Source organism: Pinus tabuliformis, chromosome 5_2 (assembly GCF_031772625.1).
Source record: "Pinus tabuliformis cultivar Carrire ecotype Pingquan chromosome 5_2, CPIR1, whole genome shotgun sequence".
Classification (NCBI taxonomy): domain Eukaryota; kingdom Viridiplantae; phylum Streptophyta; class Pinopsida; order Pinales; family Pinaceae; genus Pinus; species Pinus tabuliformis.
The window spans coordinates 901,230,940-901,375,118 of NC_142306.1; the positions used below are offsets into that span (position 1 = coordinate 901,230,940).

At 39.8% G+C, this 144,179-nt stretch overlaps 1 protein-coding gene across 1 annotated transcript; it reads right to left on the bottom strand.

Annotated features, from left to right (window-relative positions):
- Window positions 1–14,564: 14,564 nt before the first annotated feature.
- Window positions 14,565–116,445, bottom strand: LOC149162229 (gamma-interferon-responsive lysosomal thiol protein-like). Its single transcript, XM_089435124.1, has 3 exons — window positions 116,257–116,445; window positions 59,119–59,211; window positions 14,565–14,939 (listed from the first exon to the last, which is right to left on the bottom strand). Exons 1-3 carry the CDS (start codon window positions 116,443–116,445, stop codon window positions 14,778–14,780), a joined length of 444 nt encoding a protein of 147 aa, XP_089291250.1. The 3' UTR covers window positions 14,565–14,777.
- Window positions 116,446–144,179: the final 27,734 nt, after the last annotated feature.

A 144,179-nucleotide genomic window follows, 5' to 3' on the forward strand; every position in this document is an offset into this window, starting at 1 on the left:
CTTAGTAGAAAGTAAGATCTTACTTCGTTCGTCATGTCATTAGGTCTGACACGTTACAAGAGTCCAAATAAACTATGATGAAACCTGACCAAACCAAGCTGGGTCCCACTTTGAGTCAGGGTTCAGGCGATTGACCACCTTTTTATTTTTTCTTTTTGTTCTATAGATACAAGACCTGCAGATTCGACTGTATGGATCTAGCCTAGAGGTTGGGGTTTGGATTGAGTTCCCTTTCCTTTTTTCCGTGATTGTCCCAACCATTTGAAGGATCTACCAATTTAATTGGGCCATCTATGGTCTGGAACTCTTCGACCATTTGATGCAGTTTTGGCATCGATCAGATTCTTGGACTTGCACTTCATCCTCGTTTTCTTTGTTATGGCCCTTAACAATTCTTGATGGCGATTTTAATCAAACTTAGTGCCCCACTTGAATGGTTCCTCCTCTTGGCTACGACCCTTACAAACAATATTAATTCTCAAGGCTCGAGGAAAAAAATATGGAAACCATATGATAAACATTCGTCAGGGTCTATGAACTCAGATAAAACACACCCCATATTCTTATATTAAAAGAAATCGATTACATATGGCATCTTAGGCCTAACGACCTCTCAACCTAGTCCTTACATCATCCTTGGCCACCTAACACATCGCAGGTTGCTATTATATAAAAACACAAATCCTAAAAAAACACGAGGAAGATTGCCATGTATGCCTTTTAAATACTTGCAAACATTTTACATTTTACAAAGAAACCAAAGGAATTTGTGTCTTTGTTTAGGATTTCCACACTGCCTCTTCTAGAAGTATATAAAAACCACATTTGGTTTGGGGTGGGTTCTATGCCCCTGCATCATTTTACAACCATCCAAAAGTCCCTCTCCTGAGAGAGCTAAGTTGCGCCATTAAAGAAATTGATCCATTATCGTTGAATTTTGCAAACATTCCTAATTCATCCTTAGAGTTTGAAGTTGAAAATTTGAAATTCATAACATATTTTCGCTATAAATTTTATGATCTTATGAAACCCACAAGCTCTTGCATCCAACAATGTGTATTTATTGTTTTCTACCTTATTCGTAATTACCTGATATTATAAGAGTAGAATAAATCTTAAATCTTGATTTCTATTATACTTTTATATCCTCCATTACTTTATAATATATAAAAATTATCTGAACAAGCATTGTTGGTCACGTTCATGAATTATTGAAAAATCTAATCCTAATGCAAAATATATTTCCGGTAAAAAAATCCTTAAGATATTTGTCTCAAAAAATAAAGAGAAAGAAAAGCCTTGACTCAAAAAATAGGAGAAAAGGTCATATTGTTATTTGATTTGATATTAATGTTTTTATGCAATATAAGGTTGATAAAATGCATCACACCATCAAATTGTTGGAATGATAATATTACTATGCTTGGTTGATTTTGTAGTGTATACATTTATTGTTTGTTGTTGATCTTGTTTGGGATTAAAAGCATTAGTTTCATGGCCACAAATATTTCGATTCCTTTCACTTATAATTTATTGTAAGATACGTCCCCTTTGTGTTTGATGTTAACATAGAGATTCTCATTTAGAAGAAAAAAAAAAAGATATTTTTTGTTTTATGTCGATTGGATCCTTGTGATGGAAAATGGATATGAGAGGCTAGTGTGGGACAAATTCTTATGAAGAAACTGATTTTTTTTAAAAGAAGGGGATGCATACAAAGTTGTTTAGATTGAACACAATATATCTTCTTCTCATATCTCATGTTATGCACATTGAAGTAAACCTCAAAATGTTGCAACCATTGATTTAACTTCAAAAGGTTGATCTCACCTTGCTAGGGCTTGATTTCCACTTTTTCTTCTCCTTTGGAAGAGGCCAAGAATTTGTGATGTTGGAACTTGGTCTCTCTTTCTTCAACTCCTTCTCTAGTTCTTTGAGTTTCCTATAAGAGTTAGTGTGCTATTTATATTTTCCAAGCTCTTCAAAAGGTTCAAACTTACTCTCTAGATATGACATAAATATCACCTTAATATAGGTGATGTAATATATTTCACTTACAATATTGCAAATATCTCCTTCAAATCATCCTTTGGAATGCTAATATACTTATTCACCATGGCTAAGGTTTGAGATTGCTTTATTTATATTGATATCTGCATCCTACAATATTCCACATAGACCTCAAAGAAAACTACTCTAATACCCAATGATATGTCAAGTGCCATAGACATTTCACTAGATAATTCATCACTACAGGTCTTAAAGTCTATTACAAATATTATGAGGTTATACTCTATTATGCAATGATTTATTGATTAAATTAGAAGAATACAAGGATAGTGCTCTAGTTATTGAAATGGACTAAGAATATAAGATAAAGAATTACAATAGGAAAAATAAGCATACCATCAACATAATGAGCACAAGATATAACAAGAAGATAATCATTGTGAATTGATATTTTTATATCTATTGCAAGATGCAAAAAAAGATAGAATCACTATGGAGTTCCAATAGACATCATGGCTTGTGAATGGTCGCTACAAAGTCCCCTTATTCCTCTATTTTGCTCAAATATTCCAATCCTTCTCATTACTCTACTATGGACCAACAGATAATCATAATAGGAATGAAATTGTAATGTGACAGTTAGAGTGAGGCACCATGCTACCACAAGGAGGGATCAGAGATTCAAGTCACGACTAAATCTTTGGGAAAAAATAAGAAACCCTAGGAGTTGAAGGGAAAATATAGGAGAGAAGGCCATAGATTAATTAAGGTTTTACTCTTAATTAGTTATTTATGAACTCAATTAATAAGGATGCCTTGATTAGGGTTCATATAAAATAAATGATAAAAATGAAATAACAAATGAAATAAAACTATGGGGTTTAAGAGAATGGAAGTTGAGGTTGTGATCTCACTGTGGCTACGGTTTCCCTAGCTATTTCCACTTCACCTCTATCAGAGAAGTTGAATCCCATGCTTGTAGAATCTAGATCCAAATCCTTTTTGGTTTTCATTTTGTTGCTTCCTTTTAGATTTGAGGGTTCTCTCAATCTTAATGAAATTTCTTAGCTCTTGCATATTCTTCTTAATAGGCATTCATTTTTCTACTATGGGGGCCTCTATGCCCACATGTGGGTCGGTTCATTTTTAAAGGAATCCCATTGATAGCTTCATAATGGGTTTTCCTCTTAGTTATAATGGAGATGCCTCCTTCAGATCATCTTCTGGAGGTAAGTTCAACTCTGAAAATGCAGATGTGCCAAACAAGAAAATTTCATTCCCAACTTGGACGTAGGATCCATGGTGGCACCTTGGACTATCAATATATTGAAGGAGGTAAGATTAACAGGTAATTTTACAAGGCTCTAGCCTAGTCATAACTCTATCTATGGATGGAATGCTAAGAATTGTGGTGATCAAGGGCCTATTACAATGTTTTATTGTGGTAAAGTTTTTTTATATATTTATTTTAAAAATAAGAAGAAGATAAGGATCTAATCTTTAGATATGACCCTTACTTCATGGGTTCGAAGGGAATATCCCTATTGCATTAGATCCTTGAATTCAATTTAGACATGGAAATTTATTCTACTCATATCTAGTTTAGACTTCCACACCTTCCCACCTTGTTCTTGGGTGATGATACCTTTAAAGAAATTGAAAACAAGATGGGTCATTATATAACCCATGCAAATCCTAAATTCAATAGTTTCACTTATGTTAGATTTTCAAGAAAGAGAAAGAATCAGTCCCTAATGGGGTCTTAGTCTGCCATCAGGCCTTAACATCCCATCAAGCCAAAATATCACTCCAATAATATATTTGGAGCTATTCAACCTCAGGAGGAAGTAGAAGAGGTTGAAAATCTCAATTGTGACAGGGTCCCAATGCAATTAGAAAACATAGATCTTCCAAAAGTGGATGAAATCCCCATGAACGGTAAATCTTCACAAGATAAGGACCTGCTTTTAGGAAAATAATATTCATCTAGAAAAAAAAGAGAAATAGGAGGAAGGCAACAATTCCCCCTTATTTCCTTCCTTTATAGAAGTGTTAAAGAAAAATTCATGTTCCTCCCCTCCACTAGCAAGAGGTATAAAAGACTGCAAGAAATAAATTCTACTTCCCAACAAAATTTAAACCCCTTTGGGTTTAATGGGGGTGCATTTGAATCAATCCTTGATTATGCTTTGTTTTTTATGAATTTGTGCAAGCAATTTGTAAGAATCTACTCTTATACTCAGGAAGCAGTAAGATTAAGTTTTAAAAGGTTTAGAGTTGTATCTCTCCCTTTCTTTCATTTTAATGGAGAGAGGATTGTTATTGTTTTGTTGTCCATATATATTTTGAATCACTAAAGTAGAAATTCATTGTATCTTTGCTATGTGCATTTGCCGCAAATTTTACTAATATATATTTCCCAATTACTCTTGAAAAAATTAAATGAAATAAAACTAACCTAGGGTCAATTATCCAATCTCCTTTGGTGAGCTAATTAACTTAAGCATTGGTACTGGAAGAGAAGAGAAATGAAATAACTCACATAAAAGAGTGTTAGTGTAGACGTTGAACATGCTTGGGATGAATACGAGAATTTCCACAAGCCTCTAAGAGAAATTTACTTCACTCTATGGAACATGCACATATTAATACACTTTCCTATAAAAAATACTTGATCTTGATCTCTAATATGATCCAATAGACACACCTAGATCTACCATATAACTGATCAAGCAATGAAGTATTATATGTTGACTCAAAATTATATCATAATAGTGGTACCGATATAACCCTAACTATGTTTGAACCTCCCTCAATGTATTAGTGTTGAGTAGAACCAAGCCAATGGAGATACCATAAGACAAAAAAACAAGCTTCCAAAAGAGATTCCAAACCAAAAAAAGAGATACCTGTAGAGGTGTCAAAAATGATAGCAAGGAGAAACCCAAGAACATGGATGGGGACTTAGGAAGTTATATGATGATTTGATGTTAATTTTTTTTATTGTTTTTACATGATTTTGAGATAAGGAAGAACATTCAAAGATGATTTATATAAAGAGGAGTGATATAAATAGGCAAGAAAACTATATGAAGGAATAAGAGAATGTTAGGCTATCCATTGGAGAGGACAATTAATACAAAAGAAATGTGTTGTCGCTTTTGATCTTAATCAATGTTTTTCAAGCCATACCACATATATTTTTTTGAAATACACCCTTTGTTATGTGTGTTAAAACTTATGGTCATGGTATTGCCCAAGAAATTCATAATTAACTTGGTTGTAAGAAATGAAGAAGGGTTAAGGAAGTTTTGACCAAATATACCTCCAATTAAGTGACCCAAAATGGATTTGGGTCATTGAGGGCATAAAATGAGGCATATCAACCAACTATAAGCAAGATAAGGGGTTGAGAACCCTTAGGAAAAACCTAAACAATGGGAAATCAGATCAAATGGTCTAATGAAATCTAGTCGATGACTAAGGGAAAAAGACAAGAGGATAGGTAAAGAGGGGCAACATTACTTGAGCACTAGCCATCTCTAATAGGCTATAAATATAAACTAAGGCAAGGTGAATCAAGGGAGAGTAGTCCAACACATGAAAACCTTTATAATGGAGGATGAGATACAAATACAGACGTGGGCATGACACATTATTAGGCCATGCCACAACACCTATGGTTGGTAGGAAAATATGAGTAGTAAATTGTGAAATCCATACCCTACATATTTTTCCTCTTGTAAGAGATATTATCTATGAGATTTGTCATAGTAATGAGTTGGAAGGAGAGAAAAGCAAACAATAAAATGATAAAAGATGGAGAAAACACAGAAAACAACAATAAAAAGTCAATGATACATGAGGGAATGTGATCACTAACACATGCATCGTGAGATACTGCTCATCATTACGAGGGAATAAATCTCCACTCTAATGGGATTTCAAAATTATTGTTATCTTAGAGACCCATACACCCCCATAATTGATGCAAAGAAAAACCATGAAACTTCATTGTAGAAAATATGATTCAAGCAAGTGGAGGAAAATAAGAAAACATAAGAGAGAACCAAATGATGCACATCAAGTAGAAGATGTTGGGACGTGATATAATCAATTGTAAATACTAAAAAAGCAAACCGACAACTAAATTATGAAATGATATGTAAATAAATCTGACTATCATGTAACTAAAGCAACAACTAGACCATGAAACATAAGATGAAGTAAGCCTAAACACCATGAAAGTAAAATTGAAACTAGACTATGAAGGTAAATGTCGAAGTGAAAATATAGAAGGATTATGAAAAGAGATTAATGCTTGCACTTGCCTAAGCATAATTGATGCAATATGAGGGGGTATTCTGGGAATGTCTTGTGAGGTAAAAGAGCCCACTTGGGTGTGCTAGTAAGATGGATGATCACAATGTAAATAAATAACTATAAACTGAAATGTAAGTAAAATAAATGAAATGTGAAAAGGAGAGAGAAAAGAGTTCGAAATGCCATACCTTTACTTATCTAAGGATGGGAAATAATGCTATGGGATCCTAATAAGGCATCCAACATATTTGTGCATGGTAATCTTTGTGCTAAGGCAAGTTATGCATCTATAAAATTTAACATCTTTCCCCACATGAAAAAGGGACAACTACACCAACTTTCAAGGAAGGATAAGAAGAGAACAAAGGAAAGGAAAACAAAGAGGGAAAATGGGCTTCTATGCTAAGACATACATAGAAAAATATAGAGGTAAAAGGAAACAATGTTGGTGAAGCACTAGCAAAGGAAAGAGGAAAAAAGAGACAATTCTAGTGAGGAACTAGTGAAGCCAAGAGGCATGACACAACAATGCTTATGAAGAAATAAAAATTACAAGAGGTGAGAGTTGATAATGCTAGTCAAGCACTACTAAAGGCAAGAGGTACAAGCTAGTAATGTTAGAGAAGCACTAGAGTATGAATGAGGTGAGACGTGACAACACTAGCGAAGCACTTGCAAAGGCAAGGGGCAAAAGGAAAAAATACTAGTGAAGGTAAGAAGTGCTAGTGAAGGAAAAATGTGAGAGGAAGGATACATTGAGGAAGATACACCATAGTAGTAGTTACGTAGGATGCAATAATCTAGGGCATTGTCTCAAGTGAGAGACACACTTATTAATCCTTATCTTGAAAGAATCTGTCTCGAGTTGAGCCCTAGCTAAGACAATGAACAACATGAATTCAATAATAAACAAGGTGACCAAGAAGAGTTGACCAAAAGGGGAGGAGAGGTAGAAATAGAGGAGAGAGAAGGAAGGGGGAGGACTACATTGAGTGAGTCAAGGTAGATGAAGAAGAAATAACCATGGGAGATAAAGGGGAGGGATTAGATAAGTGAGGAAATTATTTATTTCTAAAGAAACGCTAATGATAGAAGTAAAAAGTTGTCCCCACAAAGGTCCTATTCAAAGCGAGGCGTTAGTTAAGTTTATAAACCATATCAAAATATGGATTCTTTCTAAGTATAGTACAACCTTAAGTCACCAACAAGAGGACATGAACAAAAAGGGGAGATTTCCTTGATTTTCGAGGGGACAAGGAAAGAGGAAAAGGAGGCAAGGGAAAATAAGTAAATAAGATAATTATAATTAATAGAGAAGTGAGGAGATATTATCCTTGGCAAGTCAAAGTAGATGAGAGGAGGAGAAGGATTTCGAGGAGATAAGGTAGGCTAATAAAAAATAAGAGTCAAAACTATTTAGGTAGACCTAGGAGGTTGGTTAGGAGGAGGAGGATCCATGGAATGGAAGAGATTACATAGAGGAGACCAAGGGACGAGCCTCAGGTGTAGCCTGATGGTGGAGAGAGAGAGGTGTATGATTATGCTATATGAAATAAGTCTTTCTTTCCAAGAATAACAAGAACATAATACTTATAAAGGTACAAGGAACAACCATCATCAAATCTAACCATGAGAGATAAAAGAGGATATTGTAACCCAAGTCCCTTGGGAATATTTAAAAATGGTTTTCAATTATCTTAAGGTCAAAAGTCAAAGAGATCATAAGTTCTCCAAGGGATTTGATCTTAGATTTTTTGAAATTTTGAAGGGTTCCTAGGGTAGGAGATAAGTTTTGAGAACCAAAGGCATGCTGGGAAATATATTTATGTTGTTAAGTGTGGATCCATCCATGGTTGACAATGACTTTCTTGATGCTATAATGATTATTAAAAATATGGATGAAAAATGGGTTAATGATATTGGAATTATATTATTTTGTAGAAGGGATACATGAGAAATCAAAGGAGAGAGAAGGGGCCTAAGCTTGGGAAATCTTAAGATAAAATTAAGCGAGTGATTTGATAATATGATACCTCTAGTCAAGATATTCCAAAAGAATGCCCATGTAGGAAATTTTAAATATATGAGAGGACAACCTTGGGATCATAAAATAAGAATAGGAAAAAGGTAGAGTTAATCGAAGGAGAAGAGAAGTTATAGGACTCAAAAGTAACTTCCAGGTAAGTTTGGGCAAAGGCCTTGGAAGGTAGAGGACCATTGACATTGATGGGGCCAAGTATTAGTTCTTGAGTAGGTCATCCAAAGGAGAGGCCTACCTGGTGAAATGGAAGGATGGTATCAAGGTCAATGAGGTTTTGGAGAGAACCAAATAAAGGGCACTCCATTTTGTAGTGAGAAACAATCACAAGTCCAATCCATGTGCACTTGGTTTGTTTGAAAGCAATTTTGAAGTGAAATTTTTAGAGCCATCACAAAAGCACGAAGAGTCATGGATTTAAAGGACAATGAAGTAGTTCAAGGGGAGATCCAAGACTTTGTTGGGATATCGTTGGTGAGTGGAGGAGCTAATATATTGGAAGAAAATAAGAGAGATAATAAATCAATAGGAGGTTATCTTGAAGATATGAGGTTTAAGTGAAGGATATTATGCATCCATTTGAGAGAAGGCGCTAATCTCATTCTTGAAAGAGGCTCAAGTCTTGAGCTAAATAATATTTTAGGTAAATTAGATGAAACACCTTGGAAAAAGTTAAGGCCTTGAGAAAATGATGTCTTAGTACCCTAATCTGGTGTTGAATGACACAGATGGGGAGCAAGATCATGACCAATAATGTAGCATGCCATGTTAATGGTGCTAGCCTTCATGGTCTCCATCATAGAGTGATAGAAACCAAGAGAGGGGACTACTTTAGGAAGTAATCATGTAGAAGAGTGGAGAGGAAGGATGCATGGGTCTTCTCTCTCTTGGAATAAAAGGACACAATACTCCCTATGGTGATCAACACAGGAATTTAGAGAAAGAATTCACTCAAGTGAGGGAAGGGTCGATGGGTATTTCCTAATGAAGTCATGAGAATGTAGCATGATAGTTAGAGTAAGGCACCACACTACCAAATGGAGAAAGGAGAGAGTGGAGTCACTACTCGATTTTAGGGAGAAAATGAGAAACCCGAAGAAAAGAAGTAGAGAAAACATATTACTAAAATCCATTATATTAATTAGGGTTTTTTATTAATTGGTTATCTAAGGTTGTATATTATTTAGGGTACTTATATTGGAGTTCATAAAATAGAGATGTGTAATGTACCCAATTAATAATTTTGCTAAGGGAAATTCTCAATTTATAATTTTTGTGAATAATTAATATTTTTAGATAAATAAACTTAGGAGAAATAAGTTGTAGAGGTATTAAATAAATTTTGGAGAAAAGGAAATGGTTAGGACTTAGGAAAATAAGATAAATTAAAGTGAACATAAGTTGTGGAGGTTACCAAAATGGGAAATCGAACCATGGGAAGAATCAAACCATGGTATCAAAGCATAGTGTGAGAGAAATCGAACCATGGTATGAGGAAGGGAAAGCAACAATAAAAGGAAGGCTAGAGCCTCATTTTGATCATTCTATTTTGGCATTTCATTTCAGAATTGGAGAGTTTGCTTGAGTTGCTTAGCCAAGTCAACCAATGTTGTTTAGCACAAGGAATTTCCAAGTGGAATTCCACCCTCATTTTAGAGAACTTCAAGTGTCTCCCTAGTGAGGTAATTTGGGGAGTCCAATTCAGGATTTCCACAAAGATTTATTACAGGTATTCACTCAATTTGCCACTCCTTGGGCACATAGGAAATACAATTTGCTCATTGGAGGATCAACTATTGTGGGTTCGATTTCCAACTATTTTGCAGGGGTTGAGTAGTAGTGTTTTGTCGGGTATTGGAGCTTATTTTGGCTAGAAGTTTGAGGAATAAATTTTTGAGGGATTTGGAGGAGTTTCCCTTCAGGGAAAGTGTGCATTCTTGCAGCAGTTTGATTTCTATAGCTCACTGGTAGATTGTGAAGGGCTACACGTGGATTTTGGGGTTTCAGTGACTAGTGGATTCAACCCAAGAATTTTCTGGGTTTTGTGAGAGTAGTTCGTGGTTAAAATTTTAGAATTTTCAAGGCGATATTCAATTTTGAAATCATCATTCTTATAGCAGGGTGAATTTCTTGTTTAAATGGGATTTTCTCAGTGATCTATGAACAACGTATAATATCCTTAATGAATAGCGTATACAGTGATCTATGAACAACATATAATATCCTTAATGAACAACGTATATAGTGACCAACGTATTAAGACAACGTATAATGTCTCCATGATTTACATATAAGAAGTCTCCATGATCTGCGTATTATTATCTTCATGACATGTACATAAGTTTCTTTATGACTTGCGACTAGGGCATGTTTGTACTGCGGCTAGGGCATCAGACACTAGCATATACTTTCAGCGATTCTCCTTCTCCAAAAACCCAAAGACGTGGAGAGGTGATCACATGAGAAGTGTATCACTAATGACTCCAAATCCTCTCTTATTTATACTAAAAATGTAGAGGTTGAACACACACGTCGGTTGGGCATCTGAGCCTACATAAGACGCTGGTCGACTTAACAATTTGTCCATAACATAAATAAATTCATACCTTCATAAATACTTATCAGAATCGGATGATCTTTAGATCAATCCTACACCTCTCGACGAGAGGGATCTAATAAAAATACCATCTGCCATAAATATGCGGACCCACGTGGAGTTTGGCCCTAGTTGCCAATTTAACATATCAAGAATGATCTCTTGGTGCAGTAGGAAGCAAAAGTCGGTAACTCTGAGCTCAGCGGAAGCAGAATATATGGTGGCCAACATAACTACGTGCAAAGCTACATAAATTAGAAAACTTCTTGTGAGTTTGTTCAAGAAGAGGATGGAAGCGACCAGTGTTTACTGCGACAATCAGAGTTGTATCAAACTCTTTGAGAATCCAACATTTCATGATCGGTCGAAACACATTGATATCATATGTCACCTTATCAGAGATGTGTTTAGCGAGGGGCAGTACAACTGCAGTATGTCCTCACAGGAGATCAGGTAGCAGACGTACTCACAAAGGCTCTAGGAAGAGCTAAGTTCATCCAGTTTAGGGAGCGGATGGATATGGTAGAGAACCCATTTCAATAGCAAAAAGAGATGGTTTCTCAATTGCAGCAACAACAGAGGAGAGGGAGTTGCAGTGCAGATGCAGTAGTTGGCAGCAGTATGCAAGGACAACAACAACACATATGTAGCATTTGCGCAGTAGTTGGTGGACAGTAATGTCAGACATCAGCAGCACTGAGGGAGATGATACAGAGTCAGGGTGATGCTTCAGCAGGTTGCATTACTAGGGCACATTCCTCACTAAGAGGAAGCATTGATTTCTGGTAGCATTGAATGTGCTCTAAGCGTCAGAATTTGCAAGGAGGCTAGGGCACGTGTATTCCAGAATACCCAAAAATCGTTTTGGGAAATTCCACTCGAAGTCAGTTTTATTAAAATATTTATTTATTTTTAATGGATGCCTAAGTCTAAGCTTAGGAAATCAAAATAATTAAAGCGTATTAATTAAACTGGGTGTGAAACTTCTAAAAGAAGACGAGGATCAAATCAAAATGCTCTGAGTCATTGATTAGAATCTAATTTGGGTTGTTGATTATTCAACGAGAAGATTACAAAAAGGACTTCGATGGGCATTTAGAAAATACACCAGTCATATACTTAGTTTCCCAAGAAGATCGATTTTCTCACTGGTTGGAGTTCAGCAAGAAGAAATCGAATCAGACAGTGAGTTGCAAGTGAGAGAGAGAGAGCGTATCAGCAATAAAGTGCAGGAAATGACAGGAAGAGGCAGCGCAGAAGAGGGGCACAGATTACCCATGCAGAGGCAGTGAAGTAGGGATAGCACAGTCACTACTTCAAGGGTGACGCAGTGTGGCTAGCGTGAAGGCTACTCTCAGGTGTCAGAAATTCATTGTGGAGTGGAGATATTTGTTTGTAAAATTTGTCTTAGTAATTCTTCTATTATGCTATCCGTAGATTGTACATGAGATTTTGTTGAAGAATAATAAAAGAAACCCTCATTTGCTACACCGGTTTTCCCACATTGGGTTTTTCCGGGGAGAATTGTCCAACAATAATTGTGTTATTATGTTATTGTTGTGCTAGTATTGTCCTTACATTTATTTTCCGTAGTAATTAATTTGTGAAGACTACAATGTATGCATTTCGATATTGGTTGTAGACAACTACAAATAATTTGTTTTGGTAAATTAACAAATAGAAAAAATATTATCAGTTGTTGCAATAGAATTTGGAATTTCTAGATTTTCACATAGGAGAGGTCTTGGAATTGGCTTATACCAATGTTCTTCAATTTTTTTCCCTCTGTTCTTTTGATCCATAGGCTATCATGAAATGTTTCAACGCACTGTATAAATTGGCTTAGTAATGGATTGAAAAATGATAAGCACAAGTATCTTAATGACGTTCTAGTAAGAAAATATGACCTTAAACTCATGAAATGATTTAAAAAAAAAATGATCTTATTTAAGTGTCCAATTAACTTAATAAGACTTTACACTTGCAATGTCTTATTTTTTGATACATAATGAATATGATGAAGTTGACAAACAGCAATTTCATATCTAGACTTTGAAATGTTCTAGAAAAAGGAATTTTACAAAAAATGCTAAAAGAAGCATGTAAAAACAAGTGTAATATGCAACGTTTCTACTTAGTACTTGCCTCTTATGCATAAAGTAATCGATAACAATCACTGAATGCATGAACAAATTTATAAATCTAATAATGAAACACATTTGAATACAACGAAGGAAAGTAACAAAAGTAATTAATGGACTACGTAACCTTGGAGCAAAATAGAGATGGGTGCATAGATAATTTTGGATGAAACATTAGCCCCAACATCATCGTTTGTTACAAAAGTTAAGAGTTTATTGAAATGTTTGTGCACATTTTATTCCATTGTTAGCTTATGGGACCAAATAAGGAGAAATTACAATATCTATTATCTTTATATTAAATAATGTATATATATGATATAAATACAATAAATAAATAATCTATGGCAGGATTTCTATGTCGAAAAAATCAAATTGATATGAAGTATCCCGTGTCCTCTTAATTGAGTGGCAAAGAATTGATATGTAAAAAAATATCTAATATAAAAAATTATAATGACTAGTATATTCAAATAAGAATTTTAGTTACAAAAAGACTTAGTGTGAGTGCAAAATATTGTTTATTTATTTATTTTTATTTTTAATATTTTTAAGTGCAAAATATTGTTTATTTATTTATTTTTATTTTTAATATTTTTAAATTATGATTAAAATTGTGAAGACAAAAGAAATTTTTATTTATTGTAGTGTTGGCTTAAATTTTATTTTTTATATTGAAAATTGAATTGTCAAAATATATAATATAGATAAGGTTTATTGAGGAAAATGATGAACCAAGTGCATTCAATTATAAAATATATGAAAAAATAGCAATGGAAAAAAAAGTGTAATATGCATTGTTACTGCTTTTGTTTTTCAAATCAGCTAATTTCCATGATTAGTAAAAGTTCAAAATTTTATGACAAATATTTGATTTGGAAATATATATATATATATATATATATATATATATATATATATACATACATGAAAATCCATAAATTTGAATTTTTTTTAATTAATTTATAAAGATGCCTAGCAATTAGAAATTTTTTCTTTATTTTAATTTTTTTTAACAATTTTTAATTCTAAAAATTTGGTTTTAAACCACATAAAATCAGTCATCCACCAATCAAAAAATTCAAATTTAAAAAATTCAAAAAATAATTTTCAATTAAAAAAAAATTACAAAAACTTTAATAAACTTTTGTAAACAGTTTCTAAAAATTAGAAATTAATTAAAATTCAAAACATTTTAACCCAAACTAATTACAATAATATACTCTAAAACTGTAATTGTGTAACTTATACAAATAAATAATGAAATTACGATTTCTCTTTAAAAAAAAGGTGTAAATTTGTAACTTATACAAATAAATAATGAAATTACGATTTTTTTTAATTGTAAGGTCAAATAATATTTTTTATCGAGGCCATTTCACTCACCATGAGCAGATTACTGCTTGCATTTGCCAAAATAATTTTGTCCAAGTATGAAAAGGAACCAAGAGAAATATACAAAAATATAGTCTTCATCAATAATTCTTACATTAGTTAAAGTCTGCCTTCATTTTATTATTATAATGGTCTATAGAGAAAAAAGAAAAAGCAGTCTTCGTCCATCAAAATGAGAGTGATATATACAGTTGTACAATAAAGTTTTCTACGGGGTGAGAACCAGTATAAAACCGGATTCACAGTAACATATAGCTTTTTAATGGCCGTGGTTCTAAATTGAACTTACTAGTGTATCCGTATCCTTTAAGGTGAAGCGATTGTCATCCCCTTTTCCATTATCATTTACAGGCTTCAATTTCAATAGGCTTCCACAAGCATCAGGCAGAGTTCCTTCGTATGCTTTGCAAATATACTCTTCTACATTTTCATAATCCTGGAAAATGAAGTGAATTATTTAGTCACTAATACTACTTGATTATGAAAATAAATAGTCTCATTTAGAGAGAATGTGATTCGGAAGACGTCAGATATATGCTACCGACTACTATTTAACGTATCACATAGCCATTATTGTAATTAGATACAAATATTGCTTATTTGAAAAGAAAAACAGAAAGATTTAACGTGCAGAGTTGTTTTCCATATTTACAACCATCTAATTTTCAATAACATTATTTCCAGAGGATTATTGTTAATGCGTTAAGCAGCACAGCACATTCTTGACATGTGAAATGTTGCTCGATGTGGTATTTCAATAATAATAATAACAACAACAACAACAATGCAAATTAAAAGCTAAAATATATCATATATAAAAAGACCGAAGATAAATAATGGTGAGATACATTCTATAGTCCAAAGTGTTACCAGCTCATATGCACATGGTAGGGAACGAAGACCCCATTGCCCACTGGAAGAAGCATTTAGAATTTTTTGAAAAACAGAAGTCCAGCAGGGCATTTCTGCCCCTTCTCTCTCATATTTTACTTTCTTCCATACCCCTATGGGGAATTGTAATAAATGAACACTACCATGATGAACTTATATAACAGAGTTAGGCAACTTGGAACCTGGTTACTATGTGAGTTCACTTTAAAGTGATTTTTCAGTTGACTAATTATTTTAGCTTTTTAGTGATAAACAACTAATCGAGTTTTTTCACTCATATACCTCCAAAGTTTTTTTTTTCTTTCAATTTATCTTTTTCTCATCATCAAGACTAATGTCAAACAACAAATAGAAAAGAACAGGAGAGATGTAGGCACACAACCAAGGCAAAACCCCTATGTAGGGGAAACCCAGTCAAGTAATTTTTCCTTATATAGATTCAAAACAAACACTGAGATGACCAAGACCCTCATCATCTAGACTAAAGACTACTTCCATCCATCAAGTCAACCTTGACATATCATGCCTCAGTTTTGTAGCATCTTAATTATGCTTCAGTCCTGTGACAGTGCCAAACAAGCTTCAATATTTTATTTCTGTGATATCCCAAGTGAGCTTTGGTCCTGTGATGGTCGTACTCATAATAAACGTTGGTCTTGTAGAGTTAATACACATATGATCATACAGTGCTTCAGTGAACTCTGATCCTGTAATGATAGCACACATTGTCCTGCAATACAGTTTCAGTCCTCGGTCCTACGGTGATAGCCCAAGTTATGGTCCAGCAATGATAACAAACACTGCACTATGCAAGATTGAAGAAACCAGGCTGAAGGAGAAAACTGATGTGGGATCAAGTGAGCAAAATCAAACATATGCTACAATGACAAAAAGAAAAAGAAAGTTTGAAAAATTTGGTCCTCAAAAAAAGAAGAAGAACATGGCTAAGATTCAATGCTATGGATGTCAAGAATATGGACATTACAATAGAAATTGCCCTAAGCACAAGGACTATAACAAAAAGGGAAGAGAAGAAGCCCATATCACCGAAAAAGTGTAGGAAGTTGAAAAGAAAAAATCCAAAAAAGAGAAAGTAAAAGATGATCTCTACTATGACTGAGATAGTCTTCCTCACCTAGTTCTTTTCAAGTTTTTGCCTTCAAGTTTTTTTGTTGTTGTAAGATATGACTATCTTATGTCACTAAGAAAGAATGATAGGATGCATCATGGTATCATCGAAGCATAAAAAGCAAGAGCTCGTGACATCATGATGCTACCCACCATTTTGTGGGTGATATCCCTAGAAGAAAAAAAATTCTCCAAGATGGTCCTCAGCGGGCAGCCAACAGCCCCTTGTAGCCACCAACTAGCTCATTGTGTCATTTCTCCGCCACCTGAGCCAGCCATGTGGTCTCTCACCCATCGGCCATGATCATATGTTTGAAGGTGGGCCTCCCGAACCTAAAGGTATGCCTTATCATTTGGTAATCAAGTATTGTAGTTTGCTTATCATGGACATTTCTAAGCATGGATTAATAGGGGGATTCGGTGGAAAGAGTGGGCTAGGTCTGTGCTCTTGTCCCTTAGACCTCTTTTGATGTGAACTTGGAGACATTAGCACATGCCAAAATCAATTATGGAAGGGCATGCCATTATGAAGTCCCCACTTGTTGTCCATGGTTTGTAATCTCTTTTACTCGATTTCCTTGATGACTTATTGTACTGGAAGGCTAAAGGACGCATTGGCTCTTATGCAGGATTGCAAATGGTCTCCATCTTGGGTTTGGTCCCCCTATACAAGGTCCTAACCATCCAGAGGGCTACATTGGCACATTTAGGTTGTGTGTTGAGAGCCATGGGCCTCCACATCAGTAAATAGCACTCCATGGATCCCCAAAGATTTTTAGAGATTTCTCGAGATTCACCTATTGGACGAGGAAGATGTGTTTGGTTCACCTTTGCCCAGCCAACCCCATAGTTGTACCATGCACTTGGCAGATGACCCAAGGCTTGCATGTTAATGTGGCATCACTTACACCATCATCTGAGCCCTTACAAATGGTTTACAGGCATCTTCGACTTACTTGGAGACCCATGAGGTCACTTGTGTGCCCTCATACCCATTGGGAGCATCACAGGTTTATTATCTGAAGAACAAGGGGCCAACCCCTTGTCCATCATTTTTGGAAGTCTTATTCATCACTATGGCACTTATGGGCTTCATTAGGCTTCTTAGAGAGCCCAATGATATATATTATTGATCATTTGACCTCTTGAGAGACTTGTTATTTTGTTTATGAGCTAGTTTGTTGAGTTTGTCACCAAAAGTTAATTATTTGCACATTATTTTTATTTTAGGGGCTAATGTAGGCTCAAATAGCTAAATTGAACTCATTATGAGTGTATAAATACAAATAATGAGAGTTCATTTATCATCATCACTTCATTTGGAGTTGTATCTCTCTTGAAATTTTCGCTATTCTCTCGTGGTGGACGAAATTTTGGAGCATGGATGAATTTTGACATATGAATTGTCTTTTCTTATCTTGGAGCTTCATGATTGGAAAGTTTATTGGTGGTTGGATATATTCTCTTACATGTAAGTACAAATTTAATGTTATTTATTCTCTTACTTTGTCACATGCATTGATGATGAGATTTCCGCTATACTTGGGTAGCTGTTGCGTGCATTTATTACGAAATTGTGGAATTATGTTTCTATATATCATGTCTCTATGTATGGGCCATGTATGTTGATCGAATTCTCCTAGGGATAATTTTGTGCTTGAATTTATCTTAACAAGCCAACTTACCTTGCAAAACGAAGTATAAAAGCTTTTAAGGTCACTCTCTTTTGCCCTAATGACAAGCGAAGTTGATCTTAGAGCCTCCTTGACCTAGAAACGAAGTCCATTTTCATATTCGTCTCGACTCAAATCTCCCCAAAGGATTAGGCATTGGTCTACCATAAGGTGATCACCTAAAGAATTATTTTTCTTCACCTCTCTTTCTTTACTCTAGGTCTAGCCACATTAGGGTACCTAGGGCATCATTTTCACGACAAACCACCCATAGAAAAACTTTGATCTCTTGGCCTCAATTGTGCTAGTGTCTCTCCTAGGCCTCCTCCAAATTTGAGGAAATTTTGAAGGTGGCGTTATGAGATATCCCAATCCCTAGCCTCGAGAATGGTTTTTGCCCTAAGTTTCCCTAGGCTAGTTCCTCATATGGATCATTTTGCACCTTTGAGTGAAAATCACTTCTTCAATCCCTTTCTCCTCTTTGTTTAGGTCAAATCTATCATTGGTTGCTAGACTCCTCCCTCTTGACCTAACCTGGGTCCACTTGGTCCTATGTGGTCCCATACCTTTGAAAAGTCAACTCTTCAAAAACCACTTGGGAAGCCAAGTTCAACAAGGATTTTAGGGTTTTGGAAGCTGCTTTACAATTCACACTCCTTAAACCTAGCCCTTAAATCCTCATCCCCTTCTCCTAGAGAGCCTTGTAGCTTGCTTAAGAAGCAAGCAAGTCCCATTCTTGAGCCTCCCTAGGAAAGGGTCTCCGAGATCACTTCACACCCATCTTAGTTGACCTATCCTTCATAAGTGATTCTCTATATATGGATCTCTTCCCATCAGTGAAATTTTGTAAAGAGTAGGAAGATATAGTTGTGGTGACAATGGGCTTTAGCTTCATTGTTGCTCTTGACCTAGCAAGTGCCCCTTTAGGACCCCCTGCTAGTTTGAGAGGTAACACTCTCGAGATAGAGCATTTCCCCATGTTACCTGTAACCAGTGTTTTAAAAATCGGCCAGTCTGAATCGGTAACCAGTCAAACCGGTCGATTAGCTAACCCACCGGGTCAAACTGACAGAAAAACCTGGTTTGACCCTTCAGTTCGCCCAAAAAGGAGAAAAACCAGTCCTAACCGGTCGGTTCCATCCTAAACTGGCCAATTCGCTGCCAAAGGCCACAAAGGACCCACAGAGCGCAGTTTTCCAAGTTTGTAGGGTGTTTTGGAGGGAAAATAAGGGTTCTTTCCCTCCAAAAACACCCCCTCCAAGCCTTTAAAAAGAGCTCAACCCTCTCATTTGTCTCGCACATCTCATTTGGAATTTTTGTGAGTTTGATTGGGAGTTTGGAGAGTATTGAGCTTTTGTTGGAGTAGTGGAACAGTGGAAAGTTTGAGCTAAGTAGTAGTCATCATGCCTCCAAAATTCAAGGATACTGCATGGGCTCAGGTTCAAGCAACACTTGGCTGAGAGAGGAGGCCATGTAAGGCCATGTGAAGCACCAAATGACTCAATAGGGCATACAAGGGCAGACTACTTTCATAAGTTTGAGACTCAAGTCACTAAACCAATAGAGAAGTTTGTGACTCGAGCAATGGCAAAGTTTGGGAGTCGAGACTCAACCCACTGAGTTTGATCATGATGACTCATAAGAAGTTTCCAGTGATAATGTTGATCACTATTATCATATATGTAGACTTGTTGTAGGCCAATGGCCCCATAGTTTGTAGGCTTTGTTCCTGCACTCTAGAGGCCATTTAGAGCCTTCATGCTTATGTATTTTGTCGATGATATGTATTGCACTCGGTGCCATTTTGATATATTCACCTTTACATGGTATATAAATGAGCAATATTTGCATATTCTGTCTCTATTGGCTTGGAATCATGGTTGTAAATCTTAAAAATAGTTTTTTTACTAAAAATTAATTATTTAATGTATTTTTTTAAAACCGGTTTGTTTAGAGCTGACGAGTCCCGGTTCAATCAGTTCCAGTTCGAAACCCGGTTCCATTAGGTGGATCGGTCCGGTCACTAGTTCTAGTGTTTAAAACAATGTCTGCAACCATATGACATGACTATTTTTATCAAACATGAGCATGCATACCTCATTTTCCTTTAGGTCATTTAGACTTCCTTCAGCAGCTTTCTGGATTGAAAGAACTTCAATCCCTTGACCTACTTTACTTCTTTTGACACCATACCATCCTCTCATGAATTTCTAAAAGTTGGAATTCTTGATGAAACACTTGCTTCCTCTTGATTGGTGAACCTTTCGATCAAGATTCTAACAGAGGATCTTGAGTATCCTCATCTTGCAGATGTTTCCTTTTGACTGATCTATGATGATCTTTGTACTAGATGACCTTTTCTTTTTTCCCATAAGTACCACTTATGCTTCTAATGAGGTTACCAAGAGCTATATCCTTCCATGGGTGACTGACATAGGCTTCTATTACATTTATCTTTCATGCTTCTCTATGACTTGCAGAGAAGGAAATGACGGCAAATCGAGTGGCTAAGAGGCTTGATCGTACAACCTTTGGCGAGCACATTTCCCGAGGAAATCGTATAGTTGAGGTGGCACAATTTCCCATGCAGATCGGACAATAGAGGTGAGACAAACAATAGAAAGCGAGGCATGATTTTCCAAGGAAATCGAACAACAGAAAAATGGATTGTTGGCACGATTTTCAAGGGGGAAATATGAGCATTTAATGCATACGTTGCACTATGCCTTCAATGTAAATTCAGGGCTGCTGAGCAAGATTTTTGGGTTGAGTTTTGAGCATGAAAATTGAGAATATTGATCAACATTTAATGTTGTTATAGATCATTGATTTCAGAGTAGAGTGGCATGCAAATCAAGGCTATTAAGGCACATATTTTGAGGTAGTGGTAGCATAGAAATCAAGCACATATAAAACATTGTTTTCAAGGAAGCTTGCGGGAAATTTGAGATAAGTCTATGTTATATCAATTGTTGATTATATTGGTGTACCAAAATTTCTCAAATCTAGAATTAAATCTCCCATCTTCACTGGTTTTCCCTTTCAAGATTTTTTTAGGGCCAACTTGGCCAAAATTTTGGTGTCCAAATTTCATGCATGCACTTGTAATTGTTAGTCTCATGATGCTATACAATCAAGGCTCCCTCTCTCTAAGATAGGGATTCTCAGCCACTCCAAGCTTTTATCTGAAATAAGCAAACTTCATTCAGGACAGTGGCTTTGTCAAAACATCAGCAACCTGCTCATCAGTAGGAATGTATTCAAGCCTCATAGCTCCTCTTTGGACAATATTCTGAATGTAATGATACTTTATCTCAATGTGCTTCGACCTGTCATGAAAAACTGGATTCTCAAAAAAATTTACACAACTTTGATTGTCACAATATACCATGGTCAATTCCAACACCTGATCAAACAAACCAACAAACGAATTTCAAAGCCAAACTACTTCACAACAGGCTGAACAAATAGCTATATACTCAACCTTAGTCGTACTAAGAGCAACAAAAGTATGCTTCTTACTTGACCATGATATCATAGCAGAGCCCAAGCTAAAACATAAACCAAAAGTTTTCTTTCTATCTTTAGTGCATCCAACCCAATTAGCATCTGTAAAACCATGCAATTTCCATTCTCCATTAGAAACATATCTCAAACCATAATCAATGGTGCCACGTAGATATCTCAATATATGTTTCGCTGCAACCCAATGCACATGTCGGGGCTCAACCAAGAATTGGCTCAACGTGTTCACAACATAGCAGATATCAGGTCTGGTGTTAACCAAATAGTTCAATGAGCCAATCAATTTACGATACATAGAGGGATCAACCAGATCAAAATCACAATCTCGCAACTTCTTCAAATTTGTCACCATGGGAGTGTCCATGGACTTGCAATCCATCATGCCAAATTTCTAAAGGATCTTAATGATGTACTTTCCTTGCCCAACAAAGATTTCACCAAGCTTTTGCCATATTTCCAATCCCAAATAGTAATGCATAAGACCAAGATCCTTCATCTCAAATTCAGAAATCAACTCCCTCTTACATTGGACAATGAGATTCTCAGCCCCTATCAGAAATAGATCATCTACATATAGTAGCAAAATCAAGGGCTCACCTTCAACAACTTTGAAGTACAAATTTGGATCAACATCGCTCTTTGTGAAACCAAGACTCAACAAATAGCCATCAATACGAGAGTACCATGCACGAGGAGCTTGCTTAAGCCCATACAAGGCTTTCTTCAATTTACAAACATGTGTCTCTCTATTATGAATCTCAAAGCCTTGAGGTTGTTCAATATATACTTCCTCTTCAATGACTCCATTAAGAAAAGCAGTTTTAACATCCATTTGATGTAGTTTCCAACTTGTAATAGAAGCAAGAGCAATAATAGATCTAATAGAAGAGTACCTAACAATAGGAGCAAATGTGTCTTCATAATCTTCTCCCTCTTTCTGGGAGAATCCACGGGCCACAAATCTTTCCTTGTACTTCTCAATGCTTCCATCAACTACATGCTTGATTTTGTAGATCCATTTGGAAGACACAATAGATTTTCCTTTAGGTCTTGGCACGATTTCCCATACATCATTCTTCAATATGGACTGGTACTCTTCAATCATAACATCTCTCCAAACTTGATGTTTAGTTGCCTCTTCATAGGTGGATGGCTCAGATTCAATGATCTTACACATCAATGTTGCATAACCTGAATACTTCTTTGGCCTCTTGCTTTCTTTGAAGGTGCCACGAGGTGTTGCATGTCCTTCTGCTTCTTTTAAAGTTCTTTCAAGCCAGACTGGTCTTTTTCTAGTCTCAGGTACAATGACTCTTGGTGAATCAACAAATTCATGTGGTTCATCTGACTCTTTAGGAGGATCTTGTTCCATAGGTTCAAGCTCTTTAGGTTTTGATTCCTCATTCTTAGAAGCCACCTGCATCTCATCATTAGAGTCCAAGTGTGATCCTTTGGACTTCCATAAAGCAACATCCTCGTAAAAAATGACAACCTTGCTAGTTTCAATTGATCATTGTCCTGGTATATAGACTCTGAAAGCTTTTGAATTTTCACTATAGTCAACAAAGGTTCCCTTCTTCCCAGAAGGCTCCAACTTTGTCCTTTTCTCCTTGGGCACATGAATATAAATAGGATAACCAAAAATTCTTAAATGTTCAACATTGAGCTTCTCACCTGTGAAGACTTCTTCAGGAGTCTTATATTCCAAGATTCGGTGTGGACATCTATTTTGAATATAAACAACTTTCTTTGAAGCTTCTCCCCAGAGAAATATAGGCAGTTCTTGATCATGAATCATGGCTTTGGTAACTTCCATAATAGTTATGTTCTTCTTTGGGCAATTCCATTCTATTGAGGATTGTAGGGAATTATCAACTCCCTCTTAATTCCAACATCTTTGTAGAAGGAAATGAGCTCCTTGGATACGTACTCTCCTCCATTGTCAGATCTTAAACTCTGGATCCTTCTTCTTGTAGCATTTTCAACATGTGCCTTGAATTCTCAAAAAATTTCAAACACTTCATCCTTGGATTTCAATAAATAAATCCATGTTTTATGAGAGTAATCATCAATGAAAGTGACATAGTACAAATAACCACCCAAGGATTTGTTAGGCATAGGTCCACAAACATCAAAATGTATAAGGTCCAAGATTCCTCCAGTGGTTGGTCCATCAAAATAAGCCTACTTCTACTTGTGACAAGGTTGACATGCCTTTCCAGAATCATCCATAGGCCGACTTCAAGGAGAGCTTGTGACATGGTCTTGGAGGGTTAACAAAAAAAAAATTACAATGAATTACATGTCCAAATGGGTCTTCAATCCTTGACACTGACTTTACCAGACTTTGTGACTTGATGACCAACCTAATAGCTCACAATGGGAGCTTCAACTAAAAATAAAATCCATTGATCATGAAACCCATGATGCAAGCATTACAAAAATAATTTTATTTTCTTCTTTACAACAATTACATAAAATCATAATTACAAATGTCATTATGAAGACACACCCCATTGCCCAAAGGAGGAGGCACCTAGAAAATTTTTGAAAATTAGAAATCCAGATGGGCATTTCTCCCCTTCTCTCTCCTCTTCTACTTTCTTCTCTCAAATTTCGTACCCCCACAAGAGAATTGTAATAAACGAACACTACCATGATGAAATTATGTAACAGACTTAGGCAACGTGGGACCTGGTTATCAAATGAGTCCACTCTAGGGTGATTTTTTCACTCGACTAATTATTTTCGCTTTTTACCGATAAATAACTAGTCGAGTTTTTTCACTCATATACCTCCAAAGTTGGAGTGCAGCTTCATAACTAGGCCTTGAGTGTATCCTAATGTCTAGGTCCAATGTATATTACCATGCTAGGTCATATCTAGAGTCTTGCGAAATTGTGACTAAGTGTTTCTAGGAATTTTTAAATAATTAAAATTTCCCGCAAAACAAGATTTTTAATTAATTTTAATGTAATGATGTAAATAAGTGATATTAGGAAATGTTGGTGGCATGTGGGTGCTTAAAATTCATGCTCATAGCACCAACATTATCCTAGTATCCACTTTGAGGGTCCAAAAATGATTATTTCCCCATGGAAACCCACTTTTACTCATTAAAGTGATGAAAATTACAAGAAAAATACAAAAATTAATAAGTGGGGTGTTGAAGTTGTAACTAGAGTCGGTCTTCATAATGTAATATAAATTTATCATTGATGTATTTATTTTTTTCATTATTATTATTTTTGGTCAAAGCATGTTCTTCATGGTTAGACAGTCAAAAAGAGTCAAAGAAGAATTTATTATGAGTCAAAGAAAATGCATTTGAGTCATGTCCCTTTTGGGCATTTGGAAGGAAATGAAATTTGAATTTTATGTTGTGTCATAAGCCCACAAGATCTTCAAGTCGGCGTTCCTCGGAACAAGTTGGTTTTGAAAAATCTAGGGCATCAAGTATTAAGTGATTTCTCTTCAATTAGTAACTGCTTGTGAGTGTTTTTTTACTTCTTTAGATTAGGATCTTCTTTTACTTAGGTTATTAGTGTTCTTCTTCATCAAACATCTACCAATGCATGAACATAAGTAGACAAGAGACACAGAATGTAGGCTATTATCCAGGGCCAAAACCTCTCACTTTTTGAGAGGAAAACCCACACAAATTCTTCTTATAGAGATTCCAATTGACAAATACCAAGACCAAGACCCTTGACCTATTTTCCACTCCAAGACTAAGACACTAGTTCTCTTGACTATCAACCTTCTACTATTTTCCTCTTCTTGACTTCACTTCCACTTCGACCTTCTTAGCACCGAGACATTGTTACAGTGGTAGCATTAAAACGAACTGTGGTTACACTGAGATCATCTCCTATCTGAGCACATTGAGAATTGTGATAGCAACTAACTGTGATCACACTGAGATGGCACCGAGGTTGTAGTTACTGTAGTCACTATAACAACATCCAAATTATTCATTGTAATAGCATCTTACTGCAATCCAAAATGTTTATTGTTATATATCCTATTATTTATATATACGAACTATTTAATGTTATATATCTGAATTGTTCACTGTTATATATCCGAACTGTGTACTGTAATTAACTCGAGTTCCTGTACCCTTATCTGAGCTCCTTCACCGAATCTTGTCTCTGCGATTAGCCACCGAAATTTCAAAGATGGTTCGGACTTGTATTATGTGGAATAGGCCGAGCTGCCTATTTATAGTAGTTTGTCCATGTAAATTAGTTGACATGACCATGTGAAGAGTTGTGTCTCCAATTTAGGTGAGCCTGTTAGTTTTTGGTAGCATCAGAAGTGCTCTACCCTTGAAAATTGGTGGAGAGGCTAAGGCACATGAGTTCTATAGAACCCAAAAACAGTTTGGTGAATTTCCACCTAGATTGTATTTTATTAAAATAATTAATATTTTAATGGAGTTCATATTAAAGGATATTAATCAAAATATGGGTGAGAATGATCTACAAGGCGGATCAAGTCACATTTTAATCTTAGTCGTTGATTAGAGACTTAATCTCGGTTGTTGAAGACTCAACAGGAAAAGTATAAAATGGAGGCTTGGGGATCATTTGGAAACACACACACACAGATTGAGGAAATCGATTTTCTGAGATGAGAAGTTCTCAGGAGGAAAATCGATTGGGGAGATCTTGCAGCAGAGGGGTAGTGAGAATCTGGTAGGACTTTCCATAAAATACTGGCGGAGAGGTGGAGAGAACTTGCAGAGAGGTAGCGCAGAAGCTGGGAGAGTTGACGCAGAAAAGTTGCCTATCACACAGAATCCAGAACTGTCGAAACTGTCGGGAACTGCCGGAAGAGTCGGGAGAGCTGATGCAGAGGGCAGAGAAGGTGACGCGGGGCTGATGCAGAGCCAATGCATAAATAGTCGGGGTTAACCAGTCTTGTGTCAAATCAACCGGAATTTTGCCGGATGAAGTGAGGTAAAACTCACTCAGATTTTGGGCCAATATTTTCTCTGTAAGGATTGCTAGTTGAGCATCCTAGATTTGTATTCAGATATTTCTCTTGCATAATAATAAAACCCTCAGAGTTGTTGCACCATTTTTCCCGCATTGGGTTTTTCCGAGGACTATTGTGTCCAAAAATAAGTGTGTCTTGTGTATCTTGTTCTTTGCTCTGTTTTCTGTTTCATGAGATCAAACATTTAATAAGTGTAGGCTGTAGAAGTAATTTGCTTTAGTATTCAGAAGAATAACTTGATGAATGTAATTTAAAAATCAAGTAGGTGAAGTAGATTCAGATTTGCTGCAATAGGAGTTCTTTCAGAGTGTAGGAATTTTCACAAAGCCAACATGAGTTTTATATTTCATCTTGAAGCCGACTTGAAGAAGGATAACTTGTGCTTGTCTTAGAGGGCTACTTGACAATCCTATTCACTTATATACATTTGTAACATGCCCAAGAAGGATTCTTCATACATGACATTGATTCTCTTTAACTTTTATGGGAGCCATCTAAAAATAAAATTCCTTGCTCATGAAACCCACTAGGCAAGCATTACAACAATAATTTAATTTTTCTTCTTTACATCATTTACGTAAAATCACAATCACACATGTCATTGTGAAGACCAAACCTAGTTACTTTCCAACACTCCCTCTTAACTAGGAAGGTATTCATAATGGTACTTGGTCATTCTCAATCTGAAGAATTTCTCATAAGAAGAATCAGATTGGTAACCCATCTGTATAGCATCATATCAACCAGCATTGTCACATAGCAAGGCCTTGACTAACAGCTCTATCTCTCCACGAGATCCGAGCACAATGTTGGCGAGACCAATGATTTATAGACACCTTCATCATTGTCTCTCCTGGAACATACCCCACCCGGGTTCTCAGAGTGTGTTCCACTAGGATTATTCTTATCTTGGATTCCCAGTCCTCAAAGAATATCAGTCCTCAATGACTACTCTTATCTTGGATGCCCTAATACATCCTCAAAGAGCATCAGATGCCAGATGCTTACCCAATCCTCCATTTTGTCTTCCCAAGTGAAGACAAGAATGATGTGTCTATCTCTCCCTCTTAATTAGGGAGGACATATCTATTCCAATAAAAGAATGTACTCATTCCTATAGAAGGAATGTACCTAAGCTCCCTCTTTGCTTAGGAATTTTCCAAGTTTCTTCCAAGTAAAAAACTTGCTTCCAGGCTCCCTCTTAATTAGGGACCTACAACAGCTCCTCAAGTGGAGATGATGGGACAACCAGCTACTTGAAGAACTCCTCCTTACGATGTCATGATCTTCTTTTCGTTATCTAGGAGTCTTCATGTTTGGGACTTCTACATAGGGCACCGACCATCCATCACTTTCATCCATGAGTCAGCCATGTCATCATCAGAAAGTAATTTATCAATCCATATCTAGCCTTCCTTCATGCCATGTTTACTTAAGGATCTTTCATCCTACTACATGTGCATCGGTGGTGGAAGACACTCATAGATCTTCCCTTGGCAGCCTTGCATAAACCCATCCAGATATTTGTTCAAAAATAAAGGAATGAACATTAAAAATCAACATTACCTTTGTGATGATCTTTCATCGTAACATATTCTAGTTTGCATCAGCATCCTACATACATATTGACACATCTCCCAAAGATATATATTGTCAAGGGTCTCTTTCCTTTTCAAACTCCATCAGAGTCTTCATATCTTCCATGGAGATATCCTAGTCAAATCTTCTTGGTCTTTCGGATGTTGATTGCCTTTACCATGGTTGCATATTTGATGATCTTTTCCTTCCTTTCTTCACACATTTCATTCCCAAGAGATTCCAATCAGAGTTCCTTAATTGCAGTCAACCACCTCATACTTCATATGAGGACATCTTATGTTGATTTCATCTTGTGAACGTGTGACCCATGCATTCTTGCATCCTAATGAGGGAGGAGATCCTTTCTTTTGATCATTTTCTTAAGATAAAGCATTAGTGCATGTTATCAACTAGAAGCATACATACCTCATTTTTCTTTTGGGTCATCCAGACTTCCAGTAGCAGCTTCCTTGATTGAAAAAGCTTCAATCCCTTGATCTACTTTACTTTTATGTCATCATACCATCATCTCATGAATTCCACAGGTTTGGAATTCTTGATGAAACACTTGCTTCATTTCTTGATCGGTGAACCTTTCGATGAAGATTCCATCAGAGAATCTTGAGGATCCAAAGTATCCCCATCAGCAAATGTTTCCTTTTGTCAGATGTATGATGAACCTTGTACTAGATGACCTTGCCACTTATTTTCCAATGAGATTCCTGTGAAAATTTTCAAATACGAAATTCTACTGCAGCGACTGATTTATTTCACCTACTTATTTCTCACAATAAGTTATTTACGAAATCCCTTCAGTAAATATTAAAATAAATTCCACTGCAGTTATCACATAATTACATAGAGAAAATAACAATGATATACAAGAACAAGAACCAATCACATCAACACAGTTGGTTTTGGACAATTGTCCCCAAAAAAACCCAATGTGATAAAACTAGTGCAGCAAATGAGGGTTTTATTAATCTTCAACAACAATCACTTTACAAGGAATGATTTTACACAGAAATTGAGACACTACTGAGAGAAAACACCTGAGGCAAGGTTCATCCCTCTCCTAGAAACTTTCTGACACCCTGGAGACCCTTCTCCCACTTCTGCATCACTTTTGCGTCCCTCTGCGTCAACCTGCGTGAGGACTGCGTCTTCCCTTTGTGTCGTCTCTCAATAGCCATGTGTCACCTCCTCCTCAGTCATTGACTGCTATTGATGCCCTCCTCTTCCTCCACCCTGCAACTCTCCCTCTGAAATCAATCTCCTTCTCTTTGACAATCAATTTTCCTTGGGATACTGAGTATTTGTTGGTGTCTCTCCAAATGATCCTCAAGTCTTCTCTTATACTTTTCCTGTTGATGAATCAATGGTTGAGATTAAGTCTCTAATCAACGGCTAAGATTAAAATAGACTTGATCCTCGTCTATTAGAAGCTTCTCACCCTTATCTTTATTAATACCCATTAATATTTTTATTTTCCCAAGTTTAAACTAGGAACCCATTAAAAATATTAATTATTTTAATAACTCCTCATCCGGGTGGAATTTCTCCAAACGATTTATGGGTCTTGGAGATCTTATGTATTCTAGCCCCTCCACAAAATTTTGGAGCCAGAGCACATCCGATGCTACCCAAAATCAACACTCCCTCTTAGCGAGGAATGTGCTCTAGCAGCACCACATTGATCCATGGCATCAGTCTTTTGCCCCTCATCTATTGCGCTACTGCAAACTGTACTGTTGCCCATGACACTACAATTGTCACTGCTACATCTGCACTACAACTCCCTATGAATATGTTGCATCATGCTGCCCATAGCACTTCCACTACTAATTGCTACACTGCAACTTCCAATACTATTCATTTCTGCTACTTAAATGGATTCTTCAACATCCCCATCTTCTCCTTGAAATAAACAAACTTTGTTCTTCCTAGAGCCTTGGTGAGAATATATGCCACCTGTTCTCCTGTTGGAGTGTACCTCAACTGTACTGCCCCTCATTGGACACAGTGTCTGACAAAGTGACACCTGATATCAATGTGTTTCAACCAATCATGAAATACTGAATTCTCAGGGAGCTTGATGCAACTCTGACTATCACACAAAATCCTAGTCTCTTCCATTCTTCTCCTGAATAGATTCACAAGCAATTTCCTAAGCCATATGGCTTCGCACGAAGTTGTGCTAGCTTCCATATATTCTGCTTCAGCTGAGCTCAGAGCCACGGATTTCTATTTTCTACTACACTAGGAGGTTATTCCTGATCTAATGTTGAAACAGTACCTAGTTGCACTTTTCCAATCTATTGAACTTCCAGCCCAACTACGTCAGTGAACCCACTCAGCCTAATGTCATTGCCTTGGGTGTACAATAGTCCATGCTCGATTGTTCCTTGTATATACCTGAGAACATGTTTGGTTGTTGCCCAGTGCGCCCTCTTGGGTTCCACTATGAACTGACTGAAGGTCTGAACAGCGTAACAAATGTCTGACCTGGTATTGACCAGATACATCAGGGACACTATAAGTTGCCTGTACAAGGTGGGATCGACGTCTTTATCTTCTGATGCATCAATCTTCTTCCAGTTGGTGATCATTGGAGTAGCCATAAGTCTACAGTCCTGCATCCTGAATCTTTTCAAGATCTTTGTAGCATATCTCCCTTGTCCAAGGAATATCTCACCCCTCTGTTTCCAAACTTCCAACCCCAGGAAATAATGCATCTGTCCCAAATCCTTCATGTCGAATTTTGTGGCTAGGTTCTTCTTGCAGTCTTTGATGAGCCTAGATGATCCTATCAGGAAAAGATCATCCACATATAATACCAGGATTAGAGGCTCATTCTCTACGACAAGATAGTAGAGATTAGGATCTGTGTCACTCTTGACGAATCCCATCTTCTGCAAGTAGCCATCAATTCGACCGTACCATGCTCTAGGTGCATGTTTAAGCCCATACAAGGCTTTCTTCAACCTACATACATGATATTCCTTCTCATGTGTCTCAAAACCCTCTGGCTATTCAATGTATACTTATTGTTCTATCACCCCGTTCAAGAACGTCGTCTTGACATCCATCTGGTGAATCTCCCACCCCATTTGTGCCGCAAGGGATATCACGGTTCTAATAGAAGTATACCTGGCTACTAGGGCAAAGGTTTCTTTGTAGTCTACCTCTTCCTTCTGAGCATACCCCTTAGCCACAAACTTGTCTTTGTATTTCTACGCACTGTTGTGTGCAACATATTTGACTTTGTAGATCCATCTCGAACCTACCATTGACCTGTCCTAAGGCCTAGGTACTACTTCCTAGACATCATTGACCATTATAGCACTGTATTCCTTCACCATAGCATCTACCCATATTTGATGTTGAACGACCTTCTGAAAACTAGAAGGTTCCCCAACCTAAGCTATTAAGTCCCAGTATCTGTCTGGATGTCTTCACTCCCTTTTATCATTCCTGGGTGCACCAATGAAGCCCTCTGCATCCCGTAGAATATGTCGGAGTTCCCAGCTCGTTCTTCCATTGATAGTGGGTACATCTATCAGCTCTTCCTCTTCCTGAGATTCCCCCTGTTCTGAAGATTTTCCTTTAGGAGAATTGTTGGTACTTGTTTCTGCTAGTCGAAGTGGTTGGACCAATGGATCGTCTTTTCACTGCTCCTCGGAAGGCATTTCTCGGGATTTCCTGAAAGCTCTGTCCTCCATGAACTTTACATCCCTCTGAACTACTACCTTCCTACTCTCTGGAAGATGGACTCTATATGCCTTAGCATTCTCGCTATATCCCACTAGATATCCTTTCTCAGCAGTTTGATCTAATTTCTTCTCTTTTCTTCAGGTATACGGCAATACGCCAAACTCCCAAATAACCTGAAATAACTAACTTCAGGTGTCTTCCCGGTGAAGACACTTTCCGAAGTGATCTTGCCAAATGCCCTGTGAAGAGTCTTGTTCTAGACATAAACTGTTGCGATGCATGCTTCTGCCCATAGGAATTTAGGCATATCCTAATCATACAACGTCGCCCTAGCTGCTTCCAAATAGTCCTATTTTTCCTTTCTGCTACTCCATTATGCTCCAGATTGTAGGGAGTTGTCCACTCTCTTCTGATGCCTTCCCTCGCACAAAAATCAATGAAGTCCTTGTCAACATACTCTCCACCATTGTCTGCGTGCAACACTTTTATCTTCTTTCCTAACAGATCCTCTATTAGAGCCTTGAACTCTTTGAATCGACCAAAAACCTTATTCTTGTTTTTCAGAAAGTAGATCCAAGTCTTCCCGGAATGGTCATCGATGGAGGTGACGAAGTATTTGGCACCACTAAGAGTTGTTGTGGACATAGGTTAGCAGATATCTGAGTGTATCAATCCTAAAACACTCTGAGCCCTATTGTTACTTATGGAAAAAGTTGCTTTGGCATACTTGCCTAGAGCGCACCCTCTGCATACATCATCTCATTCAGCGTTTAATTTTGGAACTCATGATAGTGTTTTCCCGAGAATTCTCAGAGCCCCATGGTGTAAGTGTCTCATCCTCCCATGCCATAGTTCATTCAAATCTTTATCCCCATTGCTGCCTACCAATGCCATTGGAGATTCTAGTTGTAATCTATACAGCCTGTTACTTTTGATTCCAATCTGGGCCTTCTTTTTCCAACTCAAGTGTTTGACATATATTTCTCCTTAATGAAGAAAACGGCATAGCCCTTGTTTTGAAGTTGAGATACGGAGAGTAAGTTCATCCCCAATCCTGGCACATGCAACACATTGGTTGCTCGAAGCCTATCTTCTGCTTCTATTTGAAAGACTACAATACCTCTTCCTACCAGGGCATATTTTTCCTTATTTCCCATGGTGATCTGAAAATTCATCCTTTCTTCCTGATAATTCGAAAAAAATTCTCGTATCCCTGTCATATGCCAGGAAGCTCCACTATTTATATACCAAACCTCAAAGGAGGCAGAACTTGCTAGGTAAGCGACTTCTTCTTCCAATCTGGAAGCTAACATAGAATAATCATGATCCATGTTCTTCGTGCTTTCTTCTTTCTCTAGAGATCTGCGTGAGTCCCTCTGAGTTGATGCCTTAGCATCATGCTCCTGTATCATAGCAAATTCTTCTCTCCTATTGCCCGATCTTTGCTTTGATACAATGTGAAAATTTCCAAATATGAAATTCTACTGCAGCAACTGATGCATTTCACCTACTTATTTCTCACAATAAGTTATTTACAAAATCCCTTCAGTAAATATTAAAATAAATTCTACCACAGTTATCACATAATTACATAGAGAAAATAGCAGTGATATACAAGCACAAGAACCAATCACATCAACACAGTTGTTTTTGGACAATTGTCCCCGGAAAAACCCAATGTGGGAAAATCGGTGCAGCAGATGAGGGTTTTATTAATCTTCAGCAACAATCGCTTTACAAGGAATGATTTTACAAAGAAACTGAGACACTACTGAGAGAAAACACCTGAGGCAAGGTTCATCCCTCTCCTGGAAACTTTCTGACACCTTGGAGACCCTTCTCCCACATCTGCATCACTTCTGTGTTCCTCTACGTCAGCCTACGTGAGGACTGCGTCTCCTGGACTGCGTCTTCCCTCTATGTCATCTCTCGATAGCCCTGTGTCACCTCCTCCTCAATCATTGACTATTGTTGATGCCCTCCTCTTCCTCCACCCTGCAACTCTCCCTTTGAAATCGATCTCCTTCTCTTTGAGAATCGATTTTCCTTGGGATACTCTATCGGTGTCTCTCCAAATGATCCTCAAGTATTCTCTTATACTTTTCCTGTTGATGAATCAACAACCGAGATTAAGTTTCTAATCAATGGCTAAGATTAAAACAGACTTGATCCTTGTCTCTTAGAAGCTTCTCACCCTTATCTTTATTAATACCCATCAATATTTTTATTTCCCTATGTTTAGACTTACGAACCCATTAAAAATATTAATTATTTTAATAACTCCTCATCTAGGTGGAATTTCTCCAAACGATTTCTGGGTCTTGGAAATCTTATGTATTCTAGCTCCTCCACAAAATTTTGGAGCTAGAGCACATCCGAAGTTACCCAAAATCAACAATTCCAAGAGCTATATCCTTGACTTTCATAGATTCTTACCATCTTTCATGCTCTTCTATGATGATATCCCGAGCTCTTTCTTTCTATGCTTTTATGATGCCTTGATGCATCCCCTTTAGTGAATTATGATGGCCATATCTTACAACAAAAGACTCAGGAGCTTGAAAAGAACTTAGGTGAGGATGACTATCTCAATAGTGGAGATTTGTTACTTCCTCCTTCTTGGATTTCTTTTTTTCAGCTTCCTCTACTTCCTCGGTAATGTGGGTCTCTTCTCTTCTTCTTTTGTTATTGTCCTTCTTGTTCTTAGGAAAATCTCTTTTGTAGTGTCCATATTCTTGACACCCATAGCATTGGGTTTGAGCCATGTTCTTTTTCTTTTTCTGAGGACCAAACTTTCCAAATTGTCCCTTTCTTCTTGTCATAGCAGCATAAGCTTGATTTTTCTCACCTGCTCCCACATCAAATTTGGTCTTTAGTCTAGATTCTTCAATCTTGCATAGTGACCATAGATCCTAGAATGGAGTAGCTTCTTTCTTCCCATAGATACTTGAAGTGAAGTTACCCCACTCCTCCGATAATGCATGTAATACAACTATAGTCATCTCACCATCAGACATGACTTCTCCTAGATCTTGTAGTTGATCCTGGATCTCAGATATCCTAATAAAGTATGAGGCTAATCCATTTTCCCTAGACATCTTCAACTTGTAGATTTCGTCTTAATGAGATGACTTCTCCAGCAGTGCTTACAGAATACAACTCTACCAGTTTGTTATCGATTTCTTTTGAACTTTCAAGTTTAGATACATATGGGATGAGGGGATCCTTGATGGATTCTATGAGAATCCTTTGAGCGCTAACTTCCCCTTTCATATACTTGGCAAGAGCTTGAGCATCTTCCTCTCCTGGTTTTGTGATAGATCCTTTGACATGATCCATGACCTCATTTTCAATGAGATTTAGATCTGTCATTTTCTTCCATCCAAGATAGTTTGAAGCCCCAACCAATTTGTTGCTTTCCTTGCAAAAAAACATTTTGACATATTTAGATAAGGCCATATACTTACTTGATAGGATGTTCCTTTCTTCTTGTTGCTTCTTTGATGTTGATGATGATGTAGAGGATAGAAAACTTCTCCTAATGAAGGTAGTTTTCTTCAAGAATGATCCTTGATCTCACAAGGAGTGAGATGACATCTCCTTTTGATCTAGCTTTTCTAGGAAGGAACTTGATGTATAAGTTCTTCCACTTGAGAAGTCTTTGTGGTCTCTTGAGGCAGGATGAAGGTATTGTATCATGGCGGGAACTTTGTTTTAGTGCCACACTATCTCAATTTGGCAGCACAGGAGATAAGGCTTAAAGGTGAAGTGGACAACGCGTTTTTGAATGGATTTGAGACTGAGTTTGTGACTGGTGTGCAACAGATCTAGTGCCCTAACAAGAAGCTGCAAATCCATAGAAGGATGCTCACATTTCTTGGATCTAAAGTGATTTACTTTCTACCGTCCTAAAAGTTCAATAATTGCTCATTTAAATGTGATTGGGATATAAGTAGCATAAGATCTCTCTTTGCTCATGCTCTATAGATCATAATTGTTCTTGTTTCATGGTTTTATAGCAAATTGGTTTCTAATTGTTTCAAGTACACTAACACATTTGTTGTTGTGATTTGATTCATAAATTCACATCTAACAATAACACTCACCAAAGCACTCTAATTGATTTCTAATTGTTTCAAGTACATTAACACATTTGTTGTTGTGATTTGATTCATAAATTCACATCTAACAATAACACTCACTAAAGCACTCTAATCTTCAATCACTTGGTGTTGAATAATTCAAGTTTCTTTGGGCATCTTGATCTAGTTATCTTTCTTGGTTGGCATTAAGTAACATTGGCATAAGATCATTGATAATCGTGTTGTAGAATCATCATTGGAATATCTTGAGTAATTGTGATTGGCATCTTTGTGTTGAGCATAGTTAAGAGATTGTTTCATAATCTTGAGAATCTTGGATAATTTTATTGTTTAGTATCTTGAGTTTCATTGGTTATCATCTCAAGTAAACATCTCTTAATATTGGTCATTGGCATATCTTAAATTGTCTCAAGTAATTCTTGGATTCATGTTCAAAATTTGCTATCATTTAAGCATCTTGTGGATTTATCTATTGTTTAGCATTGACAAATAATAATTTGGAATGTTCTTGGTTGTAATATTTTCTCATAATTCATCATTAAGTACTCTTGTCATAAGAAGCTAATCTTAATTTAAGTACTTAAACATAAAACAATATTAACCTAAGAAGTCACTCATTCAACTTACATAAGCATCCTAAGTCTAGTGCACTAATAATTTACCTCCAAGCATAAGCTTGGTTGATAGACCCTTAGGGCCACCCTTTCTCAATTTAGCTTGAGGGATTCAGCACCTTTCTAGTGGTTAAAACAATGACCTTACAGTCATCAAAGCCACAATCTTTGCAGCGTCGGTGGCATCGAATGGTTGGACCATGTTGATTTGGGGTAGCATCAAATGTACTCTAGCCATGAAAATTGGTGGAGAGGCTAAAGCACATGAGATCTCCAAGACACAGAAATAGTTTGGGCAGATTCTAACCGGTTTGGTAAATATTAAAACAATTAATATTTTTAATGGAGTTCCTAAGTCTAAACTTAGGAAAAATAAAATATTAATGGGTATTAATATAACATTGGGTTAGAAGGGTCCAAAAGTCATGGATCAAGCAAAATCTAATCTTCGCTGTTGATTAGAGATTTAATCTCAGTCGTTGATGGACCAACGAGAAAAATATAAGAGGAGGCTTGAGGGTCGGTTGGAGAACACACCAAGAGAGATCAAGAATTCGATTTTCTGGGGCAAGGTTTGCTGAGGAAATCGAGTGAGCGATCTAAGTTGCAGCTGAGGGGCAATGAATACATAGCAGAGAGATAGAGTTGGTACCAGAGAGGCAGCGCAAAGCCCAGTGAGGTTGATGCAGAGGCAGCTAGAGGCTACGCAAAGGCAACCAGGAGTTGCGCAGTGCTAGAGAGGCCAGTGTGTGAGACACAGAGGGTCTAGGGGCTGACGCAGAGGCTCCAGAAGCTGACACAGAGGCTAGCAGAGCTGACGCAGGGCATAGAGGCATCACTGTAGGATTTCGTGGGACAAACTGGGAGACGGTGAGCCAGATAGGGTGACGCAGTCCCTATCAAAGTGATGCAGAGCAGCAGAAGCTGCAATTGTTCTTGTGGGATCATTCATCCAGTGATTAATCAGTCGGAATATCTGTCTCCAAGGAGAGGTACTACTGCCAGGTGAGCCATTTTTGGCACCCTAGTTGTATTTTGAAAACTGCATAATAATAAAACCCTCTAAATAGTTGCACCGGCTTTCCCGCATTGGGTTTTTCCTAGGACACTGGTCTAAAAACAACGATGTCACTTATGTGCTTGTTTACTTTCAGTTGATGATCTGTAGATGTTGATACTGTACTTCTATTTATTTTTAGTATTTACATGGTAAATAACTTGTTAAGTAATTGAACAAGTAGGAAGAAATAAATCAGATAGTACAGGAAGAATTTCTAACGGGTTAAACTTAGAAATTCCAACATGGTATCAGAGCCTTGAAGAAATTGTACCAGCATACTTCTGTGCAGAGGAAGATGTTACTTGAAAATCAGTTGCGGTCATACCAGATGCAAAAGGTAGAGCAGATAGATGTCTTCCTCGATGGATTGAAGGAGATCCGTGACAAACTAACTTCCATAGGGGCCAAACCGAATCACAAACTGATGGTGAGGACAGCATTGAACGCAGTCTTAGAGGATTGGGAGGTATTTGTCCAGAGCATACTAGGAAAGCTAAGCCTTCCAGATTGGGAAGCACTGTGGGCGGCTCTTCATCAAGAAGAGATCAGACAGGTGACCAAGGCGGGGAGTAGCGGAAAAGGGGTTAGAATCAAGAAGGAGGAAGAAGAAGATGCGGCTCTCGCATCTGCGAGAAAGCAGGAGAAGAGAAAGAAGAAGGACCTCTCCAAGGTCAAGTGCTTCCATTATGGGGAACTAGGTCATTTTGCGAACCAGTGTCCTAGGAAGAAGAGCAAGGGAGAGGTTTCTGAGACCAAGGCAGCGCCAGCGAGGGCGGAAAAAGAAGTCGAGGAGGATGACAACTGTGCCATGAGTGCTCATGCGCCACTTGAGAGGAAGTGGGGTGACATCGAGTTGCAGTCAAACGGACTATAGGGGATGAGGGGCAAGATCCTTGAGATACCCAACCTTTTGGATTATACCTTGCTACGAGAGCCCCGAAAAGGAGCAGCAGGATTGGCAGATGTCAATAGAGACTGATGTGAATGGAGCGACAGAGAGTACTACAGTGCAGGAGTCCCGGGACAGCGCAAAGGCTAGCAAGAGGCAACTGTGCGGAAAGCACAGGAGTATTGCACAAGTGTAGGATGGCACGGAGAGGTGTGCAATGGTGTGAGATGCATGGAGTTGTTGCAGCAACGCAGAGGTCAAAGAGGGAGCACTTGTTAGCGGCAGAAGGAGCTTTAACATCGGGAGAGTCTCTAGCCTGACAGGGATGTCAAAGTTGGGTGAATCAGTTACTTCCTTCTCAGCGATGCTACAGGTAGCACGATGCAGCGTGAGGAGAAGGGGATGCAGTGCTGGGTATATGGACCAGCAGCAGCAACGAATGCAAAGGGAGCTGACGTACGGATGCAACAGTCGCAGTGGTAGGGCCATGGGTGGCAATACATGATGCAGAAGTGCAGAGGATGTTGGGCAAAGAGGTCAAGCATCAGCACAGAGACCAATGCTGGATGATCAGGGTGATACTCAATGAGGAGTATTATTAGAGCACAATCCTTGCTAAGAGGAAGTGTTGATTTGGGGTAGCATCGGATGTACTCTAGCCATGAAAATTGGTGGAGAGGCTAAAGCACATGAGATCTCCAAGACCTAGAAATGGTTTGGGCAGATTCTAACCGGTTTGGGAGATATTAAAATAATTAATATTTTTAATGGGTATTAATATAAAATTGGGTTAGAAGGGTCCAAAAGTCATGGATCAAGCCAAATCTAATCTTAGCTATTGATTAGAAATTTAATCTCAATCGTTGATGGACCAACGAAGAAAATATAAGAGGAGGCTTGAGGGTCAGTTGGAGAACACACCAAGAGAGATCAAGAATTCGATTTTCTGGGGAAGGGTTTGCTGAGGAAATCGAGTGAGTGATCTAAGTTGCAGCTGAGGGGCAGTGAATACATAACAGAGAGATAGATTTGGTACTAGAGAGGCAACGCAGAGCCTAGTGAGGTTGACACAAAGGCAGCTAGAGGCTACGCAGAGATAGCCAGGAGTTGCGCAGTGCTAGAGAGGCCAGCATGTGAGACGCAGAGGATCTACAGCGAACGCAAAGGCTCCAAAAGCTAACGCAGAGGCTAGCAGAGCTGACACAGGGCCTAGAGGCAGCGCTGGAGGATTTCGTGGGACAGACTGGGAGCTGGTGAGCCAGATAGGGTGACACAATCCCTATCAAAGTGACACACAGCAGCAAAAGCCGCAATTGTTGTTGTGGGATCGTTCATCCGGTGATTAATCAGCGGGAATATCTGTCTCTGAGGAGAGGTACTACTGCCGAGGGCATTCTCTGTTGAATGAGCCATTTCTGGCACCCTAGTTGTATTCTGAAAACTGCATAATAATAAAACCCTCTGAATAGTTACACCGGTTTTCCCGAATTGGATTTTTCCAGGGACTTTGGTCCAAAAAAACGGTGTCACTTGTGTGCTTGTTTACTTTCAGTTGATGATCTATAGTTGTTGATACTGAACTTGTATTTATTTTCAGTATTTACATGGTAAATAACTTGTTAAGTAAATTGAACAAGTAGGAAGAAATAAATCAAATAATACAGGAAGAATTTCTAACGGGTTAAACTTAGAAATTCCAACAAAACACAAGGGGGGGTATCGTTAATCAAGCCTTCGCTTGCTTCCCGTTGGCTTCCATCCCACAACCTTCTCTAAAGACTAGTGCAAAACAGTTAAGAGGAAGGTCTTACTTATAATAAGCATATAACTAGAAGTAACCAAGATTCTTGCATCACACCTAGGTCTTAGGATTTGCATATCATATAGGTTAGTGAAGCATCTAAGCAGGGATTGTCCATCCGGTTACTTGGTCTCTAACTAATAATAAGCGAGAAATTGACTCCACAAGGCACTGGTCTCAAATTTGAATTTAATCTAATCCTTAAATCTTTCTTAAATTAACCAAGTAGTTAGGCCACTCAATCGTGTCTCCCGGACTCGTTGGATGCCAACTTGTCCTTCGTCTTCACATTTCCATAGGGACTACCCCCCATAGCCTGTTGTTGGGAGACAGCTAGAACGAAGAGGTCGAGGATCAAAGTGACAGCCCCTGACCTAAGTTGTTGTTGCAGTGCCTGTACAATCTAAGCGACAACAAGACCCAAAAACAATCCTTTCTCAACTTTAGCTAGGGCATCAATTGGCTAGATCAAAGATGTTCTCCTTATGTTTTGTTGCACTTTGGATGTTTCATTGTAGGAACAAGTCCTCCATGAGCATGACTCCTTAGCAACCCTCTTGGCCTTCAAGTTGAGCCTTCTCATGGACTACATCTTCTTGAGGTCTTCTTTATCATACTTGTATCACAAGAATGGGAAATATAACACTATAATAGTGTCATCGATCTCAGAGACACATCAATAAATAGTTCATAGAGGTTCTTCTATTCATCGATTAGTTTTGGTTACTATTTGAAGACTTGTTTCCAATCGATGACAACTCAAAAAATTTGAATGCTTTGTATGAATAAATGTTGAGGTTGTCTTGATGTCATCATGGATGCTTGTTCGAACTTCTCCTTTTAGATTCCTCCTTTGTCGTGCTTGTGGCTTGCCAGAGAGATGTATATTCAATGAATTGTCTCCATAGTAAGGTCACAGGATCTGGTTATATATATGATTTGTCCTTCACTAAATTTTATCAAGCCACTATAGATGTGTGCTTCAGAACTTCCTTGGAATAAGTTGTATTTGTATAGTGATGTTGCTTCAGAGGAGTATCTTGGTCCAGAACTTCATATTTCAGTTGTATCTTGGAGAAGAGGAGAAGAAAGACTTTTGCATTTGTTGTCATTATTAGTATATATGCCTTGGGATGATTCATCTCAATATCTTATCTTCAAGATTCATATTGTTATGATGATGGTCTTCAAGCTTGCTTGCTTTTCAATGGAAGAAGAGATAATTGTTGCATTAGAAACTTCAATTATGCCAACAAGTTGTGACATTCAAACTGTCTTCCATTTACCTTAGCTCTAATACCATGTTGGAAAATCAAGGTATTTGCAGATTAATGTTGATTCTCCTTACTTGATAATTACTTGTGATATTAGTTGGCATTTTATTATTTTGTTTTACTTCTCCATCAAGCAATGATCAAAAACATGAAGATCACAAAACACAAAGAAAACAAGCAAGGAAAAACCCCACAACTAGGGAAAACACAAACAATCCTCTTCTTATAGAATCAGATCAAAATGAGACATCCAACAACCAAAGACAAGCCAAGTCTGCCACTAATTGACCATGTCAAACCTTCCTTCAAGTAATCTTAAGCAGTCCAAATCAATGCCTTCAAGTCACTTCAACAATCAGAGTCAATGCAAATCACTTATGTCTTCAAACTGCTCAATACTCGAAGATTTCAGACCTGTAATTAGGAGGCCGAAAAGAGCTAGACTATAGCATCTTCAAGACTTCAGATCTATGATAAGGAGGCCAAAATATTAGATGGTAACAACTTCAATAATTCTAACTTTTGTTCCTTAACACAGAAAATGTGGATTTCTTCATATTAGAGTTGTTACATACATACAAGGTCTTACTAGCATCATTTACATTAAAAAATTCAGTGTTCCACAGGGACGCGCCCCCCAAGGTGGGGGACGCGCTTCCTTGCTCCTGAGACGAGGAAACTCTTGGGGAAACTTTTCCCCACGTCCCCTTTTTGGGGAAACTCGGGGAAACTCTGGGGGGGACTTCTTTCTAGCGACAAAAAGCGCCCCCTCGTGTCCCCCAAATTTTTTTTGCTAAAAACAATTAAAAACATAAAAATTTTAATAATTACAAATTTTAAAATAATTAAAAAAAACAAAAAAATAAAAACTAAAGGATATATTAAAACTTCATAACATAATCATTCACATCTCTCATTCATTTCTCATTAACCCTACAATTTTACCTTGCCGCTTGACATTTTCCTTCTGCCACCAGTCAACATTTTACCTTGCTGCCCGAGATTTTCCTACTACTGTCACTCAACATTTTCCATCTGCAATTTGTTGTGATTCAGATTTACCATTGACTGGAGGCTTGAAACATTTGGAGTTGCGATTTTCATTTTGTGACTTGGAGCTGCCAGATTGGAGCTCTGATTTATTGTTTAGTACTTTTTGAAAAATTTACTAGTATTTCATTGCTTTCTATGTTTACTTTTAGTTTAGTATTCTATGGCTATTTTAGACTTCAACATAATGTCATTGTCATATGATGAATTTACTTTTCGATGTGCATTGTGTAATTTAAATTGTCAAATGATTAATTTAATTTAGATGGAACTTGCATAATATAAATGCCCATTGCTAAATGATGAATTTAGATGGAACATTGCATAATGTCAAATGATGGATTCAATTTAGTAATTTACATTTAGATTTACAATTTTACATTGATGATTGCAAAAATGTCAAATGATAGTTTTGATTCATAATAGTCTAATACCAAATGATGATCATATTTAGATGTACATTTCATAGTTATTAAGATTTGTTATTTACTAACATAGTTATTGACATTATGTTGGGATTTTATTTTTTATTTTTATATATTAATTTTTTAGTAATTTATAATTTTTATGAATCTGACGTCCCCCCATTTCCCCGAAATTTCCCTAAATTTTGGGGTTGCTTATATACGCCCCCCTTGTGCGTATCCCTGCTCCCATGTTTCCCCGTCCTGGAAACTCGGTGGAACGTTGAAAAAAATTGCAGAATGGATTTACAATGACCTAAAATGCTGATCGCCGATGATCTTGATCATTTGAAAATTTTGGTACATTTGCTTCCTTGGAACTTTGATACAATGTGTGCAACAAGTCTTTCTCACAGGTTGAAGGCCAGGTTTGGAAAAGTGCAAGCTGAAGTTGAAGTTGAGTTTGGGCCTGCATAGGTGTTGATTTGGGGTAGCATCAGATGTGCTCTAGATACGAAATTTGGTGGATAGATTGGGGCACACGAGATCTGCAATACCCAGAAAGGGTTTGGGCAGATTCTAAACAGATCAGAAGATATTAAAATAATTGATATTTTTAATGGAGTCCCTAAGTCTAAACTTAGGGAAAATAAAATATTAATGTGTATTAATATGAATCTGTGCTAGAGTGGTTCAAAAGACATGGATCAAGCCAAATCTAATCTTAGTCGTTGATTAGAGACTTAATCTCAGCTGTTGATATGTCAACAGGAAAAGTATAAGTGAAGGCTTGGGGGTCACTTGGAAAAAACACCAGAGTAATCAGTGATTCTATTCTCTAGAGTGGGGTTTGCTAAGAGAGATAGAATCGGTGATCGGGAGAGCAGCTGAGGGGTATTGAATACAAAGAAACAAAGAAAGCAGAGATTGTGTCGGGAGAGAAGCACAGCAGCCAAGGAGAGTGACGCAAAGCCAGCAAGGGCTCACGCAGAGGCAGCCAAGTGCTGCGCAGAGCACCAGAGAGGCCAGTGTGTCTGACGCAGAGGCCTAGAAAGCTGACGCAAGGCCTCTTGGGGCTGACGCAGACCAAGAAATGTTGACGCAGGGCTAGCGTGAGACAAAGAGGGGCTGACACAGTCCAGATTGGGCAAACACTGGGGTTGCAGAGCAGTTTTGTGTTGAAGAGTTGCCGAAAGGATTTTCCGAGGTTTCAGCTAGGAGATTTCTCTCAAACTGTGAGGTATAGCTGCTAAGGAAATTCGTTGTTAGGTAGGCCAGTTTCGGCACCTAGATTGTACTCTGATATTGCTTAATAAGAAAACCCTCAGCTAATTGCACCGGCTTTCCTGCATTGGGTTTTTCCGAGGACATTGGTCCAAAAATAATGGTGTCATGTGGTGTGTTTGTTCTTGACTCTTTTAGTTGTTGATCTGTAATATGTTGAGCATGCACTGGTGTTTATTTTCAGTATTTACTCTGTAAATAACTTGTTAAAAGAAAAAAAAATAATAAGCAGGTAGGAATAAATCAGAAAAAGTGCATGAAGGGTTTCTAACTAAGTAAACTTAGAAACTTCAACATGGTATCAGAGCGTGATTGCAGATCACAAGAGGACTAAAAGACATTAGCCAAGCGGAGCAATAGCCGCAGAAAACAACTGTTCCAAGGTACAGAAACTGTTTCTAGCAGCGCAGAAGCCAAGGAAGTGTGACGCAGAGCCAACCAAAGCTACGCAGAAGAAGTCGGGAACTGCGCAAATCCTCAGAGAGGCCAGCGTTGCTGACGCAAAGGGCCAGAGGGCTGACGCAGGGCATCCCAGGGCTAACGCAGACCCATCTGGGGTGACGCAGAGTCAGCATGAGGCAGAGAGGGGCTGATGCAGTTCACAGAGAGGCAGTTGCTGGGATCTAGAAGGTTGCAAGAATATTGCAAAGTGGAGTTGGTGAGGTACTGTACCTAGAACAGTACCTGACAGAGCAAGGCCAGAGGAGTTGTTACCGAGGGTTTCTAGCCGAGGAACTCAGATCAGAAGTGCAACTGCACAAGTCGATCAGAGTAGGGGACATCTCGACAAGCGGCAGAAGGATTTCTAGGAGGGAAATCAAGACTTAGAGGGAGTCCAGAAGAGAACTTCTAGACGGGAAGTAGAGACTCAAAGGAGTCGAACAGAGAACTTCCAGGAGGGAAGTAGAGGAGCATCATCGCACTACACGAGGTAAGAGACCAAGATAGACTGCACAAAGCATCGAACTTCGTAGTCTGGAAGGCCAGAATCTTATCAGTGCTTGACAAGAATCATTTCAAGAACTTCGCCTTAAAGGTAATAGTTGTCCCAGTCGACCCCAATGATAATGACAGGTACGAAGAGACGATGGCGAGGGCCAAGTGCATTATCCTTGACGAGGTCAAGGATCATGTCGTACCACATATAGCCGAGAAAAAAACGGCAATTGAGATGTGGGTGGCTCTCAAGAACCTATACCAGCATGCTTCTATGCAGAGAAGAATGCTGCTCGAGAACCAGATGAGTTCATATCAGATGAAGAAGGGTCAATCGATTGACACCTTCCTCGGAGGACTGAATGAGATCCGAGACCAGTTGATTGCTATAGGAGCGACACCGGATCAGGAGCTTATGGTGAGGACAGCCCTAAATGTTGTCTCAGAAGATTGGGAAGTGTTTGTCCAGAGTATCCTAGGCAGGGGGACTCCCCCACCTTGGGACAAGATGTGGGCAGCTCTTCGCCAGGAAGAGATCAGACGACAGTCGAAGACAGGTAGCAGCAGTAAAGGGATCAAGGTCAAGCAGGAGGAGGAAGATGTGGCCCTAGCATCTGAGGGAAAGCAGGAGAAGCGGAAGAAGAAAGATCTCTCTAAGATCAAGTGCTTCCACTGTGGGGAGTTGTGTCATTATGCGACCCAGTGCCCAAGGAAGAAGAGTAAGGGAGAGTCTTCCAAGACTAAGGCAGCGCCAGCATGGGCAAAGAAGGAAGTTTTGACAGACGATGACTATGCCATGAGTGCACACGCACCACTTGAGCGGAAGTGGGGAGACATCGAGCTGTAGTCAGATGGACTACAGGCGATGAGGGGCAGGATCCTTGAGCTACCCAGCCTCTTGGATTAGACCTTGCTACGGGAACCCCGACGAGGAGTAGCAGGTTTGGCTGGGTGGGTAGAGACGGATGCGGATGAAGCGGCAGAGAAAGCTACAATGCAGGAGTCCCAAGACATTGCAGAGCTAGTAAGCTGCAGCAATGCGAGAGGCACAGGAGTGTTTCCCCAGTGTAGGAAGGCACAAAGAGGTGTGCAACAGTGCGAGATACAGGGAATTGTTGCAGCAGCACAGAGGTCAGAGAGAGGGAGCACTTGTCAGCGACAGAGGGAGCTTCAGCATCAGTGGGTGTTTCTAGCCCAACAGGGAGGCCAGTTGGGAGATTAGTTACTTACTTCTCAAGTTCTCAGTAATTGAGTCGCAGTGCAGTAATGGGCAGCACAATGCAACATGATGAGAGGAGGTGCAGTGATGGGACGGAAGACCAGCAGCAGCATAGATGCAGAGGGAGCTATCGTACAGATGCAGTAGTGGTAATGGCAGAACCATGGGTAGCAATACAGGAGGCAGCAGTGCAGAGGATGTTGGGCAGGAAGGCCTAGCATCAGCACAGGTACCGATGCCGGATGATCAGAGTAATACTCAGTGAGGAGTATTGCTAGAGCACAGTCCTCGCTAAGAGGGAGTGTTGATTTGGGGTAGCATCAGATGTGCTCTAGCCACGAAATTTGGTGGAGAGGTTGGGGCACATGAGATCTCCAATACCCAGAAAGGGTTTGGGCAGATTCTAAACAGATCAGGAGATATTAAAATAATTAATATTTTTAATAGAGTCCCTAAGTCTAAACTTAGGGAAAATAAAATATTAATGTGTATTAATATGAATCTCTGTTAGAGTGGTCCAAAAGACAGAGGGAGCTTCAGCATCAGTGGGTGTTTCTAGCCCAACAGGTAGGCCAGTTGGGAGATTAGTTACTTACTTCTCAGTAATTGAGTTGCAGTGCAGCAATGGGCAACACGATGCAACATGATGAGAGGAGGTGCAGTGCTGGGATGAAGGACCAGCAGCAGCATAGATGCAGAGGGAGCTATCGTACAAATGCAGTAGTGGTAATGGCAGAACCATGGGCAGCAATACAGGAGGCAGCAGTGCAGAGGATGTTGGGCAGGAAGGCCTAGCATCAGCACAGGTACCGATGCCGGATGATCAGAGTAATACCCAGTGAGGAGTATTGCTAGAGCACAGTCCTCGCTAAGAGGGAGTGTTGATTTGGGGTAGCATCAGATGTGCTCTAGCCACGAAATTTGGCGGACAGGTTGGGGCACATGAGATCTCCAATACCCAGAAAGGGTTTGGGCAGATTCTAAACAGATCAAGAGATATTAAAATAATTAATATTTTTAATGGAGTCCCTAAGTCTAAACTTAAGGAAAATAAAATATTAATGTGTATTAATATGAATCTGTGTTAGAGTGGTCCAAAAGACATGGATCAAGCCAAACCTAATCTTAGCCGTTGATTAGGGACTTAATCTCGGTCGTTGATATGTCAACAGGAAAAGTATAAGAGGAGGCTTGAGGGTCACTTGGAAAAAACACCAGAGTGATCAGTGATTCTATTCTCTAGAGCGAGGTTTGCTAAGAGAGAGAGAATCAGTGATCGAGAGAGCAGCTGAGGACCATTGAGTACAGAGAAACAGAGAAGGCAAAGATTGTGCCGAGAGAGCAGCGCAACAGCCAAGGAGAGTGACGTAGAGCCAGCAAGGGCTCACGCAAAGGTAGCCAAGTGTTGCACAGAAAGGCCCAGAACGCTGACGCAGAGGCCCAAAAAGTTGACGCAAGGCCTCCTGGGGCTGACGTAGGGCGAACGTGAGACAGAGAGGGGCTGACACAGTCCAGATTGGGCAAACGCTGGGGTTGCAGAGCAGTTTTGTGCTGAAGAGCTGCCGGAAGGATTTTCCGGGGTTTCAGCCAGGAGATTTCTCTCAAACTATGAGGTATAGCTGCTAAGGAAATTCTCTGTTGGGTAGGACAGTTTCGGCACCCAGATTGTACTCTGGTATTGCTTAATAAAAAAACCCTCAGATAACTGCACCGGTTTTCCCGCATTGGGTTTTTCTAGGGACATTGGTCCAAAAATAATGGTGTCATGTGGTGTGCTTGTTCTCGTTTCTTTTAGTTGCTAATCTGTATTATGTTGAGCATGCACTGGTGTTTATTTTCAGTATTTACTTTGTAAATAACTTTTTAAAAGAAAAAAAATAACAAGTAGTTAAGAATAAATCAGAAAAAGTGCATGAAGGGTTTCTAACTAAGTAAACTTAGAAACTTCAACAGTAAGAGGTCTGTTTCTTAGAGTTTAGGCCGCATTTGTCACCCCAGCTGGGAGGAGGGTCGAATCTCTGTTCAGGTAGTTCGAGTGTGGCTTAATAATTGGGCCTTGATTGTGTCATAATGTTTAGAGTCAATGTATATTACCATGCTAGGTCATATCCAGAGTCTTACGAAATTTGACTAAATCTTTCTAAGAATTTTTAAATAATTCAAAATTTCCACAAAACGAGATTTTTAATTAATTTTCTATGTAATGATGTAAATAAGTGGTATTAGGAAATGTTGGTGGCATGTGGGTGCTCAAAATTCATGCTCAGAGCACCAACATTATCCTAGTACCCACTTTGAGGGTCCAAAAATTATTATTTCCCCATGAAAACCCACTTTTACTCATAAAAGTGGAGAAAAGGACAAGAAAATTACAAAAATTAATAAGTGGGGGACATATTAAAGTCATGTTCCAAGTCAAAGGAGTGTGACTAAAACTTAAGTAGAGTGATGTGGCATCAAAACGTTGAGTTTATTGATGACTTGAAGGCCACCTAAGCTAGGAGAAAATTGCTACCATCAACTGCCAGTTAGGGTGGGGGTAGGGGGCAAATCCCACCAAAATAGCTGCCAAATCAGTCAAATCGAGGGCTGAAATGAGCTCTAAAGAGCCACGAGTTTGAGGCTGATTTGTTGGAGAATTTGGGGGAGTTAACTCCCCTTTTCTCCCACCTATCTACACTGCCACCCAAGGCAGGACCACGCAGCAACAATCAAGGGATATGCAGACCTGATTTGGTGTTGTCAGAACAATGATACACTGGCAGGTTAGTAGACCCGCGTAGAAAGCAAGGGGATCACAATTGTTGTGATGAGATTTTGGTGGGATTTGCCAAGTGTTAAGTGGGAAAAATTTCCCCCTTATCTCCCTTTTCCCCTATTCCTCCAAACTTGGAGGAGAACTAATGTGCACCAGTAATCAAGGATATGCTCAGCCAGACTTGAGGGCATTCACTGCCACCTACAAACAATGACAAAATTCTATCTAAGTCACCCATTTGCTCTCATTCTAACATGATGGAAGCTTGAGAGTTTGGGTAAACTCTGTTGTAATTTTGCTATATTGTTGATAATACAAAAGGACTTTGGAGGTCAATGATCATTTGCTTTGTATGGTTTGCCATTTGCTTAAGTTGAGGTAATCTTATAGGTTTTTATGCTACTTGTTTCAAGTTGGTAATCTAGGCTTGATAGGGACATTGTTGTCCAAGGGAGAGAATAACAATTGCTTGTTATTCTCTTGAATTTTTGCATTCTAGATTTAACTATTACATGTGTTTCTAGGTTGAATAACATGTTTGATTTATCATTGTGCAAAATTTCACCTATGTTGCTAATCTTGTGGGCAAGATCTTATGCGTGGTTCAAAGGTACCTCAAGACTTGAAGTGAGGAAGTTCTTGGTTGAACCATCCACTTTCAAGTATCCTAAGGAGCATTAGTCCCACTTGGACCAAGAACTCTCAAAGAATTTTTAAAAAACCCTTCTCTTTCTCACTTCTTTCTCATAAAACTCTATCATCATTCTTCATTCCATTCTCAAGCACTATATTGAAATATCTAACAAGCTAAAGGAAAGTTGATTAAACTTAGCTTTTCTCACTCTTGCTTGGGCTTTGTCTTCACCTGGGCTCTAATACCATGTTAATTTTAGTTAACAATGGTATGTTCTATGCATAACACAATTACTTCAATGTTCCTTTAGCAGCCCAATAGCAATTTCAATTTAGATTTCCAGTAGCAATCACATTAACCATTGATCACATTGACAGTAAAAGTAGATAGAACATAAAACAATATGCAGAAGACAAGCCACGACAAGAGGACACCGTATCTGGCGGATGCCGGGGAAAAACCCCAATGTGGGGAAAACCCTTTGATCAATCCTTATTATTATATCAAAAGTTCAGCACAGAGAGAGTACAAAAGTCAAATTGACTTGCCCAATTCAAAGTCAAAACAGTCTTGTCAATTTTTGCAGTCAACTGCAGCCAAACTTCAGCCCTAACCAGAAAGTCAACGCTAGTCAAATCAGCAATGAATCATCCTCAAAATAGCTCGGTCTTCCCCAGTCAAACTCGGCCTGATTAGGAGGTCAAAGTCAGCCAAAAACAACTCGGTCAAACTCAGTCAAAGGAGAGAGAAAACTGCTATAATTTTATGCAGTCAACTCTGAAGTCAGCGCTGGTCAAACTGCCCAGATTCCCTCAATTTTTGTGCCCATAAATGTGACCTAAAGAGAAAAGATTCTTCAAAAATCAGAGTCAAAGTTGGTCAATAACCCCTTGGTCAACGTTTGTCAAACTTGGTCTACTGCGTGAAATTTCAGTCCGCAATTCAGCGCAGAAAACTCGTTCTTATTGCCACATGTGTAAGAGAGAGAAGTTGTCCAATAACTGTACGAACCAATGAGAGAAGAGAGAAGAATGTGTGAGTGATGATGATGCCAAATGAGGTGTGAGGTCACTTGTATTTTATACAATTTGCTGTGGGTGAAGAGACACATCCATTGGGCTTCTTGAGTCTACATGTTGATGTGGCCGACCTGAACAATTTGCACGTGTGGGCATAAATTCAAAATCACACATCCATTTGTCTAAATGAGATGATCTTTATATCAATTTTGGTCCTCTCGAAAAGCGGAATTTAATGCAATCATCATCTCCATCAAATGAGTTGTCCCAAGGTGGAATTTGGCCCTAGTTGTCAATTTTAACAAGAATTTAACAAACAAACAAACAAAATATTATACAAGTGAAAATTAGCCAACTACTTTAGTGTGATTAGACTACTCTACTTTAGTTTAGCAAGAAATGGAAATTATTCAAGTACCACAAGGGACACTTCCACAAATGGGGAAGGGGGAATGCTTAGGGTGAAAATCCCCTAACTCCCCAGAAAAATGACTTATTTATTAGATCCCTCTTATATAATGAGGGATGGAAAGAGAGATAGTTTACAATAGATTCCTTTTGGAAAATGGATTTGAAAAAAAAAATTTGATAGAGAGCTTATAGCAAGATTCCCTCAAAGGGATCAAATGCTCTTCCCCAAAATGTTGCAAGTTAAGAGAAATTTTGAGGAGTTACAATGGACCTTTTGGCAAACCCAAAAGAGAACCTTCTTTACAAAATTACAATGGTTTCCTTGGAGGATCCTTGGGTGAAAAAACCCCTTTGAAGGGGTTTACAAGGCACAAATGGTGGTTTTAAAATCAATTATTAAATGGTGGTATTTTGGGCATTTTATTCTTCCACCAACACTCCTCTTGGACGATCACAAGTTTGCAAGAGATCAACAAGATAATTAGCATGGAAAATGCTCAAAAATGATCAAAACGACTTAAGATCACCATCATATGAAGAGCAAAAATTTCTAAGTTTAAAAGATTAGATTCCTATTATATTTTGCTAAAGAATGACAAAGTAAAATTGGTCTTTCTTAGCAAAATCGATTGTTGTTAGGACAAAAGTCCAATTAGAGACCTAAATGCCTGATTTTCAATGAAGAGCAAAGAGAAAGATCAAGAAATTTTAAGTTGTAAGAGAAGGAAAGAAAGGTGAATCTTGTTGGCTCTTGAAACCCTTTTAAAATTTTCTTCTTGCACTCTATGGGTTTGCAAAACAAATAAGAAAACATGCAAGGTGAAAGATGCCAAAACAAACTTTGGACATCCACAATGATAGCACAAAATCTTGATCAAAATTTCCTAAACAAATTACTAATTAATTGAATGAAATTCTTATTCTAGAGCAGCAAAGAAGACCTTGGCCTTAGCTGAGAGACCATGGTCTCAAGAAGATTGTCCTAAATACTCCCTTGGGTCATTGAGATTAACTGAGAAACCAATATGGTTAGGGAATTTGGTTCTAAGGCTTGGAGTGATCCCTTAAGTCATTGTGTTTGACTGAGAGACCAATGAGTTCGATCAGGGACACTGATTTTGAGTTCTCTTCCTTGAGTCATTGTGTTCGACTAAGAGACCAAGTGGACTTGGTCAGGAAGATTGATTCTGAATACTCTCTCGGGTCATTGAGCTTGACTGAGAAACCATTTCTTATGGTTGTGTTGGACACCTAATCTGCTAACGGTTGGTGTGGAATATGAATAGTCATTGGAGTCCAAGAGACCACTTGGTATATGAAGACCAAGGGTCACAAGGAAATGTATAAATATGTAAATCTTTGTGAATAAATGCAATTCATGTTTATCCTATTTGGATGTCCATTCCATGTGTGTGTTCAACATGGTATCAGAGCAGGCGAAATCCTGGCTTGCCCCAATTTGAGCCGTTGGTTTTGTGGTCTCTCTTTTTGGATGTCAGTTCTGCCTTCCTGCCATTGTTGCAGCCCTGCCATCCTCCTTGCCAGTCTTCCTTACGCAAATCTACCAATCACAATAACATATATTCTCTCCACCTATGTGTGCACTAAGACTATAATCCAACTCTACGCAATAACTCCCACTCAATCTATGTGTGGCTTGCTCACTGCTTGGTAACCGATACCACTAGTTCGTTGTTTGCATAGTTGTTTGCAACCTATATTCCTTGAGCAAAGCGTGAAATGATATGGTGCAGCCGACCCCTGTTTCAATCTGCCCCTTCAGTTTACTTTAGTTATGCAATCCAACCATCGTTGTTCATTTGTATTGATCTATTGCAAACATAATGACCCTTGCCTCAACTCGCACCGCTCCTTTGTGTGATTGTTCGTATTCTTTTTTGTAGACACTTTAGCTCAAAAGTGTTCCTTTCTTCCTCTACCTGGGCGCTCCTCTTTACCAACGTAAGGCAATCACAACACTCTCTTGCCACGTTATTCTAAGTCCCTAGGTTAAGGTTCTGTCTTCCAAAAGGCAGTTATCTCAACGATTGTCGCCCAACTTCTATACATCATTTCAGTCAACTTGCAGGTTGAGGAAGACAACAGAGGCAATGTGTTGTGCAAGAGTCTCTGCACATATATGTTAAGAAAAACTGTGTTGGATGCCTAAGGGAAGTCGAGCAAGGTTGATACTGTGAGCATTGGTCGCATTACGGTATCCTTGAGTGATAGATATTTCTACAGCCTAAAATCTCTAATCATTGTTGTGTAATATGGCAATATATAAGTATCTGCTATAAGTCTTTGTGAAAATCCGCATAGAGATATTGCTAATTTTTTGCCTGATGTGAACTGTCAATAAAATAATGATTCAATTGGTATATATGCTCGCACTCTCTCTTAGACTATGTAAGTCAGTATGTGTTGGTAATACTCTGTCAGCACTCCCATGTGTGTTTCATTTTATATTTCGTTGGAATTTTTCCATGTTGTGTTTGAAGACCATGTCCATTGTGCGTTGAAATTTTTGAAGGCCTGCATATGGATAACATATGCAACTGCCAACACATAATTGTATGATACGTTGACTTGAGCATTGGAATGTACACTAGTCAACTATGCATTGGAATGTGTTGGTTCCCTTGATGAATTTAAACTGAACATTGGTATGAGAACATTTAACCTAATATTGTAACTCTTGTTTCATCTAAATGGTGAATGTTATGGATGGCATGGCAGTGCATTGAAGTTTTGATTTGTTCATTGAATGAATATGCATTTGTAATGGTTACACGATTTTTATATGTGCGCTCTCTGCTACATTAAAGACTATGTAATGCTCTCGGAACCTACAATGCGTTGAATAGTGTGTTACTTCTACAAATATGTTGTTCAATGCGTTGATAACTCCTAGATATAGTGCATATGAATGAGCATTGTAACAGTGATGTCAGATTTTAAATATGTGTCGGTCAATTCACTGTTCGTTGTACATGTTGGTGTATTAATCTCTATGGAGTTTGTGTAGTAGCATGCAAAAAAAAAGGTTGTAACTTGTAGCTATAGTGTGCAATTTCTAGCCTAAGATATTATTTGCAAGGTTGGAGAAAATGGCTAGACTTGATGATGCAATAGAGTTCTTGAATACTCTAATACACTCTACTATTGATGGGATGGTAAAAATCAACAAGGGCACTCTCTTTGATATTAAGATCTGTCTACAAAATCCACAAGAAAACATTGAATTTTTGCAGCTTAAGTCACAACTACAGCGAGATGAATTACAGCATAAGAGTTGTCATTCTGAACTTGTCTTTGTTCAGAGCAATCCCCTTTTTCAGTCTGAAGCTGACTCCCATCAATGGCTGAAAATTGATCAAATCAATAAGCCCATCTCAGGAGTAGATTTGCATGCAGATGCAAAAATTTTGCCTACACTTCCCAAGCCCATCATCAAACCTTTGGAAGAAGTTGTCAGCAACAAACATAGAACCGGCCTTGGATATGAGAAGGATGTGTCCTTTCATATTCCAAACTATTCCAAGCCCATTAAATTTCAAAGTGTTGGGTTTCTTCATGGTGGTTTATCTTCACCTATTCCTGCTCCTCTACAACAATAAATTGTGAAATGCCAAAATTGTAATAGAGTTGGCCATGTGAAAGATCATCGTTTTGATCTTCACCCTTGTAAGCATTATGTTCAGCACAATCATCATTCAAACAAATGCTTCGGAAACAAGCCTCCTGCAAGAACAAAGATTCACCTTGGATGGACCGCTTCTTGGGAATGGGCTTCAACAGCCAAGAAGATATTTAAGTCATACCACAGGGTTTGTTCTCAAATATTCAAAAATCTTGTAGTTGAGATATCTTCATCTTCTCACCGTGTATCTGACAAGCGGGGAATTAATGGTCATCTACAAGCTTCACAGATACATCAAGCGAGCCTGAGCCACAACCTGAACTTGTTGCCTGAGCCTATAGCCAAAGACATCCATACCCAAATTCAGATTTGTAGCTAGATACAGAGAATCCCCTGAGCATGTTTATGGTTGGTGGCCTTCCTTAAACCACCACAAGTTGAGACCTCCCTTTTCAGGTTGAGGTTCTCCCTTTTCAAGTTGAGGTTCTCCCTTTTTTCCTCAAGTTGAAGACCTCCCTTTTCCAAGTTGATGGTCTCCCTCTTCAAAGCATTAAGGAGCACTTCCTCTAGCAAAAGGCTTCAGCTCCTTGCCAGATTTGGAAGAGTTTCGCGAATCACACTAAGCATTCCAAGTTAAGGCCCAAAGGTCTCTCTTTCACAAAAAATTGGGAGCACTTCCTCTAGCAGAAGACTTCAACTTCTTGCCAGATTTGGAAGAGTTCCAGGAATGCACCAACCATTCCAATGTTGGTGGTCATCCTTAAACCATCACCGGTTGAGACCTCGAGTTCTCCCACCTTATATCTTCATTTGAGAGAGCACATTTCCATTGGCTGCCACCTTTGCATTACAACTCTCTTCTCAGACTCATATAACCCCTTCGAATTAAGGGGGAGAATGTGGGACACCTAATCCGCTAAGGGTTGGTGTGGAATATGAATAGTCACTGGAGTCCAAGAGACCACTTGGTATATGAAGACCAAGGGTCACAATGAAATGTATAAATATGTAAATCTTTGTGAATAAATGCAATGCACATTTATCCTATTTGGCTGTCCATTCCATGTGTGCGTTTAACAGGTTGTAGAGTTTGACCTCATAGATTGATCCCATGGTCAATTAGGTTCTAACCTTGATGCCATTGGCTTTTGGCTTGTGGGATGAGTTTCATATTATGTATCTTTCCTTATGATGAGACTTGTACATCTGATTTTGTGATCTCTCCCTTAGGTCATTACTGAGAGACCAATGGATTGGTCGGGGAGATTGATCTTGAGAGAGAATGAAAAGTACCTCCCTAGCTAAGAGGGAGTGTTGAAAAATAGTAGTTGCAGTCGGTATTTTTATTGGCAAAAACAAAAGAGAAATTGTTTCTCTTCCAGCTGTCCAAGTCAGCCTAAACTTGACAGGTCAGCCCCACCTTTTGAAGGGGTTTGACCCAAGGTCAAAACCCACCTCTTGACACTCATATATATTGGCATTCATTGGACTCCATTTGGGCATCATCATCACTCACTCATTTGACCAATCACAAGGAGATCTGCTCACACATGCAAAGAAGAAGAAGAGGATTGATTTCTGCGTTGACTAGCTCATTTGACTTCTGTTGACCAGCATTGACTTGATTTGTTTCTCTCTTGTTTGACTGAGTTATTGACTGAAGTTTGAAGGCCGAATATTCTATTGTTCGTTGACTGTTCTTTGACCGAGTTTCAGCTGCATTGACTGAGGTTTGACCGCAAGTCAAACTCTGAAGTTTTACCGAACTTCTCCGGAAATTGCAGGATCGAATTTCAGCCCTTTGATCAGCAGCCTCAAGCAAAAATTCGACCCTCTTGTGCAGACTTTCACTGTGAGCAAACATTGACTTATTCTCTCTCATTTGACTGGATTTTACTTGGCATTTATTGGAGTCAAAGATTGGCATTTTCACTGGAATATTCTCATGTACAATTTGATGAATTGAACTCTCTTTCATAAGGAAAGATTACCGGGTTTTCCCCCTTGTGGGGTTTTGTCCCAAGAAATTTTGGTCTCTTGTTTCATTGTTTTTACTGTGATCTCTATTGCTCTATTGAAGTTAATGGTTGAAATTTTCAAGTATAACTGCTTAATGATTGAAATGCTCTAAAGAAATCAAAATTGCATCATTGCAAGTAGTTATCAGTTTGAAAATTGTTCTAGTCTTGTTAGCAACCAGAATATCAACATGGTGGAGATCTAATTTCACATTGACCACCCTCAATTCCCCTTTTTCATTAATTGACCCTCCCAGTCACTTTAGTAACTTAAAAGTGACCATGTAATTTATGACACATAAAGTAACTTTAAAAAATAAAGTCACTTTAGTAATATAAAGTGTACCATGTACTTTATAATCCCATAAGTAACCAATAAAAAGTCACATAACTTTAATAAACTCATAAAGTCACCTTTTAACTTTATAAAATGCCTAGAGAATGAAATATGTTCGATACTTCTACACGCTAGGCACCATCAATGCAAAAGTAACTCTGAGTTACCAAAAACTAACATGCTCTTGGGGGTGTTAAATTTTGTTGTAACACTCAGTGTTAGTAGAAACTTAAATTTCCTCTTCCATCACCCACTCAACTGTGGACCCTGAAGATGGACCTCAATGGTAGGGTCCAAAATATTGACCCCTAAGATCAAACTCAGAATGAATCAAATCACAGCAGCCTCAGAAATGATATATTTACATTGGTCTGTATCCAAATATTTTAAGGCCATATCCATTTAATGAAGGTGGCTGCTGCATTCTTTGCAGGGTAGCTGTCATTAATGTCATAGGCTGACAAATCAGAAATACAGTGTTCATAAATAATGGGTCTTATTGTCACAAATGTGCAGACCAACCCTTCATAATTTTTATTTCTCTTTCTTTTTCCTAGAAATTTTTTTTTCTTCATTTTCCTTATCAAGATGTCCTCTAATATTCATTTTTCCATTTCTGTCCATGCATCAGATTGTCTGTGGGGATATTACAAATGCACATCAATCCAGAAGGAAATCTGGAAAACAGCCATTAGAATACAGATGGACCTTCCAATAAGAAAAATGACACAATGTGTTGTATCTAACATCTGCTTCACATTTCTGGGGTTACTTTTTTAAGTTCCCTCCATTTTTTTCCTACTTTATTGTCTACTTCTTTATTTCCTTAACCTAAGAATTTAGAACTGCTTAGTAGATGTTTTATGAACTCCTTAATGCTGTTTCCAAATGTTCTCTAAGTCCCATCGATCTATTTTGGCCACTCACATTAAAATTTTATGTCATTTCATGCACTGCACACACATCATACATAATTCAATATGCAAGACACTAAAAGAAGGAAACAAAGTGAAAGCAGTTATGTTTGTTTTCATTGCTTCTTTAGGGCAGGGTAGTCAGTATATTCACAGCCTAGCTCGATGATGCATGATTCTTGATGTATTCAAGGTTGTTCAGCAATGAAATATAATATGCATTTTCTCAAAAAAATGAAGGAAACAATGTTATTGGACATGAAACTCTATAGGATAGGATAAGGCACCAGACAAGAATGCTAAAAAACAAGCACAAATTCCAACACAAATTGATTGAAAAATGACAAACTAAAGAAGTAACTCTGCTGTGAAAAACATTTTTACTGGTTGTGAACACACTCAAGACAGTTGCTTCAAAAACTAAAAAATGGTTCTACAGAAGAGATAAATGTTGATAAAGAGCAGCCAAAGTTGGACTGTGGAAGTTACTACATCTTACTTTATCCTATATATCCTCTTCATGGGACTGCCTTGTAATGTCGTAATAGCTACTCTTAGCTTTTCTATTTTACCTTGTGAAGGATAGAAGCATGTCTTAATGTAATAAGTTTGAGTGTAAATGATTTGTCAATCCCCTAAAGATACCAATAAACTTTCAACCTTCTCTCTCTCTCTCTCTCTCTCTCTCTCTGCATGTGTGCACACACGCAAGTAGATAGGAAAAGAAGACACACCTCATAAAGTGGCTGACCATTCACAAGAACCCATGGCACATATCGATGTGGTGGCTGTAGACTGTTTGTCTCAGCTGCATATTGTAGCTCAAGCTGCAAAGACCAAGAACACTAATATTAGTTGCAAAAAACAGACTATTTTAGGACCTTTCTCTAGCTTTTCATTTCATAGTTTATCAACAAACAACATCCATTATTTCATCACATTTCATTTTCACCCAGACATAGTCCACTTTACACCTGTGTTCCATCATATTTCCACTCCTGGAGAGTACATAAGTCACTTCATCCACACCCATATGGTTTTTTCTTCATAATTAACCTGTCATTTGACATATTTCATTATTTCACCTCTAATGAATTAAACCTAGACCTTAGGTTGAGTGCTACGTTATCAACCTAAAATTCATGGGATATAAACCTTACTTCAAGCCTCATTCCCAATGTTGCAATTTGAAATTTAGAAGAAAAAGAACACTAGGAAATGCAACTTTTGTTCATGTGGTACACAACTTGAGGATCGCACTTCCCTTTGGCACACATTTTGAGACTACCCAACAATATAAAAAAAAAAATAAAAAATTATCTACTAGTGGTTGCCCCCTTCAGAATTCATTGGGCATATGTAGACTTTTTCTCACTCACAGCACCACACCTTTGACCATGTTGACACATGTTGTGGAGTGACTAAGCTTGCAAAATTTCGAGGTTTAGTTATGCATGCACCCTAGCCATCTGTCCACATTCACATTTATTTTTATCCACATTTCCACTTACCTATTGACCCTAGCGTCTTGGTGTTGATTTGGGGTAGCATCAGATGTGCTCTAGCCAAGAAAATTGGTGGAGAGGCTATAGCACATGAGATCTCCAAGACCCAGAAATGGTTTGGACAGATTGTACCCGGTTTGGGAGATATTAAAATAATTAATATTTTTAATGGAATTCCTAAGTCTAAACTTAGGAAAAATAAAATATTAATGGGTATTAATATAAAATTGGTTAGAAGGTTCCAAAAGTCATGGATCAAGCCAAATCTAATCTTAGCTATTGATTAAAGATTTAATCTCGGCCATTGAAGGACCAACGAGAAAACTATAAGAAGAGGCTTGCGAGTCAATTGGAGAACACACCAGAGTGATCAGCAGCGAGGGGCAGTGAGTACTCGACAGAGAGGCAGAGACAGTACTGAGAGACTAGCGTAGAAGCAGGGAGAGCGAGAGCAGTAGCCAGTTCAGGCCACACAGAGCCCAGCAGAGACAGCGCAGAGGCCAGAGGGACTGTGTCATCCACGCAGAGGCTGCTAGAGTGCCGCAAAGGGTCCCAGAGGCTGCGCAGCGTCTCAGAGGGTTGACGCAGAGGGTCTTGGGGCTGACGCAAGTCAGCAAGACGCTGACACAGAGGGTCCTGGGGCTAATGCAAGTCAGCAAGATGCTGACGTAGAGGGTCCTGGGGCTGACGCAAGTCAGCAAGATGTTGACGCAAAGGCCAGAAGGGCTAGCGCTGAGCTTCATAGTTACCGGAGAGGGTTTCATGGGACAGGTTTTCTGAATACCTGTGTCCGAATATAGAGGTATTGTTGCCATGTATTTTTCTCTGTCGGGTGAGCCGGTTAGGCACCCAGTTGTACTCAAGGAAATACTGCATAACAATAAACCCTCAGAATCGTTGCACCAGTTTTCCCGCATTTGGGTTTTTCCGGGGACATTTGTCCAAAAATAACGATGTCACTTGTGTGGTTTTTTTCAGTTGATGATCTGTAGATGTTGTGACTGTATTGTGTTTATTTCGATATTTAAATATTTTAAATAACTTGTTTAGAATTTACAAGTAGAAGAAATAAACCAGCAGAATATAGATTAATTTTCTAACGGATAGACTTAGAAAATTCAACACTTGGCACTATCTTCTACGTGGTGCGCCCTAGTAGACTGTCTGATTACACATTGTAATAAGCGATATTCACATTAAGTAGTTGTTGATTTGGGGTAGCATTGAATGTGCTCTAGCCATGAAAATTGGTGGAGAGGCTAAAGCACATGAGATCTCCAATACCCAGCAATGGTTTGGACATATTCTAAATAGTTTGGGAGATATTAAAATAATTAAGCCATGGATCAAGCCAGAGTTAATCTTAACCGTTGATTAGGGACTTAACCTCGGCCGTTGAATTGTCAACGAGAAAAGTATAAGAGGACGCTTGAGGGTCACTTGGAGAATACACCGAGTTGATCAAGATTTTGATTTTCTGGGGCAGGGTTTGCTGAGGAAGTCGAAAGAGGGATCAAAGTTGCAACTGAGGGGTAGTGAATACAGAAGCAGAGAGGCAGAGAGGGTATCGGGAGAATCAGCGCAAAAGCCGAGAGAGAGGGATGCAGAGCCAGCTAGAGGCCACGCAGAGCCAACTAGGGCCCACGCAGAGGCAACCAGGAGCTGCGCAGTGCCTCAGAGAGCTAGCGTGGGTGATGTAGAGGCTCTAGAGGCTGGCAAGTGCCTCCAAAGGTTGACGCAAGGGTTATTGGGCTAATGTTGGGCCATGAAGGGCTGACACAGTGTCTCCAAAGGTTGACGCAAGGGTTATTGGGCTGACACTGGGCCATGAAGGGCTGGCCCAGTCCCTAGAGGCAGATGCAAGGGTTTCCATCAGGCAGATTTGCGCTGGGAGTCGTCAGAGTGTTTATCAGGGTTTCAGCCGAAACATTTGTCTCCGACTAAGAGGTACTACTGTCGATATTATTCTCTGTTGGGTGAGTCGATTTTGGCACCCAAATTGTATTCTGAAACTGCTTAATAATTAAAACCCTCAGATAGCTGTACCGGTTTTCCCCCACTGGGTTTTTCCGGGGACATTGGTCTAAAAACAACGGTGCAGTGCCTCAGAGGGATGATGCAGAGGGTCCTGGGGCTGACACAAGTCAGCAAGACGCTGACGCAAAGGGTCCTAAGGCTAACACAAGTCAACAAGACACTGACGTAGAGGATCCTGGGGCTGACGCAGGTCAGCAGGACATTGACGCAGAGGCCAGAAGGGCTAGTGATGAGCTTCAGAGTCACCAGAGAGAGTTTCATGGGACAGGTTTTCTGAATACCTGTGTCTGAATATAGAGGTATTGTTGCCATGTATTTTTCTCTGTCAAGTGAGCCGGTTAGGCACCCAGTTGTACTCAAGGAAATACTGCATAACAATAAACCCTCAGAATCGCTACACTGGTTTTCCCGCATTGGGTTTTTCCGGGGACATTTGTCCAAAAATAACGGTGTCACTTGTGTGCTTATTTTTTTCAGTTGATGATTTGTAGATGTTGTGACTGCATTGTGTTTATTTCGGTATTTAAATATTTTAAATAACTTGTTCAGAATTTACAAGTAGAAGAAATAAACCAGCAGAATACAAATTAATTTTCTAACGGATAGACTTAGAAAATTCAACACTTGGCACTACCTTCTACGTGGTGCGCCCTAGTAGATTGTCTGCTTACACATTGTAATAAGCGATATTCACATCAAGTAGTTGTTGATTTGGGATAGCATCAGATGTGCTCTAGCCACGAAAATTGGTGGAAAGGCTAAAGCAGATGAGATCTCCAATACCCAGAAATGGTTTAGGCATATTCTAAACAATTTAGGAGATATTAAAATAATTAATATTTTTAATGGAGTCCCTAAGTCTAAACTTAGGGAAAATAAAATATTAATGTGAATTAATATAAAATTGTATTAGAAGGGTCCAAAAGTCATGTATCAAGCCAGAGTTAATCTTAGCCGTTGATTACGAACTTAATCTCGGTCGTTGAATTGTCAACGAGAAAAGTATAAGAGGAGACTTGAGGGTCACTTGGAGAATACACCAAGTTGATCAAGATTTCAATTTTCTAGGGTAGGGTTTGCTGAGGAAGTCGAAAGAGTGATCAGAGTTGCAGCTAAGGGGTAGTGAATACAGAAGCAGAGAGGCAGAGAGGGTACTGGGAGAATCAGCGTAGAAGCCAGGAGAGAGGGACGCAGAGCCAGCCAGAGGCCACGCAGAGCCAGCTAGGGGCCACGCAGAGCCAGCTAGGGCCCACGCAGAGGCAGCCAGGAGCTGCACAGTGCCTCAGAGAGCTAGTGTGGGTGACGCAGAGGCTCTAGAGGCTGGCGCAGTGCCTCCAAAGGTTGACGCAAGGGTTATTGGGCTGACGCTAGGCCACGAAGTGCTAACGCAGTCCCTAGAGGCAGATGCAAGGGTTTTCATGAGGTAGATTTGAGCTGGGAGCCGTCAGAGTGTTTATCAAGGGTTTCAACTGGAACATTTGTCTCCGACTAAGAGGTACTACTGCCGATATTATTATCTGTTGGGTGAGCCGATTTTGGCACCCAAATTGTATTCTGAAACTACTTAATCATTAAAACCCTCAAATAGTTGCACCGGTTTTCCCGCATTGGATTTTTTCGGGGACATTGGTCCAAAAACAACGGTGTCACTTGTGTGCTTGTTTTGTTTCCTTCAGTTGATGATCTGTAATGTGTTGAGCGTGTACTTGTATTTATTTACAGTATTTACGTGGTAAATAACTTGTTAATTAATCAGAACAAGTTGGCAGAAATAAATCAGAAAAGTACATGAAGGGTTTCTAACAGTTAGGCTTAGAAATTCCAACATGGTATCAGAGCGTGGTTGCAGATCACAAGAGAACTGAGGGCATCAGTCGAGCAGAGCAGCAACCGTAGAAAACAGTTGTCCCGAGTAACAGAAGTTGTTCCTAGCAGAGAAGCAGCAAGAAAGGGGTGACACAGTGCCTGCGTCATCAAGTTTGAGCCGAGAAGAGAATCAACGCAGTGGAAGAGGGGAGCAGACTCGACCTACGCAATGCCCGGTGTTGATTTGGGGTAGCATCGAATGTGCTTTAGCCACGAAATTTGGTGGAAATGTTGGGGCACATGAGATCTCTAATACCCAGAAAAGGTTTGGGCAAATTCTAAACAGATCAAGAAATATTAAAATAATTAATATTTTTAAAGGAGTCCCTAAGTCTAAACTTAAGGAAAACAAAATATTAATGTCTATTAGTATGAATATGTGTTAGAGTGGTCCAAAAGACATGGATCAATCCAGATCTAATCTTAGCCGTTGATTAGGGACTTAATCTCGGTCGTTGATATGTCAACAGGAAAAATATAAGAGGAGGCTTGAGGGTCACTTGGAGAATACACCAAAGTGATCAATCATTATATTCTCTAGAGCGGAGTTTGCGAAAAGTGATAGAATCAGTGATCGGAGAGCAATTGAGGGGCATTGAGGACAGAGAGGCAGAGATAGTGTCGGGAAAGCAGCAAAGCAGCGAAAGAGAGTGACATAGGAGCAGCCAGTGCTCACGCAGGGCCACGCAGAGGCAGCTAAGTGTTGCGCAAAGAACCAGAGAGGCCAATGTAGCTAATGCAGAGGCTCAAAGAGCTGATGCAGGGCCTCCTGGGGCTGACGCAGGCCAAGATAGGCTGACGCAAGGCCAGCGCTGGGCTAGGAGAGGCTGACGCAGTCCAGATTGGGCAGACGCTGGGGTTTTTGGGGCAGATTGGTGCTGAGTAGCTGCCGAAAGGATTATTCGGGGTTTCAGCCAGTAGATTTGTCAGAAACAGAGAGGTATTACTGCTAAGGAAATTCTTTGTTGGGTAGGCCAATTTCGACACCCAAATTGTACTCTGATATTGCTTAATAAGAAAACCCTTAGATAGTTGCATCGGTTTTCCCACATTGGGGTTTTCCGGGGACATTAGAAATAATGGTGTCATATGGTGTGTTTGTTTCTGTTTCTTTTTAGTTGTTGATCTGTAATATGTTGAGCATGCACTAGTGTTTATTTTCAGTATTTACAGTGTAAATAACTTGTTAAGGAAAATAACAAGTAGGTAGGAATAAATCAGATAAAGTGCAAGGAAGGTTTCTAACTAAGTAAACTTAGAAACTTCAACACCGGTCATCTTTCTCAGTCGGGAAGGATTGACACCCGTGGCCAGGAGTTGCGGATTTTGCTGGTGTCGGGATTGCGTAGAGCCTAGAAGCTCTAACCTTCAATTTGTTGGGGCTTAGGAGGTTGTGGGTAAGTTGCAAAGTGAAGCTGGTGGGGTACTCTAGTCAGAATAGTACCTAACTAGGCAAGACCAAGGAAGCGGGAGTTGCTACCGAAGATTTCTAGCCAAGAAATCCGAATCAGTGGTGCAACTGCACTAAGAAACGGAGTGGGGGCATCTCGACATTGGCAGAGGGGTTTCCAGGAGGGAAATCGAGGCTCAGAGGGAGTCACACCGAGAACTTCCAGAAGGGAAGTAGAGGAGCAGCGAGATGGCAGTGAACGGGGTAAGAGACCAGGATAGACTGGACGGAGCCTCAAACTTCGTAGTCTAGAAGGCCAGAATCTTGTCCGTTCTAGACAGGAATCGTGTCAAGCACTTCGCCTTGAGGACGATAGCGATCCCAGTTGACCCAGCTGAGAACGACAAGTACGAGGAGGCAATGGTGAGGGCCAAGAGCATCATCCTTGATAGGGTCAAGGACCATGTAGTACCACATATTGCCGAAAAGGACACGGCAAATGAGATGTGGGAGGCCCTAAAGAAATTGTACCAACACACTTTTGTGCAAAGAAGGATGCTACTTGAAAATCAGTTGCGGTCATACCAGATGCAAAAGGGAGAACAGATCGACCCCTTCATCGATCGACTAAAGGAGATTCGGGATCAACTGACTTCAATAGGAGCCACACAGGATCAAGAATTGATGGTGAGAACAGCCCTGAACGTAGTCTCAAAAGACTAGGAGGTGTTTGTCCAGAGCATACTGGGCAGGGCGGCCCTTCCAGATTGAGAGGAAATGTGGGTGGCTCTGATCAAAAGGCTAAGCAAGGCGGGAAGCAGCGGCAAGGTGATCAGAATCAAGAAGGAGGAAGAGGAGGATGCTACCCTAGCATCTGAGGGAAAGCAAGAGAAACAGAAGGATAAGGACCTCTCTAAGGTCAAATGCTTCAACTGTGGGGAACTGGGTCACTATGTGAGCCAATGTCCAAGGAAGAAGAGCAAGGGAGAGGCTTTTGAGACCAAGGCTGCGCTAGCAAGGGCAGAGAAGGAATTGGAGACAGATGATCACTGTGCTATGAGTGCTCACATGCCACTTGAGCAGAAGTGGGGAGATATCGAGCTGTAGTTAGACGGACTACAGGCGATGAGGGGCAAGATCCTCGAGGTACCTAGCCTCTTGGATTATACCTTGCTACGGGAACCCCGAAGAGGAGTAGCAGGACTGGCGGGTGTCGGTAGAGACGGATGCGGATGGAGCGATGGAGGGAGCTACAGTGCAGGATTCGCAGGACAGTATGAGGCAGCAGTGCGAGATGCACAAAGTTGTTGCAACAGTGCAGAGGTTAGAGAGGGAGCACTTGTCAGCGACAAAAGGAGCTTCAGCATCGGAAGTGTTTCTAGCCTGACGAAGATGTCAGAGTTGGGAGATCAGTTACTTACTTCTCAGTAACTGAGTTGCAGGTGCAGCAGTTAGCAGTGGCAGAGCTATGGGCTACATGATGCAACACGATGAGAAGAGTTGCAGTGCAGATGCAACAGTGGCAGTGGCAAGGCCATGGGCAACAACATAGATTCAGAGGGAGATGTCATATAGATGCGGGAGTGGCAGTGGCAAAGCCATGGGTAGCAGTACAGGATGCAGCAGTGCAGAGGATGTTGGGAAGCAGGCCTAGCATCAGCACAGGGATTGATGGCAAATGATCAGGGTGATACTCAGTGAGGAGTATTACTAGAGCACAATCTTCGCTAAGAGGGAGTGTTGATTTGGGGTAGCATCAGATGTGCTCTAGTCACGAAAATTGGTGGAGAGGCTAAAGCACATGAGATCTCCAATACCCAGAAATGGTTTGGGCATATTCTAAACAGTTTAGGAGATATTAAAATAATTAAAAAATTTAATGGAGTCCCTAAGTCTAAACTTAGGGAAAATAAAATATTAATGTGAATTAATATAAAACTGTGTTAGAAAGGTCCAAAAGTCATGGATCAAGCAAGAGTTAATCTTAGTCGTTGATTAGGGACTTAATCTCGGCCATTGAATTATCAACAAGAAAAGTATAAGAGGAGGCTTGAGGTTCACTTGGACAATACACCGAGTTGATCAAGATTTCGATTTTCTGGCGCAGGGTTCACTAAGGAAGTCGAAAGAGTGATCAGAGTTGTAGCTGAGGGGTAGTGAATACAAAAGTAGAGAGGCAGAGAGGGTATCGGGAGAATCAGCGCAGAACTCAGGAGAAAGGAACACAGAGCCAGCTAGAGGCCATGCAGAGCCAGCTAGGGCCCACACAGAGACAGCGAGGAGTTGCGCAGTGCCTCAGAGAGCCAGCGTGGGTGACGTAGAAGCTCTAGAGGCTGACGTAGTGCCTCCAGAGGTTGATGCAGGGGTTATTGGGCTGACGCTGGGCCATGAAGGACTGACACAGTCCCTAGAGGCAGATGCAGGGGTTTTCATGGGCAGATTGGAGCTGGGAGCCATCAGAGTGTTTATCTGAGGTTTCAGACAGAACATCTGTGTCCGACTGAGAGGTACTACTGCTGATATTATTCTTTGTTGGGTGAGCTGATTTTGGCACTGAGATTGTATTCTGAAACTGCTTAATAATTAAAACCCTCAGATAGCTGCATCGGTTTTCCCACATTGGGTTTTTCCGGGGACATTGGTCCAAAAACAACAGTGTCGCTTGTGTGCTTGTTTTGTTTCCTCCAGTTGATGATCTATAATGTGTTGAGCATGTACTTGTATTTATTTTTAGTATTTACATGGTAAATAACTTGTTAATTAATCAGAACAAGTAAGCAGAAATAAATCAAAAAAGTACATGAAGGGTTTCTAACAGTTAAGCTTAGAAATTCCAACAATAGTCACTTGAATTGAGAGTAAGAAACTTGGAATTGGTGCACTTATCTATTTTTGGGAGATTCTTCACATAGTTTGAGATTCGCATTGAGGAGCTACCACTTGGAGATTATTTTATTCCTCTTTGACATGGTCCCATGCATTATGAAGTGGTGTACCCTCTCTTAGATAACCACTAAGGCTATTTTTGGAGAAGCTTAGGAGGGCACACTCTACTGGTTACTATTTTATTATTTATTGGGAGTCACTGCAACCACCTTGGTACTTTCTCCTAGGGTACTTCTCTTTTGGAGATTATTATATTGATTTTGTTGGCAAGAGTTTCTAGAGATGCACACTAGCTCTCTTGATTCTCTCATGTGGAAAGATATTTGATGACCAATTCTTTATCGATGTAATATTTTATTATTAGTTTGAAATGCTTATTTTGTGAATTACTTTGACATGTTAACTTTGATCGCTTTGATAATATGATTTTATTTGGAGGTGGTTGAGCCTAGAAGAGAACATTATAAATAAGAGGCTCTCCTCATTTGTAATGGTTATTGTTGAGTGAGATAATATTAGAGCATCACTTCTTCTTGGAGCCAATAATGTGCGGAGATCATTTCTTTCATGTGTTTAAGACTATTGTGTGAGAATTTTGTTGTGGATTGAAGCATTGTTATGCAAGTAAAGGGATTGAACCAAGGTATCTAAGTAAGAAATCAACTTCAAGTGGTGGAATAATTAAGGTGTGAATTTTCTCCGTTTTTATCTAATTTGTTTGCATTATACATTTTCATCCAATTATTTCAAATTGTAGCAACTAGATTTGGTAATATTTAGGCAAGCAGATACCTAGGTCTAATCTTAAAATTGATATGTTTTGGATTATTTCTTCGCATAGCATCTAGCTCTAATTTTCAGCCATATAGAATCTTTGTAGCATGTTGTAGTGCAGTTATTATATCATTGACTATAGATGAAGTTTGGCCCTCCTCATATTAGTCAATAACACTACTAGCCAAAATATTAGCTAGAAACTAGTTTACTTCCCTCATCCATCCACAACAGAAAGAAAGAGAGGAAAACATTTTTCTAATGCTTGCTTTTTCTTTGTATTTTGGACATGTTGCACTCATTTTCTCACAAGTCCAAGGAAGTAGTGCACCAAAGCTTTTCAAAGTTCAGAATCGTCGGCCAGCAAATTGTTGTATCATTGCCAACCCAAATTTTGCAAATTGTAATATAAATGATGCTAGTATGCCCATTTAATTATGTAACAACCTAGGTAAGCCTTTGAATTTGGCGATGAATTTCATCCTAGGAGGTTTTTTAACCTCACCGCATTATGTGTGTTTCTAAACACAAATAATCGGCAGAGTCTTTCCTCCAGCTTAAACCCCAAAGCTAGGGTGGAGTTCATAATCAAAATCTTAGGTGAGTCCTAGCGTTATATTGAGTCTTTGTAAAAGTGGTTTGGGAATAATTTAAGCTATTTGGCTAAATTATTTTATTACAAATCACTTGGTCCACTAGATCATATTGTGTCATAAAATTGGGTAAATATTATGAGGCTCTATAACGAATGGGTATTCCCCATTTGAGGGTTGAATTTGTAATATCTAATGTAAAAATATTTTAGTGCATGGTCCCTCGCAATCAGACACCATGGCTAAAACATTTGAGGGTGGAAAAATAATTAATCCCCTCTTGTGTCAATTTATTAATTTTTCTATAAAAAAATAAAATTAAATCCTAGGCCAGAAAATTAATTAATTTAGACTCAAAAATAATTTCAGATAAATTAATTCTTCTCCAAGTGGAAAATTTTGTGGGTCAAAAAGAAATCAATTTTTGGAGATTCTCCACCAAAGCAAAAATGGATTTTTTAAGAAAAATTAAGCCCTTGGATCTTGGTGGTTGAGTCAAAGTCAATTTTGAGGAAATTAATCCAAAATATTAATTTTTGGATTAATTAAAAGTGGATTTTAAGAAAAATTCGAATTTTCCTCAAAATAAAAATATTCAACTGTGAAGATTAAAAGATGATCAAGTATTTATCGATGGTCGAAATTATTTTGACGGGGATCAAGCCAGCTAGCCATTATTTTCCATTTGGAGGGATCTCTCTATAAATAGAAACCATTTTGCTTCTATAAGTCATCTTCGGATACAGTGATTTTGGTTTTGGGTCATGTAAATCTGTAACGTTGGTATTGAGCCATTGCTCCGCTAGGAACGTTTGACATTAGAATAAAAGACTTTGGGGTTCAGTTCATGGTGTTCTTGTCTGGTTGATCTGTAGTACGTGTTAGTTATGTGCTAATCCTATATTGTGCTATATAAATTGTTATTTCATTTGTCAATGATAGGAGCATTATATTGGTGAATTTTGGGTTTATCTTAGGTGATCCAATTCATTATACGATCTAACGACTTTCCTTGAGAAATATTATAGAGATTTGCAGGTACACTAGCCCTTAGGCTCCAAGTTCACAGACTGTGGGCAAGGGCCGACCTTGTTTGGGCTCCGGAAAATTTTATATGGTATTCTTACTTTGCTAAAAGGTGTGGTCAATATTCCATCTTTCCAAAAATACATTGATCCATTATTCAGAATTAATTTTCTCAAAAAATTCTATTTTACAATCATTGGTTATTTGTGAATAATTTGCATCTAATTTTGTTGAATAATTTTTTGTAAATTATTTCTAACCCTTGTTTTGCAACTATTGGGGTTTGGAGTTTTATTTTATTGTTATGTATATATTGGGGTTTTGGGAAAAAATTTATCTCTACTGTGCAGGTGATTTCTAAAGCAAATTCAGAAATTTTGTGAGGATTTCAAGGGTTTCTACCCTTGGAAATTTTTGTTGGGGTTTCTAGAGGTGGATCTAGGCCTAGGAAGGCAAGATCCACCCTCTATCTCTCCTCCAATCTCAACGTCCAAGCAAAGAAGGAAGCCACTAGCCTTGTTGTGGCATTTTCTGGGCAATTTTTGGCGATTTCGAAGATCTGAAGCAAATTTGAATTTTTTGCAAGGGTTTGATAAGTTTTCAGGCCTTCTAGACCATGAGTTACCATCCCTTGCCCTAGCTGTGGTCTTTCTTTCCGTTTTGGTTGAGCCCTTATCCTTGTTTGGCCTTAGGAACCCTTGTTGTGGGCCCTATTACCCTTGTCGTCAACCTTAAGGGTGGGCCACATCCCTGGTTAGGCCTCCAAGGCCTTACCGTGGGTCTCTAGGGGGGTCAAGCCCTAGGCCGCAAGCCTTTTAGGGTTGCCTTAGCCATGTCGCAGGCCTTAAAGCCTCTCTCCTTACCTCGGCCAGCCTCTAGCCCTCCTCTGTGACCTCCTTGCCCCATTCATTGCCCTTTCCTTTGGTGTCGCAGGCCTCTAAGGCCTTCCTCAACCCCAACGCAAGCATATCTCGGCCTTGAGCCCTAGCCGCTGCCCTCATCTAGCCTAGTGTTGGCCGCTAGGCCCTTCTTTAGCCCTTCTCCTAGCCTCTTTGTCTCATCTATCTCTGATTTGGTTATAATTTAATTTTTGCCTCTAACACTTGGTGTTTGCAACGAATTTCAAGCTAATATTTGTGGTTGCAGGTGGTCACTCCATTAGAGAAGTTTTGGGCAAGTCTTCTAGTCATCTCCTAGGCCTAAAGGCCAAGTGGTTTTCTTCTTCAAACCCTCACTCCCTCACTGTTTTGCTAGCAGCCTATAATAATTTGATAACGGTGACAAAGACTCATCTAAGTGACATAAAATCAATTGACAAGTTTCCTAACATATCGCTAAGTCACTTGCATCAATTGGGCATTCATTGTTTGACTTGTTTCATGAAAATTTGATGACTGTATAAGCATATTAAGGTCTGATCATAACAGTGGCATAAGCGTTCATCTCTTGCATTCTGTTGCATGAATAGACATTTTCTCACTGTTTTCATCCTCATCTAAAGTGTTCTCATTTAATCAAGAGAAAGAGATAACTTTGGGACTGTTTTGACATACTTGGCATTAATTAACTCACTGCCATTATAATTTGCTTACTGTTGTCCTAAAAGTTTAAATTATTGCTCTTTGGATTCCTTTGGAACATAAGTTACATAAAGTTTCTTGAATTGGTTTAATGTTCTATTGTGGAAAGGATAGATAGCATTGGTAACATTGGATTTTGAATTGAAATTGCCATTGGTTTAGTTGCTGCATTGCTTCTATTGTTCAAGAGATCTAACATTGTATTTTCTTGTGAGTTACATAATCTCTAAAGTTTCAAATTTCCACTATGTAGCTCACTCATACAAGCACTTGTCTAATCAATCCTAAGATCTAACATCTCTTTGAATGGTTAATTGGTCATTGGACTTGGGCATATTTCTATCTCTTGTTCTTACATATTAGCATTGAAGATCTGATTGTTCTAACATCTAATTAGCATTATAATAATTTGTCATAACTTGAATAATTGCTAATTGTATAAAGAACATTATCATCTAAATTGTCTATCTCTTGAGCAAGTGTTTATTAGCATTTTGTGTTATCTCATAAAAGTGCCTTGGTTAATTGTTCTAAGTAATATCTTCGTGATAAATGCTCTAGTCTCTTTCACTTGCCATCATTGTCAGTATCTTTTCACGGTTAAAATCTATTGTGGATGATAATTTTATCTTTGGCATATTGGTGTTTTGTTCTTAAGAGCATCTATCGTGTTGGCATCTGCTGGCATCTAATACTTGAACAATTATCTCTTGGTTATATTGAAATTACATCTTGTGGGCACCATTGAAATTGAGCACTTTGTCTTGTGTTTAAGATTGTCTTTCATTGATAGTTGAGTACTCTGTCTTAATATCAATTATACCTAAGTACTTAATATTATAAACAATATTAACTCAAGAGCACTCTTTCATCTTGCATTGCATTCTAGGACAAAAGTGCATCTAATAAACTTACCTCCAAGCCTAAGCTTGGTTGATAGAAAGATAGGAACACCCTTCATCTTGTAGCTTGAGAAGGATAGACTCTCTCTAGTGGTTAACACGATGACCTTGCAGTCGTCAAAGCCACAGTTTCTGCAGCGTCAGAGGTATTGGGTATGTTAGATTTCAAAGTGAGGTATGGTTAACCAAGCAATTGTTTGCTTCGCCTCGACTTCTCTCTACAACCTACTTTAGAGACTAGCCTCAAAATAGCTGAGGATTAAGGTATACACTCAGTTAAGCATTTAAAATAAACAAAGATAGTTGCATCTCACCTAGGTCATAGGATTTGAATAGCATTTAAGCTAGGAAAGCATCTAAGCAGCGGTTGTTTGTTAGGTCCCTATAATACTAGTGTATTCCCTTAATATTATTGTCATTGTACCCCTTATTGTTATTGTTGTGCCCATGTGGTCCCCATATTGTTATTATTGTGCCTCATTGAAGCCCACTATTGTTATTGTTGTGCCCTTACATTATTATCGTTATGTCTGCTCTGAATATATTGTGACCCTTAGACCCCTATATATAGAAAAGAGATTTTGTCATTTGTATCATCGAAGAATTGTTCATTTGTGTAATTTAAAGGAGGTTGCCCCCTCAAAGAAGCTACGTTTTAAGTCATTGATCTATCTCTTTCTTCTATTTTGTGAGCTAGCTGCATAACAATTGGTATCAGAGCTTTGGATTCTAGGGTTTCGCTGCTTCAAATAGGTCATCATGGCATTTTCACTATAACTTTTTTTCTACGAAGCTTCAAAAGCTGAAATTAAAACCTATTTGAGACGAAATCATGATGAACCACGTGACCGAATTTCAAATCTTGTCTCGCTATATTTTCGGAGATATGAACTGAGGAAGTTAGGGTTTTTGCAGGCTCCCGAATTGGATCTCAAACAGGTCACCTTGGGAAAATCATCATAACATTCTCTCTGAACATCTGATTCAAATTTCGTCAGAAGTGACAAAAAGCAGACGGACTATATTTTGTTGGGTATCAGTTTCAGAACCTAAGGTTGAAACAGTGACACGTGGCATGTCGTACAAGTTCGCTCTACTGAACTAGTCTATAATTAGGTCATCGCGGGAGATTGGGCATAACTCTTTCTTCGAGAATCCAATTGCGATAAGACTTGCGGGGTTGGAAAGAAGACTCAGAGGGCTATCACAGGCCAAAATTTCAGAACTTGGAGATCTAAAATTACAGAGTTATAGGCATTTCAAGATCGAGCTCATACAAAGCGGAAAAAAAAGGTGTGTAGTTTTTTTTTTTTAATTTGCATAAGCCTTGTTTGAGAAAGTAGTTTGAAGTGATTCAAAAGGCATTGTGAAGCATAATTATCATGCATTGATAACCCGAAGAAAGAAAATGGAAACACCTAGTGAGCAACCTGAAATCTCTACTATAACACATGAAGAAGAGGAAGAAATGCAACATGATATATCAAAATTACGAGACCAAGTGCAACAAATTCTGCTCTCACAAAAAGTAATTGAAGCTAAGATGGATGGTATAGAAGAAAAAGTTAAAGGCAACATGGAAACTTTGAAGATAGATTTGACAAAGATGCTACAAGAAATTATTACTAACGGCGAAAGGGTAGTGAAGGAAACTCGTGATGAGAACAAAATAAATGTTAGTCATGATTTCATAGACTCTAACGTTGGATTGAAGACCCACCATGTTCCAAATATCGATATGAGGAAGTTAGATGGCAAGGATCCCATAACATGGATACTACAGATGGAGCAATATTTCGATCTCCATAATGTGCAAAGCACACAAAAAGTACGCATTGCAACTTTATATTTGGAACCCAATCAGTTTGTATGGTATCGATGGCTTTGCTCTCATAAACAAATTGTCACTTGAGAAATTTTTTTGGAAGAAATGATAGCACATTATGAAGATACAAAAAGAAACACCTTTTTTAGCCAATTGATAAATCTCAAACAAAAAGGTTCAATGGTGGAGCACATTGAGGACTTCCAAAAATTGAATATAAGGGTAAAATATATTCCAGAGGAGCATAGGATTGATGTGTTCATAGGGACTTTAAAGGATAACATCCAACATGAGGTTCGCCTTTGGGAACCTGATTCATTGGAGAAGGCATTCAAGTTGGCAAGAAAAATTGAAAGCAAAATTATGGCAACAAGGAAGCCTACCACTCACAACTATAAAGATGGAAGTGTTGTTGCCCCTAGCCTTCCACAACCTACAAGGTTGACACCACAACAATTGGAAGAAAAAAGAGCAAAAAGGCTTTGTTACAGTTGTGATAGCAAATACACTAAAGGTCATAAGTGTGTTGAGAATAAATTATTTTACATAGATTGTGAAGAGGAAGAAAAAGAACAAGAAACATCAAAAAAAGAGGATACACAACACGAACAAACCCTAGAGAAAGAATAAATGAATCCAACCATATCTTGTAATGCATTGGCAGGAATTACCACTCCTCAAACTATCAAGATAGAAAGACATATCAAGAAAAAAAAGGTAGTAGTGTTGATTGATTCGGGCAATACCCATAATTTTATTCATTGTAAGATAGCCACATAATTGAATTGCTTCCTATATCTAGCACCAGAGTGTCAAGTGATGGTTGCAAATGGAGGAACCATAAATTGCTCTGAAAAAGTGCCATAATATCAAGTTATCCATGGGAGAATATGTATTGAATAGCCCAATGCTTTCCATTCCAATGGGTGGTGATAATGTTGTACTAGGAGTCCAATGGCTACAATCCTTGGGTACAATAGCTTTTAATTTTCAAGAACTTTTCATGAAATTTTGAAAGGAAGGAAAGGAAGTTGAATTAAGGGGTATCACATCAAACCGAGAAAGATAATCAGCTCTAACAACATAAAAAAGCTTCTGAAGAAAGAACAACGAGGCATAATTGCGCAATTATGTTCACTAGAGGTTCCCACATTGGAATCATCTATTTCCCCAGATCTCCAAAAAGTCTTGGACAATCATTCCAGGGTATTTGACACTCCCAAAGGCCTCCCACCTATTCGTGATCATGATCAGCTATTCATTTGATTCCAGGAAGTGTTGCTCCAAACATCAGGCCTTACAGATATCCCTATGCCCAAAAGAGTGAAATTGAACGTATGATCGCAGAAATGCTAGAGGCTGGTATAATTCAACCTAGTTAATGTTCTTTCTCTGCTCCAGTGGTATTGGTGCACAAACAGGATGGATCATGGTGCATGTGCCCGGATTATGGGGAGCTCAACAAGCTCACTGTTAAAGATAAATTCCCCATTCTTGTCATTGATGAATTATTGGATGAATTGCATGGAGCAATTTACTTCACCAAGTTAGACCTTCGTTCAGGATATCATCAAATCAAAATGAAGACTGAAGACATTCTGAAAACATCATTTAGAACTCATGAGGGTCATTATGAATTTTTTGGTCATGCCTTTTGGCCTTAACAATGCACCTTCTACATTTCAAGGTTTGATGAATTCCATTTTCAAACCCTTCCTTAGAAAATTTGTGTTAGTATTTTTTGATAATATACTAATCTACAACAAGTCTTGGAAGGATCATGTTCAACATGTTGACAGAGTGCTCAAACTATTGGAAGAGAAACAATTATATGCAAAAACCTCCAAATGTTTCTTTGGAGTACAAGAGGTCGAATATTTGGGTCATATTGTATCTCATGAAGGTGTTAAGGTAGACCATAGCAAAATTAAAACCATTAAGGAATGGAAAATCCCCACATCCATAAAGCATCTGCGATGATTTCTCGGGTTGACAGGTTATTATCACAAGTCTGTTAAGAATTATGGGAGAATAGAGGCACCTCTAACAACATTACTGAAGAACGATGCATTTTCTTGGACTCCAGAAGCAACGAAGGCCTTTGAACATCTTAAAGAGGCAATGTGCCAAGCACCGGTCTTAGCTACGCGAGACTTCACAAAAACCTTTATTGTGGAATGTGATGTCTCTGGAAATGGAATTGGTGTTGTTTTAATGCAAGAAGAAAGACCCATTGCTTTTGAAAGTCATCCAATCAAAGGAAAATATTTACACAAAGCTATTTATGAGAAGCAAATGTTGGCAATACTACATGCACTTAAGAAATGACGACCTTACCTAATGGGAAGACACTTCAAGGTAAAAACAGATCATGATAGTCTTAAATACTTTTGAGAACAAAGATTATCTTCAGAAGAGCAGCAAAAATGAGTCACAAAAATGGTGGGTTATGACTTTGAAATCATCTACAAAAAATGGAAGCAAAATGTTGTTGCATATGCACTTTCAAGAAAGGATGAGGATGTGGAAGCATTGCTTTGTGCCATTTTTATTATCCAACCAGATTGGATAAACGAAGCAAGGGATTAATGGAAGAATGACGAAGAAGTGTGGACACTCATTCAAAAGTTGCAGCAAGATCCCAGTACATCTGATACATTTATTTGGAAAAATAATTCGGTATGGTACAAAGATCACTTATACCTCTGTAAGAATTCCCAACTCAAACAAACGATTCTTAAGGAATTGCACACATCTCCCTTAGGAGGGCATTCAAGATTTTTAAAAACTTACCACAGGGTTAAGAAGGAATTTTTTTGGGATGGCCTTAAATCTGATATTCAAAAGTTTGTGGCGGAATATTTGGTTTGCCAAAAAAATAAAGATAAGACAATTAAGACCCTAGGTGTATTACAACCTTTATCCATTCCAAGTCAACGTTGGGAGGAGGTTTCAATGGATTTTATCATGGGTTTACCCAAGTCCAAAGGAAAGAGTGTCATCATGGTGGTAGTTGATAAACTTACCAAGTAAGCACACTTTTGCACATTATCTCATCCATTTAAAGCCAGTATAGTTGCTACTTCATTTATGGAAACAATTCAAAAGCTACATGGAAACCCAAAGATCACTGTAAGTGACAGAGATACTATTTTCACTAGAAATTTTTGGACATAATTATTTTCTTGTCTGGGTACTCAATTAGCTCACAGCTCATCTTATCATCCTCAATCTGATGGGCAAATTGAGATAGTGAACAAATGTTTGGAAGGATATCTTTGTAGCTTTGTATCTGATAAACAGACACAATGGGTCAAATGGTTGCCTCTCGTTGAATGGTGGTATAACACTTCCTTCCATACTGCAGCAAAAATGACCCCATTTATGGCGCTTTATGGATATCATCCATCGTCCATCACATCATATTTAAGAGAAAATTCTAAGGTTCAAGCAGTGGAAGATCACATCGAGCATCAACAAAAAGTTCTTCAACTCTTAACGGATAACCTCACTTTGGTGTTGATTTGGGGTAGCATCGAATGTGCTCTAGCCACGAAATTTGGTGGAGAGGCTAAGGCACATGAGATCTCCAATACCCAGAAAGGGTTTGGGCAAATTCTAAACAGTTTGGGAGATATTAAAATAATTAACATTTTTAATGGAGTCCCTAAGTCTAAACTTAGGGAAATTAAAATATTAATGTGAATTAATATAAAACTGTGTTAGAATGGTCCAAAAGTCATGGATCAAGCCAGATCTAATCTTAGCCATTGATTAGGGACTTAATCTCGGTCGTTGATCTGTCAATGAGAAAAGTATAAGAGGAGGTTTGAGGGTCACTTGAAGAACACACCAAGAGATCAAGATTTCGACTTTTTGGGGTTGGGTTTGCTGAGAAAATTGAGACAGTGATTTATAGTTGCAGCTGAGGGGCAGTGAATACAGAAGCAAAGCGGCAAAGATAGTTCAGGGAGGATCAGCGCAACAACCGGGAAAGCTGACGCAGAGGGCAGTAGCCGGAACTGTCGGAACAACCGGAACTGCCGGGAACTACCAGAACTGCCGAGAAAGCTGACGCAGAGGGCAGAAGCCAGAACTGCCGGGAACAGCCGGAACTGTCGGGAATTGTCGAAACAGCGGAGAAAGTTGATGTAGAGGGCAAAAGCCAGAACTGTCGGGAATAACCGGACCTGTTGGGAACTGCTGGGAACTGCCAGAACAACCAGGAAAGCTGACGCAAAGGGCAGAAGCCGGAGTTGTCGAGAACAATCAGAACTGTCGGGAATTGTCGGAACAGCCAGGAAAGTTGACGTAGAGGGCAAAAGCCGAAACTGCCGAGAACAGCCGACACTGCCAGAACAACCGGGAAAACTGACGCAGAGGGCAGAAGCTGAAACTGTCGGGAATTGTCGGAAAAGTTGACGCATAGGGCAGAAGCCAGAACTGCCAGGAATAGTCGGAACTACCGAGAATTGCTGGAACTACCGGGAAAGCTGACGCAGAGGGCAGAAGCCAGAACTGTCGGAACAGCGAAACTACTGGGAATTGTCGGAATTGCCGGGAAAGCTGACACAAAGGGCAGAAGACGCTGGCACTGGGGTTTTTCGTGGGCCAGATTAGAGCTGAGGAGTTTCCAGAGTGTTTATCCGGGGTTTCAGCCGGAGCATTTGTCTCCGAAGGAGAGGTACTACTGCCGAGATTTTTCTCTGTAGGGTGAGCCAGATTTGGCACACAAATTGTATTTGGAAACTGCTTAATAAATCAAACCCTCAGATAGTTGCATCGGTTTTCCCGCATTGGGATTTCCGAGGACATTAGTCCATTTGTGTGCTTGTTTCTGTTTCCTTCAGTTGATGATCTGTAATGTGTTGAGCATGTACTTGTGCATATTTTCAGTATTTACATGGTAAATAACTTGTTAATTAATCAGAACAAGTAGGAAGGAATAAATCAGAAAGTACATGGAGGGTTTCTAACTATTAGACTTAAAAACTTCAACATGGTATCAGAGCATGGTTGCAGAGCACAGGAGAATTGAGGACATCAGCCAAGCAGAGCAGCTGCAGCAGAAAACAGTTGTCCCAAGTGACAGAAGTTGTCCCTAGCAGCAAAACAGCGAGGAAGGGGTGATGCAGTGCCTGCATCATCAAGTTCGGGCCAAGAAGAGGCTGCGCAGAGGCTGAGGGAGGCAAAGACAGGCTCACGCAGAGCCACGCAGAGGCTAGGAGGGCTGACATCGTTGGCTTAGGGAGCTAGTTTGTCGGTGTTGGGATTGCGCGGAGCCTAGGAGCTCTCACCTTCAGGTTGCTGGCGTTTAGGAGGTTGTGGATAAGTTGCAGAGTGGACTTGGTGGGGTACTGTTGTCAGAATAGTACCTAACAGGGCAAGGCCAAGGAGGAGGGAGTTGCTACTGCCGGTTTCTAGCCGAAAAATCCAGATCAGTGGTGCGGTTGCATAAACAATAAGAGTAGGGGGTATCTCGACATCGGCAAAAGAATTTCCAGGAGGGAAATCGAGGCTCAGAGGGAGTCACATCGAGAACTTCCAGGAGGAAAGTAGAAGAGCAGCGGAATGGCACTACATGGAGTAAGAGACCAGGACAGACTGGACAGAGCCTCAAACTTCGTAGTCTGGAAGGCCAAAATCTTATCCGTACTTGACAAAAATCATGTCAAGCACTTCACCTTGAAGACGATAGCGGTCCCAGTTGACCCAGCTGACAATGATAGGTATGAGGAAGCAATGGCGAGGGCCAAGAGTATCATTCTTGACGGGGTCAAGGATCATATAGTACCACATATTGCTGAGAAGAATACGGCACGGGAGATGTGGGAGGCCCTGACCAAGTTGTATCAGCATACTTTCGTGCAGAGGAAGATGCTCCTAGAAAATCAGTTGCGGTCATACCAGATGTAGAAGGGAGAATAGATCGACACCTTCCTCAGTTGATTGAAGGAGATCTGAGATCAGCTAACTTCCATAAGGGACACACCAAATCTAGAGTTGATGGTGAGAACAACCCTGGATGCAGTCTCAAAACACTGGGAAGTGTTTGTCCAGAACATACTAGACAGGGTGACCCTTCCAGATTGGGAGGAAATGTGGGCGGCTCTTCGCCAAGAAGAGATCAAGAGGGTGACCAAGATGGGAAGCAGTAGCAAGGGGATCAGAATCAAGATGGAGGAGGTGGATGTTGCCCTAGCATTTGAGGGTAAGCAAGAAAAGCAAAAGAAGAAGGACCTCTCCAAGGTCAAATGCTTCCAGTGTGAGGAGCTGGGTCATTATGCAACCCAGTGTCCGAGGAAGAAGAGCAAGGGAGAGGCTTCTGAGACCAAGGCAGCGCTAGCAAGGGCAGAGAAGGAAGTGGAGACAGACAATGACTGTGCCATAAGTGCACACACACCACTTGAGCAAAAGTTGGGAGACATCGAGCTATAATCAAGAGGACTACAGAAGATGAGGGGCAGGATCCTCGATGTACCCAACCTCTTGGATTATACCTGGCTACGGGAGCCCCGAAGTGGAGTAGCAGGATTAGCGGATGTCAGTAGAGACGGATGAGGATAGAGCAGCAGAGAGAGCTACAGTGGAGGATTCCCAAGACAGCGCGAGGCTAGCAGGCTGCAACAATGCGAGAGGCACGGAAGTGTTGCACCAGTGCAGGACGGCACAAAGAGGTGTGCAATGGTGATAGATCAAGGAGTTGTTGGAGCAGTGCAAAGGTCAGAGAGGGAGCACTTGTCAGCGACAGAGGGAGCTTCAGCATCAGGAGTGTCTCTAGCCTGACAGAGATGTCAAAGTTAGGAGATCAGTTACTTACTTCTTAGTAACTAAGTTGCAGTGTAGCAGTTAGTAGTGGCGGTGCTATGGGCAGCACGATGTGCCATGATGAGAGGGGATGCAGTGCAGACGCAATAGTGGCAGTGGCAGGGCCATGGGCAACAGCACAGATGCAGAGGGAGCTGTCGTACAGATGCAGCAGTGGCAGTGGCAGAGGCATGGGTGGCAGTACGAGATGCAATAGTACAGATGATGGGCAGTAGGCCTAGCATTAGGGACCGATGCCGGATGATCAGAGTAATACTCAGTAAGGAGTATTGCTAGAGCACAGTCCACGCTAAGAGGGAGTGTTTATTTGGGGTAGCATCGGATGTGCTCTAGCCACAAAATTTGGTGGAGAGGATAAGGCACATGAGATCTCCAATACCCAGAAAGGGTTTGGGCAGATTCTAAACAATTTGGGAGATACTAAAATAATTAATATTTTTAATGGAATCCCTGTTAAATTGGAAACTAGGGCCAAACTTCATGTGGGTCATCTTATTCATGGCTAATAATATTTTTATTAGATTCCTCTCGTAGAAAGATGTAGGATTGAACTAAAGATCATCCGATTCCAATAAGTATTTATGGAGATATGAATTTATTTTGATTATGGAATTATTATCAAGCCGAACTACAACTCATGTAGGCTCAGAAGCCCAACAGTCGCATCTATTCAAACATCAACGTTGTGTATAAATACAAGAGGACTTTTCCTCATTTGCACTCACTCATCTCATCACATCTCTCTCTCTCTCTCTCTACCGCGCAGAAAAGAGTCTCTTCTCTACCTGCGCAGAAAAATGTCTCTCTCTCACACATGTGAAGCCGGAAGCTACTGAAACTAAAGCTGCAACTGCAGATCCAAACTTTGACCAGCGTGGACCATCAAACCTCCTCTTCTAATCTGTGTTATAAGTTCATCTAAACCTCCTCTGAAGGCTGCAATTTTTGGTGGTGGAATCAAGTCGATCCAACGGACGGTTTGCAAGATATCGACTACCCTAGTTTGAAGGAAGTTGCTGAAATTGAAGCTGCGACTGCAGATCCAAAGTTTGACCAACATGGACCATCAAACCTCCTCTTCTGATCTACGTTGTAGGTTCATCTGAACCTCCTCTAAAGGCTGCAACTTTTGGTGGTGGAATCAAGTCGATTTGACAGACGGTTTGCGAGATATCAACTGCCCTAGTTTGAAGGAAGCTGCTGAAACTGAAGCTGCAACTGCAGATCCAAAGTTTGACCAGCGTGGACCATCAAACCTCCTCTTTTGATCTACGTTGTAGGTTCATCTGAACCTCCTTTGAAGGCTGCAACTTTTGGTGGTGGAATCAAGCCGATTCGACAGACGGTTTGTGAGATATCGACTGCCCTAGTTTTGATGATGAAGCCACTAATGCTGATGTTGCTGATCTAAGGTTTGCTACTGTTGATATAAATCAGATTTATTGTACTATTTCTCTTTGCTTGAATTATTGAAGATAAAAGAAGATCTGATCAAAGGGTTTCCCCACACATTGTGGGGTTTGTCCCTGGCTAGCCGCCGCATCTTGTGTCTCTTGTCTTGGCTTGTTTTCTATCAATCGTTTAATGTTCTATCTACACTTTACTTTATGTACATGTGATTGCTAATCTGTGGAATATAATAAGAAAAATAAGTAAACTTTTATAAGCATAGAACATACCATAACTTAACAATCCCTAAGTCTAAACTTAGGGAAATTAAAATATTAATGTGAATTAATATAAAATTGTGTTAAAATGGTCCAAAAGTCATGGATCAAGCCAGATCTAATCTTAGTCGTTGATTAGGGACTTAATCTCGGCAGTTGATTTGTCAACGAGAAAAGTATAAGAGGAGGCTTGAAGGTCACTTGGAGAACACACCAAGAGATCAAAATTTTGACTTTCTGGGGTTGGGTTTGCTGAGAAAGTTGAGAAAGTGATCTAGAGTTGCAGTTGAGGGGCAGTGAATATAAAAGCAAAGAGGCAGAGATAGTTCTGGGAGGATCAGCGTAGCAGCCGGGAAAGTTGACGCAGAGAGCAGAAGTTGGAACTGTCGGGAAAATCCGAAACTGCTAGAATAGCCGGGAAAGCTGACACAAAGGGCAGAACCCGGAACTGTCGAGAACAATCGGAACTGCCGAGAACTGCCAGAACAGAAGGGAAAGCTAATGCAGAGGACATAAACTGGAACTGTTGGGAACAGCCAGAACTGTCGGGAACTGCCAAAACAACCGGGAAAGTTAACGCAGAGGGCAGAAGCCGGAACTGCTAGGAACAACTGAAACAGCCGGGAAAGTTGACGCAAAGGGCAGAAGCCGGAACTGTCGAGAACAAGCAGAACTACCATACAAAGGGCTACAACCATACAAACAAATGTCCCTCAAGCAAGCTAAGAGCGATAATAAATTATCACCAAAGTATTATGGTCCGTACAAGGTGTTGCAAAATATTGGTACTATGGCATACAAATTGGAACTTCCTGCATCTTCCCGAGTGCACTCAGTTTTCCATGTTTCATGCTTAAAGAAGGTTATAGGTGACAAGCTCCTAGTTCAAGCAATATTGCCAGAGCTTGACGAGGAAGGAAAAATCATGTTGGAACCTGAAGCAATCACAGAAACAAGAACTCGACAGCGACGAAATCGATCAATTTCGGAGTATGTCATCAAGTGGAAGAACTTACCCACTGAAGATTCTACATGGGAGGATGAGAATTTATACAGAGGCATCCATAACTACTCAAGCGTTGAGGACAACACTTTTTTGAAGGAGAGGGGCATGTTAAGTCCCCATAATACTAGTGTATTCCCTTATTATTATTGTCAGTGTACCCCTTATTGTTATTGTTGTGCCCATGTGGTCCCCATATTGTTATTATTGTGCCCCATAGAAGCCCACTATTGTTATTCTTGTGCCCTTACATTATTATCGTTATGTCGGCTCTAAATATATTGTGAACCTTAGACCCCTATATATACAGAAAGGAGGTCTTGTCATTTGTATCATCGAAGAATTGTTCATTTGTGTAATTTAAAGGAGGTTTCCCCCTCGAAGAGGCTACATTTTAAGTCGTTGATCTATCTCTTTCTTCTATTTTGTGAGCTAGTTGCAAACATTGTTCATCCGGTCACCTAGTATTCAATTGATCTAAAGCAAGTAGTTGACTCCATAAGGCACTGGTCTCATAAGTAATTTAATCTAATCCTTTAACTTGCTAAAATCAACCAAGTGGCTAGGCCATTCAATCGTGTCTCCCGGATTTGTTGGTTGCCAACGAGTCTTGCATTTTCACATTTCATAGGAACTAACCCCCATAGCCTGTTGTTGGGAGACAGCTAGAATGGAGAGATCGAGGATCAAAGTGACAGCCCCCGACCTGAGTCGTTGTCGCACCATGCCTGTACAATCTGAGCGACAACAGGACAATGAATACAAAATTTTGTTTTGATTATTTTGTAAACTTCTGAACAAATTTTGCAACTTCGCTAAAAATATTTGATTACCAACCATACATATTAGTCTAGGATTTCCATTTTAGACTTTAAACGAGACTAGTATTGTCTTATGCCTGCTGGAAACGACATTTTAGATTTAAGTACTTTTCCAACACTTAACTTGGTTTAAAATTTACATTGTATGTCTTGCATAGTGACCTAGGACCCTCGAGTTTGATCATAGACTACGTTAACTTAAAGTGTATGCATCCTGGGAATTATAATTTATATTTCTATTTGTAATTTTGTGCATTTTCTGCATTGATTGACTTCATAAATTTATTTTTCAGGATAGCATTTTGATATAAAACTTTACTTTTGCATCTTATGTAGGCAAAACTCAATTTTAAACATTCTGGAATTGATTTTCATTTGCCATTTTAATCTTTAAACGAGACTAGTATTGTCTTATGCCTGCTGGAAACGACATTTTAGATTTATGTTTTAAGTACTTTTCCAACACTTCACTTGGTTTAAAATTTACATTGTATGCCTTGCATAGTGACCTAGGACCCTCGAGTTTGATCGTAGACTAGGTTAACTTAAAGTGCATGCATCCTGGGAATTATAATTTATATTTCTATTTGTAATTTTGTGCATTTTCTGCATTGATTGACTTCAAAAATTTATTTTTCAGCATAGCATTTTGATATAAAACTTTACTTTTGCATCTAATGGCAAAACTTAATTTTAAACATTCTGGAATTGATTTTCATTTTCTATTTTTAACTCATTGCGATTTCCAACAATTAGTTTATTGCGAAAAAAATCATTTCCAAATCTGTTTAGAGTATAAAGAACAAAGCATCATTTGCCAATCCAAGTACACTCATTTACTTAATTTCTGCATTCCAAAAATTGATTTCAATTTCTGTTTTACATTTTATGCATTTTCAGCACTACATAGCACAAAAATTTACATTTCCATATTAGGTTAGAGCCTTAACACCTCAATTCCAGATCTTATTTTAGACACAGTTCATACATTTTGCATTCTAGAATTTACCTCCTAAGCTTCATTTACAAATTTCTGCATCCTTGCATCACATTTAATGCAGAAAATTTAGTTTCCAAATTATTTGCACTTGCATTTCACATCTTACATTTACTCAAACTTCAACTTTTCTTTGCGAATCTGAAAACAATAATCATCACAACATCATATAAGTTCATATTTTGGCATAAATCTAAGAACATAGCTTACATTTACCCCACACTAAACTTGTCTCTAGTTTGTAAATCTTGAACATACCTCATTGAAACACTTGAACCAGATTTCAAACCAGATTACACTTTACCTTGAATACTTCACTCAAATCTTAAAACCATGGGCTTAGGCTTACCTTAGGGATTGTTGCCGCAAAATCTAGCAGGTCCGATGAAAAGCTTCACCAGGCAAGGGGCCAGACCTTATGGCAACAATGAGGAAGGGTTGTCACTGTCACTTCAACAACCTTCCTCTTGCTTTTTAGTGGGATTTCAAACACAAGGGAGGCTTTCCTATATCACCTACAAGGTATTCTAACACCAGGGCTCAAGGTGACATATTTTCAAGGTCTAAAGATAGAAAGAGGGCTTGAAAAGGGCAAAGATGACCACGATATTCACAACTAAGGTTCATGCTCTCTAAGGTTAGACCAATGAAAAGGCTGCTATAAGTTAGGGTTTGAATAATGTTCGATTTTAGGGCATGCAATGAAACATAGCAGCCTAAGGAAACCCTACAAATGATGTTCTACAAGAAGGGTATACAGGTTTCCAATACATACTAGGGCTAGCTTAAGCAAAAGAGTTTTAGAGCTGTTAGATGCCTATAAACAGCAATAAATAGAGATGATGTCAGTCCTTCTAGGGCATGCAAGACAACTTATGATACTATATTTTGCTTTTAGAAGGTTTATATAAATTGACCTACAACTTAGAGCCACCCCCTTGCAATAAAACGGCCCTTTACACACAAATCTGCTCTTAAAACTGTAGTGGCTGCCCTAGCCATCCAGGAGAGAGAGGATTGTTGAAAACCCATGTCTGATCTACGGATAATTACTTGTGACATTATTTTATTCAATTTTCATCAAGTAATTATATACATCAAAAATTTAACCATTGCAGTAATAGGAAAGTAGAGATCACAGTGCACAATAACAAGATACACCAATGTTTAGGTCAGAGACTAGGGCAAAAAACCCACAAGGGGGAAACCCAATCAAACATTTCCTAGAGATTCTTCAACAGTACATCAAGACATGAATAATATTGACCACAGGATGGTTTCCACAAGTGCTAATGCAAATATCAACAAGTAGTCCAACAAGATCCCCAACAAGATGAATTCCAAGAGGTTGATCCTCTTACCATACCACAAAGATAGAGCTCAAATCTCTTCTCTTTTGAGGCTTGGAATTCAGATTGGATACAGATCTGTGGAAGCACAAAACACAGACCAAATCACAATCCTGGAGTAGCTCAAATCTCGGACTAGAGATAGATCTAAGTTAGATATCGGCAAGCAGATCAGATTTCAGATCACAATAATAAGAAGCAGATCTCGAACCACCAGACTTCAGATCATAATGATAATACATGAGGCTTTAAGACAAAAGGCTTTGTATTATTCAAAAAAAATACAAAAAAAGTTTACAAGCAAAGGAGTGGGGTCCTTTAGCTGTCAATTTACAAAGCTTTCTAGTTAGGATTTAAACTAGAATCTAGGATTTGGATTATCATGTAATAAATTCAAGTAGTTAGATGTAATGGAGATTCACAAGGAGAATATCATGCAGATTAGATAGGATTAGTTAGTGTGATCCTTTGATTTAGGATCTGGTTGTTAATAAACTAGTACTTATGTAAGTTCCGAATCATTGGAAGGGGATTTTGACTGATTCGGCTTGTTTTGGCTATATATGATTAAATTGGAAAAAAACATAATTCTGTGTATTTGTGTTGTGAAATTGGTCAATCCCGGAGGTGTCGTGTCCCTCCGCAGTGTCTCTGTGTATCTTTGAATTACCAGTTTGGCTTAAAACTCAGAGTTCTATTGTTCTGTGTGATCGCATTTAATTTGATTTTGCCATGTATTAGCGACTGCAGGGTTAGAAGTGCATGAATTCTTGATCTAGGACTAAAGTCCCGCACTCATTATTAACCGTTGATTTCATTTTCAACGCATTGTGGCATAGTCAACAGCGGGGGTTGGCCCTGTTATTAAACCTTGTGTTAATCGAAGTCCCGCAAGCCGTAGATTCTAAAAACCTCTGTCATCGGGCGTTAATCTCAAGTCCGGACCTGAAGTGTTATAAGTTGGGGTTTATAAGTCTATCGGCTCCGTGAGGTGGTTTTGTCGCATAGATCTCCGTGCGATATCACAGTGACCGTCAGATCACTGTTAACCTTGACCGTTGGATCACTGGTTAATATCGCATTGCAAGGTTCAAGAGTAAACGACCCTAGCCGGCAGAGTTGATAAATGCGACATGCGAAATGAAGCGCGTCGATAAATATTGCATCACATCGTTAATAAGTAAAGGAACCTACCGGTGAGCTTGCGACATGCGATATGCGATGTTTAGAGGGTTTGTAAGGCATTTGGCGATTGCGGCTAAATTAGTGGTTCTATGAATTTAGCGGAGTATATAACTTTGGGCGTAGATGAGTGATCATACATAGGAAATCCAAGACCACCATTTGTGGTATCAAAGCAGCCTACTGAAATTGAACAGGGTCTCAAGGATTAGAGAAAGAAATCCACCATGGCTTCCAGAGTTGGAAGAGGATGTGGTAGAAGAGGAAGACCTGTTGCAAATGCTGAAGTGATGGAGGCTATGCAATAGATGCAAGCTAGATTAGAAGCAATGGAAACAGGGAGAGATGCAGATGTTGGAGATGTCAGTGAACCTGAAGTTGAAGTTGCAGAAGAGGAGGAACCTGTAGAAGTTACTCCTGAGATGAGATTCTTTAAGTCAGTGTTGAAATCCACGTCTAGACCTAGAACTGAGGTTTCAATTTATGTAGGAGGATTAAATCCTGAGGAGCTGATAGACTGGATTAATGACATGGAGAAATTCTTCGATTATGAAGAAACAGAGGATGAAAAGAAGGTGAAGTTTGTTGTCACAAAGTTGAAAGGACATGCAGCACTTTGGTGGGATGGAGTGCAGGCAGAAAGAAGAAGACTTGGCAAACAACCAATTAAGAATTGGAACAGGATGGTGGCAAAACTGAAAGGTAAGTTTCTGCCAAGTGATTACCAGCAAACATTATTTAGACAGATGCAGAATCTTAGACAGAGGTCTATGACAGTAAAGGAATACACAGAGGAATTCTACAAGGTGAGCATAAGAGCTAGACAAATCCAAGATACAGATGAGAAGGTTGCCAGATATGTGAATGGTCTTAGAATGGACATTCAAGATGAGATAAGTGTATTGTCTCCTAAAACAGTAGAAGAGGCTTATCAGATGGTACTGAAGGCTGAAGAAAAACTCATGAGGAAGCAGTCTGCCAGAAATAGAGGTACTTTCCGAGGAAGGGGAAGACAAGGTGGTAGAGGAAGATCTACAGCACCTGGAGATGGAGCTAGTAGCAGCTCAAGTCAGCATGCACCCACAGGAGGTGATGCAAGTGGCAGAGGGAGTTTTTCCAGAGGAAGAGGAGGCAGAGGTAGAGGAAGAGAAGTTAGATGTTACAAATGTAACAAGCTGGGACACAAAGCCTATGAGTGCCCAGAAAATGCAGGAACACCTCAGAGAAATGCAATTGTTGCTCAGATTGAAGAGGAAGCAACAACGATGACAAAAGAAGAAAATGTACCCTAGAGAGAAGAATCTTTGGTAGTTAACAAAGTATTTCTAAGCCAGCAAAGGAAGTTGTTGAACCAACACAAAGGAAGGCTTTGCTCAGCACTGTGTGCAAGGTTCAAGGAAAATGCTGTCAGATGATAATTGATAGTGGCAGCACTGATAATTTGGTCTCTACAAAAGTAGTGGAGAAGTTGAAATTGAAGACAAAGAAACATCCAACACCTTACAAGGTGTCATGGCTACAAAAGGGGCATCAGTTGTTAGTAAATGAACAATGTGAAGTGGAGTTGCAGTTGGGCAAGTATAAAAATAAATTTTTGTGTGATGTGATGCCTATGGATGTATGTCACATATTGCTTGGAAGACCTTGGCAATATGACAGAGGAGCTATGCATGATGGGAAAAGAAACACATACAAATTTGGTAAAGATGGTGTCAGTCATACATTACTGCCTATGGAAGAAGAGGATGCATCAAGAAAGTCTGATACGAAGACTCTATTGCTAAGTAGAAAGAATACTTGCAGCAAATTTAAGAGAATGAGGTGAATTTTGCATTGATTTGCAAGCCCAAGGTAATAATTACTTCCACTAAAGTTTCTGATTTACCAATTGAAATACAAGAGATGCTGGACAGTTATTGTGATATCATTGTAGATGACTTGCCTAATGAGTTACCATCCATTAGAAAAATCAGTCATCACATAGATTTGATTCCAGGAGCAAATCTACCTAATAAAGCAGCTTACAAGATGACTCCCACAGAGAATGAAGAGATCAGGAAACAAGTTCAGGAATTGTTAGACAAGGGACTGATTAGAGAGAGTTTGAGTCCTTGCGCAGTGCCAACAGTGTTGAGCCCAAAGAAGGATGGAGGCTGGAGAATGTGCACTGACTCGCGAGCAATCAATAAGATAACAATCAGGTACAGATTTCCTTTACCTAGAATCGAAGATTTGATGGATTGTTTGAGTGGAGCTAGATATTTTACAAAGTTAGATTTAAAAAGTGGTTATCATCAAATAAGGATTAGAGAAGGGGATGAATGGAAAATCGCTTTTAAAACAAATGAAGGATTGTATGAATGGTTGGTAATGCCTTTTGGGTTGTCAAATGCACCTAGTACGTTCATGAAGTTTATGAATGAAGTTTTGAAGGAATTTATTGGTAAATTTGTAATAGTATATCTAGATGATATATTAGTTTACAGTAGGTCTAAGGAGGAACACATGAGACATCTGAATTATGTCTTACAAAGGTTGCAGCAAGAGAAGTTACTGCTAAATTTAAAGAAGTTTTCATTCATGAAGGAAGAATTGGTGTATTTGGGTTTTGTTGTTTCTGCTAATGGATTAAAGATGGATCCAGAGAAGATCAAGGCAATAATAGAGTGGTCTTCGCCAAAAAGTGTTTTTGAGGTAAGAAGTTTTCATCGTCTTGCTAGTTTTTACAGAAAATTCATAAGGAACTTTAGTAAGATCAATGCTTCTATTATCAACACTATAAAGAAATATAAACAGCCATTTAAATGGACTGCTGAAGCAGAAAGGAACTTTCAGCTGTTGAAAAGAAAGATCTAAGGAGGAACACATGAGACATCTGAATTATGTCTTACAAAGGTTGCAGCAAGAGAAGTTACTGTTAAATTTAAAGAAGTTTTCATTCATGAAGGAAGAATTGGTGTATTTGGGTTTTGTTGTTTCTGTTGATGGATTAAAGATGGATCCAGAGAAGATCAAGGCAATAATAGAGTGGTCTTCGCCAAGAAGTGTTTTTGAGGTAAGAATTTTTCATGGTCTTGCTAGTTTTTACAAAAAATTCACAAGGAACTTTAGTAAGATCAATGCTTCTATTATCGACACAAAGATAAACAGCCATTTAAATGGATTGTTGAAGCAGAAAGGAACTTTTAGCTGTTGAAAAGAAAGATCACTGAAAAACCTATTTTGATTTTGCCTGATTTTAATAAACCTTTCCAAGTGAGATGTGATGCCAGTGAAAAAGAGGACAGCCCTGTAGCTTATTTCAGTGAGAAACTGAATGAATCAAAGAAGAAATATTCCTCTTATGATAAGGAATTTTATGCAGTTGTGCAGTCATTGAAGAAGTGGAGACATCACCTAATGTCTAAAGAGTTTATACTTTAATCAGACAACCATGCAGTGCAGTAAATTATGCAACAGCCAAATCTTAATCAGGGACATGCCAAATGGGTAGAGTATCTTCAAGGTTTTAATTTTGTCTTGAAGCATATAAATCAGTGAAACATGAATCTCCGGTCACTCGCGATTAATCACGAGTCAAACTCTGCTCTTCCCTCAAACGATCTGATTCAACTATGGGCGAGTCAAACTCGCGTTGACCGTGTTTGACTCGTGGTCAACGCAGGTTTCACGTGCGACTCACTAATTAATTGCGATTTAGGCGACCGGGGTGATTTTAAATCCTCAACTCGAGGGGCATGGTTTTTACTTTTAGGGTTCCCACATTTTTCGTTGCATAGTTTAGTTACATTAAAAATTAAAAGTTAGTCTGTAATTGACTTCTCTCACTTGCTCAGGCCTACAACTCATACATCAAGAAGGTAATAGAGGCATGGTTTCAGTTTCAATTTACTCCACGTAATAGAGTCGTAGTGTAACAAAGGCGTAGTGTGCAGTGTGCTCCATTGTAGCTTCAACATGTGCTTGGTCAGAGATTTCAGTAGCAAACCATTATCGTATCACTTTAGCAGCAATCAAGAGATTTCAATTACTGCTTTTTTACTGATTAGTATGCAGTATTTTATAAACTTTTAGAAGCAGATGCTTCTGGTTCAATGTAGTCACAGGTTAAGAGTCAAGACCCAGTACTTTGGATCATGTTTGGACTCATAAAATATATGAGATAGTTATTCATTCATGATATTTTGGACATCTATTGATATTATGCATTGTTTGGACATGGCTTTATTGAATATCAATGAAAAATGTTTTTTTTTTGGTTTAATTCAATATATGTGTATATCTTAAATTATTGAATTCACCGATTTTTTCCCAATTTTTCCCCGATCCGATTAAAACTCTTCGCTCTTTTGGCTGGCCGATTTATTGCCGATTCCGAGTCTGGTAACATTGATATAAATGGCCAATCAAATAAAGTAGCAGATGCCTTAAGTAGAAGAAACATACTACTTCAAGAAAGTCAAATTCAAGTGTTGGGTTTTGATTTTCTTAAGGAATTGTATGAAAAAGACTTAGATTTTAAAGAGGCATTTGAAGCTTGTAAAAATCTTGTTTTGTTAGACAGAAGTAAGTGGCTTGATTATTTCTTGCAAGATGGGTTGTTGTTTAAAAGAAATCAGCTGTGCATACCAAATTGTTCTATGAGGGAAAATTTAATCAAGGAGAAACATAGTGGTGGACTTGCAAGACATTTTGGTGCAGACAAGACTTATGAGCAGTTGAACAGGTTTTATTTCTAGCCGAAGATGAGGACTGAAGTGGAGAAGTATGTGAAAAATTGTAAAGTCTGTCAGTATGCAAAAGGAAGAAGCCAAAACACAGGGTTGTATGTTCCATTACCTATTCCAGGTAGACCTTTGGAATATGGTAAGCAAAGATTTTGTTTTGGGCTTACCAAAGACTCAAAGAGGAAATGATTCAATTTATGTTGTGGTTGACAGATTTTCAAAAATGGCACATTTTATTCCATGTTATAAAACCAGTGATGCTACTCACATTGCTAATCTGTTTTTCAAAGAGATTGTAAGATTGCATGGGTTACCTAAGAGTATTGTTTCAAACAAAGACTCCAAATTTGTTGGACATTTTTGGAGGACATTGTGGAAGAAGCTTGGAACTAAACTGAGTTTCAGTTCTGCTTATCATCCTCAGACAGATGGACAGACTGAAGTTGTAAACAGAAGCTTGGGTAATCTTCTGAGAAGTCTTATAGGTGAACATCCAAAACAATGGGATCAAGTATTGGCACAGGCTGAATATGCATATAATGACTCTCCTAACAGGAGTACAGGGCAGAGTCCATTCCATATAGTTTATGGAATGCACCCAAGAGGAGTGTCTGAATTAAGAAATTTGGGAAAATCTAAGATGAGAAGTGCTGAAGGGGAAGATTTTGCTTCAGAGATGCAAGCAATACATGAACAGGTAAAACAACAGTTACAGGACAACAACATAAAGTACAAGAGCAAAGCAGACTTGAGAAGGAGAGAAGTTAACTTTGAAGTTGGAGATTTGGTTTTAGCACACCTGAGGAAGGAAAGATTTCCAAAAAGAGAGTATAACAAGTTAAAGTTCAAGAAAATTGGACCATGCAGAGTATTGAGGAAATTTTCTGCAAATGCATATGAAATTGAATTACCCCCTGATATTGGAATATCTCCAATTTTTAATGTTGCTGATTTGTACAAGTATGAAGGTGAAAATGCAGATGACACAGCAAAAGACCAAGAGAAACAAGAAATTGATTGGGTAAAACAGTTACCTACAGCAAAGGAATTGTAGCGAGAGAGGATTCTGGACAAGAAATTATTGAAGAAGACAAGGGCACAGAGAATTTTCAATATTTGGTCAAATGGAAAGATCAACCAATTGTTGATGCTACCTGGGTAACAGATGACATGCTACAGAAATTGGGCAGTTCTGTAGAAGAGCTCATGGACAGGAGCCCATGAAGAATTTTGTCCTCGGGAGTCTGATGCAGGAGCATGAGGCTTTAAGACAAAAGGCTTCGTATTATTCAAACAAAATACAAAAAAAGTTTACAAGCAAAGGAGTGGGGTCCTTTAGCTGTCAATTTACAAAGCTTTCTAGTTAGGATTTAAACGAGAATCTAGGATTTGGATTATCATGTAATAAATTCTAGTTAGATGTAACGGAGATTCTCGAGGAGAATATCATGCAGATTATATAGGATTAGTTAGTTCGATCCTTTGATTTAGGATCTGGTTGTTCATGAACTAGTACTTATGTAAGTCCTGAATCATTGGAAGGGGATTTTGACTAATTCAGCTTGTTTTGGCTATATATGATTAAGTTGCAAAAAACATAACTCTGTGTGTTTGTGTTGTGAAATTGGTCAATCCCGAAGGTGTCGCGTCCCTCCGTAGTGTCTCTGTGTATCTTTGAATTTCCAGTTTGGCTTAAAACTCAAAGTTCTATTGTTCTGTGTGATCGCATTTAATTTGATTTTGTCGTGTATTAGCGACTCCGAGGTTAGAAGTGCATGAATTCTTGATCGAGGACTGAAGTCCCGCACTCATTGTTAACTGTTGATTTCATTTTCAACGCATTGTGGCATAGTCAACAGCGGGGGTTGGCCTGTTATTAAACCTTGTGTTAGTCGAAGTCCCGCGAACCGTAGATTTTGAAAACCTCTGTCATCGGGCATTAATCTCAAGTCCGGACCTGAAGTGTTATAAGTTGGGGTTTATAAGTCTATCGGCTCCATGAGGTGGTATCATCGCATAGATCTTCGTGCGATATCACAGTGACCGTCGGATCACTGTTAACCTTGACCGTTGGATCGCTGGTTAATATCGCATCGCAAGGTTCAAGAGTAAACGACCCTGGCCGGCGGAGTTGCGAAATGCGACATGCAAAACAAAGCGCGCCGAAAAATATCGCATCGCATCATTAATAAGTAAAGGAACCTGTCGGTGAGCTTGCGACATGCGATATGCGATGTTTAGAGGGTTTGTAAGGCATTTGGCGATTGCGGCTAAATTAGCGGTTCTGTTAATTTAGCAAAGTATATAACTTTGGGGGTAGATGAGTGATAATACACAGGAAATCCAAGAAGATATTCCGCCTAAATTAGAAGAAATTGTTTCCGAAATTGAACGTTTGTGTCTTACGCCTACACCCCAGCCACCAAAATCTCGAATACCAGACTTCAGGTCATAATGATAATAAGCAGAACTTGAATACCAGACTTCAGAACATATAAGGATAATAAGAAAATCTTGGACCACACAAAGGAAAGCAGATGAGTGATATATGTATGATCGAATTGCATGCCAAGGAGAGTGAATTAACATCTCTATATAGCCATCATGTGATTCAAATGGTTGAGTTTCTAAGCAAGCCAACTAGCCATCATGTGATCCGTATGAGAGAGTTTCAAAGCAAGCCAACTAGCCATCATGTGATCCAAATGAGAGAGACTTGACCATCTAGAAGCGTTGACTTAGCACACGCGGAGCCACTTGTAATTACAAATAGAATTATATTTTTTTCTTTACAAAAATACATTTTGACCAAATCGAATGCATGATGAACATGCTAGAACAATAATAATAATTAATTTTACAAAGACCGACCATAGCTACATTTTCGACAAGGATTTTAGGAAGAATTATTTAGTTTAGAGATGATCAACACACTTCTAGACCAGTGCCTTAACCCGCAAGAGCAAACGGAATCTTAATAGAGTTAAAGGTCAAGGAAGGACTTTGATGGAGTAAGGGGGGATGCTCCAGGACATCGACTTGTAAGATCCTAGTTACTATTATTGTGAGAGGAGAAATTAATTATAAAGTCAGCAAACAAGGAGTTCCTAACTTCCTTATAGGCTATTAAAAAGAAAATTTTACATGCATTTATGAAGCAAAGTTTCACCAATGATAAACATTTAGTCATGGAACAATAGAAACCCTACTTAAAATATTTAAATCATGCAAAATATAAATAATCAGCAAAAAAATTACAAAATCTTCCACAATAGCTTTTCTTCAATTCCAGAATAGTGTCTCCATGCAAAAATCACATACAAGAAGAAGAAGTTGCATCCATAAAAGATCACATTGTACCCAAGTAGCGAAAAAGGAAGCAATTTCACACTCTTTTTAGAGAAGTCAATTTCACATGTGTGATGATGAAAAGAGAAGCAAGGAGGAGGCTCTATTTATATGAGCCTTCTCCCTCTCACTTTACAAAGAAACTAATAAAAGCCCTATTAGCAAATTCACTTTTGAGTGTTCTACAAGAATGAGGTTACAAGCAAACCTCATAGCTCAAAAACAAGAAAAATATGCCATAATAGCACACGTGTGGAAACAAATGCTCCAATAGTATGACATCACACTCCAAGTAAAATCAATAAGCCCTCAAAATGCAAGACAAGGCCTGAGGAGTGCTCCATACTCCAAGAAGTCATGTGCAAGCCATCAAAAGTATCTTCATACCAACACACCGTGCCCAAAAGTTCCCTACATCATCCTCACAAGAGGAAAAGGGATGACATGGCATCAAATATCTCAAGCATTATGTGTCTCCAAGGTGATTAAAAGCCCTCCCTTGTCACCTCAAGGATGACCATCACAATTTAGCCTTCGGATCAAGTGATGCCCATCAAACAGTGTTAAGGCTAGCCTAGAGGCATCCTCAGTCCATTGCGCACATCATCAATATCTCCAACACTAAGCATCATGGACGTAGCATTTCAGCATTTGGGAGTCGCTCTGGGTGTCAAGCATAATGTGTAGTCCTCAAATAGCCCAACGCTATGTTCTACTCTAGGTAGGCAATGTTGCACCATCAAAGTCAATCTCTCTTTCTCTTTGCACTGGATAGTACAGCTTTTATTGCTTTGTTGAGGATGTGGGACAATCACCTCTAGAAACCTCTGTTGTTGTGATGTAGACTACTTGACAAAACATCCTCAAGATTAAATGCAAATCAACTATCATTAGGTAATTAAAACCATGGATGCATCATAGTGGACCATACTTAAAGTTAGGGGCACAACCAATACTTCACACAAAGATCACCTTCAAATATCTAACTAGACCAAGTCCTGTATAGGTGTTCCCTCTCTTATGTTTGGGATGGCTAGATGGATAACCTTATTAGGTGTTTCCAACCCCCAAGGGGAAGTGATAGGTCCCAGGTCAACCCATCAGTCCATAGGTGCAAGTGGAGATGGTGGTAATGGAGTGGGCAAGACTTTAGGGCCAGTGGCCATAGCCAAGTGACCAACTAATGGTGGTCCAACATCCTAGGCGTATAGAGGTAAGGAGAGGGCAATGGTGGAGGCATGAGTTACCCTCTTCCTCAACTAGCATTTTCCACCCCTCTGGTGTGTCTTTTACTTTTTTATGATAATGTTTTGATATCGGTACATAGCCGAGGAGCCCAAACTTGCATTTGAGAGATTTAGGATTTAATAACCCTTAAGATGAGGTGATTTAATGCTCATCGGAGTTTGGACAATATAAGTGTTCCCTTTATTGAAATGAGCATCAATTGCCCTAGGAACTAGGTGATAGCTAATGAGCGGGGTAGAGCTCATGCTAGGATTTTGCCCACATGCTAATTTTAGTCCCAGCAAACTTTTGCATTTTTCCTTTTTCTTTTATTATGGCTTTCTTCGCTTTTATCGTTCTTTTAGTTGCATCAACATCCAAGGCAATGGTTTTCCATCCTAGACGCAAGAATGAGGACAATAAGGTGTCAATCCCCATGACCAATGACCACCTGTCTGAAGAATGGATGTGGAATAGAGGGAATGATGGAAAGTGGTAAGTATGGAATATCACGAGCACACCACTTCAATTGGAGCCTCCCTAAGAGTATCCTTCCTGTAACCCTACGGCCTCATAGGAGGTCCCACTGGACTAGGATCAAAGACTAACCACCCCAGGTGAAGTGAGGGAACAAGAAGACAGTCAAGATCGGTCAATCATCCAAATCACCCCTTGATTCATATTAGTATGCCCCAAAACAATACGAAAAGACACATGATTACAAAATGGTTAAAGTACTTGTTGATGGATGGCCCAACTTCCTTTAAGGATGAATGCGAGATCGGAGAAAGAAATATCGTTGGAGCATATATGTCGAGGACCTGATGCCACACAATCAAGCAGGGGTCCTAGGAGGGGTACCTGTTACCCACCATTTTGTGGGTAATATCCCTAGGAGAAACTTTTTCTCCAAGATGGTCCTCAAGCGGCAACTAGTAGCCCTTTGCAGCCATCAGCTAGCTCATTGTGCCATTTCATTGCCACCTGAGCCAGCCATGTGGTCCCTCACCCATCTGTCGTGATTGTATGTTTGAAGGTCGGCCTCCCGAATCTAAAGGTATGCCTTCACATTTTGAAATTGAGTATTGTAGTTTTCTTATCATGGACACTTCTGGGTATGGATTAATGTGGCGATTCAGTAGAAAGAATGGGCTAGGTCTGTGCTTTTGTCCCTTAGGCCCCTTTTAGGAATTAACCTTAGATCCTAGTCCCATGGGATCACTTTTACTGACCATTTGGTTTAAGGGATGTTATTTCATGGGAAACCCCAATTTTGGTTACATGGTCCCGCTCCCTTATCCACTTATATTACTCTCTTTCCATTCATTATTACCCCATCCATCATTTCTCCACCTAAGTCCACATTCCTCCATTGGGTCCACATAGGGTCAGGTCGTCCCTTCCCCTTGCCCACACCTTGGGTCATGGCTTGGAATGAAGCTCGAAGGTTGATGCAACTAAAAAGAAAGTTAAAAGCATATATGGCCACATTCAACAGGAAAAGTACCACAAAATCTGTACTAATGCAACCTAGGGAACCCGACGTAGTGACGCAATGTACCGTCGATGTTGCAGTAGTACAGATGGAGCTGGGAGGTCTTCGTGACAAGATCTCTGCACCAGCCGAGTGACTTGGGGCGAGTCACCAGATTTGTGTTGGGGGCCTGTTGGGAACGGGTTCCCTAGGGTCAATTTTGGGGTTAAAAACCCAAGTTTTGGGGCTAAAGGCCTAAATTTTGTATAAAGAATGTAAAGTCTCCGCATTTTGTGGTCGCGGAGCGCGAAGATGTAAACAGTCAAAAAGGGTTTCCGCCCTTAGTTAAGTAGCTTATGTCGGCTCGATGAGATCCAACCTTGGTCCGCGGACCATGGAATTGTATAAAAAGGGAAGTCTTAGAAGAGCCTAAGGCAATTTTTAGTTCACTTCTTAGTAAGTTTTTGGCAATTGATGTAATGGGTCTGTGAGAGCTAAGAGCAAAGAGTCTTAGCGTAGGAAAGAGGCTTTGCAGCTGAGTGCGCAAAGGCCTAAGGTAGAAATCCGCAGCAGAGTGCGTGGACCCCTGCAGCGGCGTGCGCAGCAAAGTTAGAGTCTATACTGGAGATCTGAAGCAGCATTAAAGAGAATTATTCTAGAGATATTTGTGTATGAGCTATTTTACTTCTATTATAAATGTATGTGGTTATGTTATGTTGAATACTAGGTTTATGATTTAATGCTATATTGATGCACGAATGTATGTGTTTTACTTTGTCATATGAACGCAAGTAAGAATATTTGTTTACGCGAAGATAATCATAATGCATGTTGAAGTTAATCAATACTTAAGCTAACTTGGGTAGACACAGAAGAAAGAAGTAATTACAGAGGCGCGTAAGCGTCTGGATTGCCTATTTAGGGTCAGCAAAGGACGATCGCGGACCTTTGCAAAGGATTCGAAGCCAAATAAGAGAAGTGCATCAATAAGCCCTAAAAGGCTTATAGGTCTGCGCGAAGGAAGGGTTAGTGTATAAAACGACATCACAACTATCTTAGGGTGCGAAAACTTGGTTCCTGCATCCCCCCATACTGCTTCAGGTGAGACTTCAGTCCGCGTTCCGCGGATTGATGCCGAAAGGGCCAGTAGTGTAGTGATTTGCTTAGCTAATTAACACTGAACCTGGGTCAGGGCCCATCAAGCCAACATGCATTATGTTGCACCATTCATGCTGCATTTCTCACTATGATGCACCATGCTGTCACCTACATCATGTTGTATCAAACTTCAGTCCATCCTGGATACAGTCAACAATAGGCCTTCAAAGGTTGTGGTGATCCAAGAGAGGTTCCAGCACTACCACACTAATTCGTGCAACCCTTAATACTCTATGTTGTTGGCTATGGCCGCGGCCTAGCCCAACGGCAAGTCTACACACAGCACCCAACTAACTTGACCTTTGAACAGCTCATCCTAGACAAACTTGTTTGACCTTCACTTTGAGGTTACACCACTGTCAGATCCCATGTTGTCTAGGCTCCTTCTATGACTGCACCTAGTCACCGGGATCCTACACCCAACGTTGTAGCTATGCCAAGACCAATGTTTTAAATCTCCAACTTGGCCGAGGATCGACTCCAACTCGGTATCAACTCGGCCGGTGTTTAGTCAATTTAGTGTTCCTAAATTGATGTCATTAATTGTCAACCCGGGGCTCGTAAGCTGATGAAGTGAAGGTGTACTATATGTACTTAAGCAACCTCTTAGAGCTTTTTGTCGTTTGGGGTGTTGTTTGTGGTTAATTTATCTTCCTAAGATGGAGTGATGTTTTTATAAACAGATGAGTGATAGTGTGTGTAATGTGAATTCTAGATGAGTGAGGGTGTGTGATCAGTGGTTTCTAACTACTTGCTGAAAAGGAAAAGCTTGAAAGAAATAAATAACTTGAAATGAGCTGAAAGCAAAGAACCACTTTCTAATGGCATTAGACACCATTCATGCTGCTGCAAATAAAAGGTAAGAAAATCACTTTAAAAACCAATGATAATGTTTATCTCTTCCTAACTCTCTGCTTCTAACACATAGTACTGTGTAAAACACGATTAGGAAGTAGCTAAAGATGAGTTTAAAAAGTGATCAAAAATGAGAAAAATCTACTTTAAAGACTAGTTATAATGTTCAGCTCTTTCTAACTCTCTGCTTCTATCATATGGTACTATGTAAAGCACGATTAGAAAGTAGTTAAAGATTAGTCTAAAAAGTACTCAAAGCCAGCTGTAATTTATTAGTATTCTGATCTCTAGTTGATAGACAATTTGTGATAAAGAGACCATTCATATGTTAGCAGACAACTTTGAGAAATTAAACTAAAAATCAGCTATGAAAATAAAGTAAAGGCAGCAGCTTTGAATCTGTCAACTGAAACTACCACTAGATATAAAGCAAATACACAAACACACACACAATCCCGGGTTTAAAAACCTGCAGAAAAACAAATCTGATCAGTCAAAATGAATGCTGCAAATGAAATAACAATGAAAGTGAATTAAGCTGTACATGTTTCAAGAAAAGGAAATGCTGAATGGAAAATAAAGAAATAGCAAAAATATAAACATGAAATACTATACAAGGGCAGTCATGAACAGGGGCCCTCCATTCATAATACCCAAAGAAGACTCAAGGATTTGAAAACTTCAGAACAGCACTGTCTTCTATTACTCCATGTGCAGAAAATTACAGTCAAGAGTGCTAGAACAGCACTATTAAAACAGAGTCTTGAAATGCACTAAAATTATAACAAGTTCATAAAACACAGCAACTAAAAAGTAACATTAAGCGTATGCAAACGCTAGTTTTTATAGGCATCTAAACGATTGCCTAATGCGGAAAGCTAGAAACTAAAAATTAACTAATCTGTCATGCGTAATAAAGGTTCAGCGACACGTCATAAGCCTCGTGGATGAGCTGGAGGTTCTGGTCGTTATGGGAATTGAATCCAGAGTTGGATTATGTCTTCCACAACCTGCGTAACACGGACAAGTCACCAGTTGCATTGACGTGACCCAACAGCTTACGTATCACCGTTTAAGCTGCCTTTGTTGACCGTGGATTGACCCTCGTTGACCGGAGGTGTAGATGATGTGGCTGACCGAACTAACAGCACAGGAACCTCGAGCACCTTTATCCCTAAATGCCCATGTGGTTCGTTTTGCAAAATGACACGTGGAACCTTGAGATTAACAAAAAGGCTGCGGAATCATCAGATGGCTGCGGAATCGCTGAATGGCTGCGGAATTGCCAGACAGCTGCGGAATCTCTGTAAATATGTCAAAATCTAAACAAAACAGTCACACATTAACAAAGTTCACTTAATCATGCTTAAAGACATTAAATGTAATGATCTGGGTTGGTTTGCAAGGAAAATGAGGCAAAAGAGAGAGATGAATGAGGGAAAACTGTAGGTAATGATGGATAATCAAGTGCAAAGTAGAGGCTCTACAGCCGGCTCGATTTCAATGACTCGATCGTTGTAAAAAATACATTAAATATTTATCTTTTTTATAAAAAAACATAATTTTAAAGATTTTAAACATAATTTTAAAGATTTTCATTCATGTTTCCAAACACACAGCATTATAATATAGATGGAAGACAACATATGATCAAATCATCAAAGTAGGCTCATGAATATATCCATTATATCAAAATGGCACCCAGTGCATTGTCCAATGGCAATACATAGTCATACATGATCAAAGATTCAAAACAAAAAACACATAACCAAGGAGGCTAGAAATGGCCTCTACAACAAAAGTAAACTATGACCAAACTCCAGTACTAATGGCTAGTAGCTACTGCCAGAGGAGCCAAGATCATGTCCATCAATCTCTGGATCATCATCAGAGTCAGACAAGGGGCCCCATGGCTCCTCATCATCATCATCATCTCCAACTACAACTATAGAAGTGGTACCACTAGCAGACTGTGCAGTAGATGCAAGCTGAGATAGAGAAGATATGCGGTTGTGCTTCTGTCGTGGCTAAGCAAAGGAAGCGCCTGCAACTGGATTCCTTGCTGGCTGTGAGACTGAAGCTGGTAGTATAGGTGGATCGGGATCTGCATTCAACTGAACATCATGTTCAACTGATGCCTTGATATCTAAATCTAAATCAAGATCCTCATCAGGATCAAACTCTGATGGATGACTCTCCACTACCTAATCTGATGTTGGATCAATGTCTTCCAACACAATGGGATCTGAATCAAGTCTTTTGTTCAACGATTGGTTTCATCTGAGCCGAAGGTTGTATTGGACATAGACTAGATCATTTAACCATTTTTGATCCAAACGGTTTCTCTTCTTTGTGTGAATCCTCTCAAAGACAGACCAATTGCGCTCACACCCAGTAGCACTGCAAGTTTGACTCAAAATACGAATTGCAAACTTCTGCAATTCAGGACAATGGCCATGAAAAGCCTCCCACCATTGTGCTGCAAAAAACATAGTAGTGTAATGAGTTAGCTCAACAAAATTACAAATTATATCCAACTTTCAAATTATAAACAATTTAACAAAATTTAAAAAAAAAAAAAAGTAAAACTATTAAGAATTTGAAAATTGAAATTTTTGTTTACCTGGCTCATCTGATTCTCTTGCAATCTTTGCTAGGTTCTTCCCAAAGGTACCCGAGGCATTGCTGAAGGTCGTGACTTGTCGGTGTATCTCCAGCTAATTAGACTCCAATGGGATCATGCGATCAATGCAGTCAATCAGTCCATCTCTGACCTCCCCCCTCAAAGCTCCTGACTCCTTAGCTTTATAATGATACCGTGGGTTCAAAAAATACCCAACTGCATGTATAGGGCGATGGAGTTGATTGTTCCATCTTTTATCAATGATTGCCCAAATGGGCCCATACTTAGCCACTCTATCCTTGTCTGCCCTATTTATTTGCTCCTTTGCTTGATCCATAGCCTCATAAATGAAGCCCATAGCCAACCTTTCCGCATCCACCAACGGCAACACCTTAACTAGTGGCTCAGTAAGCTTCACAATCTCTGTTGCCTTTCTCCCAAAAGTTTCTTCATTAACTTTCTTTTTCAATTCTTTGCCTTCCAGTTTGTTAGACCAATTGCTTTGATTCCATTCATCACTGGAAAACATCTTTTGCAAGTTTCTATTTTGGGAAAGCATAGATTGCAATGTCAAAAAATGAGTAGCAAATCTAGTGATGGCAAGCCTAATAATATCCTTGCCCCCAGTGTGTTTCCTCATGAGGCTCAAAATCCATGAATGGTTGTAGATAAATTTTGTTATGCTTTTGGCATGATCTACAGTGTTTTTGACCCAATCTAATTCTCCAATATCCTCAAGCATGAGGTCTATTCAATGTGCAGCACATGGGGTCCAAAAGATGGTCTTGTGTTTTTCCTCTAACAGTTTACCAGCAAGTACATAGTTAGAGGCATTATCTGTGATGACTTGAACAACATTAGCCACCCCCACCTCCTCAACAACCTCATCCAATAGCTGAAACAACAATTGCCCATCTTTTACCTTATCAGATGCATCAACTGATTTTAAAAACATGGTTTCCCATGGGTAGAAGACAAGAAAGTTTATGATGGTACGGTTTCTTTGATCAGTCCATCCATCTGACATGATGGTACATCCTGTTCTTGCCCATGAGTCCTTGAAATCTTTCAGATATTCATTAATGGAGTCAATTTCTTTCTACAAACGATACCCCCTTAGCTCATGCATAGTAGGGCCTTTGAAGCCTTTTCCAGCAACATGTATGGCATCAAACATAAGCTCATGATATGGTGAACGGGAAGCGTTGAAGGGGATATCAACATCATACCTCCATCTAGCTATGTACTCACAAGTAGTCTCCCTCAATTCTTTCTTCTAATGGTCATCTAAAGTGGGCTGCATTTGACTTTTACTAGCTTGAGGACCATGTGCATTTGATGGAGAGGAGGGAGTGAAATAACTTTTGATAATCATATCACCCTTTTTCATTCTACCCTTTCCCTTATCTTGAATAGAACCAAAAGAGGAAGGAACATATCGGAAAGGGTTGGATGCATCAGTATGAGGGGTAGAGGAAGAACCCTCAAAATCATAATTGGGGTTGGTAGCCATCATTTTTTGTATCTCCCTCTTCCTCCCAATTTCAGCCTCTAACTCTCTTTGCCCAGCCTTATCTTCTTTAAACTTCTCAAAGTTGGCTAACAATTGCTTCCTAATATCCCCAATTTCTGGTGAAGTACATGGAATAATTTGGCCTCTAATCCCCGCTAAGTGTTGTTTCAGCCTATTAATGCCCCCAGGACCTTCCTTAATTTTCCTATGGCAAAATTTTGCAATGCAATTGACTATCAACCATTTAAACATATGCCCAAGCAGGATCTCTCGCTCTAGGTGCCATTTTTTGACTAGGAAATGAAAGCAAACAATCTGAAAATGAAAAAAGAAAAAAAAAAGCATTGATTCAATGTTCATTCCTTTCACAAAAAACACTCTCTAGGCTTTCTAGATATGCACCTAAAATTTAATAAGCAAAAACAGATTTGTAGAGGTGAAAAAAATACCTCCAGGCACAAACTGCCTCCTCAAGCTTGCTCCAAGAATCAACTCCTCAATGCTGCTCCAAATGGCTGCCCAAGAAGCTCCTCACTCCAGCTACAATGCTTGCCCAAGACTCCTCACTGCTGCTCCAAAAACAAACTCAAGAACTACACACTAACTCTCACTGAAGTTCTCACTCAAATGCATGAGATAGTTGTGAGAGAATGAGAGCAATTAAGTGTGTTAAATAGGGTTTGGGAGAGGGGAATGGACCCCAAATAGCATTTAACTAATTTATAAAACACCTTGGAGTCCCCAACACTCAGCTAACAGTTAAAATTTTTTAAAAAACTATGAAAAATCGCATTTTTTTGGGGTTACAGGCCGCATTCATTAACTCGGCCGAGTTATTGCAGAAACGGCCGAGTTGACCGAGTCAGTCATGACTCTGTCAACCGAACTAGGATTTATGCCAAATCATAAATTTTTGGAGTGACTCGGATCAACTCGGCCGAGTCAGAATTTTAAAACAAAGGCCGAGACTGTTCTACCAATGTTATCTAAAATTAATAGACTTCCAAGGCCTACTGCATATACATTCATTCGCAGAGGAAAGTTATCTTGACGACAGATGTGAGATTTGAGGAGGAGAGGGCCTTGAGGAGGTCGAGGGAGGATGATCGAGTAGAGCAGCAGGCTCCTCAGCCGAAGGCCACACCACAAGTACCAAGATCTTCAGGTGGTACACCAGGGTCAGGAGGATCACCTGCTTCTGCGGTGACAGGATCACGGAGTTCAGGATCACAGGGCACAGAGTCTTAGAGTACAGGTTCACCAGAAACCACAAGAGGGGCATCCTCATCAAGAGGAGAGGCACCAGGGGAGGATTTTCCCATACCAATTGAGGCTACTTCAGGGAAGAGGAAACCAAGATGGCTTCGTGAGACCCTGAAGGAAGCACAGGAGACGGTGGGGAGACCCAAGTGGTCAGTTAGGGGGAGAAAACCACCAGAGAGATTGGGTGGCTATGTGGAGGATGTTGCAGAGATTGAGCCAGCTAGCTTCGAGGAGGTTGTGAGCCAACGGATCTGAAGGAATGCCATGGTGGAGGAGTATGCCTCCATCATGAAGAATGATGTGTGGAAGATAGTTTCGAGACATGAGGGGAAGTCAGTGGTGACTACCAGGTGACTATACAAGATCAAACATGTTGCGGATGGAAATGTGGAGAATTTCCAAGCAAGATTTGAGGCACAGGGGTTCTCACAGGTAGAGGGAGTGACTATGAGGAAACCTTCACACCAGTTGCTCGTTATACCTCTATTAGAGCAGTGATCTCTAAAGCAGTTGAGATGGGGTGGAAGATTCACCAGATGGATGTGAAGACTGTCTTTCTCAATGGGGTCATATAGGAGGAGGTGTACATTGAGCATCCACAAGGTTTTGAGGTGTATGGAAGAGAGTCGCATGTGTGTAGGCTTAAGAAAGCCTTACATAAACTGAGGCAGGCGCTAAGAGCATGGTACAAGAGGATTGATGCTTACTTGTAGCAGATGGGTTTCTCGAAGAGTGAGGCAAATCTAAACCTATATTTCATTATGGTTGGTGAAGATCCACTCATTCTAGTTTTGTATGTGGATGATTTGTTTATTACAGGAGAGGAGAGACTCATTCAACACTGCAAGAGGGACATTATGTAACGAACAAAGTTCGTATTCTCAGAGGAATGCTCTGATACCAATGTAACGAACAAAGTTCGTATACGCAGCGGAGTAATCTTCAAAATACTTGGAAGATGTAAACATCCATATTAGGACTAGTAATTGTATATAGAATAGTATATAAAGAATTGATGTGATATGAGATGATTTGATTACAACTAAGGGTCCTGTATATATACCTAGGCAGGTACCCTTTCACGAATGGCCATGTCTTTAGAGACATGCCTTCTCATTAACTAGTCACTAGCTAATTAATCCTTAATTATGATTTTATTGTTTACATTATTTTTTATTATTTTTCTAATATTCATAACATTGCCTTCATCTTCAAAAAGATTTGTCCTCAAAGCTTATTCCTAACAAGGCGTGTTATCTATTTCTTTGTCTTGTAAACTATCTGCATCTTTCAATACTCTTTGAGTTATCTTCGTTGACACAAGATGATAAGATCCTTGGAGTGATAAATAAAATTGTCGAACTAAGAAGCGATCTAACCATCCTAAGTCAAGCTTCTGTGGAATCTTTCAATTACTAGAAACTTGTGATGAATTGTTATCGCTGGACTGAATTGTGCACAATTTAGTATTCTTGAGAAAATAAGTTTATTGTTTATGTTCTGAGTGATATAGATTCGTAGATTGATTGAGGTGTCTATTCTTGTGATTCGTATGTAGATAAGGAGTTCTTCTTGTTTGACCTTCCCTTAACATGTGTGTGGTAATTTCTTCATTTACTTTAGGTACTGATGTAGTTGAGTTGGTTATAGAATCTTCACTTGAAATCTTTGACGTTTGAACTACAATAGCTAAATATGTTTTAACTTCTAGTGGTTTCTCATCTTCTTGAGTTGTGATATTGATTGGATCAGTATTTGCTCTTTTATCTTCAACTTGGACTATTGATTGAAGACTTCAATACTTCTTCTTGAGTAAGTTGTTTTAACTTGTCATTTAGTGACTTCTTGCCACTTTTAAGCTTCTCTATTTGCGTAAAAAGGTTAGGGTTATGATTCCTTAGACATAGAAGCTCTTCGCTATTTGGATTGTTGACTTTATTATTAGTATCCTTCTCATCTTTTAAATCTTTTATTTGCTCTAATAATCTTTGATTAAGGGCTTTTAAATGCAAATTTTCTTCTTCCTTTTCTGACAGATTCTTGTTGATTCTCTTCTCGAGACATTCATTTTCTTCTTCTAATTTTTTCCTTGCATCTTTGGACTTCTTGACCTTCTCAAGTAATTTTTTATTATGGTCCCTTTGACACCAAATTTCTCTGTTACTTTATGTCGATTCTTCGTAAAATAGATCTTCAAGGTCTTTATATTTCTTTTCTGATGCTTTATTTTTTTGCTTCTTGTTGATTCTCTTCTCGAAACATTCATTTTCTTCTTCTAATTTTTTCCTTGCATCTTTGGACTTCTTGACCTTCTCAAGTAATTTTTTATTATGGTCCCTTTGACACCAAATTTCTCTGTTACTTTATGTCGATTCTTCGTAAAATAGATCTTCAAGGTCTTTATATTTCTTTTCTGATGCTTTATTTTTTTGCTTAAGTTCCACGAGCTATTCTTTTAATCTTTTAATTTGTGTATGTGGATTACCTTGATATTCTTCCAAAGTAAACAATTTTCTACATGTTGGACAAAATATTGTGCGATTTTTAAAAATCAAGGAATACTGATATTTTGCTCAACAAAACAGGGATCTGGTCCAAAATGTAGAATTTTGTATGGAATACATAACTCCTTCATTCACCTTCAAATTAGACTCTATTTATATGAGCTTGAAAAAAATGTATTCTACTTTTACTTTTCCCCAATTAACCTTTTATACTTTTTTGAAGTGTCCCTTTTTCTTTAATGAACTTGAACAATTTTATCGATTCCCTTTATTAACTTTTTCGAATTAACTTGAGATATATTTTGAATCCTTGTAAGATCGTATAGCTTGGTAATTCCCACCACCCCCTTTTTTATTTGATAATTCTTTTTTCTCCAAAATTTAATGAAAATAATATTTTCTTCATGAATTTCCTTAAAAAAAACTTTATGAGGTATTCCTCCTCTTAGCTCCACTTTTTAAAAGAAACTTCACCTTATATTTAATATTATTTTTTTATATCTTAACCCTTTTATATTCTTTAGGGGCCTTAATCAAATCCTTCACCTTATTTATTAAATATATAAGTATAATAATAATTCCTATATATAGCTATCACTCAAGCTATATATGCACCGTGTATTGTATTATTCACCCTCGATTGTGATAATGCTCCAACCAATCTTTAAGTTTCTTTTAATTTTAAACTATTCACGCGAATTCCAGTTGCGACCTTTGAGATATCTTACACTAATTTCGTCGCTATACCCTCAGTGTTAATCTTGATAATGATGCGTTACAAAAAAATATCATTAATGGTAACCAACAGAATTTCTGGTCGTGATGTTTGATACTTTTTTAGGTTAATTTTATTGGTGTACCCTCAATGTTAACTTTAAAAACGAGAGAGTAGTTAGCTCCCTATTCATAACAACTGAACCCAACTTCTTTAGACAATTCTTCATTGCTTGGCGTTGGCAGCGAAAACAGAGATTCGATCTTTATTTGTTTGTATTTTTTTTCCTTTACGCGTTTTCAAGCTGCAAGATTTGCAACTAGTTCAGTCGCAGCTACCGACTGGGCGGCAACTGGTTCAGTTGCGGCTAGCGGCGTGGGAGAAGAAGAAGGAGATTTGTCGGCGGCGGTTGTGCAGTCAGTCGATGGCCCGTCAGCGTGGCCTTGGTGTGTTGGCGGCGGACGGAGGTTGTGGCAACAGCGGCTGCTGCTCTCGTTTTTTGTTTTCGTTGTTCTATTTTATATAACTTTTATATATCTATATATATATATATTGTTTATGTAGTATTTTTCTAAATAATTTTTTTTTTAATCTCCGTTATATATATATTTTTTTGTTAATACACATTTTTAATTTTTTATAGATTCTATTTTTTTTAATCTTTGTTTTTTATAACCTTTTTTCCTTCTGCTTCCTCTATTTTTATTTTTAATATATTTTTTTCCCTTTTTTTAATTATAATTTTTTTAATATATATATATATATATATATATATATATATATATATATATATATATATTTTCCAATAGCCAAAGGCCTAATGATGAATCCAAAAGAATGGAGAACCTCCAGCTATGTAGCGAAACGCTTGAATTTGTGACGGCAAATAGGTTGACGAAGATTGATGGCCAAAGGTTAGGATCTGCCAACGTGGCTCTAATACCAATGTAAAGAACAAGTTTCATATTATCAGAGGAATTCTTTGATACCAATGTAACGAATAAGGTTCGTATACGCAGTGGAGTTATCTTCATAATACTTGGAAGATGTAAACATCCATAGTAGGACAAGTAATTGTACATAGAATAGTTTATGAAGAATTGATGTGATATGAGATGATTTGATTACAACTGAGGGTCCTGTATATATATCTAGGCAGGTACCCTTTCACGAATGGCCATGTCTTTAGAGACATGCCTTTTCACTAACTAATCACAAGCTAATTAATCCTTAATTATGATTATTATTGTTTACTTTATTTTTTATTATTTTTCTATAAATTATGTTCATAACAGCTTGCTTCAGAGTTTGACATGACCGATATGGGTTTGATGCACTACTTTTTGGCATTGGAGATTTAGCAAGACGATGGGCATATCTTCATGGGCCAAGGCAGATATGTAGGGGACATACTAAGGAGATTTCGTATGGAGGATTGCAGGCATATGGCTACTCCGATGATCACCAACTGGAAGAAGTTGCATGCTTCAGATTCTGAGTTGGTGAACCCCACTATGTATTGTTCAGTTCATTGGTTCGTTGATGTACCTAGTCAACACTAGGCTAAATATCTGTTTCGCAATCAACACATTGAGTCAATTTATGATGGAGCCCAGGAATGTGCACTAGGCGGCTGCGAAACATGTACTACTATACCTAGGCACAGTGGACTATGGTCTAGACTATATCTATGGGGGTGGAGTCAGGTTGACAAGATCTACAGCCTTAGATTGGGCTGGCAGTGCTAGTGACTGGAAGAGTACTTTTGGATGTTGTTTTAGATTGGCTTCGGCATTTGTGTTGTGGTTCCGAAGGAAACAGAGATCAGTGGCAATGACTTCCGCAAAGGTTGAGTACATTGCAGCCAGTCAAACCAGTTGCGAGGCTATTTGGCTTCGCAAGTTGTTGTCTGGGTTATTTGGTCAGAGGCTGAGACTGACTAGGATATATTGTGATAATCATAATTGCATTAAACTCAAGGAGAATCCAGTATTTCATGATCGGTTAAAGCACAAAGAGATCATCCAGGATTGGGTTCAGAGAAGAGTAGTGAAGCTTCAATGCAAATCTACTAAGGAGCAGGTTGCAGACATTCTCAACAAGTCATTGCCAAGGGGCAAACATGTGTATCTCAAAGACAAGTTGGAGTGGTGAGAACACCTTCCTCGGTAAGAGGGAGTAGTGAGAAAAGGTATAAAGGATATGTTTCCTAGTGCTTTTGCCTTTTGCCTAGGAAAACACATGAAAACACCTTTTTAGTAAGTGACTATATGAGTTATTAAAGTCATGTGACTTAAAAGTCACTTTGAGGTACTTTAGTACTATGTACTTTATTTTATATTATTAAAGTCACTTTACGTTTTTAAGTTGACTTAAAGTCACATTTATGAGGTACTTTAGTACTATGTACTTTCTATTATTAAAGTCACTTTATGTTTTTAAATTGACTTTATGTGAAAAGGGTATAAGAATAACATTAAAGTGACTAAGAAGTTCATTAATGAGAGGGGACACATGAAAAACGGGGTCAAGTGAAGATTAGATCTCCACCATTGATCTATGAGAGTTGAGATCTAATCTCAGCCATAGATCAAAAGGGTCAGGGTTTCTCCTCATTATGAGAGACTAAAAAGGGCAAAAGGCAAAGTGAGCTCATTATTCTTCATGTGCATTTGTGGAAGAAGAGGACCAAGGAGAGAACAGAGGCCGTGAGAGCTATTTTGCAGGAGAGGAGATAACTTATAGCAAGAGGAACAGGCCCGAATTCTCAAGCAATACTATAGCACGCAGTCCAAGGAGAAATTAGGAGCTGGCACATAGATCTGTAGCGAAGTTTTTGTGGGGATAAGAAAGAGCCTCAGTGAGAATTTCGGGGAGACTAAGTGTTGTCTGAAGCACACATTTCTAGAAGTGAAATTCTGCTACACAGGCCCGCAAATCGAGGAGAACTGTCAGGGTTGATAGCACACAGTTCAAGGCTGAAGAAGGCAGTCTGACTGCACTAACTTTGAGGCAGAATTTGTGGAGAAAATTGTTAAATAGAGGTCGATTTTCTGAGCAAGGAAAGTCAAATTGTGATCCGAATTCCAAGGCAATCAGAGGTCCTAAGCAGAGGCACGATTTTCCAGAACTGTGGCTCGAGTTTCAAGGAGAAACAGGGTAGAGATAAGTACCCTGAGTTGTCTTTGTAATGTTGTAAACAATTCTCTGAGAAAATCAAAAATAAAATCCCCTTCACACTGGTTTTCCCCTTGTGGGTTTTTCCAGGGTCTATGTTTGACCAAAGATAAGTGTTTCATTTTATGTGTGAATGCTTGCCTTGAAAGTTTTATATCAGCTGAAAAGATAAAGGAACACAAAGTAGAGGTAGCTCCTGTGTTTTAATTGCTTTTACATTTAAGTTTACATATCAGCTATGTGAAATGGGTTGTGGGCATTAAACCTTATGCAAAGAAAATTGAAACCGGGTTGGGGCCACTGGAAATCAAAAATTTTCTACACAACTAAGGTGCTAGTGGGTATCCTTTCTTAGTTACGCAAACTAACAGGTTATGATTGGAACTTTACACTACATGGGTGTTAGATTTTGTTGTAACATTTTAGCATTGTTCCCAAAGATAAAGTTCATTTCTTGGGGACATTCTTTGAAGAAGGTTTTGTCTTGAAGATATTATTCTCATCTGGTGACTTCAGATTTGATAACTTGTTGATTTTGGAGATGAATATAGCAAGCAAACACTTGAAGAACTGACCTTGGTGACTCCACATTTCAGATTTTGGGATATAAGTATTATGGTATGCATGCAATTTCAAATTTCATCCCTTTAGATTGAAGAAATATGGAAAACTTAGATCTAGATTTGTATCCGGCATTTGATTTTTCAAATGTCACAAGATATCCATGACTTTCATGAGTTGATGAAACATTTGATAATTATGGTTTCAGTTTCCATAGAGATATTTATTCAGCGATAAGACATATTACATCCTTCATTAAAGTTATGTTGATTCTCGGTGTTAGTCATGATGATATAGTGATGAAATTTTTTGCATCTACTTTTGATGGTAATGCCATGGATTGGTTCTTGGATTTAGAAAAGGATAATTAGATCTCTTCATTTGCAGGTTTGATCCATATATTTTTCTTGCATTCGGAGTTTACCCCTCTTGTAGCAAGGGTACTCCAAAACTTTTAGCCATGCCATATAAGCCCAAAGGATGTGCCTTACAGCCTTGTAAAGCCATGTGGGTGTATATTATCTTGTGAAATTGACCCTTAGATCCTCATTGGTGTGGATAGTCATGGCTATTTCTTGTGTTATTTGTTTCATGATATGTCTGCCTATGTGGCATTGCTGACTTCCCCCTGATGGGCTGTAACTCCCTACCTTGATAGGTATTCTTATACCCTAAGATGGTGTGCAGGGATCATGAAATGGGCATTGCTAGGAATCAAGCTTTAAGGGAGCACTTGCAACCTGTAAAGGTAATCACCATATGCACTTTTCCCTGACATTATCCCTTTTGATCCCAGTGCATCCCCCTACTGCACATGTGCCATGTGTCTTACGTATTTTGCACTCCCCTTTGGCCTTGGCCTTACATCCTAATAGTCTCACAGTTCTTAATGCATTTGCATCTCCCGAGGCATCGTGCTACAAGTATTGAGGCAAAGAATGTGTCCATTTTATTCTCTTTGTCTAAATGAACAACTTGTCTTTCGAGGCAGTCAAAACACCCTCACAAAACTCTAGTTACAACAGTGGACCCAGTTTCGGGGCAAAAGGGATTTCTACGCGGGATTGCAAGCAAGAGAATTTGAGGCCAAGTGATGAAGTGGACAAGGAAGGTATGGCAAGCTACTTATTTTGTGGGAGACCAAGGAGGATATTTTGAAGAGCTTCATCTATAAATATAGGCCTTCTCCTCCTTGGCAAATCATTGTGATCTTGTTGAGCTATCTAGTAAAATGTGAATTTTTTCATAACACAAAAGGGTTTACATTGTGTTCTTGTGCTCATTGGTAAGGTCTTTGATAGCACTAATATCTCCAATTAAGTCCTTTGAGTTGCAAGCCCACTAACAACTATTTTCAGTCCCCAGAAGTTGCCCTCTGCATGCTAGTCTGCCACACTCTTCAGAAATACCAAAGTTACAGGTTTGAACAGCAAGTATTTTGTTTTCTTATAGCCATATAGAATACGTATAACAGCTCTATTTTTTCTTCTATTGTGGTAAGAAGCTATCATACTCAATTTGTGGAATTTTCAAGTTTATTTTCCTAGCATATTGAGTACCTTTCCATTGCTAGTCTGCAATATTAGTTTGTAGTTACATCATTAATCAGATCAGAATTTAGCTATTTAACTAACTCCTACCTCTTCCATATACTTCATCTAGGCATTGGTCTATTATTTCTTTGGTTGAGTTGTCGAGTGTAGCGATATCGCCCGTGGCATTTAGTGGGAGTTGGTCTAAATCAAGAGGAATACATTGAGGTGACATTGGGTGTACTCCTAAAAATGCTTACCATGTAGCAGTCTTAATTGAACCTTGCCAACATGAACCTTGGGTGTCTTGTGTTCCCAATCGTGGCGAGTTCAAATCTCCGGAGACATGATATAATTTGGAATATTGTGTTCTACTTGGTGAAATAGAGGCAGCTGTATTACGAAGTTACCAATTCCACTGGGTGGACTAATTAACCATTTCTTTCAAAAAAAAACAGCCATCAAAATGGTCCAAGAATAAAGTACTTGAAATTTGGCATAGAACATCTAAGCCTTCTAGGCTCCGCCGATACTGTATCCCATCTTATAGACCTCATATTGATCACCTTGGGCCATAATCATTGAATATCCTTTAGATGAGTTTAGGGAAACTTCCCTTGTGGTCAAATACCAATAAAGAGCAGCAGAAAGGTTGCTGAAGTGACAGTGGCAACCCTTTCTCTTGTTACCCTTCGGTCTAATTCCGCCTAGTAGGGTTTTGCACTAGGCCTGCTAGATTTTGCAGCAACAGTCACAACTTCCATTTTAGGAAATATTGGGGAGTTTACACACTCTTGGAAAGTCGGAACTGTAGGCTGTTTTCCTGCTTGAGTAGAAAATGGATGAACCCATGCAGGTTTTCTTGTGAGTGATTATGAAATACAAATTACAGCCCTATATATATCTATGCAATCCAAAACCCTACTTACAAGTCTCCAATCAAAATGGTAACATGTGTTCTTACCTTTTTACCATATCCACTTTCATAACAATCTCCAACAAGCTTCATGTTTAGGCTGGTATTCTCATAACATGCATCCCACGCAGTTGGTTCATGTGCCAATACAAACTTCTCAATACAGTTAATGAATGGAAAGTGCTGTTCCTGCATGTATAATGATAATTGATAAGCAACGGCAGTAAGAGCCACCATTAATTATATTTAAAACATGTTGACATATACCTACTATGCTTCTAACATCCATCTACCCTTATTTTGATTAGTAGACTTGTCATTTTACAAGAACTAAACCAAATTAGAATTATATTCTGATTTATGTAAAATAGAAGAAAGGCAAGTGTGTTATTTGTATGCACTGCATGCTAGTGTATATTGCACCCTTGAATTCTGATATAATGTGTCATTAAGACCTCGAGTCAAACAGGATAAGAAAGGAACTTGGATTTTGCCCATAATGAAAGAGGGAAAACAGAAATGCTTTTTTAACCCAAGAGCTTATGCTTATTATAATCTTATTGTTTTCATAGATCGATTTCAAAGATAGAGATAAAAATGTATATTTGTGTATATTACAAGCATACAAATAGTTTTATTAACTTTAGATATTTGAGAATGTATATATTGTACTTTACTGCTGGAATTTTGCTGTTCCGATGTGAAAGGGTTCGCTTTATTTGTGTTAATTCCTAGTCTTCTAGGCTTTTATAGAAAACCAGAGGATTTTGCTAGCTGCAAATAATAAAAAGCACAAATATAGCATATTACTAATTAGTGAACGCAATTATGCAGTAACCCCTATTTCTGTAAAGAAACTAATAGTGTGAGTTTCTTATTAATTGGTTATTATGGTTATGCTTGTTTGGCTAACTTAAGATTACTCCATCAACAATTTTGAGAAGCCCATCCAGATGAATGGGCACGGGAAACCATGCATGAGGTATCTTTTCCTAACTTGAGAGATCTATCCATCCAAAACAATATGACGAAAGTTATATTGAAATGTGGCAGCGTGGAATATTGTTGCGGAGTTCTCAATTCAACCTCATAAACTACCGGTGCGTTATAATATCAACCATTTGCAGTCTCGACTCTCACCATAACAAGAAGCAGTTATGATTCTATAGATATGCTTTTATGGAGTTTTATGATTGTAATTAAGGTATTTTCAGGATCATGTAGTGAAGGGATGTATGTAGGATTAGAAGACTTAAGTTCCTGCATGAATTAAACATGTAGAAATGTTTAAAAAATAATCAAAGAGATGTTGCAAATTTATCTGAATAGTAACCTATCCAATACACAAGGTCATTTAAGCAAGGACTGGATTACCAGAATCAACCATTGACATAAAGGAATTTTTCATAAAACTCAAGTAGAAACGAACCAACCCCCAGAATAAAGGATCAGAATTAATCAGTTCAATTTTCAATTTCTTATTATGTTAACTAGTGGACATAAATGGCCAATGTGATTGTAAAAAGCATAAATATGAATGAAAATTGGTGGTTGATAAAGTATCCCATGAAAACGCCAAAAGAAATAAAAGCATAAAGTGAGTGCCAAAAGAAAGACAAACAAACAATTGAGCCAACCCAAGTAATCAATTCAACTTTCAATTTACTTATTTATGTCCACATGTCTACTAGTGGGCATCAATGCTCAATGTAACAATAAAAAGTACAAATATGAGTGAAAATTGGGGGTTGCTAAAGCAATGCCATGAAAACAGACAAAAAAAAAGATAGTGACTGCCAAAAGAGAGATAATAGAACACTAGAAAGCCCAAACAAACAAAATAGACAAGGGTCCAAAGGGCATCGATGAAGCCCTGAACCAACAAAGTTGTCTATTGAAGTTTACAAAGGTCAACAGACAAAGTCGATGTGTTACGTAATCAGATCAAAAATAGCGCAGAAACATAAGAAAAGATCAATCAACAACTAGATAATAAGCCACTTCGAGGGGGTAACCTCCCTTTACATCAAATAAATGAACAATTCTTGGATTATTCAAATGACAAAATCTCCTTGGTATATATAGGAGTCTAAAGGGTCAAAATATAATTAGGGCCTACATAACAATAATAATGTAAGGGCACAACAATAACAATAGTGGGCATCTAGTTAGTTGCCAAGCTCTACAAGGGTTTCGTTGTGCCAGGGTTACATTGTGCAAGGGTTTGGACCCGCTGCCCGCGTTCTATAGTGCCCAGTTTCTTGCTCGCACACATCTTTGTCATTGTCCCTGACGCTGCCTTCTGACTGGCCTGTCCCATGTCAGGCCCTCCCGGGGGAGGGGGATCGCCCCCCTCCTTCATAGCCATTTTAACAGGCGTCCATCACTCGAATGCAGGTTCCTCAGCAAGCACAGGAAACGCTAAAGGCAAATAACCTGAATTGTCGGTGCTGGGAGCCCAATGGCAAATGTGCTTGAAAGGTCGATGCCTCCCTAAAGCCACAAAAAATCCCCGAGTAGTGATCATGAATCATCGCCTGGAGCAATCTAGGCAGTTCATGCAAGATCATGCCATCATTTGCAAATTCATGGGCATTTGGCCCCGAGAAGCAGACATACTCTGTTGGATCCAACTCAAATGGCAGTTGAAAGCCCCATTTGACCTCCGCCTCCGAGCCAAGGGCTTCTTCACAGTCATCTTTGAAGATCTGGAGGACCGCAAGCACATTCTGGACAATGGGCCCTATTTTATGAATAGTGTTGGCCTCTTTATGTGCCATTGGGAACCCCGTTATAACCCAGAAAAGGAACAGTTCCTTGCACGTCCCATTTGGGTGCGACTATATTCTCTACCAAAGGACTTCTGGGAAATGGGCATTCTGGAATCGATCGGCAACTCAATCGGTGGATTTGTTCAAGTCTCAGAGATCACTCGGCGTCGGAAGTTCTCTTCTTACGTCCGCATCTGCGTGTACATGAATATATCCCAACCCCTGCCGGAATCTATAGAAATAGAGTATCAGGATGAAATCTGATCTCAACCTCTGGACTATGAGCACACTCCCTTCAAATGCAGACTATGTCATGAGTATGGACACCTGTTTCGGGATTTCCCTTACCAAGTCGCTGCTCCCCCCCGACTCCCTCCCCTAATGGCTTCCAGGAAGTCCCTAGGGGGTGTCCTCCACCCAGCAAAGCCCCTCCTTCCCAAGCACCATCAGGCCCAGCTCAAAACGCATCAGGCCCTTCTGTATCGACCCCTAGTCGGTCCCCCAGTAATCGCTTTGCCATATTAACCGACCCGAGCACAAAAGAGCAGCCAGCAGCACTTGTAGAGGCACCTCCACCCCAAGCGGCCATGGAGGTTGAAGTCGGTCCATAAAACCCTAAGCAGAAGCAGCCAAGTAAACTTAAGTCCCCGGACGCGCAACCAGTAAGCAAAGAAATACAGTAGGTCCTTGCCCAAGTTAGTCATGCCTTGGAGAATGATGTAAAATTGGACCAACTCAACTCTAATGAACAAATAATGGTTGCCTATCTTTGTAGTTGGGCCAAGGATAGATTGGAAGAAGTCCCCCAGGACTAGCTGGATCAATTCCACCAAATATACAAGGACTGGGAGCAGCACCAATCTCAACTAGATCCCCCCCCCAAACGGGCCTTGCCATCCAGGAAGGTGATGCGTCTAGCAGAAGGGTGGAATCCAAATCGGATTCGAGGAAGAAAGGGAGGCAACCCACTAGCGAGGTGATTCGGGAAGTAGGGGCGATCTTAGTCAACTTAGGACAGGCCAACATCCTGATAGAGTACTACCAACACTCTATCCCATCCCTTCCTCAATGAAGTTAGTCTCTTGGAACATAAGAGGCCTCAACTCCAAGGGTAAGTTGAGGTACTTGAAAGATCAGATCTAGAAAGAGAAACCAGATATCATCATACTTCAAGAAACGAAAGTAACATGGGAAAAGCTTAGCGAAATCACAAGCAAAAGTTGGCCCACGGCGAAATGTATGGCATTGAATGCAAGGGGTTGTGCCTGTGGGCTGGGAATCCTCTGGGATTCCAGATTTATTTCCTTCTAGAACTGGATGGCCTCCCACAATGCCCTTTTGGATCAATTTGAATGCTTCAACTCTGCAGAAAAAATATGGATTACTAGTGTTTATGGCCCGACATTGTCAGGGGCAAAGATGGGTTTCTTAAGAAACTTGAGGTACCTGAAAGATCTGTTGGGAAGTGCTAGTTGGATTCTAGCAGGGGATTTCAACTTGATCAGGGACCTCGGAGAAAAGAAGGGAGGAGTCAGAAGGCTGGACCAAATCTCCTTATCTTTCCAAGAGACAATCCAAGATTTGGGCGTCGAGGATGCAGAGTTTGTGAATGGAACCTACACATGGAACAATCGGTCGGGAGGTGAGCACCAGATTGCTTCGAAACTAGATCGTTTTCTCATTTCTGATAATATTCTTCAGCAGGATCTCTTTTTCCAAGCCTCGACCCTCCCCTGTCTTGGATCGTATCACTGGCCTATTTGTCTGGAGATCAATTTATAAATGGCCCCTCGTAATCATCCTTTTGGTTGGATAGGCCGGATTTCATGGCTAAAATGGGAGCATGGTGGAAAGAAAGTAGAGTCAGAGGCAGGGATTTAATGGAAACTTTCCAACTCAAACTGAAGGAACTAAAAGGCAAAATCAAGGAATGGAATCACCTGGATTTTGGAAAATACATCAGGAAAAAACAAGTTTGGAAAATACCATGCGGTCAATTCGACAGTGAATCATTCAAGAAGGGCACTCGGAGGACCTGACTGCCCAAGAGGGGGAGGTTCTAAATTACCTTGAACAACGACGAAAGCAGGAGGAAATCCTGTGGAGGAAAAAATCCAGGGTTCAATGGCTCAAGGTGGGGGAGTGCAATACAAAATTCTTTCATAGAACTATGATAAAACATAGACAGTTCAACCAAATCTTTTCTCTCAATGGATCGGATGGAAGGATACTTGTGCAACACGAGGAGATAATGGATGAGTTGATCAGGTATTTTCAACGGTCGTAGACAGAAGCGATTCCATTGATCGCATCAAGCAATGCATCCCGAAATTAATCTCGGAGGATCAGAATGAGGCCCTCATGCGAGAGGTTTCCTATGCTGAAGTGGAGGAAGTAGTCTGAGCTCTCCCCTCGAACAAGGCTCCAGGCCCGGATGGGTTCACTTCTGAGTTCTTCAAAGCAGGTTGGCACTTCCTCGGTCCAGAAATCCATGTGTTGGTAGAAGACTGGCACCGCTCTCAAAAGCTTTGGTCGGGGCTCAATGCTACATTTCTCACACTTATCCCAAAGAAAGGCGCGGCCCTGGATCCCAGCAGGTTCTGTCCTATCGCCCTCTGCAACGTGATATACAAAATTATCTCAGGTATTCTGGTCCGACAGCTAAAGCCTCTCCTAAAAGAGATCATAAGGCCAGAGCAGTTAGGTTTTGTGGAGGGTCATCAGATAATGGATGGCATCGTGGTTGCGCAGGAAGCCATTCACTCCTTATCCACTTCAAAATCCCTAGGTATGTTGATTAAATTAGATCTATCAAAAGCTTATGATCGCCTGAATTGGAGCTATCTTTTGTCAATCCTGGAAGCTTTTGGATTCTCCTCCTCGTGGATTAACTGGGTTAAGTCCATGATTGAAACCCCTTTCTACTCCATTATCATGAACGGGGCTCCTTCACGCCCCTTTAGAGGATCTCGAGGTCTGAGGGGGACCCTATCTCCCCCTTCCTTTTCATCATCGCAGTAGAAGGCTTGAGCAGGCTTATAAAGGAAGCGATGGAGTCCCAATCCCTTCAAAGTCTAAAACTCTCCTAGGCAGCACCTCCAATCACTCACCAACAATTTGTTGACGACAACATGTTGTTTGGAAAGCCAACCCTAAGGGAAGCCAGAAAATTTGGATCTATTCTGGAGGACTTTCAACAAGCATTTGGGACATTGATCAATGGCGACAAATCTGATATTTTCTTTTTCAACACTCACCCTCGTGTGCAGAGTCACCTGACTCGATCTCTTGGTTTCAGAATTGGCTCTCTTCCAAGCACTTATCTCGAAGTCCCTTTGGTGGCTAACTCCTTGAAAGTCTCGCACTGGAAGGACATGTCAAGTTGTATCGACCAGCCGCTCTCCAACTGGACCTTTCGAGTCTTAAATTCTCTAGGGCGGTTAGTTCTCCTGAAAGTTGTTCTCCAAGCTATCCCGATTTATCAACTCTTGGCCCTTCTGGCGCCCCGTAGTATATACAAATATCTCACAGCAAAATTTTGGAATTTCCTATGGTCAGGCCCGCAAATCGGCCGAAAATGGGCCCTTGTAGCATGGGACAAATTATGCAAATGGAAGGTCTATGGTGGCCTTGGACTAAAGGATCCAGAAATTTTGTCCCAAACTCTCAGCACTAAAGTCTGGTGGCGATGGTTGGAAGGCAAATAGGAGATCTTGTAAAAATTTCTGTTTTCCCACCCCGGTTTTCAGTTTCTCCTTATTTCTCCCATGTAGTTAAATGCCCATTCCCATAACCATACATTTAACAGACTGAAAAAAATAAATATTGCTGAAAACACAAATTCTGGAAATTTTTCAGAATGCTGGAAATTGCAGAATTAAAAATCAGCAATTAAAAACAGCCATTAAAACACATTAAAACACTGATATTTTTGGTCAACTTGACCCTGGAAAAACCCCCTACAACTCTTGGGGAAAACCAGTTTGAGAGCTCTTCTTTATTTCTGAAATTTGTCTTTTTACAGTGAGAATTATTCAGCAAAAATCAGCAAGCAAATTTACAACTTATCTCCTTTCCCGTGCCTCACAGCAATCTGGAAATTACAGCAAACAGGACAGCAATAAATGCTGTACGACCTCCGTTTTGTGTGCAGAAAAATCAGCAAACTGCTCTTCGATTTTTGTGCAAAAATCTGCCTTTCACTATGTGCTGAATTAGCTGTACAAATCTGCTCAACTGCTGCCTTGGAATGTGTGCCAAGCTGCTGTCTCCTTCTCCTTCCTGCTCAGAAATCTCTCTTGCTCTCCTTCTCCCAATCTGCTCATGAAAGAATGAATGACCTTTTCCTCCTTTTCCTCCTTTAATATAACTCCAAGTGACTTTTGGGTGATCCAAGTGACTTTTGGGTGATCTCTAAATCCAATGGCTGAAATAGATTTAGATCAATGGTTGAGATTAAATGCTCATTTAAATCTCACTTTCTATTTTTTAATTCACCCCACTTTAATAAAGACCCACTTAGTCATTTATTTCCAAAGTCACTTTTCCTTTCTAATTTTTCATTGACTTTATAAAAGTCACTTTAAAATTAGACTTAATAACTTTATCACTTAAAGTCACTTTTAAATTAGATTTAACTTTATAAAATTATAAAGTCACTTTAGGAGAAAAATTAAATTCTTTTGGACACTTTTCCCTAGGCCAAAGATCAAAGCCTAAGGGAACCACCTGTCCTCCGGTACCAAATTTCAACACTCCCTCTTACCGAGGAAGGTGTTCCTCACCACACCCATCTTGTCTCTGAAGTAGACATGCTTGCCCCGTGGTAAGGCTTTGGTAAGGATATCTGCAACCTGCTCATCAGTGGAAATATACTCAAGCTTCACAGCTCCCTTCTGAACATAGTCTCTGATGAAATGATATCTGATCCCGATATGCTTTGACCTGTCATGAAATACTGGATTCTCCGTGAGTTTAATGCAACTCTGATTATCACAGTAAATCACTGAAGGTCTCAACGGTTGACCAAATAAGCCAAACAACATCTTGCGAAGCCAGATAGCCTCACAACTAGCTAGACTGGCTGCCATATACTCTGCTTCCGCTGAACTCAGTGCTACTGACTGCTGCTTCCGGCTGAACCATGACACTACTGCTGAACCCAACCCAAAACAACACCCTGAAGTGCTCTTCCTATCAGAAGCACAACCTGCCCAATCAGAATCAGTGTATCCTGCCAATCTCACTCCATCTCCCTGCCTGTAGTCCAGACCATAATCCACTGTCCCCTGCAAGTACCGCAAAATGTGTTTTGCAGCCACCCAGTGAACCTTCCTAGGCTCACACATAAACTGACTCATCGTGTTGACTGCAAAACAGATATCTGGTCTAGTGTTGACCAAATACATCAAGGAACCAATCAGCTGCCTGTACAATGTGGGATCCACCAACTCGGAATCCGAAGCATGAAGCTTCTTCCAGTTGGTGATCATCGGTGTCGACATGGGTCTACAATCCTCCATGTGGAATCTGCTAAGGATGTCCACAATATACTTCCCCTGCCCCAGGAAGAAATGCCCCTCCTCCTGCCACACCTCCAAACCCAAAAAGTAATGCATCAAGCCGATGTCCTTCATCTCAAACTCCGCTGCAAGATCTCTCTTGCAGTGCTCTATGAGTCTCTCTGCACCTGTAATGATCAAGTCATCCACATACAGCACCAGAATGAGAGGCTCCTCACCAATCACAATAAAGTAAAGGTTCGGATCTGCCTCACTCTTTGTGAAACCCATCCCCTGCAAGTATGCATCTATCCTGGAGTACCAAGCTCTGGGAGCTTGCTTCAGGCCATAAAGGGCCTTCTTCAATCTGCACACATGGGACTCCTTCCCATGCATCTCAAAGCCCTGTGGCTGCTCAATGTACACCTCCTCCTGTATGAAGCCATTGAGAAATGCGGTCTTCACATCCATCTGGTGGATCTTCCAACCCATCTCTGCTGCTATCGATATAATGGAGCGGATCGAAGTATATCGAGCCACGGGAGCGAAGGTCTCCTCATAATCAACTCCCTCTACCTGGGAGAACCCTCTAGCCACAAACCTCGCTTTGAATTTCTCAATGCTGCCATCTGCAGCATGCTTTACCTTGTAAAGCCATCTGGAAGTAACCACGGATTTGCCCTCAGGCCTCGGCACCACCTCCCAAACATCATTCTTCATGATAGAAGAATACTCCTCCTGCATGGCCTCTCTCCAGACCTGCTGGCTAGCTGCCTCCTCATAGCTAGAAGGCTCAGAGTCAAGGATGCTGGTAACCATCGCCATATAACTACAAAACCTCTCAGGTGGTCTACTCTCTCTGACCGGCCTCTTCGGCTCAGCAACAGATGTGGCATCTCTCAAGGTGTCCTGAAGCCACTTGGGCTTCCTCTTCCCTGAGCGCACTTCTTCCACCGGAGAATGAAACTCCTCCTCCTCATCATCATCAGTAGCCTGAACTCCTGACTGTCTGTCTGCTGTCCTCCTGCCTGCACCTGAACCTGTAGAAGCTGAGGTACCGTGTGAACTGTCCATCAGTGGACTCCCTAGTGAACTGCTCTGTGAACTGCTCTGCATGCTGCCCGGAGCACCACCCCTCTGGCTCGATGAGCCACTGCTCACTGATGGACCTGACATCCTCATATATGTACCTCCGGATCCTCCTGATCCCTGCCCACTGGATCCTTGCGACTGACTCAACTGCTGCTGAGGGTCTGGCTGATCCAGATACTCTAACTCCCGTGACCTCCTAAAGGCCCTGTCCTCCTCGAACTTCACATCCCGTCTGACAACAACTCTCCTCTGTGCAGGAATGTAAATCCGAAAGGCCTTTGAGGTCTCACTGTAGCCCACAAAGATACCCTTCTCTGCGGTGGGCTCTAGTTTGGTCCTCTTCTCTTTGGGTATATAGGAGTATGTAATGCATCCAAAGATGTGAAGATGACCAATATCAGGCTTCTTCCCAGAGAAAGCCTCCTCCGGAGTCATGTGCCCCAAAGCACGATGCGGACTCCTGTTCTGCAAGTAAACAGCTGTATTGCAGGCCTCTGCCCACAAGAACAATGGCAACCCCTGATCATGTATCATGGCTTTGGCAACCTCTATGATGGATCTGTTCTTCCTCTCCGCAACCCCGTTCTGCTGGGGGTTGTAAGGAACAGTGAACTCCCTCCTAATGCCTGCCTCCGCACAATAGTCAACAAACTCTCCAAGGGTGTACTCTCCTCCATTGTCCGACCTCAAGGACTTGATCTTTCGACCTGTCTGAGTCTCCACAAGAGCTCTGAACTCCTGAAACCGCTTGAAGACCTCACTCTTGGTCTTCAAAAAATAAATCCAGGTCCTCCTGGAGTGATCATCAATGAATAAAACATAGTACTCATATCCACTCAAGGAAACATGAGACATCCGACCGCTCACATCGGAATGAATCAAATCAAGTATCCCCGTCGCTCTGCTGTCACTGCTGGGAAAAGGGGATTTGGCAAACTTGCCCATCGCACAACCTCTGCAAGTATCAAAGTGATCAGTACTGAAATCTGGCACACCTGTAGTGATCTCCCGCAATGTCCTCAAGGCTCCATGATACATATGTCCCATCCTGCGGTGCCAAATCTCACACAGCTCAGAATTGCTAGCTCTGCTGTCGGTACTACTGCTCAATGCCAAAAGGGGCTGAAATGCAAACTTGTACACCTTTGCATGGCGTACACCTATCACTCTAGCTGAATCAGCTGGAGCGCCCCTGGGATACATCAACACTTGTCCTCCCCTGAACAGTACCTCATATCCTCTGTCCTCCAAAGCTGAGACGGATATGAGGTTCTTCCTCATCCCTGGCACATAAAGAACCTCTGACACTTTCAAGGGAGGTTTGGACTCCCTCTGAAATGTCACTGTCCCCACCCCGACTGCTCTAACAACTCTGTCATCACCGAGTACTACCTCAATATCAATACCACTCTCTGAAAGCTCTGAGAAGTACTCACGGACTCCTGTCATGTGACGTGAAGCCCCACTGTCCACATACCAGATACCTGTAGATGCTCCGCTAATCGAGGGAAAAGCATGCTCCCTCTGAACCTGTTTGGCAGGTGATCCTGCACTAGAGGACTCACATGTAGTGAACGCAAACTCTCGGTCAAAACGACCAGCAAAGTCCTCAATCTCTGCTGAAGCTGCCACGTCCTGGTTCTTCCCCTTCTTCTTCTTCTTCTCCGGACACACAACTGCATAGTGTCCCATCTTTTGACAATTCCAACACTTCACCTTGGAATAGTCCTTCTGTGTGTTCCCCTGTTTACCTTTACCTTTGCCTTTGCCTCCACCACCGCTTGTGGAAGCCTGCTTCTTCCCTTTGCCTTTCTTGCCTCCTGCCACCAGTGCTACGTCCTCATCCTGCTCAACTGGCTTGGCTGCCCCAAGTTGCCCTTTCCTGATCTCTGTCTGAATACAATCATCCCAAAACCTCTCCCATGTGGGAAGGGTCTCACGTGCACAAACCCCATCAGCAAAGTTCAACCATGAACGGGGGAGGCCATTCACTGCAATCCGCACCAACTCAGTGGGTGGAATGGCCTCTCCAATCGCTGCCAACTCATCTCTCACATTAGTAATCTTTGTGAGATATCCAGCTGCACTATCATTACCCATCTTAATGTTCTTTAGCTTCTCCTTCAGGACCATCTTCCGGTTCTCATTGGTACTCTGGTAGAGATTGGACAATGCTGTCCACATCTCATGGGCATTGCTCTTTCCTCTCACATGAGGAATGCAATGGTCTTTGATTCCGTCTAGAATCAGCCTCTTACCCTTATTGTTCTTCTTTTTATACTCAGCCAACTGAGTAACATCAGTGGGCACAACAACAGGGTTCTGTGCGGTATGCACCATGATATCCCAGACTTCTGCCTCCTCAAAGATACTCTGCATTCTCTCCTTCCAAACGCTGTAATTTGTATGCCCATCCAACCTATCCTCCACCCTCAATCCCAATGACATCCTGCTGTCCTAAAACTGAAAAATAGCACTGTTGTAGTAAAGATAAAACTGTTGTTTATGAAAAAATCAGCTTGCTGGAATTTTCTGAGTGAAAAATCAGCAACTGCAATTTTTCCTTTTGCTGTCCCAAACTGCCCTTCAGCACTCAAGCTCTGATACCATGTAAAAATTTCTGTTTTCCCACCCCGGTTTTCAGTTTCTCCTTATTTCTCCCATGTAGTTAAATGCCCATTCCCATAACCATACATTTAACAGACTGAAAAAAATAAATATTGCTGAAAACACAAATTCTGGAAATTTTTCAGAATGCTGGAAATTGCAGAATTAAAAATCAGCAATTAAAAACAGTCATTAAAACACATTAAAACACTGATATTTTGGTCAACTTGACCCTGGAAAAACCCCCTACAACTCTTGGGGAAAACCAGTTTGAGAGCTCTTCTTTATTTCTGAAATTTGTCTTTTTACAGTGAGAATTATTCAGCAAAAATCAGCAAGCAAATTTACAACTTATCTCCTTTCCCGTGCCTCACAGCAATCTGGAAATTACAGCAAACAGGACAGCAATAAATGCTGTACGACCTCCGTTTTGTGTGCAGAAAAATCAGCAAACTGCTCTTCGATTTTTGTGCAAAAATCTGCCTTTCACTATGTGCTGAATTAGCTGTACAAATCTGCTCAACTGCTGCCTTGGAATGTGTGCCAAGCTGCTGTCTCCTTCTCCTTCCTGCTCAGAAATCTCTCTTGCTCTCCTTCTCCCAATCTGCTCATGAAAGAATGAATGACCTTTTCCTCCTTTTCCTCCTTTAATATAACTCCAAGTGACTTTTGAGTGATCCAAGTGACTTTTGGGTGATCTCTAAATCCAATGGCTGAAATAGATTTAGATCAATGGTTGAGATTAAATGCTCATTTAAATCTCACTTTCTATTTTTTAATTCACCCCACTTTAATAAAGACCCACTTAGTCATTTATTTCCAAAGTCACTTTTCCTTTCTAATTTTTCATTGACTTTATAAAAGTCACTTTAAAATTAGACTTAATAACTTTATCACTTAAAGTCACTTTTAAATTAGATTTAACTTTATAAAATTATAAAGTCACTTTAGGAGAAAAATTAAATTCTTTTGGACACTTTTCCCTAGGCCAAAGATCAAAGCCTAAGGGAACCACCTGTCCTCCGGTACCAAATTTCAACAGATCTGGAAGGCGGTGTGGTCCTTTAAATATGGCACGGATGCTTGGCAAGACCCCCTAAAAGCTCATATCAACTTGTCGAGTGGATCCTCCATCTAGAATAGGGCTAAAGACAATCGGGCACTGATTCAGGACCATGGTTTCTGGGAGATAAGAAATAGCAGTAAAGCCAGATTTTGGGAGGAGGCATGGATGCAGCACCCCAGATTTAATCTAGAGGACATTTTGTGTGATATTCAAACCTTTACCACCCATCTGGGCGCGGAGAAAGTTAGAGACTTTTGGCAAGACTCCAATGCATTGACGAAGTGGAGAGTTTGGAAGTCTTTGGATCATTGGCTAGTGCGGGACCCACCCCTAGATTGGGAAGCCCTCACCCTGATCCTGCGTCAGCGTCCTATTCTGAACAACAGCGAACCAAACAAGCTTTATTGGGGGCACCTTCCAAAAGGTATGTTCTCTCTTAAAGAAGCTTATTTGATTCTTTCTACCTCATCTGACCAAGTTCCTAACCCATTATGGAAAAAGATCTAGTACTCAAAGTTGTGGCCCAAGATTTCATTTTTTCTCTGGCTCACCAAGCATGGCAAGCTCCTTACGTGGGATAAAATCAGGAAAAAAGGCTTTTGCGGCCCCTCTCGATGCCCCTTGTGCACAAGAGAGGAGGAATCGGCCGACCACTTACTGAACTTTTGTTCCAAATCTCATGAGATTTGGGACCAACATGCTTCACTATTCGGGGTAAGTGACCGGTCGGACAATAGTTTGAAGGAATCATTAGAACAATGGTGATGGACGCTCTTCAGGAACCCCATTGTTAATAGAGCATGGTGCATCTCACAGGGATTTGTCCTCTAGAACATTTGGAAAACTAGAAACAGGGCAGTATTCCACTCAGAGAGCATCCAGACTGACCAGGTCTGGAAAACGGTGATGAGCAACATCAAGGAAACTATTTTAATCTCTCGTTGGTCGGATGAGGATTGGAAGGCGACAGACAGGGAAAGGGAAATCTTGCTCGCGCTAGATCTTAACCCGAACTCTTCCACCTCTGGGCTTGCAGGCCCAAGTTCAATGAAAGTCTTCTCTCCCAATTCTTTCAGTTGCCCGCCACGAGGCTTCCTCAAATTGAACTTCGACAGAGCCTCCAAGGGCAACTCGGGTCCAGCTGGCCTCAAGGGATTGCTTCGGAATGACAAAGAGCAAGCAGTGAAAGTTTATGTAGCCTCATGTGGCAGCACCACCAACAACGTGGCCGAGTTTCTGGCGTTGGAAAAAGGATTACAAGTTGCAGCGGAACTGGGGGTAACTAAGTTGCAGGTCACGGGAGATTCTCAAATAGTGATTGCCATGCTACAAAAATTGATAAATGGGTCCCCCCCAGACCGTGTGATTAAGAGTTGGAGGCTGGAACTTATCGGTGAACATATTCTCTCAAGGCTATCTTCTTTCAAATATGTAATCACCGAGCATGTTGACCGGGCAGGCAACAAAGCGGTAGAGAAGTTAGCAAATTGGGGCAGTGATCATCAGGACCAAGAACTCATTAGGGACTGGCCCCCACCCCTGTAGGATGAAACTCTTGAGGATCTCAGTAGGATTGTGGCCTTGGAAGAGGCCTCCCCGATGGGGGTGAGAAGCAGAGAGGATGGCGTTCCCAAGGGAATGCATGGGCGTTCATGTTAGGCACGTGGCCTCAGGTGGGCGAGCTAGCCTTCCTTCCCTCCCACAACACCTTGAGCAAGGGAGAGAGTAAATTCCAACGTGTGAGATTTCATGTCGCCTTGGCTCTCGAGGGTGGTGGTGAGCGTCTGAACGTTATGGAGGGTGGCGGGGGTGTTTGTTGGGCATTTTGCGTATGCATGAGTATTGGTGTCTGTGGTGTGGGCATTGTGGGAAGAAGCGGGAGTTGCAGAGGTTCCCCTATCCGGACGAGAGGACGACATTGCCATCAGCATTTCCTCCCCTGCTTTCGGGTGTGCATCGTTGTTAATTGCCGAATTGGGCTTCGTCACTGTGAGTGTGCAAGGAAAGCAGGGTATGGTTGTCTGTTTGGGGTGGTATTCTACTGTTTCTGTTTCATCTTGTGCAGTTTCAGTCCGGGTCGGGTGGGAACTAGTTTTTTTTTGGAACAGGCGAGTAGTAGTGGTCCTCTTCAGTCCATTTACAGGCTTCTGTGTTGCTAGGTGGAGCCATTGGAGCGACAATCTCGGGCTCTGGTTAGTGGGCTCGCAGGTGGCCGCTTCAGGGGAGGTGCATATTTTTGGCTCATGGTGGGTGGTTGTTTTGTGTACTATGTGTTCTCGATGTTGTGGGGTGTGGAGGTTCAGCCGAGGCCGATGGTGTCTTTTTCTGTGCGAGAAGTTCAGGCGGGTGGTCCTTTGTTCATTCCAGTGGTGTCGGGAAGCCAACCATGCGCCCTGTTCTTTGCTCAGCGCGTTCCTCCGCCCAGGTGTAGCCCAATTCAAGCAGTTCTAGCGCAGACACGTCTAGATCTAGGTTGGAGATGGTGAGTGGCAGTGGTGACCCAGTCAAGGTGGTTGGAGCGGTGGTGGGTTGAGTCGCGCGGCATCGAGGGGCAAAGGAGGTGGGCAGTCGAGGCGCTCTAGGCATGTAGGACCTGCTACTCGGGGTGGTAGGCGCGAGGGCTCAGCGTTGAGTTGGGGTGGCCACACTTCGCCTGTCCAGCAACGAGGGGCCTTGGCTCATCGTGGTGTTTCTGGGCGTCGTGTGTTGACGCGTCATGGTGGTCGTGGTCAGCGACAAGTTTATTGTGTTGAGCGATGTCAAAACTTTATTCAGTCAATTCTGGAGCATCTGGAGACTTCACAGTTGGTTTGAGAGGAGCAGACTGAATTGATAGCAAATTTGAACAAAATGCATTATTTCCAATGCCATGTCCGGGGGCGTGTAGTGGTGGTCTAGCGAGGCCATAATTTGTTATCAAAGAAGGTTGAGAAGCTATCTATCGGTCACACAATAACAATTGTCTCCTTTGATCGTCGCGTCTTATCCCCCGCCAGTCGCCTTTCTCACCACATCCAATTCCTTCGCAGAGTCGTCGCTGTCTTTGTCCTGTCATTCACCCTGCCCTGTCATCCTATCGCGGCCCTGACTTTTGCTGCCTTGTTGCAGCTACCTGTGCGTCGTGACTACCATCCCGATTTTTTCATTAGTCATCGGTCAACCGTCGTTCGTCTTCGCATTCTTCTCCTTGTTCATACATCGCATCTGTGGTCAACCTTCCCGACACGTCTCTTAGTTTGGTGATATAGTTTATTGTTTAATATAATTAAATTATAAAGTTATATAATATAATTAAATAACTTTATTACAATTATTATATTTAAATAAAAAAACTAATATATATATATATAATTATTTAATTTTAAAATTAAGAAAAAAAGTGGGTTCTGCCAAGAAAAAAAACATACCCAAGATGGGGAATAATGATGAAGCCGACAAATAAATATCAAGAACTCAATAGATAACGTCATCGCCTCAATGATGTCGAAAAGAAGCAAACAAAATTAGGTGAAGGACAGAAGAAGATAATTGAAATTCGGGAATGATTAGCAACAAATATCAACAAAATAGACAATATTGAAAAAAAGTTGGAAGGAATGCAAAACCAACAAAAAAGAGATGTTGATTATCATTGGCAAGCCTTCTTAAAATTAAGAGAGGAAGACAAAAGTGAAGCAACTCTTAGGGTTAAAGAGAAGGTGGAAAGAATGGACCAGCTAGTAGGAAGGGTAAATTCATTTCTTGTAAATCCCTTAAACACTCAAGAACCAGCACAAAGTCCAAAATCTCAAGATAGTGAAGATCCCCCAAATCATGAGGTTCCACAAATACACTTCTCGAGTAGCCAATACTATACAAAAAATCCAAAAACGGAATATCAGCTGATTAAAAAGGAACTACCAAAGTACAATGATAAAGGCCATAGAGGCGCTATTGTTTGGTTAATAAAATGGAAGCCATTTTCGAATCAAACCCACCGTTAGGCGAATGTGAGAAAATCATGACGGCATCCAACAATTTGGAAGCAGAAGCATATGATTGGTTCCTATGGTGATCTGCCAAATGTGATGCTTGTTCTTTCCACTGGAAGAATTTTGTGGATGCCTTGCTAAAAAGATTCTACGACGAAGAATAAGATGATTTCTACAACAAATTTGTTCATCTCGAGCAAAAAAGGTTTGTAAGTGAATATACCCATGAATGGGAAGTATTGGCTACACGACAAAGAGGATTTACTGATGAACTACTTAAAATGTATAGATGTGGACTTAAAGATTATATTCGTGCATAAATGAAATTGTACAAACCACAAACTATCGAAGAAGCTAGACATGCGACAAGGCTTATTGAACAAAAACATAAGTTCAACATGCCATCATTCAAGGAAGACGAAAACCAACAACAATACTCAGGTAAAAAAGAGACAAACAAATGTAGATATTGTGGAGACAAATGGATGTTAGGACATAGATGCCTTAACAAGAAATTATATACTTATGAAGTTGAGAAAAAGTCAGACACTTCAAGTAATGAGTCAAAGAAAAGGATATAGAAGAAAAATTATTGTCGCAAGTGTGGAGAAAATCGGACACCAGGACATAAATGTGAAGACATGTCCTTAAGTTACTATAAGAAAGTAAATGGAAGGCAAACTGAAGTACAAGAACCTGATGAAGAAATCACTATAATGCACAATTCAGATTCAAACTGTGAGGAAGCATTAGAAGCATCATTCACTGTAATCTCATGTGTCTAGCAAAATCAGGATGAACAAAGCAATTTTTCAAAAGATCAAAAACAACAAGTGACTACAAAATGAAAATACGTTCCACCACACCTTCGAAAGCAGAGAAATTGTCTCCAAGAAGAAAGAACACTAAGCTTACAACACCACCAACAAACATGACGAGGAGATTACGCCCTGTTATCCTAGACCACCCTGTTATATAGGTTAGGATCTGTAGTACTCTTTGTAAAACCAAGTCTCAATAAATGTGCATCCATCCTAGCATATCAAGCCCTAGGTGGTTGCTTTAAGCCATATAGAACTTCCTTCAATCTATAGACATGAGCCACCCTCTGATTTATTTCAAATCCTTGAGGTTGCTCAATGTAAACTTCCTCATCAATGGTCCTATTACCGCTCAAACTAGCAAGGGTCCTAGGAGGGGTACTTATAGAGCAACCACCAGGTCAAGTGGCAACAATGGAGCAATAGCCAACTGTCACCTCCGCTAAAGCTTCCTACTCTTTAAGGACTTTCATCGATGGGAGGAGTCCTGGTATTAGGGAAATCACTAGGAGAAAATATATCAATGGTGTGCAAGTAGTGATTCCAAGAGTCTATTCAAAGGAGAGATTCTAATGATAGGGATTGCTTGCTTTAGAAGCAAAATGAATGGCTCTCCAAGAAGGGCTAGAAGGAGACCTAGACCTAGGGATGAGAAGTATTTCTTGATGTGAAGTGTTCTAGACCAAAGAATCCTAGAAGAATAAGGTTTCCAAGAAATCCTTGTGAAATTGGAGTGACAAGATTGTGGGACCACAAAGAAGCCCTAGTGCACCCAAACGAGGTCAAGGATTCAGAGTGAAGCTTCAAACAAAGGGTCTTGACCAAGTGAGAGAGAAGAAAAGGATCAATGAGATGAGATTTGACATTGATGTTTAATGCAATGATCCTTGCAGAAGCCACTAACAAAGTAAGACTTAGGAAGAATGGCTTTTGAACTAGGGCTTGGTAAAACTTGAGATTCAACCATCGAAATGGCTTCAAATTTGGAGGACCTCTCAAGGACACACCAGCACAGCTTTTGACCAAGTTTCGTCAATTTTGGATGGCTACAATAGATAGCACATGATGCCCTAGGAGACACTAGGGTTAGGGCTTAGAAAAAGAAGAGAGGAGGTGAGAAAGATTTCGTTCGGTGATCACCTAGGACTACACTAGTGCCTAGCCTATTGGGAGAATCGAGTCAATGAGATTGGATGTTTAAAGATTCTTATACCCAACCAAGGAGTTCCCCGGCAACTTTGCATGGCCTTAAGGGCACCAAGTAGGCTACTAGGAAAATTTATACTTCTTTGATGCTGCAATTGATGATTTATCAAGCCAATTATGAACAATCATATACCCCTATGACATTCATTCACTTACTTTGCATGAAACATATGAAAAACACTCACAAAGACAAGATTCAATCAATTCGCATTTCATTAGGGCAGCTACTCATGCTTCATGAGCGAAAATTTCCATACAGTACACGTGTGACATAAATGAAAAATAGATCATGAAAAGACACTTACAAGTATAGCGAAAACTTCCAATCATCCATAGAGACAAAAATTGAAGCTCTAAGATTAAAGACAAGCCTTCCAAACATGAAAATGCATCAAGATATCTAATTCGTCCTTCAATAGGTCTAGCGAAATTCCCAAGAAGAGATAATGATCCAAATCCAAGTGATGATCAAATGAAATAATCATCACATCAATATATCCTCCCTATGGGGCTTGATTTGCCTAATTAGGCCTAAAATGCCCCAACTAATAAAATAATGTGGAAAATTAACATTACTTGGTGACAAGCCTACCAAGATAGCAACATAATACAAAAATAAGCTTCTCAAGAGGGCAAAATGATAGATACAATAGGTTGAAGGGCCATTGAAGAGGCTTAGTGGAGTCCAATGTGAGCCAAGATGGATGAATGAGCTCCAAATCTGGTGATAAAGGGGGTGGCCCCTTGATATCCAAGCAAATGACCTGTGGTGCCCCCAAGTGGCTATGGGGGCGCAAAACATCCTCATGGGTCTCCAAATGGATCAAACAAACCTATATCCCATCTATAAGGGCTAGAAGAATGATGCGAACCCTCCCTTTGTCTCATATGGCGAGACACATCCTCATCTAGGCCCTGGATCAGTTGCCAAGTGTGTGGTGCAAAAGTGTAGCCCGTTGGGCAAGGTGGTCCAAGTGCATCATCATCATCAAATAAATGGAACACGAGCAAGCAATGAGTGCAACTGAAGGATCCAATGATGTGACAATCTACTCCCTGCAATGGTGGAGGCCCATCGCTCTCAACGCTCACCCTACAAATGCCAATATGACCCTTTGGAGGGCTTGGACCCCATGTAGGGAGACCAAACCCATGATGATGACCCACCTACAATCATGTACAAGATCCAATACGTCCCCTCACCTTCCAGTACAACAAATCATTAGTGCAATCGAGTAAATAAGCTTACAAATCATGGAACCAAGTGGACACTTTACAGTGGCATGCCTTTCTATAATGAACTTTAGAACGTACAAGTGTCTCAAAGTTCAAGAATAAGGTTAACCAAGGGCCCTTTTACGTAGTTTCAGCCTTCAAAGGGAGTGACATGTCCATGGTACATCCATGAAATGGTAGGTGGCATGTGATATAATGATGGAATAGAGTGGTACATCAAGGGAAGGCTCCAAGCCACATGCCACAGTACAAGTGTAGCAATAATAAGGGAAGCCCACACTTGAGTATATGAATGTAGGAGGGAACAACCGTGGTACACGAGTTACCCCGTCCTTTGTTTTTCCACCCTTCTTCATATGCCTTTTGCCTTTTATCGATATTTTTTAAAACTGCTAGAGCATGATGTGTAAAATATAGCAGTGGATACCCCTTTAAGGTGGGGCAGTTCATCGCCCACCAAGGGTTGGGATAATCATGGGTTCCTTAATGATTAAAGCGGTCGATATGAAGGACCCTCGGAACTAGGGCGATGGCCATAATGATAGGGGTAGAGCTCATGTTTAGCTTTTGCCCACGTGCTAAATTTGTATGTCCCAACCATCTTTTGCATTTTATAGTACATTTCATGTTGAGAGTGGCCAAATTATGCTTTTGTTTACTTTTTAGATATATCAAACTCTGGGGCATCGTTCCAAGCCTAACCCAACGTGCGCACAAGGGGAGGGGGGGAGGCTAACTCCTTGTGGACCTAATGGACAAATGTGGACCCGAATGGGAAATATGGTGAAAGGGGTTATAATGAGTGGAGGGGAGTGATGTATGTGGTGTCGGAAAGTGAGACCACGCAACCAAAATCAGGATTTTCGATGTAGTGCCACCCCTAAAGCTAGTGGCCAATAAAAGGGATCACACGTCACTCGGATACAAGGTTAACCATCAAATTGGACAGAGGAGACAAGAGTACAAACCAAGCCCTCTCTTTTCGTTGAATCCCCCCACTAATCCATGCCCAAAAGTGTCCATGATAAGTAAACAAAAATACCAACTACATAATGAAAAGCCATACCTTCAAGGTTGGAAGGCCCACCTTCAAACATACGATCATAACAGATGGGCGAGGGACCACATGGCTGGCTCAAGTGGCAGAGATGGTGGCACATCGAGCTATCTAGTGGCTACAAGGGGCTGCTAGTTGTCGGCTGAGGACCATCTAGGAGAAAATTTTCTCCTATGGGTGTCACCTACGGGTGGTGGGTAACATCGGGCTCCAACTGGGACATGATCTCTCAAAAGAGAACACAAACATACTCGAACGGGGAGGTCATGAGAGCACCAACAATCTCTTGAGGCCCGCAAACCTGTTACCTACACATATCAAAGACCAAGCAAATGGGGAAACATGTTTTCGCAGTGTCTTATCATCGCCCATGCTTATATTATGCCATAAAAATCAACAAGAAATAAAGTTTATTCTAAATGCAATTTAATCTAAATGCAACTATTCTAGCATGATAATATTATATGATGTTAGTTCTAATACAAAAAATCAGCATGCAATGCATCCTACCCTAACGTGCATATGATACAAGGTCAAGTATCAAGAAAAGGGGTGATTCGACTTAATTTGACTAGTTGTGGCCAAAGTTCATCGTCAAGTTTAGCAATATAATAGTAATCCTCAACGACCTTCCCATGAATCTTGACAGGTATAGGGTTTTTATCAACCAACACTACATCCCTAACCTTGTCTTCCATTTTGGGCTTCCATTTCTTGTTTTGCTTGTGACCATTTAAGGCTACGAACCTCTTGAGAAGGAAGAATAAGGGATGGCTTCTCAGTCTCACGAATCTTATAATAAGGGATTGGCCCTGGTTTTACCACATGAGTAGGATACATAGGCTCTCTATAAAGGGTGAAGGGAGTTCCATCAAACAGCGAGATGGTGACATAAGTTAAATCCATATGGAGTTAACCACCCATAGTAGCACCCCATTTTCTGGACAATAGCATTCCCCATACATCGGGAATATCTATGGCTATGACATCCATGAGTAATGATATGTCAAGATTCATAGCTAAGGAAACCTATAGATCTTTTATGAGGCCCTCTACTTCGATAAGTTGGGAGTTGAAACCACAAACAGCCTTATACCTCCAACTAATGTTAAGATTTAGTTGCTCCATGCCCTTCAATGGCATGATATTTGTGGAAGCCCCTCAATCCTGTTATCACTCAAACTAGCATGGGACCTAAAGGGCAAATGCTAGGCCAAGGGCACAAATGGAGACTTGGCCCAATGTCACCTCAGCTAAGGCTCCCTTCTATTTACGAACTTTCATCGATGGGAGGAGACCCAGTATATCATGGAGTCACTGATGAAGGATAAGTCAATGAAATGATGTAGAGTGAACCTAATAATCCATTTCCTGGAAGAGTTAGAAAGATAAGGCTTGCTTGCTTGTTAAGCAAGGTACAATGTCTTCTAGGGAAAGGAAGGGAGGATTTAAGGGTTAGGTTTATGGGATATGACTTATGAAGGAACTTCCCAATCTCTAAAATCCTTACTGTAATTAGTATCCCGGATGGTTCTAAAAGAATTGTCTTTTCAAAGGAACGGGACCACACGGGACCAAGTGGACCCGGTCTAGGATAGGAGGAATGAGTATGGCAACCAATGATGCTCTTACCCTAGACAAGGTGGGGAAATGATCAAAGAAAGAATTTTCACTTGAAGGTGTTGATTTGATCCTATGAGGCACTAGCCTTGGGGATGTAAAGGCAAAGTTTGATCCCGGAGCTAGGGCTTGGATTTTCTCCCAACTCCACTGGCGGAATGGCTTCAAAATTGGAGGAGACCTTAAAGAAACACCAGCGCAAGAGACCCTAAGAGATCGAACTTTTTGGAGGGCTAGCTTGTCAGGAAATTGATGCCCTAGGTGCACCAACTTGGCTAGACCTGAATGAAGGTGAAAGGATGTGATTTTTGGCAACCACCTCTTGGTAGATCAGTGCCTTAGTCTTGGGAGAATGGAGTCTATGATGAAATATGAAAAGGATTCTTAATTCTTAGTCAAAGAGGCCTCAAGACCACTTCGCTAGCCTTCTAGGTCAAGGAGAAGCAATCTTGCAGCTTTTATACTTCGATGTGCAAAGGAGATGGCTTATCAAGGTCAAATTATTCGATAGAATTACCCCTAGGCGATTTCGTTCACATTACATGGCCCATTCATTGAGAGATGCTATAATAGAGACACAATTCCACAATTTTAAGCAATAAATGCATGCAACAATTAGCCCTAGAAATAGCAAAAATCCCAGTCCAATGTATATGGAAAAGTAAAACAAGAATAACATTTAAGATAGGTTGATGGTGTAGGTGATGCAACATCATCGTGCAAGTCGTGGATCATCTGCCAAATGTATGGTGTAAATCTGGGGCCAGCTGGGCATGATGGATCAAGTGTATCTTCCTCATCCAATAAGTGAACCACGAGCAATCTCTGAATGGTTGTGGAGATCCATGGAGTGTTGTCTACTGCTGTGGAGGCCCATGGCTCTCAACGCACACCCTACATGTGCCAATATAGCCATCTGGAGGATTAGGACCTCGTATAGGGAGACCAAACCCAAAATGGAAACCATCTGCATCCTGCATAAGATCCAATGTGTCCCCTAACCTTCCAGTACAACAAGTCATTAGAGAAATCGAATAAATGAGCTTACCAATCGTGGACCACAAGTGGGGACTTCATAATGGGTTGCCCTTCCATAATGGGCTTTGGGATGTGTCAATGTCTCCTGAACTCCAAATGGAGTTAACCAATAATCCTATTAGGTGGTTTCTACTTCTAAAGGGGGTAATATAGTCAAGGTACATCCCTCAAAAGGTGGTGGCATGTGACAAATGGGTGAATGGAGTAGGGGATGAGAAGGAGCAGCCCTAGGTCACATGCTGGGGACAAGGGCAGCTAATAAGATCGAAGGCCACACTTGGGTTTAAGATGTATAGGAGGGAGCAATCATGGTACATGAGGTGCCCTAGCCTTGATTTTTCCACCCTTCTTTATATGCCTTTTGTCTTTTTATGATTTTCTTTGATTAACTGCTCAGGGCTCAAGGGGTAAGAGCATGATGTATAACATATAGCAGTGAATACCCCCTTTTAAAGTGGGGCGTTAATTGCCCACCAGGGGTTGGGACAATCATCGGTTCCTATATGATGAAGGAGGTTCATAGAACCTGTAGGAACCAGGGTGATGGCCATGATGATGGGGTAGAGCTCATGTATTAGCTTTTGCCCACATGCTAAATGTGTTTGTTCAGGCCATCTTTTGCATTTTGTGGTACATTTTCCTATTGAATGTGACCATATTTGCTTTTATCTTTCTTTTTAGTTGCATCAACCTTCGGGTTTCATTCCAAGCCATGACCCAAGGTGTGGGCAAAGGGAACGGGCATGCTAACCCTATGTGGACCCAGTGGAGGAATGTGGACCTAGGTGGGAGAAATGATGAATGGGGTAATAATGAACGGAAAGAGGGTGATATAAGCGGATAAGGGAGCGGGACCATGCAACCAAAATCAAGCTTTCCCATGAAATACCATCCCTAGAGCCAAATGGTCAGTAAAAAAGATACCACGAGACTAGAATCCAAGGTTAATACCTAAAAGGGGTCTAGGGGACAAGAGCACAGACCTAGCCCATTAGAAGTGTCCATGATAAGCAAACTACAATACTCAATTTCCAAATGACAAGGCATACCTTTAGGTTTGAGAGGCCCACCTTCAAACATACGATCATGGCAGATGGGCGAGGGACCACATCGTTGGCTCAGGTGGAGAAATGACACAATGAGGTAGCTGGTGGCTACAAGGCGTTGTTGGTTGCCGGCTGAGGACCATCTTGGAGAAAAAAAAATATCCTAGGGATATTACCGACAAAATGGTGGGTAACAAATCCAACATACAATTATGCAAGAGGAGGTCATCAATGGCTAAGGTGAGCAAGAATGGCTCATGTCTTAGGTTTGAATTGCAAAGGTGAATGTTTTGTAATGTTATTGGTGTGTCCTCTTCTTCAAACCCAAAGGTTTTCTTGACTTGCCATCTTTGTCGTGGGAGCATCAAAATCTCCTTCAAGGGAACTTGTACAGTTATCTTCCCTATAACAGTACCTAGATCAACATCAAGCTCAATCTCCTTACCCTTGGACTTGTTTTTGGGCTCTCCCTTTGGAGGATTCTTTTAAGAATTATCTTTCTTAGAGGGATCCTTCTTAGGATGTTCTTTAGGAAGGGACTGCTTAGGAGGAGACTCTTTCTTGTTAGGTTCCTTTGAGGTTGTGGCGTCTTTATGATCCTTTCATGAATATTGAAATCCTTTAAACCTCCCACCATCATCATCATTAAGGATTGGCTCATCCTTTTCTTCTTTGATGGTTACTTCACTAATCGGAGGATGTGTATATGCCACCTAGCATAATATTGAAGGCATGGGAATCCACAATATCAGCTTAATCATTACTCTCCTCACCTTCACTTTATTTTTCATCACTTTGTTCACTTTCTGAAGATGACTCTTGTTCCACAGCATTAGTTGGGGCTAATGTGTTAGGAACTTGAGATGAGCTTTGCTTGCCTTCATCATTTGCCTTCTTAGGAAAAGGCTTGTTTTTAGGAATGAAACTTGATTTTTGGGCCTTTTCTAAAGTGGTTAACTTATTCATGTAAAGGTTATCCCTTGAGTTCATTTCCTCGGACAACTTATCAACCTTCTCAGGGAGGACTATAGAAATATTTTATATTGTTTAAATATTTATTTATTATAATTTAGTTTTATCTATTTTATTTAATTTTTTTTTTACTTTGGATCCGACTTGGAAAAAAGGTATTATAACAATTTTTTAATTTGGGAATAATATCTACGATAAAGTAGGAATAAAATAATTCATTATAGATTAAAAAAATAAATAATACTAATAAATAAATTAACTAAATGAGGGTATTCCTCTCTACCTAATTTTAAGGGGTAAATATGATGAAAAATACATAAAAAGGGAAGAATGAAAAGAGGATAAGTAAAGAAAACAAACAAGAAACGAGACAAAAAGCGCAGACAATGACGGAGAAAAACTAAGAAAAAAGGGCGGGCATCCAACAGCTACTAATTTACCAGTCTTCATCCCTATTAATATTATTGGAAGCAATGTGGAAAAATTCGAAGTCGGGATTAATTCGGCAAGGGTCCAAAAGTTGAAAAACTCGGCAAAATTAAAAAAACACAAAATTATTCATTTTTTTTAACATCTAGAGTATCCACAACATCAAATAAATGCATTTCCACAAAAACATGTAAAGAAAGCTAATATATAATATGTTTATGAAGTCTAGTGCTACATCACATATCAAAATAGTGAATCAACTTCTAAATTTTGAGCCATGTCTGAGTCTCAACTCTCAAGAGTCAAAATATCAACAAAAAATATAATAAATGTATATCATGAGTCATCTAAAAGTCATCAAGTAATCAATCACTGAGATCCTCTTCCCCTTTTACGGGAATAGGGAACGGCTTTGCCTTTTCCTCTAAAGGAAAAAGGCTCTGCCCCTGGGGATACAAATGGACTCAATCGTCCTCTAGAAGCCGATGGAAGAGGTGGCCTCTGTCCTATGCTGTTGTTGCCCATTGTAGATGGTGTCACCTCCTCATCATCATCCTCAACCAGCTCTTCCTCTTGACCCTAATGTTGCTCCTCCTCCTCTACCTCTGGCTCTCCCTCCCCTGCAACTGCTACATCCTCTAGATCCACACCTAACCAATCCAGGATCGAGTCCATGATCGGCCTCTCAGTCTCGACTCTCCATGCAGAGGTGGTATCAATATTGTCCAATGAGATGGCTTCCACATCAGTAGGTGTCTGAAGTTGTCTCACCCACAATCGAAGATTGTAATAGACGTAGACCATGTCATTGAGGCGTTGGAACTCCAATCTGTATTAGGGTCATAGATTGTAAATTAGTACTTAGAAAATTTAAATATTAAAAATAATCAAATGAATTCAAAAAAATTAATTTGAAATTTTTTTACCTGTTGCGCTTTTTGCTGTGTATTTTGTCAAATACACTCCAGTTGCGCTCACATCCAGAGGAACTGCATGTTTGGCTGAGCACTCGAATGGCAAGCTTTTGGATACGGGGTACTCTGGCACCATAGCTTTTCCACCAAGCATCTACAAGTTAAAAGAAAAATGAGAAACATAAAAAAAAAACATTGAAATTCTAAACTTGAAAGTTTGAAACAAACTGAAGCTTACCTGGCATTTTGGTCGTCCTATTCTTAATACCCATGGTAAAACCAAATGTGCCACCTCCCATCCTATAGACCTCCATTTATTTAGAAATATCTTCACGTTCTTGCTCAGATGACACCATCCTCTTGACACAAGTGAAGAATCCATCCATCACCTCGGCATCAAATCTGAAACCACAAGCATAAGAAAATGTAGGGTTGAGGTAGATACCTGCAGCATGAATGGGGCGATGGAGGGTATTGTCCCATCGCTCATCAATCACTCTCCATATGACCTGTTGTTTCTCTAACCCCTCGCCTCCCTTATCTTCATAATAAGCAAGAATGGCTTCTTTGGCCCTATCCATGGCCTCATACAAGTAGCCCATTGCGGGCTTGTCTCCATCAACC

Bases quoted from the DNA above. Each gene is read 5' to 3' on its own strand.
- LOC149162229 (XM_089435124.1), bottom strand. From the start codon at position 116,445: ATGGTGGCTCTTACTGCCGTTGCTTATCAATTATCATTATACATGCAG. The intron at 59,212-116,256 runs GTAAGAACACAT...TGGTCTTTGCAG, and splicing joins AAAGTGGATATGGTAAAAAG to CTTGAGCTACAATATGCAGC. The intron at 14,940-59,118 runs GTGTGTCTTCTT...TTCATTTTCCAG, and splicing joins ATGGTCAGCCACTTTATGAG to GATTATGAAAATGTAGAAGA.